Source organism: Dipodomys spectabilis, unplaced genomic scaffold (genome assembly GCF_019054845.1).
Source record: "Dipodomys spectabilis isolate Male_0828 unplaced genomic scaffold, ASM1905484v1 ptg000026l, whole genome shotgun sequence".
Lineage (NCBI taxonomy): Eukaryota > Metazoa > Chordata > Mammalia > Rodentia > Heteromyidae > Dipodomys > Dipodomys spectabilis.
Window position 1 is genome coordinate 4,726,650 of NW_024870703.1, and position 144,179 is coordinate 4,870,828.

Here is a 144,179-nt window from a genome sequence, read left to right on the forward strand (position 1 = left end):
AAAATAATAACAACAGTATTAATAACAAAATCCCTTATTCTCTTCTAGCACTTTTGCATAGTTATATGTGCCCTAGTACAGAACAAACATTTGGTTTGAGAGGCCTTCAAGGTAAGTAGTATGCAAAAGTACATGTTCCGTGACAGCAGTTGTGTCAGAGAGAAAGAGGTCACACCGGTGGCTCAGTCCTGTAATCCTAACTACTCAGAACACTGAGATCTGAAGACCAAGTTTGAAGCCAGCTTGGGCAGGAAAGTCTTGAGTCTCTTAGCTGCAATTAATCACCAAAAAATCTGAAAGTGGATCTTTGGCTCAAGTGGTAAAGATCTAGCCTTGAGCAAAACAGCACAGCAACAGTGCCCAGGCCCTGAGTTCAAGCCTCAGGACCACCTGGGGGGGGGAGAGAGGGAGGGAGAGAGATAGGGAGGGGGAGAGAGAGAAACATCCCAGATCCTCAGATCCTGCTCAGTTCCAGCACCCTGGAGGTGGGCATGTGTGTAGGAGTGATGACAACACTGCTGATGGCGTGAGTGAGCCTGATGTGCCCAGGCTTTGTATTTAAACAGGATGCTGACTCCTCCTGCAGTCCCAGGAAGCTCCAGTGTCACTAAGGGCCAATTGTGAGGAGCACATCTCAGCACCCTTCTGTCGATCATCTGTGATGGCCTCTGCTTGTGCACATAAAGCTTCTGCAGGAGCTGCCGTTGGTGATGAAGGCTTCTACAAGCCACGCCCACACAGTACTCAGTGGATGAGATCAGCAACCCCACTGGAAAAAGCCGGAAAAGAGGCCAGCCAAGGTGAGCTGGATTATAGCCCCAGGCCTCTAACCAGCTGCAAAATTCTAGAGTCAGAGACAGAAAGAAAGCTTGGGATAAAGGCAAAGGGAGAGGCACACAGCCTTCAGACTGTTGGTGATCTGTGATTAAGCCCTTCTCTTTTCTGTTTCTTTTTATTCTCTCTGTCTCTGTCTCTGTCTCTGTCTCTGTCTCTCTCTCTCTCTCTCTCTGTATGTGTGTGTGTATGTGTGTGTGTGTGTTGGTACTGGGACTTGAATTCAGGCCTTTAGCTCTTGATTAGCTTTTTATTTTGCTCAAGGCTGGAGCTCTGTCACTTGAGCAATGCCTCCACTTTTAGCTTTTTGCTAGCTCATTGTAGATAACAGTCTCTCAGATTTGCCTGCTAGGGCTGAATTTTGAACTGTGATTCTCAGATCTCAGCCTCCTGAGTAATTAGGATTACAAGCGTGAGCCCAAAACAGTGCTGACTTATCTCTCTCTTTTCACCCTTGAGAAACAGACCTAGAGGCAGGAAGGGAGTTGCTTAGGGTCATATCCAGGGTAGGTGAGACAATCCTAGCTACTCAGGAGGCTAAGACCTGGAGGATCAAATTTTAAAGCTCTTCTGGGCAGAAAAGTCCTCAAGACTCTATCTGCAATTAACTAGCAAAATGCAAGACTAGAGGCATGGCTCAAGTAAGTGTACCAGTCATGAACAAATAAGCCAAGCATGAGTGTAAGGCCCTGAGTTCAAGCCCCAGGATCACACACACAACAACAACAACAACAACCTGGGTATAAACCACTCGTCTGTGGACTCCTAGTAAACGAATCAAGATTCAAGTCAAATCTCACATCCATGGCTTATCTCACTAACAATATATGGGCTCCATTTGTTGAACAGACTCCAGAGCTAGACAGGTTGCATTCAAAGTCTAGCTCCATCTGTGGTTTCCACAATAAGAAAATGATCCCTTGCGTGTGAAAACTTGAAAAACCTATTTGATCCCAATCTACCTTGACTCTGAAGGCTGACTTCTCTTCTAGCTGGTTTCTTACTCACCCTAGTTGGGTGTCTAGCCAAGTGGGTGGATAGATGGATTGGATGACACACAACAGTCCAGCAGCTTCTCCCTTTGGAGTTTCCACTCAAGCAGGAAGAAGACAAACACAAGTAGCAAATCCCACTTACTGAGGCAACTAGTTGCAATGATTTATTGTAGTTCAGATGTGGTGGATGACTGGGTCAGTTCTCCATTTTAATCAAAATGGTGGCCAGTGGAGAACAGTTAGGAAATAGGATTTGGGTCTAGGCTAAAAGCAAATTCAAAACAAGAAAAAGTACTTTTATTATTCATTCATTTCTTTATTACATTTCTTTTTTGGGGGGGGGTATAGTTGTGGGGCCTGAACTCTGGGCCTGGGCACTGTCCCTCAGCTCTTCAGCTCAAGGCTAGCGCTCTACCACTTGAGCCACAGCGCCACTTACGGCTTTATTCTTTTTGCTTATGTGGTGCTGAGGAATCGAACCCAGGGCCTTGAGCATGCAAGGCAAGCGCTCTACCACTGAGTCATCTTCCCAGCCCTCTTTATTACATTTCTATCAAAAGATAAAATTACATTAAATATGGTTAATTGATCAAACTATCTTTAATTCTAGATTCCTGAGTTGGAGTAATATCTCCCCTAAAAATATAAAAAGCTGTCCATAGGTTGGTGATACAGGCAAAATGGGGCTGAAGAAAGAAGAAACTGGGGGGCTAGGAAGGTGGCTCAGTGGTAGAGTGCTTGCCTTGCATGCCTGAGGCCCTGGGTTCGATTCCTCAGCACCACATAAGCAAAAAGAAAAAAAGCCAGAAGTGGCACTGTGGCTCAAGTGGTAGAGCGCTAGCCTTGAGCTGAAGAGCTGAGGGACAGTGCCCAGGCCCAGAGTTCAGGCCCCAGGACCAGAACCCCCCCCCAAAAAAAAAAAAGAAAAGAAAGAAGAAACTGGAAGAAAAATAAATCTGTCAGTATCAGGGCTCAGAAAACAACACCCCAAAGTCTAGCACAGTGGCAAAGCTGTGTTCTTTAAATGAAAGGAAATGGGAGTGAAAGCCTTAGGGGCCTCCTCAGAACTAATTTAGGTACCTTGTTTCTTCCCCAAGTACACAGAGGAACTTGTCTCTGAAATTCCCTTGTCTGAGGGAAGGAACTTCTTCTAACAGGAATGTAATGGTCTTAGATTCGCTCCCTGACATCTCATTAACCAGGGAAGATTAATCATGAGGTCATCACCACACCTGCTCAAAGAGACTTCATCTGTTCTTCTGAGGGCCGTTGCCTAAATGACTTTTTATGTAGGAAGACAACATTTGTTCACGGGTAATTCTGCTCCTTACTTACGCACAAAATGTCACCTCCTCCTGCAGAGCCCAAGGGAACTTTGTCTCAACCTATTGCCTATTCTTTCATCATATTCATTGTCACTAAAAATCATTTATACTTCCTTTAAGATGGCCTCTAAAATTCCCCCACAGACCTCTCCCACTATGGAGAAGGCATTAAACCTCAGTCAGTTTATCCTCTGTTTTATATGGCTTCTATGCCTAGCACAGGACTCAGTCTAAATCAATTGTCTCTTATACATTTTATTTAACTTTTTTAAAAACAAAACCATCATTAAAACTCATTAACCCAACAGTCACTTTTAATTAAAGCATATAGTTCAGTAGTTTTTCCTGTATATACAATATTGTGAAATCGTTACCACTATCTAATTCCAGAACATTTGTATTGCATCTAAAAGAAACTTTGTACCTGCCACCAACCTGCACCCCAGATGTCTAACCTCTTACCATCCTATTGTCACCAAGAAGAAGTTTGAAAAGAGAAGAATCCCCAACAATGAGTAGACACTGATTCAGCTCCCCATTTACCCTCTGGTACCCAGGTTTGTGGATCCAATGACAAAAAGAATTTCAAGATGATTCACAAAAGGAGCTTATAAAATAAGAAACCAGTAAAGATTTATTTAATAGAGCAAATTAAGACAGGGGAAAAAGAGCACTTCCTAACATGCAGAGCTCCGACATCCAGAGGTTGAAAAATAAGAGACTCAGGCTGGGAATGTGGTTTAGCATGCCTAGCATGCATGAAACCCTAGGTTCAATTCCTTACTACTACATACACAGAAAAAGCTTAAAGTGGTACTGTGGCTCAAGTGGTAGAGTACTAGCCTTGAGCAAAAGAAGCTCAGGAACAGTGCCCAGGCCCTAAGTTTAAGCCCCAGGACTGGCAGAGAGAGAGACAGAGACAGACAGGCAGGCAGATAGACAGACAGACAGACAGAGAAAGAGAGGCTCATACAGGTGGTCTTCATCCCAAGAATGTTGACACCCTCTAAGCAGTAGGATTTCTGTTTAAACATTTTCTAGGTAAGAGTGAGCCTGGCAACCTTCAATAATTCTAAGTTCCTGTTTTTCTGTGGTTACCCAAACATGGAGACACTGGGTCTAGGGTGACTTTATAATCAGCAGACCTTGTGACATAAGCATCAGCTTCTTGTGACCTTAAGCATTCCTCTCTAGTCAAAGAATTGCCTTTTATTCTCAGGCCAAACTACTCATCTAAGGAAACTATAACTCACTTAACACAGAAGGGAAGGGGGAATGTGATTCCAGGAATGCATGCTGCCGAGTGCTTCAACAATGAATTCAACTTTTGCTGCTCTAGTGATTTTTTTTAATCTCCGCTTCTGACTCTGGCTTATTTTCAGATGTTTTTGGATTTCTAATTTCCCTGACACCTTGCCCTATCCATCCTGCTGCGGCATGAGCTGCGTTTTATAGAAAGATGCTGCTTGTTTGTAAAAGTTAAAGCCAGACACTGATCCCTACACGCTCCCAACATGGAGGGGTTCTCCAGACTGGCTTCAGGGGCTTCGAAGGCCATATTGACACTCTAGACGACCTTAAACTCATTAAAATCCCCTTGTAATGATTTAAAACACACCCATTGGCACTATGAGAGATCCAACCATGCCCAAATTAGGAAAGAAAAGAGATGGCAGCCTGACTCCTGGAAGCCTCCTCCCTTTTTCATGAAAAACTCTGATAACAGCCTGTGTATAACACCCCCTCATACCAGATGTAGTAAAAAAAAAAAAAAAAAAGACTACAGAGCTGCTCAGAGACAGTGACCTCTCCTGCTCCAGTCTCTGACCAATAGAATACAATTCCCTGCCTGCTCTTGGAACTACTTGGTTATTTGCCAATAGTATTAAGTAGGAAAGAACCTATAAATTCAGTAACATAGCTTCCAGTCCTCCATCCACCCCTTCTCCCTGGCCTCTGATCTGTAAGGATTTACCTATTCTGGAAATTTCATAAAAGTAGGAATGTATGCTGTGACCTTTCCTGTCATCATTTCTTGAGTACCTGCCATGGGCAGATACTATATGAATGTCTGCCCCTGGAAGGTCAGGGAAAAGGACCAGTAGCAAAGGACCAGAAGTGTTTTGCCTAGGAGAGCTGATGATGTCCTGACATTTTTGTTGCTATGTGGACAATGTAAAAGTCATATTCTAGGGATGACAAGGAAAGAGCATTCCAGGAAAGAGAAACAGAGATGCCATATGTATTTGGGAAGGTGCAGAAGTTTTCTGGAGTGTGTAGCATTAAGTGTGGGGTTAAAACATAGCATGTGGGAGGTAGGAACAAGGAGATAAGGCAGTTAGGTCTGGTCAGAAAGAGCAGAGCCTTGGAGGCTCCTATGACAAGACAGAGTTTCTAGGCCCTAGGAGCAGCCAGCAAAGAGATTGAGGCTAGGCACAGATCGGCTATGTGTTTCAAGAAGGATCAGCTGTAGGTTGCTGAGAGAAGACTCTTACATGTTAGGCTACACTTGTCTTAATGCACAGACCTTGGGATAGGCCAAGGCAGACTTGTCAGTGTAGTGCCCTCTGCATAGTACACATGACTTCCTGTTTGTCCTAGGTATTCCTATGGTGCTTGGAAAGCCCTGGAGGGTTAGGCCTCTACCTATCCCCTTCCCCAGACTCTCAGTGGTCTTCAGCTCTGCCTCTCATTGATGGCATGTGTAGCTTGCTGTGCAAAGTTACTCTCTGACACACACCCTCCTCCTGGCTACCACCTATGCTTATGCATCACCACACCAAGGTCATGTGTCTACATCAGTATCCCCACAGCCAACAGTCTGCCTTCATTGCTATTGTCACTATGATCACTGTGTGTGTGTTTGTGTGTGTGTATGTGTGCATGCACATACACGAGTGATTGTGCCTGTACTGATACTGGAACTTGAACTCAAGCTATGGGCTTTGTCTCTTAGCCTTTTGCTCGAGGTTGGTGTTCTACTTGAGCCACAGCTCCACTTCTTGTTTTCTGGTGGTTAATTGGATATCAGAGTCTCATGGACCTTCCTGCCTGATCTGTTATTCTCAGATCTCAGCCTCCTGAGTATCTGGGATTATAGACACCAGCCATCAGTATCTGGCAACTTCCATATACTTACATAATCATCAGGTCTGAAGTTCTTTGATGGCAAGCCATTTTCAGCTCTTGTAACCAGCCTAGAGCAGCATATGTGGCCTGTAATTGGTGTCCCATTTAGAAAAATTAAAAATGAGCAAAGGAAACTGAAATGTTTTCAATAGCGCAGCCTGGGCCTACCACCACATAAAATCTGCTTATGAGGAATGCCAGGGTAGTGGCAGCTCCCAGGGGATCCAGCTACTGCTTTGCTGGCTTCTGACCCTCAAGTCACAGTATATTATGCTTTCTACACATAACATAATGAGGACGCTTATAATGACAAACACCTCCCACATTGCAATTGTGTCTGAGGAAGAGAATGTATTCAGCACTTTCCTTTCTGCTCAGCATGCTCACAAAGACTTGAGTTTTCCCAGCAAACCTTTGGGGAGCTGGTCCCTCCATTCTCTGTGTGTACGCTCCCTCATCTCTCTACCCAGAAATTCTTCTATGAGGGAGTTGCTGAATGTACTGCACAGGGGGCCCATTCACTCAGAGCCTTAGGGGAAAACAGAGGTGGGAGACAAAATGGAGTCCATCAGCCAGTCCAGTGGGGGTTGGAGACTGCAAATGTGCCAAGGCTGAATGCTTCTCATCCACCTTTGGGTTTTAGCATCCCCAAAGACACTCTCCGCTCTCCCTCCAACCTAGTTATTATGACAGAGGCAACCAGAATTGACTTGGGACCCTGAATAGCACAGTGCTTGGCACAGAGCAGAGATCTGGGGGGAGAAGGAAACAGGGAAGCAGAAGACCATACTCATATGCTCAGCTTTAAAGTTGACCCTCCATCCTTAGGAATATTCTTGGCCCTAAGAGCCCTAACGGACTTATATATCCCCCGGAAAGGTATATCCAAGGTATATATCTTCTCCACCCCACCTCCAGCAGTCCTAACCCTGTAGCCATCATCTCCATTGTATACCCCTCCTTCAGTTTCCATACCCTCAAGGTTCAGTTCTGGGCCAGCCCCACTTTTCCTCTCTGTTTTGAAAGCTTAAGATATAAATGTTCTGAGCTATGATCACTCTCAACACAGGAGTTCTTGTTGCCATTGAATGAACTGATCTCTTGTCTTTTCATGTTTCACAACCCACAGCTAAGTTTATCAGATGAAGAATGGTTTGCTTACAAGCACAGTTGCTTTCATAATTTCTGTCCACATAGGGCTGGGACGGTGGCTCAGTGGTAGAGTGCTTGCCTTGCATGCACGAGGTCCTGGGTTCAATTCCTCAGTACCACATAAGCAGAAAAAGCTGGAAGTTGCGCTGTGGCTCAAGTAGTAGAGTGCTAGCCTTGAGCTGAAGAGCTGAAGGACAGCGCCCAGGCCCAGAGTTCAGGCCCCATGACTGACAAAAACAAAAACAAACAAATAATTTCTGTCCACAGTCTGTCCCGTCCAGTGCTGCTTCCATTCCTTCTCTTCAAGAGGCCTCACCCCCTTCCCTTTTGAAGAAAAGCTTCCCAGCTAAAATAAATGTTCTAACTCCCCTAAAGCATCAGTCCAATATTGCTAGACCTCCAACTCCTTCCAACACTTCAAAGTTAGCTAGAGCAATCCCAGAGCTTCTTTCTCCTGTGCTCAGCACTCTGTCTTTGTTTTTGTTTTAGGATAAAAATAAATAAATAAAAAAAAAATAAATGATATTCATTTCTCCCAGTTACAAGAACATGGAGGAATTGAGTGGGGACAAACCATGATAAGATCACAGGACAGAAAATATCTGAGAGGAGGGAGGTTGGACAATAACGGGAAACTCAAAGCAAATGGAACAGATAGGCCATCTCATACTTTTGAGCATCCAGAATATTCAATTAGTAAAAGAGACTTGAGCAACAGTGAATCAAATACATGAGGTTAATTCTCTCCTATAAAAGAAGAATAGAGATTATTACATCATCTTCCTCATTCATGTTGTAGCTTTGATCTCCAAAGAGATCAATATCTCCTGATTCAATATGGTAGCTGGAGCCCTAGCCATCACATTCACATTCTAGGAAGCATATCCAAGGAAAGAGAAAGGATAAAAGGACCACTTTTCTAATGGAATTTGGGTTTCTTTGCGTAATCTTCCTGGAGTCTTACACAATATTTTACCAGATCTTAAAAATACAATCTCCTTTGTTGAATGACAAATCCTTTGTACAATTACTTAAAGATTTGGGGTGGAGGGGGGGCTTGGGAAGGTGGCTCAGTGGTAGAGTGCTTACTTTGCATGCATGAGGCCTTGGGTTTGATTCCTCAGCACCACATAAGCAGAAAAATCCAGAAGTGGTGCTGTGGCTCAAGTGGTAGAGTGCTAGCCTTGAGCTGAAGCACCCAGGCCCAGAGTTCAGGCCCCATAACCAACAATATTTTTTTCATTAAAAAAAAATCTAATGTCTGGGGTGTGACTCAGTGGCAAGGGATGCACCGAGTATGTGCAAAAGCTGGGGTTCAATGCCTAGCACCAAAACAGAAATAAAACAAACACAGTTCCACCTAAGTATGGTGGAGACAGGGAATTAAGGAAGTTGGTTGTTGATTTTTGTGCCACTACTTGGGCTTAAGATCAGGGCACTCTCCCTTAGCTTTTTTGCTCTTGAGTCAAACCTCCACTTCTGGAATTTTGCTGGGTAATAGAGATAGGCATCTCACTGCCCACAACAGGATCTTTAGATCTCACCCTCCTGATTAACTAGGATTACAGATGTGAGCCGCTGGCTTCCAGATTGAAAATAGGGTTTTTGGTTAGGTCCATTGATATCCAAATAAAATGAGCACTTTCTTGCTGACAAAGAGGTGGAATGTGTATTGGCATGGGAGTTAGTGGTCTCCTCAAGAAGCCAAACCCAGACATTTCCTGATATTTTAATGGGAAAGTATAAGGAGAAAAGGACAGGGAGAAGGAAGTGAAGGAAATCTTAAAAAGAAAAATCTAGCAATATCTGCCAAGGAGATTCAGCTAAAACTTCATGTGGGAGGATATCAGGCAAATAGATGATACTTTATATATAATTATTAACATGATCCACCCAAAATCCTTTAAAAGAGTGCTTACATGTAGTAGGCACTCAACTTGTAGTTTTAAATTGAGATATCTGAAAAGTTTCTGAAAGATCTGTAATGCTAAATGTGAAAAAATTGGTGGTACTGGGGTGTAAATCTTGTTCTACAATCTTATTCTCCTTGTTCTACAGTTTGTGTCACACCTGCAACCCTTTTTGCTTTATTTATTTCTGAATAGGGTCTTGCTTTTTGCTAAGCCTGTTCTGGACCATGATACTCCTATTTAAAATTCCGTGAAGTGCTGTGATAACAGTTTGAAATAGGGTCTCCCTTTTTTTCCAGGATGACCTTGAACTGTGATCCTGCTGACTTCTGCTTCTCAGGTAACTAGGATTATAGGCATGAGTCATGCATTTGGCTTAAAAATAATTTAAATTTTTATTAACATGCATTAGTTGTGTAAGGGGGTTTTCATTGTGGTATTTCCATACATTGATTCAATGTACCCCATCCACCACACTCATGCCTGTATTCCTAGCTACTCAGAAGACTGGGATCTGAGTATCATGGTTTGGAGCCAGACTGAGCAAGGAAGTTTGTGAGACTCATCTCTAATTAACTTTAAAAGTAACTTTAAAGCAATATGCGATGAGTTAGCCAGGCACTGGTGGTTCATACCTGCAACCCTAGGTACTCAGGAGACTGAGATCTAAGGATTGCAGTTTGAAGCCAGCCTGGGCAAGAAAGTCTGTGAGACTCTTATTTCCAATTAACCACCAAAAAAAAGGAAGTGGAGCTACTGTTTAAGTAGTAGAGCACTCCTTGAATAAAAAAGCTCAGAGACAGTACCCAGGTCCTGAGTTCAAGACCTAGCATGCGTGCACACACACACACACACACACACACACACACACACACACACACACTCACACACACATGTTGATTTCAATCAAGTCAATTCATATGCATTTATATATAGTCAGAGCCATTCAACTGGGCAGAAGAGTCATTAAAATGTTTGATAGTGGTAACTGTGGACAATAGGATAGAATTTGGAATCATTCCTATTTTCTTTTCTGAAATTTCCAATTATTCTAAGTTAATAGTGCACTACTTATATAGCCTTCAAATTTTATAACAAAAATCCATTTGAGAGCTGGGTATGGTAACTTATATCTATACATCTAGCTACTCAGGATGCAGAGATAAGGTGCAGTTTGGAGGCCAGCCTGGGCAAAAAGTTCATGAGGTCCCACCTCTACCAATAAGAAGCTGGGCTCAGTGATGCATCCTTGTGGTATGTGAATGGGAAGTGTAAGTAGAGGGTCGTGGTCCAGGCCAGCCTAGGTAAACAATGAGATCGTATTTGAAAAAAAAAAAAAAAAAGATGAGCCAAGGGGCTGGGAAGGTGGCTCAGTGGTAGAGTGCTTGCCTTACATGCATGAGGCCCTGGGTTCAATTCCTCAGCACCACATAAGCAGAAAAAAGCCGGAAGTGGCGCTGTGGCTCAAGTGGTAGAGTGCTAGCCTTGAGCTAAAGAGCTGAGGGACAGCGCCCAGGCCCAGAGTTCAGGCCCCATGACAAGCAAAAAAAAAAGATGAGCCAAGAATTAGGAGGAGGAGGAGGAGGAAGAGGAGGAGGAGAAGGAGAAAGAATGGCAAATAGACACATAGACACTAGAGGAAATGCTTAACAACCCTGGCCATAAAGGAAATGCAAATCAAAACAACTCTGAGATTCTTACTCTTGTTAGATTGGCCAACATCAAGAATTTGAACAACAGTAAACACAGGCAGGGATGTGGGAGAAAGGAACCTTATTGTACTGTTGGTGGGAATATAAACTAATACAACCACTCTGGACAGCAGTTTGGAGGTTCCTCAAAAAACTAAAAAGAACTCAAAGACCCAGCTATACCATTCTTAGGCATCTACCCAGATCATTACAAATCAGGATATAGCAAAGACATGCATCCATGTTCATTGCTGCACTAATTCACAATAGGCAAGATATGGAAACAGCCAGATGAGTGGATCAATAAAATGTGATATATATACACAATGGAATTTTACTCAGCCATTAGAAAGGGTAAGAATATGTCATTTTTCAGGTAAATGGATGGACCTACCACAAATCATGCTAAGTGAGGTAAGCCAACCTCAGAGAGATAAACACCCATTTTCTTTCATATGTGGAAGCTAGATCTAAAATATAACGGACATAATCTAAACCAGACTCTAGTCATTTACACAAAAACAATGAGAGTAAAGGAGGATTTCTTAGGGAGGAACACAACTTTTCTGAATAGTTAAAATACCATTTATTGAAACAAATTTCAGGAAATGGAAAAATGAGGTGGTTGTTGTTGTTTTTGTTTTGCTGGTCCTGGCACTTGAACTCTGGGCTTGAACGCTGTCCTTGAGCTCCTTTGCTCCAGGTTAGCACGCTACCATTTGAGCCACAGTGCCACTTGCAGCTTTCTCTGTAATTGGAGATGAGAGTCTCACAAACTTTCCTGCCTGGGCTGGCTTCAAATGTTGATCCTCAGATCTCAGCCTCCTGAGTAGTTAAGATTATAGGCATGAGCCTCCAGCACCCGGCTTGTTGTTTTTCTTGTTGTTATTGGTGGTGGTGGTGTTTGTTTTTGCTTTGGGTTGTTTCTTTTAGGGGTGACTGGGAGGGGGAAAGAAAGGGAGGGAGGAAGGGTGAACAAATGCAATCATGCTATTCAGTATATACTATGTGAAAAATGACCTATGTAACTTGTGGGCAGGGATGGGAGGGAAAAACTGGGGGAGCGTGAAGGAAGGACTGATATTGTCCAAAAGGAGAAATATAGTCATTACCTGACTTGTGAAATGGTAATGCCTCTGTACAACACCTTAATAATAACAATAAAATACTTTTTAAAGAAGGTAAAAGAGGGCTCCCACGAATACATTTTGACAGGGAGACCACAGCTTTCTGCACAGGAAGATTGGGGAGTTTTTTGTTGTTGTTGTTGGTTGGTTGGTTGGTTGGTTGGTCTTGGCTTTGAACTCAGGGCCTGGGTATTATTCCTGAGCATTTCTAATCAAGGCTAGTGCTCTACCACTTTGAGCCACAGCACCACTTACAGTTTTCTGGTGGCTAATTGGAGCTAAGAGTTTCATGGTCTTTCCTGACTGGACAGGTTTTGACCCAAGATCCTCAGATCACAGCCTCTTGGGTATCCAAGATTACAGGCATAGGCCACCAGCACCTGTCTAGACAGGAAGACTTGAAGATAAAACTGGTCTCTAGTGGCCTTGAAGCTCCTCTGCACCCTGTGACTCTGCCTTTCACTTCTAAATCCTTGTAAACATGGAGTTATTAGATGCCTCATTAGTTCATAAGCATCATGGCAACATGAAGATATATAGTGCATTCTTCCCACAGACAGATGTGGAAACTGGAGAGATGCTCTTCCTTGGTCCTTCTTCTCTTCTGCAAACACAACTAATGCCTCACCAAGTAGCAATGCATGTGGAGAAAGTGAAAACCTATCATGAAACTGCCTTCATCAAGTTCAATTCCACTTGTATGTGATATCTGACGCCCACTCTGAAAGGAAAAAGACCCTCATCTTTCAGTTGTGCAGTTCACATTAACAAAATAATCCATCAAGAAACTGTAATAATGCTAAATAGATATGCACCAAACAACTGAGTTCCAGATGAATGATGCAACATTGATAGATCTGAAGAGAGCAACAGACAGATTTACCCTAATAGTTGGAGACTTCAATATCCTACTTTCAATAATGTCTAAGTATGAGATAAATAAGAATAAAGACTAACATTCCTCATGAATTTTATTGAATCTAAAGGAGCTCTCCCTTCAAATATCAGTTGAAAGAAAAAGAGTAAGACATAGTATGTGTTCTTATGCATGCTCTTGTATGTGATGTTGTACCATTTGTGATATTGCTTGTGTCTCTGCTCAGTTGCACTTTTCCATGAAGCTCCACTTTGGGCACCAGGGCTACCCAATTCTATCTCCAAATTTCATACAGTTCCTGGGCAATGGGCCTATAAGACATCTAGTATTCATTATATCTTGCACCACCCTGAAGCATTTAGACTCTTGTCTGAGTCCAAGACTCGAGCCAGACTTTCTTTTCTTGGAATAATTTTATTTCAAGGGGCCTACCTCCCATGTCCTGTCTTAAGAGGATCTTGTTATAAAACCCAGGTTGGCCTCAAACTTGAGATCCTTCTCTCTGCCTCCCAAGTGCTGGAATTACAGGCATGGCTACTACACCCATCTTCTTGGGTTTTATAAACGATGGAAAGGCACAGAGAGAAAAAGTGATAAAGAGAAATGCTGCACCTGTTCAAGTGTTTTATGTAATGTGCTTGAATGTATGGCAGACTCAAGAATCTTAGATGGAGATGATGGCAAAATGATTGGGTCAAAATATTCTACAAAGTTTCCTGGAAAATATCTAAGCTGAGTAGAGCTCTCTATGTGAAGAACTGGAGAAGAGATGAAGATATCACTCCAGTATGGGCTACAACACAAGCAAAGCGCTGACGGCTGATTTGAAAATAAGTAAGAGATAGCAGGCAAGGCTGAAGTGATTTGCCTAGAATTGCATCATTAAGGGTTTTGAGTGGCAATTTAACACTAAATGCCTGTTATACCCTTAGGGAGCCACTGGAGATTGTGGTTTAAGAGATGAGATATCAATCACAGACTTAGATCAGATGGGATCAAAGCAATGACTAGCAGGTACAGGCAGGATGGAGCAATGTGGAGGAATATTTGCAGCAGCAAGCCTTGTCCATAGGAGGCTATTGCAGCAACTCAGGGCTGAGGTAAAGGCTTTGAGGATGGCCAGCTGGCAGTCAATGGCTTAAATATTGATTTAGCAGGCAAAAGCCACATTCATCATGGGCCTTATTTCCTAGAGGACACATGTCTATGTGCAGGGAACTCATTATTTCCCTATTATATAAATTGATTGGGTCATTCAGAGTTGAAATGGATGCCAGAGGTTTGCTGCTAATCAAGCCAGAATAACAAGTTGGAGGACAGGCATTCCTTCTTCCAACTGTGCGCGCGAGGAGCTGGCCCCAAAGGCACAGGACATTGCAGCAGAGCACCTTGTCCCTGCTCTGGGATTCTGGGCAAAGAAGCACAGGCCTGGCGGTGTCCTCTAACTGCATCTGGAGGTTTCAGGGCCAACTCCTAAATGACACCTCTCAGCACTTCTTTCTAAGCTGACCAGCCAAATGGAATTCAGCCCCTGAGGTCCATGGCTAAACTAATCTTGTCAGCGAGGGGTATAGTGTCTGGGTCCACACCTGTGGAGAGCCCAGGACAGGCAAAGGGTGGGAGAGCAGTTGACAAGAAGGGTCTGCACTGACTGTATTTTAGGTTTGTATAAGGCTGCCACTCTGCTTCAGAAAGAGAGGAGGGGCTCAGACATCAGTGGATGTTTCTCCCCCTTCCCTCATTCGAAGACTCCCTTGCTTCGTTCCTTTAAAAAAAAAAATGGCTGCAAAACTAGCCTTCTGTGCCATCCAGTGCAACTTAGTGCAGTTCTGACCCGGGTGGCGGCCTGTCTGCACTAAGAAAGGAGTGCAGTCCGTTCCAATAATTAGTGGACCGGCATTTCTGGAAAGATCAAATTCCCAGCCGCTGGTTTGCCATAATCCACATGCCAAGTCAGGCGCCTCACAGACTTCTGGCTGCTCTCTTGCCCTCAGCCCATCTGTCAAGTATGGGGTCAGAGGACCCCAATTTCATCGCTGAGAAATGCTCATGAGTGGTGGAGGTTCATTCAGGGAATGCAAGCACCCCGTTGGGGGGGGGGGCAGGGGCTGGTGTTTGGGACCATCCGTCTGAGGAGAGACCTTAGTTGAGGTTTTTCTGTAGTGAAGACCACACAGCCTGCGTTTGGGCCTGAGGGCCGGAGCGGCTCTAACTTTGGTCACAGGTCGCTCACCCACCTGGAGGCCTCATCCTCATTATCTTCCATTTGTTTCCCCATCGGTATATATCATGGTCCGGTTCCTCATCCCTAGGCTTGTGAAAGGAGATTAAGAAAAGGAAGGGGCTGGCTCCCCCAAAGGAACATTCGTGACCTCAGAACTTTGTGGCTGCAGCCACTCTGGCTTGTGTCAGACAGAGAAATAGCCGAAGCAGCGCTGAGCACCCGCTGTCTTTCCCCTCGGGTGGTGGGAAGGAGAAGGCCACATTTCTTCTCCCCGCCCCCCCCCCCCCAGGAGCCCTGAAAGCACACCCTTTCCGTGCCAGCCTCTGGGGGAAACGACCAGCCAGCTTCTCAAGCCACTTCCCTCCCCTCTGCCGCAGGCTCGAGGCCCCCGGATGGGCGAGCTGGAGCGGTGAGCGAGCCCCGCAGCCTGCCAGGCCTGGGCGCCTCCTCCCCGGGTGCCCTCAGTCCCCCACCCGCGCCGAGTCCTCCGTCTCGGTTCCGCAGCGTCCCCGCCCTGTCGGCACGCAGCTTTGGCGACCGCACCTGCCTGGGGATGGGGGGGGGGGGGCGGGAGAGGGACACGCGGGAAGGAAAGCAGCAGGAAGGGCTGGTGGGGTACTCCGCCGCGGGGTGATCAGCCTCACCCGGCAGCACGGAGGATCCCCGCAGCCCAGGCGCCGCCTGCCGCGAGGCTGCGGCACCGATGCGCTGTCCGCGGTGCTGACGGTGGCCGCCCGCTCGGCCCGGCGGGCGGGGGCCGCGAGTGTCCCGGTTCTCGGGTCGCCCAAAGCCCAGCGACAACCGCTCCTCCCACCCCAAGCCCAAATGGGTCCCGCCGAATCCCAGCGCTGCAGTTGGATGCAGGACAAAAGAGTGCGCGAGGGGAACTGAAACTTCCAACTGCAGCCGGAGATCCTGGCGAGAGGGATCGCGCTCCGTGGTCCCCCGGCCCCAGAGACCTCGCAGCTCCAAGTTGAACAAAGTTTTCGCGCGGCTGGCTGGTGATAAAGGAGGGATTCCGGAGACGCCGCGCAGGGAATGGGACGGGACGGGGTTCCCTGCAGAGGTGGCAGCAGCTCCGCATTCGGACCCTTGCTCTCGTGCCCCGCTTGGACGCTGCCAGAACCACCTCCCGAGGCATCGCGGCAGCCCAACTCCCTACCCTTCCCTCCCTCCCTTCCTCACCCCTCCCTCCCTCTCTCCCTCACCGCTCCCCAACACCCCGCCCCAGGTTCCGCTGACTCCGCCTCTTGGTGCCAGGCGGCTCTTCGGCTGGAGCTGGGGAAGGGAGTGCTTACCCAGACTCGGAGGCTCGGAAGCCGACGCCGCTAGCTCAGCCCCGGGGGTGGACGCAGGACTGATCGATCGCGCACCCAGCACCCACAAAGCCGCAGGACCCGGAGAGCCTCCTGGGGCACCCCCCCCCCGCCCCGAGGACACTGTCTGCGCCCTTCTACCGCGTCCCAGTCGTAGGCTCCAGAGCCCCACGATTCGTCCCGCCCGCAGCCCAAGGCCTTTCTGGAGGGGAGCATGAGGCCTGGGGCCCCGTGGACGCTGACCACAGGGCGGCAGGGGCCTAGCTTCCGAGTCCCGTACCCGAGGGCAGGGGGTAAGGAGCTGCGGGAGCCCGCGAGGCGTCGGGGGGTGAAGAGGGGCGCCCCAAGCCGGCCGCCCGCTGGACCACTTGACCCGTGTGTGGCCTAAGCGCCCCGGGAGAAGGCGGAGGCGGCAAAGGGGCTCCTGCGGCGGCCCCCCCGGACCCCTTGGCCACCATTCTTACGCTCCTGCTCCCGCGGGGGGGATGTCGCGGCCCGGGCTTCAAGCGCCACCCCAGCTCCGGGGCTGAGCTCCGGACCATGTCCTCCCGCAGCCCCCGGCCCCCGCCCCGCCGCTGCCGCCGCCGCCTGCCGCGCCCCTCCTGCTGCTGCTGCTGCTGCCGCCGCTCGCACCTCAACGAGGACACCGGTCGCTTCGTGCTGCTGGCGGCGCTCATTGGCCTCTACCTGGTGGCGGGCGCCACCGTCTTTTCGGCGCTCGAGAGCCCCAGCGAGGCGGAGGCGCGGGCGCGCTGGGGCGCCACGCTGCGCAACTTCAGCGCGGCGCACGGCGTGGCCGAACCGGAGCTGCGCGCCTTCCTCCGGCACTACGAGGCCGCGCTGGCCGCCGGGGTCCGCGCCGACGCGCTGCGCCCGCGCTGGGACTTCCCGGGCGCCTTCTACTTCGTGGGCACCGTGGTGTCGACCATAGGTGAGCCGGTGCGCCCCTGGCGCACGCGCGCGCGTTTTCCCTCGGTGCGCCTTGCACGTTCCCCTTTCCACCCTCGCTGGCTCGGGCCGCACTCCCCGGGCCCGTCTGTCTTAATGCCCCAGTGCCTAGTTTTAATCAAGCTCAGTCCTCTCTGCGCATCCCTCTTCCTGCCGTCCCCGCTTCTCTTTCCTGCTCAGAAGGTGGCCTGAGGGTGGCCCGTCCCTGGCGCCCACCTAGTGTGTTGATGTCCCGATAGAAATGGGCCTCGCCTAGGACTCCAGCTCCCCAATTACCGATCTGATGCCGCAGCCTCCTTCCTCCTTTCCCACACCAGCCTGGCCTCAGTCTTCTCATCCCTTGGGCAACCCTGTCTCCCGCTACTCCCAACATTTTCATTTCCTCTTCCTTCGCACTGTCCCTCCTCCTTTACCCAGCAACCCCCCCCCCCCCCCCCCCCGGCGAAGGGGCCACTTTCCTAAGATCTCCTAAGATTCCCCCTCCTCAAAGTAAAGCCCTTTAAATCAGAGGCCAGGTTTGTAGCTTCGTGGTTCTGTATCCACTGCCCCTCACTTTGATTTTTCTCCTCCCTTTACCTCCAGCTTCTCCTTCTATTTCTTTGCTTCCTTGCCACTTTGTTTCCCCCTACCAGCTGTAATACTGAAGTGTACCTAGGAGCAGAGATTATTCCCCTGCACTTTCCATGATCCTTTCTGCCACTGTGTGTGTGCTCACGCGCGTATACACGCTCATGTAACACTACGAGGGCTTAAACTCAATGTCTGAGCACTGTCCCTTAGGTTTTTTGCTCAAGGCTGGCCCTCTACCACTTGAACCTCCACTTCTGGCTTTTGGCTAGTTAATTGGAGATAAGAATGTTACAGACTTTTCTGCTAAGGCTGGCTTTGAACTGTTATCTCCAAGTCTCAGCCACCTAAGTAGGTAGAATGATGGGCATGAGCAACTTCAGCTTGGCTTCTGCCACTTTTGATATATGATACTGTGTAGACAGTCTTTCAAGTCCCAATTACTTCCTCCCTTTTTGGCTAGTTTGTAGCCTCCAAGCTCCTCCTGGAGAGAAATTCTGAAGTCCTCAGAGCTATCCACTGCATCTCTTTCCTCTTGGCTTGGCATGCACTCTTCCCAGCTCACCCTTTTCCTTGGCTATCATATGAAACACAGTCCCCTCCTCGTTTATTCACCTGTACAGAGGGCAGTAGAATTACAAGCTTTGTACTTTGATGGTACTTACTTGAATCTCAGGAAGGGAGAAGCACTTGGCTGGTTAAGCTAGTTACTGCAAGTGTCTTCTCTAGGGGCTGTTTGAATGGGGGAGGGGCCCTTTATTTATAGGGCTGAGAAGTGAAAGAGCTCATAGACACACCTTCCATGGCATAGGGTGGTCCCGTATGCCAGCTGAGGACATGGACTGAACTGACCAGTGGCAGCCATTGCTTATGGCTGGCTGCTCAGAGGCTGGGAGAGGGGGTGCATGCATGCGCAGAATATGAGCAACTAGAGATGTCTCTGAGTATATATGTAGAGTCTATGAAAGGGCTTCCTTCTCTTCAGTGATTTTTTTTCATGTGTCATGCTCCATCTGATTATTTTAAATAGAAAGGCAAATATGGCCCGAGTCCAAAATATACACAATTGGATAAAAATACCCTTTAAAAGCTATATCACGTTGTTATGGTGATTGAAGATATAAAATGACCCCCTTAAAAAAAAGCCCCTTTTAAGAGCTGCATCAAGTTGCTATAGCAACAAGAGGGTTTTTTTTTTTTTTTTTTTTTTGGTAAGTGCTTTAAAAGTACTAAGGATGCTTAGTCCTGGAGGATGACATCATACATTCATAGCTCATTATTAACTTCAGCTCTTCCTTTTGTAAACACACTCTTGCTTTCTATCACCTAGAGGCACACCTGTGAATATATTAGGTGTCACAGAATCTTTTTCCAAATGATGTGCTCTAGTGGAACCCACAGGCCAAAGGGGAAGCTGCCTGTAGTATCTTCCTATATGAGCTGTGAGTCCATCCAGATAAACCCCCATTCCAGTGATCTCTGGTCACTATGCCTCTCTGATGAGCTCCCATCAATCTTCCACTCACTACCCTGTCAGAGATAGTGATTCTGAGTCCAGCCACAGCTTCTAAAGCTTCTCTCTCGGCTCTGTGCACAAAATCAAGTCAGCATGTTGGAAAATTGTTCCAGCCTTTCTTTAATCTACTGGCAGAATGGGCTGTATTTTTGTCAAGCAGAAAAAAAAACACTATGCTCTCTTTCTTGATTTGTGTTTTTAAATGTAGGCAAAGCAGTGTGGGAGGACCACATTGAAGCATGTGGCTGTGCTATGAATGACCATGCACGCTGCTTCCAAAATCTATAGAGAAACATTCAAACAAGCCTATGGACAGCACAGGATTAAGCTGTGTGGATACCAAGATTCAAGCCACAGAATAGCAGTCTCCACCAGCTATCTACTTGCTGTGGCAGCCTAGGGTAGTGGTTTAAATTGGTCACTTCTGTCAAACAAATGAGTTCTACTGAATCCCTCAATAGCATGATTATCATTTCAGTCTTCTTTTTGAAAATGGCAATTGGAAAATGGCAATTGGATGAGATTTAAGTAAAGACCTATGTATGTCAGTTTCTCTTCAGCTTACATAGTTCCTTTCCCTTAAATGTCCTGGCTCTTCAGAGACAATTTTTATTACTCCCTGATGCTTTTATGGATTCAACAGCTCACAGAGCTAAATGGATAGTCCTAAGTGGATAGTCAGGGTTCTTTGCCTGCCACCTTGTCCGTTGAAGAGGAAAATGAGCACATACTTAGCTTTATTTGATCAATGAATATCACAATGTGTATGGTTTATGTGGCAGGGTAGAATTCAGGGAACCAAAATGATTTGGCTCAACTGTTTATACTGGCTAATCAAACAGGAATCTCTTTTTGGATCATATAAACTTAGCTAAATGATTCATCTAGTCTTCAGTAGAGCTCCTCGCCCTTCTTCATTTCATAAATATGAAGTGTTATGTGTGTCAAGCTGTATTTTGAAAGGTTAAAATTTATGCTACATGGCAAGAGTTAAAACATATTCCAACAGGGGCAGCTAGACTGAAGCCTATTTTGGTCATCCTCAATAAAGATGACTGAAACAAGATCTTTGATCCAAACCTATATGGCACAGTGCTAAGACACTTGGCCAGTCAGGCACCAGTGGCTCACGCCTGTAATTCTAGCTGCTCAAGAGGCTGAGATCTGAGGATCGTGGTTCAAAGCCAGCCCAGGCAGGAAAGTCTGTGAGACTTTTATCTCCAATTAGCCACCAGAAAACCAGAAGTAGCACTGTGGCTCAAGTGGTAGAGCACATGCCTTGAGCTGAAGAGCTCAAGGACAGTACAGGCAGAGTTCAAGCCCCATGACCAACAAAAAAAAAAAAAGGAGAGAGACTTGGCCAAGGTGACATCATTAATGAGAGTTTAGCTAGGTTCAAAATCCAAGTTACACAGTGCATGTCTCATGAATCACAAATATATAATTGATGGGAACAGTCTTGCCTAAGACTTAAGTATTGATCATGAGAGAGACAGAGACAGAGACAGTGTGTATCTGACACCAGAACAGCGACTGGTCTGCTAGTCAGGCAAGCAACTGATTCCATCCAGAGAAAACAAAGAGTCACACTGATCCTATAGATTGTAAAGTTAGAAACATATGTAAGCAAAGACCAGGATGAAGAAGAGTAGAAACAGGGCTACTCCTAAAGAGTAAACATTTGGTAAACTCTGGTAAAGGACTGAAGCCTCTTGTCTTCTAATCCCCCACCTCTTTGTGGTTCTGAGGTTTGAACATTGCTTAGTTCTTACTAGGTGGGTGTTTTACTGCTTACGCCACCCTAGCAAGCCCTTTTTTCTGTTTTTTAATTATTATTATTATTTTGCCAGTCCTGGGACTTGAATTCAGGGCCTGGGTACTATCGCTGAGCTTTTTTTGCTCAAGGTTAGAACTCTACCACTTGAGCCACAGCGCCACTTCCAGCTTTCTGTTTAGGTGGTACTAAGGAATCGAACCCAGGGCTTCATGCATGCTCGGCAAGCATTCTACCACTAAGCCACATGTCCAGCCCCTTTTCTGGTTATTTTGGCATAAAAATGGACTTCAATCTGCCTATTTCACACTTTTCATCATAGCTGGGATGATGGGCACACACCACCTTGTCCAGCTTCTTTCCATTGAGATGGAGTCTCATGAACATGTCTGCTTCAATTGGCCTGCAACTGTGATCTCCCTAATCTCAGCCTGGGATGACAGGTGTGAGTTCAAGTGCCCAGCTATTGGCTGAGAAGGGTCTTGAGTGAGGCTAGCCTCAAACCTTGACCTTCCTGATCTCAGAGCCTCCTAAGTAGCTAGAATTGTAAGTGTGAGCCACTAGCTGTTTTCTGCCTATTTTTGCATGAGTATAGGCAGGTGTACATGCATTCAACTTCTCAAGAGTGAATGCACAGGAAGGCAAGAAAGGAATAGGCCTTCAATTAGTGGGGGACATAAAGAAAGGTCCAGCCAGGTGCTGGTGGCTCACGCCTATAATCCTAGCTACTCAGGAGGCTGAGATCTGAGGATTGCACTTCAAAGCTAGACCTTCCCGGGCAGGAAAGTCCGGGCGACTCTTATCTCCAATAAACCACTAGAAAACCGGAAGTGGTGCTATAGCTCAAGCTGTAGAGTGCTCACTTTGAGCTGAAGAGCTGAGGGACAGAGCCCAGGCCCAGAGTTCAAGCCCCATGACCACCACCAACGACAACAACAAAAAGAAAGTAAGGTCCAATTTGACTGAATATACTCAGGTCAGATGGAACATCGTAATGAGATAGAACATTTGGCCTGACATTTGGCTTGAACAGGGCCTCATATCCAGAGCTGGACAGTTTGCAATTGTGTAAACACAAATGTATACAAACAGACCCATCTGTCTGTGATCATCCAGCTACAGTTGAGGCTGTATAAAAAGTCAGTCCCAGTAGCTCAAGCACTTTGTGCTCTAAATTATTCATACTGATTGCTTACACAGAACCGAAACTCTGTGTAATTATTTCTCCTTTTTATACTCTGTGACATATTCCCTGGGGGTTAAAATGAAGTTTGTTTCAATGTGAATGTATTTGTTTATTCATTTTCCATTTAATAAATATCTAAGACAAATGTAACTTATTGAAGATGCATGAATGTGTGGTCTTTAGCATGCATCTGTGTGTGTGTGTGTGTGTGTGTGTGTGTGTGTGTGTGTGTGTGTGTGTGTGTGTGTACACGCACCAGTACTGGGGTTTGAACTCATAACCTGGACACTTCCCTTAGCTTTTTTGCTCAAGGTTGTGCTCTACCACTTAAAGCACACTTCTACTTCTGCCTTTCTTGGTGGTTAATTGGAAATAAGAATCTCAAGCACTTTCCTGCCTGAAGTTGCCTTCAACTTCTGTTCTGAGATCTTAGCCTCCTGAGTAGCTAGGATCATAAAGGGGAGCCACTGGCACCCAGCTTTTTGCATATCTTCTGGGGTCATATGAACTAAAGATAAATAGTGGCTTGACTTCTTCTAGTTCTAAATCATATTCCTGGAGGTAACACTCCAGCTCTGAGATATTTAAAATAATCCAAAGAGTATTAATCTATCATTTCACATCCAAAAGGATGTTTTACTCATTTACTTTGAAAAGATTAAAAGGAAATCTCCACTGGGACTTTAATTATGCATCTGCTGTCAGATTTACACATAGGAAAGAACATATTTAAAAGTCTCTCTCAAATGGCAGCTTGATAGAAACAGAAATATTTTTGCTTCCTTTTATTAGGTTTCCTGGCAGCATTTTTTAGCTGTAAAGCTAAACCCATGCCGGTATCGATGGGATGGTGTAGGTACGAGAGTTGTCGCTTTTGACACTGCATAATTTAGCTTGCTACTTTCAGAATTAGGCGCACTTAATTATTCAGCCACGAGATTAGTAACAAGTCCTAACTTTTCTCCTCTTTTTCAACATTTTTTTAAATGCATTTGCTGCAGAGGAAACTCAGACATTGCAAGATGGAAATGTCACTACCAGGTTTCTTCTTACATGTATGCATTGTAGCCGGAGGTGGTACTGACACCTGAAATGAAATACATTTCATTTCCAGAAAGAGGAAAATGTCTTTCCCTGCTTCTTTTTCTCACGAACTGGTTTTTAGTGAAACACGATGCTGTGACAGACTTGAAGGACATTCGATAAAAAGTGTATCGTTGGATTTAAAGGTGGTGATGGAGCTGCGGTCCCATAGTCAGCCTTCAGCACTGGACCCGGCATGTAGTAAACACTTAGTCATTAAATGACTCAGAGAACAAATTGCTCATAATCCCACTGCCCCAACACAACTCTTCATTTGCACAGGGAACCCCACAGTTCCTTATCATACCTTTTACATGAAAAGAAAGGGAATCTGGTTGGTATGGCTTCACTGTTTATCTTCCTTTTGTTAAGGCGTTTTGCTTTTATGTTTTTTTGTGTGTCTGTGCGTCTGTGTGTTGGAAGGGGGATGTCGTGTGTGTGTGTGTGTGTGTGTGTGTGTGTGTGTGTGTGTGTGTGTGTGCTGGTTCTGGAACTTGAACTCAGGGTGTTCTTGCTTGGCTTTTTCCACTTAAGGCTGGTGCTATGTCACAGCTCCACTTTGTTTTTGTTTTGCTGGTTCATTGGCTAAGAATCTCATGGGCATTCTGCCTGGGTTAACTTTGAACTTCCATCCTCAGATCTCAGCCTCCTAAGTAGCTAGTGTTTCAAGCAGGAGCCACCAGCGCCCAGCCTTGCTAACATTTCATCATTGTTGGTTCTGCATTCCACATGGCCTTCACAGGCTGACTTGAAGGGATGCAGAATCTTCCATCTAGTTGATGCTTCCCCTAGTGTTGGGGTGTGGGTGGTGCCCAGTTTGGGGGCTATTTTGAGTAATGCCACAGTGCTCATATTTTCCCTGGGCTGCATTTCCAGAAATGAAATTGCTGAGTCAGTGAAATTGCTGGGTACTGCTGTCTTCACATGCTGTGCCCAGCCCTTTTAGAGTGAGGAACTGTCTAGTCTCTCCCAAGCAAAGCCTCTGCTTCTACAGAGCAGAGCAGAGACTGACCAGTGCATTATTCCCTGGGAGCAGGCCACACAGTTTCTTGGTTTTCTCCAGGAGCGTGTTCAGATCTGGGGGCTCATTTGACTACTGCACAAGGCTGTGGGTCGGGAAGCCCAGCCCTTCCTTGCTTCCTGTGTTGCCTCCTAGATTGCTTCCCAGTGGAAGTATGGTGTGATGGGAGAAGAGCAAAGAGAAACCGATGGGGTGAAGCAGGGACATAGGCCCTCTTCCCTCCTGTCTCCTGGGCTCATAGGCTCAGTCTGCTGCTATCTCTAAGTCAAACTAGCAGGCATTCTTCCACCCAGTCTCAACTGCACCCCAGTCTTGAATGGCCTACGATTGCACAAAATAGAGCAAAAGTACATTCCTAGAATATTCCAGCTGGAAGCACCACAAAGATCCTCCAGAACTTTCCCCAAGTGTTTACACCATTTTGTCAACCTGTAATAAAAAGCCATCAGTTGCTAACTTGTTCTGACTGGGGGTAGGCCACAGCCCCAACCATTGGCTCGGCCCTTGAATGCCCATCTACTCCTTGAAGACTTTTCTGAGAAGGACTGGAGCTCCTCCAAGACCAGCCTGGAAAGAGAGGACAGGCTCCCCCTCCATCCTCATTTCATATTAGGCCCAGAGAAGGACAGAGGTTGTCCAGGAGACAAGTACAGAATCCAGCCAAGGCCCTGCCAAACATGTAGCGAGGCTTCCAGAGGGCATGAGTGTTCACTGTACGTGAAGAAGAGATGAGCGTGTTTGTGAAAACATCCTGAGCTGGAGGACAGTTTCAAGCCATGTTGAAGGCAGAGTTCAATAACTACAGTGGCCTAGCTTGGCTACCTCAGATTCAGAGCCACTGGGGGTCAGCCACAGGCTGTCTGCTTCTGTTTTCAGGATCAGTTGGCTCTCTGATGCTCTTCTTGCCTCTGTCTAGCTCTGCTGATGTCTCTAGGATCATCATGTGGAGTAGGAGGGGCCCAGTCTCTGACACCCTCTCCTATAGTAGCAGACTTTCCCTGTGGAGAGGAGGATGGGGGACACGGGGTGAGGGAGACAGTGAAGCTATAGGAGTATCCTGCTTTGAATGGGATTGAGAAAAGCCGAGTCACCATGCAGAAGTACTACTAGAAGCTACACAGGGCACAGAGGCCCCTGGCTGGCAGCTGGCTGCCACTGCTGTTGTTAGGCTCCAGCCTAGGAAGTTCTATCCTAAACCCTGCCATTTCCTAGCCAACTGTCAGATCTAGTCTTTCCATAGCAACAACTAAGCCTCCTTTGGTAGCCAGTGGCTAGGGTGGAGGATGCTCTGTACCTTGTCTGCAAGCCTTACCTCCCTGGGCTTAGGCAACCTCTCATTCAGGACTAAGGTCACAGCTCATTAGCAGTCATTGATGACAGACATGCCTGGGCTCTGTGGAGGACCTGCACCATCTGCTACCCAGGATCCCAGAGGACTCATCCTGAGGTGACTCCAATGGGGCATCTAGCATCCTGATATTTCAGGTGTGGGTTGTGGCTCAAGTGGGTATATATAACATTTGACTAGCAAGGAAAAATTTGTCATTTCAACTTGTAATTTCAAGTTGTGTAATGTCCCTGAACTCAGGGTAACATGTGGCAGGTTAGAAAGATGGGTTCCTCCCGCTGTGCCGTGCAGGTGGGACCTCAGGATCTTGTCATGCAGGCTCCTGTTCAGTGTGGTTGTGGTGGGACCTGCCATCCTGAATTCCTCGAAACCTCCTAGCTGCATCAGGACTATAGGTCTGTAGGCCATAGACTTGAGAGCCAGACTATAGAGCCTTGAGTTCAACCCTAAGAAGCAAGGCCCTTCTCTGCCACTCCCTGACAGTATAAACTTAGGATATATCATCACCTGGCGCCTCATTTCTTCATCCTTTAAAGGTCATTTGGGTCCCTTCCAGTTCTGACACTCTCTTCACTAGGAGGATAATTCACTCAGAACTACCAGTGTGGGTTGGTGGAGAAAAGCACAGTAGCCATGCCACCTGCCTGTCAGGATTCCAGGCCCTTCCAAGACCTTCTTCCAAGCTGTGCATTCCTGGTGAGGGGATATATTTCTCCTTGCCTCGGTTTCCCCTCTGTAAAGTGAAGGCTGTCCTGTGCATCCCCTGCAGCTCACAGGACCCGCTACACTCTGAGTAGGTAGGTGGTTGTTCTGTATTCTTACACAACTGCTCTTGAAGGTACATTTTCTTTGTGTTCTCATCTAGGAAGCTGTAATCATCTTTCATATGGGTAGTACTCTTTGATCATTTTAAAGATCTGGTCAATGAGTGATTGAGTGGTAGCTTAGTCTAGTGTCATCAAGTGCTCCTCTGCCCTCTACCCCCCCCAGCCCCAGAGCTGACCCTTGGGTAACTTTACTCTCGGCCCTTTGGGGATAGCATGGAATCCGTGGTGAGAAGAAGCTGCAAGGCTTGGAAACAAGCAGTTCCCTTGTTTTGGAAGGGAGGAGGCTAGCCAAAGGAACACCAGTCTCTTTACCCAACTCCCTTCCCTGTCAAGTAGCATGTGACCAGTTTACTGTGTCTTTCTGTTTTCCTAGAAACCTCCCCACATCCCTTCAGCTTCCCTGGGGGAGCAAAGAACGTGGTATCCCATCTCATAGAGCAGAGAAAGGCTTGTAGAAATGACTCTCTTGGTATCAAAGAGCCAGTCAGTCCATGGCACCATCAAGGATCAAGGCTCATAACTGCCCAAGATCTTCTCTGCCATCCCTGGATGGCATACTACCACAGTGGAAAGCCCCACAGCCCACTCTGATGTCTGCCAAGTGGTGGGAATGAAGGAGCGGGAGGCACCAGCAAAGGTTGAAGCACAGTCTAGGAGCTCGATCTGACTACAGCCTTCACAGCCACGGTGAAACAAGGCAGCCTGCTTTCCACCTGACACATCCCAGCACCTCCTTGGGAAAACCAATAAGCAGAGCAGCATGATACTGCAACAAAACTCACTAGAACTCTGGGATCTTGTGTTGATAGGACCTTGGGAGGCCCATGGCCCTGAACCCTCTGCCCAAAGAGGCATATCTTCAGGTCAGGCAGGCATGGAGAGGCAGGACAGAAAGAAAATCTTCACTGTAAGAACATCATGTCAGCAAGGAAGGTCTAGTGGCATAACCATTTCAAGCCTTCCACAAGCTGGCTGGTCCAGAGGAGAGTCTGTCCAAGCCAGTGGTTTAACGATCTCTCCCAAGTGGCTGGCAGGTGTGCTGCTCGGTTGCTGGCTCATTCTGCCTAGGACTCCCCTGCTTCCTGCATGGTTCTGTGAGTCAGCTAAGTCCTTATCCTGACTCTGCCTAGGGTCTCATGGGATGCCTGGCCAATCCAGAATCCCTGGAGTGAAAACCAAACCGGACAATCCCTGTGTTCGATCTTGTCATCCCCAGGAAGAGGCAGGAAAATTCAGTCTGAATAGAGAGTCCTGTCTTCTAGTCCTCTTTCTCTTTCACAGACTTCAATTTCCCTTCAGGCCTAGGTCTTAGCTGCATCCCTCAGTCATAAGACATCCCCTACCCCTGCCCCAACTCTACCTTTTGACTTCACAGTTCCCCCTCACTTCATCTGCCCAGGACACACCCCTTAGAGACGGGACACTGGTTCACAAATTTGAAGGCTATTTTATCAGTAACACACTGTAATTCCATAAACCAAGAAAAGCCACCCCCGCCCACACAGCCCAGCACCTCCACAATGCCTCCAGAAATACTTGAGGCAGCTTTTATTGGAATCGGGTGTCCCAGCTTTCTGGAAAGTTACAGTTGAGATCAATGCAAACCCTTCCTAATCTACTCCAAATGGCCTGATCTTTTTCCCTGCTGCCAACTATTCTGAATCTGGACTGCCTCCTGTGAGCCTTTTTAGCAGCTAACACCAGGACCTGCCAGCCTTGCTGCAGGGGCAGCCCTGGCCTGAGAGGGAAAGGAAAACACACAACTACTCTTGCTGAGTTGCTGATTTGCTCCATATACTTCCTTAGAGGTCATGTGATCTGGGTTTGTTGGGTTCTTTCCAAACATGGGAGCCCAGGAGAAGAAGCTGAGGTGTCATGGGAACTAATCCTGAAAGAGGTCTGGCAGCCCCAGTGGCAGGCAGGGAAGAAGGCTCTGCTATTGCCTTCTACTGCCTTCATGTGAGTCTTTAATGTCCGAGGCAGCCTCCGTCCCTAATGTCAATGCAGGCAGCGCCTGGTGCCTATGGGCCGTTCAGAAGCACATGCAACAAGGCAGAAGTGAATTGAGCACCCTGCACTGGTTGTGGTCCCGCAGGTGCCTTGCAGTGGTCAAGCAGAGACTGGATTGTAGGGTTTTATGGTTTGCTTTGTTTTTGTGCCCATCTTAGGGCTTGAACGCAGGGCCTGGGTGCTGTCCCTGACCTCTTTAGTTCAAGTCTAGCACTTGGCCACTTGAGACATACCTCCACTTCTGTCTTTTTGGTGGTTAATTGGAGATAAGAGTCTCAAGGACTTTCCCCCCCAGGCTGGCTTTGAACCTTGGTCCTTAGATCTCAGCCTCCTGAGTAGCTAGGATCACAGGCATGAGCCACCAGCTCTTGGCTTGGATTGTAGGTTTAACATATGGAAATTGCCTTGCCAACTCCTCGATGTACATTGTGCCAGTGGGCAGGTATGCATTATTCATGTCTCCATTTTAGGAATGAAGAAACCTGAATTGCCAAGAGACAGTGCAGTGCAAGTAGTGGTTAGGGAGAGGGTGCTGGGAAGCCTGGCCCTGAGTCTGGATTTCACTCTGGCGTTGGGACTCTCAGGACACACTCCTGCTCATTCAATGAGGTCTACTCACCAACTTCGTTCTACACCCCAGCAGTCCCCCACAGATGGCCCTCTCAAGACCTGGCTCCTTAACCCTGTTGCAAGGTTTTTCTCTATCCTGCTGCAATAGGTCATTCTGTTCTATCTGCATTCTGTTGGTTGTGGGGCTTGAACTCTGGGCCTGGGCATCAAGGCAAGTGCTCTAACACTTGAGCCACAACTCTACTTCCGGTTTTCTGGTTGTTTATTGGAGATAATAGTCTCACAGACTTTCCTGCCCAGGCTGGCTTTGAACCACAATTCTCAGATCTCAGACTCCTGAGTAGCTAGGATTACAGGCATGAGCCACCGGCATCCAGCCTATCTGCATTCTTGTACTGCCTGTATGGCCCAAGACATTTTTTACTCCAAATATCTTATCTTCTGAACTCTATCTCCTGTTCTGCCAGTTCTCACCCTCCACTGCCCCCAGAACAACAGACTTTTGACCACAGACCTAAACTTCATTAACATTCCATTATTTCCTTGGACTCTTCTGCCTTCCTTCCTTCTCCTTCCTTCCTTCCTTCATTTTGCCAGTCCTGGGGCTTGAACTTAGGGCCTGGGCACTGTCACTAAGCTTCTTTTGCTCAAGGCTAGCACTCTACCATTAGAGCTACAGCGCCACTTCTGGCTTTTTCTGTTTATGTGGTACTGAGGGATCAAACAGAGGGCCTCATGCATGCTAAGCAAGTACTTTACCACTAAGCCACTTTCCCAGCCCACTCTTTCTTTCTTTTTTTGTCAGTTGTGGGCCTTGAACTCAGGGCCTGGGTGCTGTCCCTGAGCCTCTGTGCTCAAGGCTAGCTCTCTACAGTTTGAGCCATAGCGCCACTTCCAGTTTTTGAGTGGTTTATTGGAGATTAGGGTCTCACAGGGACTTTTCTGCCTGAGCTGGCTTCGAACTCTGATCTCAGCCTCCTGAGTAGCTAGGGTTCCAGGTGTGAGCCACTGTGCCTGTTCCTTCTTTATTTTAATCCAGGGACTTACACATGCCACCAGCCCTTTTGTTTGTATTTTGTTTTTGAGATAAGGTTTTGCTAACTTTGAGCTTGCCTGTAATCTGAGCACTCAAGAAGCTGAGGCAGGATTAAGAGTTCAAGGCCAACCTGGCTACATAGTGAGACTATATCTTAACAAAATAAGCCTTAAGAGACAAGTATAGAACTCTTGTTCCTTGCCTTATTTCCTATTTAACAGTTCCCCTCTCCGCTTTCTTCATCTCAGTCAATATCATTAGTACAAGTTGTCCTGATTCCACTTTCTTCCCAACCTTCTCCATCCAATCACCATCAAACGTTGTTGGCTCAACCTATAAAACCCATCCTGATCCCTTCTACTTGTTTCTCTGTCCAGCTGTCATCATGTCTCTCACTGGAGCGACTCAGTTAGGGTCCTAACCCATCCCTAATTTCTTCTCTGCTTCTGTTTAATGTGTTCACCCAATAGCCAATGAAATCTTCAAAGCATAAAATAGGTCATTCCACTTACTTAAATCCTTCAATAGCAAGCATCCCATTACACAAAATACAACTCTTTGCCATGACCTGAAAGGCCTTGGATCTTTTATTAGACTTCAGGACATTTGTACTTGCTTTCCTGCTCCTGGGGGCACTGTTTTGTGTCAATGCATAGTTGACTCCCCAGCTGTAGACTAGCAGTGATGTCTAGAGGTAAAATTTCGCCCTTGGGGAGAATTGCCCCTGGTCTTCTTGACTGTGGTAGAGTTTTCCACTCACCCCTGGTTGCTGATCGTCCGTCCACCTTGCCATACTAAGTGCATGTGCTGCTTTCAGAAACCATTCTATTCATAGATTTGAAGTCTGGCCTCTGCCCACCTCCTGTACTATTCCCATTGCCTAGCGTAACACCTGGTGTTTGGAAAATGAAGGAATGAACTTCCAAAGCTTTGTTTCACTGTCTATAAAATAAGCCTGACAATGAATGGTGCCTGTCCCACGTGGTTGTTGGAAGAATTCTATGAGATGATGAGTGTAGATGTTTAATCTGTGCATCTACTGAGTACTAATGTGAGGTCGTGTTTCTATTTATTGATAATTTGAGTTAAGTCACACTGTGAGTGGCAAAGCTAGACTGTGGTCAAGACCCTGGCTCCAGATCTTTTTTCTCTCTCTCTTGCTATGTCTGACAGGGGGTAGGCCTGGGAGCAGGCCAGTAAGGTCGGGACTAGCCAACCTTCCAGAACAGTTTTGCAAACATTACAGAACAGTTTTGCAGAATTGCAGAGGCTGGGCTGGAGGGCCTTGAAGGCTGGGTAGAAATGTTTAGACTTGGAGTGGGAGCAATAGGGAGCCAATGTAAGCTCTAGATGGATATAATGTGATGTCATATTTTTATTTTTTAAACGGTCTTTAAGCGGTTGTACAGAGGGTTTCAATTCACCATGTCAGTTTCTGAGTACAATGCATCTCGCTCGATGTCACTCCTTCATCTCTCCCCCAGCGATGAGTATTTAGCAGATCATCCTGACTACGCAATCACTATGTGGTTGTGCCATTATGCCGAGCAATTTAGACAGCCTAAATCATTGGCTCTAGCCTGCCTAGAAACGACCAGATAATTGTGAAGTCCCTCATCTTGGCTGTTTACCTCCAGCATTTAAATCAGCCCACTGCCAGCTGTCCCTCACTTTATCAAGAGCTTATGTGTCTCTATCAGGAGTCAGTCCTTTGAGGAATATGCCTGGGTTTGTATATTTAGCTCTGTGATTCCAAACTCATTCAAGAAGATTGTCAGTGTATGTTGCTTCGTGTGCTCTAAGTGGCGCATGATCCATGGTGGTTATAATTTGATTTTATAGGTACTGGTATACAGACAGAGAGTTAGTGGAGTCTGGCATAACAGATTTAGTGGCTATTGTATACAAGTCACAGTGATGTCCCGAGAGGACTTCCTAGAACTCTAAGGAGGTCCCTTACATCACAGACTCAGGGTCCATAAATGTTTGTCGATTTGCTTATATGGCTGCCCTGGATGCTGAACCTTACTGTACAGAGGGGACCAAAGAAAAGGGAAAGGGAATCATATGGCCTTTGGAAAGAAGGAGAGGAAAAGGCATAAAAGACCCTTTCAGGAACTAAATGGCAAGATTTATTGATTGGCATTCAATAGGACACTACTTGAACTCTGCTACTCATCTGTCTGTTTGTTTTGTTTTGTTTTATGACAGTCTCATTATGTAGTCCAGCCTAGCCTCAGACTCTTGACCCTTCTGTTTCAACCTCCTGAGTGTCAGGATTACAGGCATCTGCCACTCTGCCCAGCTCTGCCTCTCTATTCCTCTATTTCTTTTTTTTTTTTTAATTCAAATTTACATAACCCTTTATTACATCATATCTATAACAATATTATGATCAACATTATGTAAGTCATTTTATTTCTTCCTTAGACTGCTCTATTCCTCTGGTTTTTGACAGTCAGGTGATATGTAAAGATCCAGGGAAAGGGGCTGGTGGAGGGCCTGGAGATCCCTACGGAGTGTGGAGATGTGTGTGTGTGTCTAATAATGAGGAGGGCAACAAAGTTCAGCTAAACTTCAAAGTGAGGGGCCACAGAGCCCTCCCCTGCTGAGGGCTGTGTATGGGAAAGGACTGGGGGCGGGGCTGTGATGTGGCACAGAGCTACAGCAATGGCCTTAATTCATCCGCTCTTTGTCCCTAGAGTCTCCATTACCTTCATCTCAATCCCTGCTTTGTTTCTTTTTTAATATTTTTTTTAAATTTTATTTTATTTTATTTGAGAGCATACTGTACAGAGGGGTTACAATTACATAGGCAGGATAATGCATACATTTCTTACCAAGCATTGCAGCCTCCTCCTTTGTTTACCCTTCACCTCCCTTCCCAGCCTCCCCCCTCCCCCCCACCCAATCCTTCCCCCACACACACACCGACATTGTAAAGCTGGTTTTGACATGACATTTTGTACTTCTCATTGTTGCAACAGGTCCACCTGAATCCTTAAACGACTTGTTTGTCCCCATCTCCTCCACAAGTTATACTGACATCAAATATAGTGAAAGCGGGGGTTATACTGTGGGGGAGGGACATACAAAGCAACAAAGAAATAATCTTATAAATGCGTTAGAAACACATGCATGAAAGAAAAAAAACATTAAAATACATATTTAAGGGATCGTATTCCTAACATCACATTATCTGACCTTTTCCGCTTGACTCATACATATACTAGATATTGCAAATAAGGGAAACCATGGGACCTATGTTTCTTTGGGCCTGGCTTACTTCACTTAATATAATTTTTTCCAAGCCTTTCCATTTCCTAACAAATGGGGCAATGTCATTCTTTCTGATGGAGGCATAGAATTCCATTGTGTATATATACCACATTTTCTTGATCCATTCATCTACTGAGGGGCATCTGGGTTGGTTCCATATCTTAGCTATGGTAAATAATGCTGCAATAAACATAGTTGTGCTGGTAGCTTTAGTGTTGTCTTGTTTGTAAACATTTGGGTAAATGCCCAAAAGTGGGATTGCTGGGTCATAGGGGAGTTCTATGTGTAGTCTTTTGAGGAACCTCCATACTGCTTTCCAAAGCGGTTGAACAAGTTTACATTCCCACCAACAATGAAGTAAGGTTCCTTTCTGTCCACATCCCCTCCAGCATCTGTTGTTGTTAGAGTTCTTGATTTTTGCTGTTCTAACTGGGGTGAGGTGATATATCAATGTTGTTTTGATTTGCATTTCTTTTATGGCTAGGGATGTTGAACATTTTTTCATGTGTCTATTGGCCATCCTTCTTTCTTCTTCAGAGAAGTTTCTCTTTAAGTCTTTCGCCCACTTATTTATTGGGCAGTTGTTTCTTTGAGGATTTGTTGTTGGGGGGTTTAATTTTTTGAGTTCCAAGTATATTTTAGATATGAGACCCTTGTCCGTTGTATGGCTAGTAAAGATCTTCTCCCAATCCATGGGCTTTCTATTGATCTTGCTAGCTATGTCATTTGCCCTGCAGAAGCTCTACAACTTTATACAATCCCATTTGTCCAACCTTTCTTTGATTTGTTGTGTTTCCGGGTCTCTATTCAGAAAATTTCGGCCTGAGCCAAGGAGACCTAGGGTTTCTCCTATTCCATCTTGTAATGTTTTCAGAGTGTCTGCTTTGACTTCAAGGTCTTTGATCCATTTGGAGTTGATTCTGGTGCAGGGTGATATATAAGGATCTAGCTTTAGTTTTCTACATGTAGTTAACCAATTTTGCCAGCACCATTTACTGAAGAGGCTGTCTTTCTTCCATTCTATTGTTTTAGCTCCCTTATCGAAGATTAGATGGCTATAGGTCTGTAGGTTCATTTCTGGGTTTTTTCTTTTTTAATATTATTTTCCATAAAACTGCTTCTTTTATGGCCTTTTATGGCTGAAGAGCACCCTAACTATTGGCTCCAAGCTGGTGCTCTAATCCTGTCCACCTCATGACCCTGCCCCACACAGGGCTGAGCAGGAAGGAAGGAGAGAATACAGGCCTACACTGAGGCCCACTTCTCCATGTTACAGGAAGCCATGTGCTTCCTCATGCTGCTTCCCGGCTTCCCCTACAAGGCCGCCATAAAGAGACACATATTACTCAGAGATGCTCTCTTTCTCTCTTTGGATCTGTGTACAGGAAGCCTGTTGCTAATGCTGAACCTTAGACCAAGAGTCACTTTCCTCTGTTTTGGCACCAACATTTAATTTTTTTTTGTTGTTCCCATACTAGGGCTTGAACTCAGGACTTGGTCACTGTCCCCTTAGCTTTTTTGCTCAAGGCTGATGCTCTACCACTTAGCTGTGGCTTCACTTACAGCTTGGTATTTAAGTGGAAATAAGAACCTCACTCTGCCACCTCAGCTGGCTGGCTTCAAACTCATAATCCTCCTGCCTTAAACTTCCTGAGTGCTGGAATTACAGGTGTGTGTCACCACTCTCAGGCCTGAATTCGTGTGTGTGTGTTTGTGTGTGTGTGTGTGTGTGTGTGTGTGTGTGTGTGTATGTGTTGTGTGCCAGTCCTGGGGCTTGAACTCAAGACTGGGGCGCTGTCTCTGAGCTTGTTTTGCTGAAGGCTAGTGCTCTACCACTTGAGCCACAGTGCCACTTCTTGCTTTTTCTGAGGAGATAAGAGTCTCACAGACTTTTCTGCCTGGGCTGGCCTTGAACTACAATCCTCAGATCTCATTCTCCTGAGTAGTAGCTAAGATTATGGCCGTGAGCTCCCAGTGCCCAGCCCAGATCTGAATTATATATTCCTTTGTTTTTTCATGGTGGTAATAGGTTTGAACTCAGAGCCTTACACGTGCTAAGCAGGTGCTCTACCACTTGAGTACTCTTTTTGTAAGACTATTTTTTCACATAGGATCTTATTTGTGCCCAGGTAGGTCTCAACCTGAGATCCTCATATCTATGCCTCCCAATAACTAGGACTACATGTGCATGTCACCATTGGCTGGTTCATTAGTTGAGATGGGAACCTCAGTAACATTTTGGACTAGCTGGAGTCTAACCTCCATCTTCTTGATCTCTAGTTCCCAAGTAGTGGGATTACAGGCATGAGACACAGTACACAGCTGTGTCACTGACTTACTATTATTATTATTATTGGGGCTTGAACTCAGGACCTTGTGCTTGCTGGGCAGATGCTCAGCTACTTGAACCACACCCCTCACACTTTGGGCTTTCATCATATTCAAATAGTGTCTCAAATTTATGTCTGGACCAGCCTGGACCATGACCATGATGGAATGAGAGGCATGTATCAGGGTAACTAGCAGAGATGGGGTCTTGAGGACTTTTTTGCCCGGATAAGCCTCAAACTGTGATCCTCCTGACAGCTTTCCAAGTGGCAATGGAGCATGAGCAACCATGCCCAGCTTTGAATTTCACTTTCCTGATGCTGGTTATATTGTGCTTTGAAAAGTCTTAGGCTTGATTCTCATTGACAAGCTACAGTAGAGCTGGGAATGTGGCTTAGTCATAGAGTGCTTGCCTAGCATGCATGAAGCCCTGAGTTTGATTCCTCAGTATCACATAAACAGAAAAAGCAGGAAGTAGCATTGTGGCTCAAGTGGTAGAGTGCTTGCCTTGAGCTGAAGAGCTGAAGGACAGACAGCACCTAGGCCCAGCGTTCAAGCCCCACGACCCACAAAAAAAACAAAAACAAAAACAAAAAAAGCTCAGTGACAGTTACCAGGTCCTGAGTTCAAGCCCCCCCAGGACTGGCAAAAAAAAAAAAAAAAAAAGCTACAAGTAGACTAGAAATCTTTTTAGGTTTTTAAAGACAGATTTATGAAAGCTTTTCCTCTAAGGTTATTTCAGCCCTGATGTGAAAACACGCTTTTTCTGGGCCTCTATTGATGCCCCAAACCCTCCCAACTTTCACATGCTCTGTGAGAGCTCCGGGAATCATTCTTTCCTACACAAAGATCCACGGGAGCCCCTGTAGATTTCTGGAACTTGTTCTCCAGGCACCGCCCCTGCTCTTTGGTCCTTTACCCCCAGGTTATGGCTGCCTTCTCCTCCCTGAGCTCCTCTGTCTCCTCAGTTCCACAGGACTGAAGACAGCTGAGCTCTGGCTGGATCCCTCCTTCTGTCTCTGAAGACTACCTCCAGGTAGAAAATCTGAGTAATAAAGGGCTAACCTTGTTTGTACCCCTTCTCTCTGGACTGTAGTTCTGTGCTACCTTTTTTTCCCAGTGTCTGGAAATAATCGTCTCATATATCTTGTCCAGTGTTCTCACTGAGGAGGGCAGGAGAAAAGTGTTTATTCAGCTGCTCTTCCCTGGACTGAAGCAAAAGTCAGTGATTAGATTCTGAATTAAAAGTAGAGTGTTAGCTGGGTACTGGTAGCTCACATCTATAACCCTAACTACTCAGGAAGCTGAGATCTGAGGATCAACAGTTCAAAGCCAGTCCAGACAGGAAAGTCCATGAGACTCTTATCTCTAATTAATTACCAGAAAACCAGAAGTGGAGTTGTGGCTCGAAAATGGTAGAGCATTAACCTTGAGCAGAAAAGCTCAGGGACATCACCCAAGCCCTGAGTTCAAGCTTCATGACAAACAAACAAACAAACACAAAGTAGAGTGTCAAGGCTTGCCAATGGATCAGATACAGAAATAAGACAAGAGTATAAGACTTCTGATCTGAACAACTAGAAGGATGGATTTGCAATTTGTGGAAGTAGAAAATGCTGAAGGAGAAGCTAGGAGTGAGGAGTAGAAAGAATCAACAGTTCAGTTTGGAACATTTTGACTCAAGATGATTCTTCTATGCCAGTTACAATGTTAGAGATATGAGTCAGGAACTCAAGGAACGGAGTGGGACTGAGTGGGACTTAATTCTGGTTATGACAATACTAAAATCACCCGAAGGATGTATATCCAAGCAATGTTTGGACCTAATCCTAGGCCAGTTCAACTAGAATCCTTGCGGGTCAGTCCTGGCACTGACATTTTAAAAAGTGTCCTAAGATAATTCTAGTGTAGAGCAGGGGTGTGTTATTTGTGTTATTTGAAGCCCTGGACGGTGGATCTCACCGAGTTTGGGAATTTGGGGCATTGTGGTTTGGTTGGTTTGGTTTGGTTTACAGGGTGCTATGGACTGAATTTGAGGCTTTGCACATGCTGAGTAAGCATCCTACCACTGAGCTATTCCCCTAGGCCTCACCTAAGAACGTTTTACAAGTCCTAGTTTACAAGCTGTACCCTGAATCCCTCCAGCCAATCGCCATCTCCCTAATGGTAGGGCTTGGGAATCAGTATTATGGTCAAAACCACAAGCAGTTCCAACTGTGGCCAACGTTCATCCCTCTGAGCCATGATGCAAAAGACAAGACCTGAAGGGGGAGCTTCCAAGCTCTTGAAGATGAAGGTGGGTAAGCCAGGAAGAGAACCATGAAAGATGGGTTACACAGTCCTTCCTTAGTGTATCTGGACTGAAGCTGTGGACTCCCATTTAGGAATTAAAAAATAAGGTGTCAGCCGGGAGTCGGTGGCTCACACCTATTATCCTAGCTACTCAGAAAGCTGAGATCTGAGGATCGTGATTCAAAGCCAGCCCAGGCAGGAAAGTTCATGAGACTCTTATCTTCAATAAACCCCCAGTAAACCAGAAGTGCCGTTGTGGCTCAAGCGATAGAGCACTCACCTTGAGCTGAAGAGCTGAGGGACAGCGCCCAAGCTCAGAGTTCAAGCCTCATGACCGACAAAAAATAAATAAATAAAAATAAAAATAAATAAGGTGTCTAGCTGGGAGCCAGTGGCTCACACCTATAATCCTAGCAACTCAGGAGACTGAGATAGGAGGATCACAGTTCAAAGCCAGCCTGGGCAGGAAAGTCCATGAGATTCTTATCTCCAACTAACCACCAGAAAACCAGAAGTGGCTCTATGGCCCAACTGGTAGAGCATTCACCTTGAGCTGAAGAGCTGAGAGACAGCACCCAGGCCCAAAATTCAAGCCCCAATACCAACAAAAAAGAAAAAAGAAAAATAAGCTGTCTAGCTGGCTGCCGATGACTGACACCTGTAATCTTAGCTGCTCAAGAGACTGAGATCTAAGGATCACAGTTCAAAGCTAGCCCAGGAAGAAAAATTCCATGAGACTCTTTTAAGCGCGCGCGCACACACACACACACACACACACACACACACACACACACACACAAAGCTCAAGAGATAGAACCCTAGACTTGAGAAAAGAAAAAGAAGAAGAAAGCTCAAGGACAGCACTCAGGCCTTGATGTTAAGCCCCAAGACACACACACACACACACACACACACACACACACACACACACACACACACACACACACACGGATCTGTGCATGCTTGAAAGTTTGGTATGCACAGGCAGTGTTTGCAAGCTGCCAGTTTTTTCTCTGGGTCAGCAAGGGGAGGCAGCCAACCACTAGAGCTCACATTTCTTGTCCTGTTATCTATGCTATTGCTTATTTATACCTTTATGTCCTCTTCTATCACTTTAATAGGGTCATAAGAGGAAGACTAGATAGAATTGGGTAGTGAGATGATCATTGTAACCAGAAGTTTCTCCAGCTTTTTGTAACATTACTGGCAGGAGTGGGGCGCATCCAGCCTCTGGGTCATATAAGACCTGCAAAATCATTTGATGGGACAGATATACGCATCTGGTTCGTTCTCATGAGCCACCTGTGGCCTTCTGCCTGTATTGATAGTTTTGCTTTCGTCATGAATGGTGTTATGAATATCCAAATGTCCCTTGACAGAGAAAAGGCTCTCTGGTCCTGCAAGGCTAAGAAACAGGATTAGGATGCAGTTTAACAGTAGAGTACTTGCTTAGCTTGTGTGAGGCCCTGAGTTCATTCCCTACCTCTGAAAAAAGAAAAAAAAAAAGTCTAGATATATTTTCACAGTATCCAGATGGTAGAAGTTAATATGTTTCCACTATCCATTAATTAATAGGGAAATGCATACTGGCCTACAAAGTCTTCTGAATTAATTTAATAGCACTTTTAAGTGCATCTTTTCCTCATCATGAAACATTTACATAATTTGGAATTAATAGCTCAGGCATGCAGGAGAAATGTAAGGCTTTGGAGAATGCTGGCAAACAAGTAAATTACAACCACATGACTCCCCTTCAGATATCTGGAATCCACAGGTCCAGACCCTAGGAAACTACTGGCAGTTCTCAAGTGGGAGCAGGGATGCCCTGGGTACTGAAGCTGAGAACCAAGGGTGCAGTTTCCCAAGGGAGCAAGTAGATGATGACAGTGGCCTCAGCCCTGAGTGACTGATTTGCTCAAAGAAAACAAAGAACATTAAGTTAAATTGAGCCTGGACATTAAGTTAAATTCTGCCACCGCTTCTTCTCCATTCCTTCCCGTTTCGGGGAGATGTTATTCCTTGTTCTCTATAGTCAGCACAGTGGTCGCCGCTTGGGTGTTTGTGCTGTTGGCTCTGTTGGAAACACCGTGTGTGCTGTAGTCACTTTGTCCTCACCACTGTCCTATGAGGGAAGGTACAGCTCATGCCATCATCTACAGAGCAGGAAATGGAGGGAAAGAAATGTTGTGGCTTTCTGAGCTAGCAAGTAACAGAACTGTGATTCTAATCCAGGTGTCCTCAACTCCATGGCCAGCCCCTGAGACTCCAGGTGCTGCCTGAACCAGGAGGAAACATATTGCTACTTATTAATGATTGAACTGGGGAAAGACATAAGCTAGGTCAGAAATGTAGATGGACACACTAGTGTCTTTCCATAACATCAGATTTTATTAAATATAAATCCACAAGTAACCCCAACTTACTTATTTTTATTTTGCTGCTCCTGGTACTTAAACTCAGGGCCTGGGCACTGTCCCTGAGCCTCTTTGTGCTCAAGGCTAGCGCTCTACCATTTGAACCACAGTGCCTCTTCCAGCTGTTTCTAAGTAGTTCATTGGAGATAAGAAAGTCATGGACTTTCCTGGCCGGCCTGGCTTCAAACCATGGTCCTCAGATTTCAGCCTCCTGAGTAGCCTTATAGGCATGAGCCACCAGTGCCCAGCTGCAACCTCAATTTTATTGGCTTTTTTGCACCAGATACAACTGAATTCATTCTGTAGCTATAGCTATTGCCAATCACAGGTCCTTTTATTCTACTCTTAATTATTAACATTAACTCTCAGATCACACATTACACTTCACAGTGTATGTTTGTGTGTGAGAGAGAGAGATGGGGAAGAGGGAGGGAGAGAGAGAGACAGACAGAGAGAGAGAGAGAATGTCTATTAAAGAAGCTGCAGAGTTCAAGGGTCATTACCAAGGCACAGGCAAAGAGCTGATACAGATACAAAAAAGCCTTTGTAGGAAACCAGATAAAAACAAGCAGGTGCAAAGCTGTTCAGTAGCAAAGTTGTCAAATGCAGGGCCAGGTGGTAGGTCATGTCAAGTGTCCACCGGAAGTATGATGTGTGTCATGGGCAGAAGAGACTTAGCTTAAGCTTGATGGCAGAGGCAGAGGGACTTCACCATCCTCTCATTGAACAAGGCTCATGTAGGTGACCAGGTGGCCATCAGTGTGCCTGCCACATCTCAGTCTTCTCTTATAGACTCAGGCAAGGGAGATACATCTGGGATGTCTGGTGTCTCTGACATGATTGGATATATTTATTGGTAAAATTATTCATCAACAGTAATAAGTTACGTATGAGTCCACTAAATAATTATTTACTAACTTGTATCTTGGGATGTGCTAGTAAGTTGTTTACGTGTATAAACAAGATGTAGAATTATTATATTTTTGGCATTTATATTCAAAAGATGTGGGTACTGATGGCTGGAAGGATGCCTGGAATCTTACCTACTCAGGAGTCTGAGATCTGAGATAGATATTTAAACTTAGCCTAGGCTGAAAAGTCTATGAGACTTATCCTCAGTTAACTAGCAGAAAGTCAGAAGTGAATGTGTGGCTCAAACGGTAGAGAGTAGAGCAGCAGCCTTGAGCAAGAAAAGCCAATTGAGAATGTGAGGCTCTGAGTTCTAGCCCCAGTGCGGGAGCGCGTGCACACACACACACACACACACACACACACACAAGAAAGTAGGTAAAGTCCTAACTGAAGTCCAGCATATCTGAAAGCTGCTATTCTACACAACAGAGAGTAATTCAGAGCAAGCCCTGCATGTCCTCAGACATGGCTCTAAGGCCACCCTGCTTTGAAGGCAGAAGTCTTGTCTCCTCCAAGGGAAGCTACCTTACATTTCAGGTCCTCACCTACTATCCCCATCCCTTTCAAGGCCTAAGTGCCCTTATTGGTGTCTCATCTCTAGCCAAGGGCAACAGACTTCATGCATCCACACTGGGGTCCTTCCTCCCAGCTCAAAAATCCGCACAGCAGATCAAGGGCTACTTCCTGTGCAGCCCCCACCCCACCCCGAGCATCTGAGCTTTACTGCCTCTCCATCTTTATTTTGCCTCTGCCAGTGGTTATCCAACCTCCCACCACCTTTCTCCCTTGTGCCTGTACAACTTCCTCCCTACAGGACTTAATCCCTGCCCTTAAAAAAAATAAGTGACAAAGAGAGTTGTCTTTATTAATTGGGGGGGGGGGGGGTTATAGGACATTTAAAGTAAAAAGAAGCCAAAAAGGAAAAGGAGGGGGGGAAACTACCATGTTTTCACCACTAAAATACTACTACCAAGATTTGCCTCTGAGTCTCTTTTCCAAATAAAGACTTTAGGTCTTGCTTCTCATGTATAGACACTGTGTAGACATCTCTGTTGTTGGGTACATAGTATTCCTTGGAGAGGCTGTCAGAAGCATGAGTATGCCCTCCATAAGACCTCACTCTGCACCACCCATGAGGGCGCTGGTGAAGACTGTGTGTGTGACTAATTGGGTTGTCTGGTGGGGGTGGAAAGAGGGTGGGATATGTTTGGTGCATGGTAGGTGTTAGCTACAGGGGGGACATTTAGGAGGCTGGAAAATTATAGAGTGCTCATACTGAGCCCACATCTGCCAACAAAGGGCACTTAAAACAAATCCCAGAAAATTATAGCTTTTGCAGTCTGAGTTACTCAGACAGGAAAGTACACAGGGCCCTGTATTCTACTAAGAACATAGGAACAATGGCAGCCATCACTAGGCCTAGGAGGAAAGAGCTGCGGGAGAAGGGCTTTCCCAGATGTCATTCCCAGAAGGCAGCCCAACATTGTGGAGCATCCAATCTCCCTCGGCTGAGGCTTTCCAGAGGGCACAGCTTTTCAAAAGGGAGTCCCAGGCCAAGATAGCACGTGAGGAGAATTGCTTTGGTGTACCTTTGGCCCTGGACACCAGCATCTGTGGAGGAGTGGTAGGGTGTAGGACAGCTGGAGAGGGAGGGTGCAGATGTCTGAGCTGCATGTCACAGGAGAGCTCTGTGTCTGTGCAGTGCTCTCTGAGGCAGTGGAGCTAGTCAGCTAGAAAGGAGGTGAGAGTGGGGTGTGTTTCTAGGAAGTCAGTGCTTGCACTGGGGAGGCTGCAGCCCAAGAGTCCTTTCTCCCAGCAGCAGTGACTGGTGTCCTGCCACCTCAGAGGAACAAACCTTCTCCTCCCCGCAGCAGGAGCCATCATGAGAACCATAGCAGGGTTCATGGTGTTTCCCTTTACAAATACTAAATGTCCCTTGCCACAGCTCCGGAGTCAGGCTCAGTGAGAATGAGGAAGTGACTCACTACTCACATCAGCTCCCAGCTCAGTCCACAGAATGTCCAATCCCTCTGTTCTTTCTCCTTATGAGCCAACAAAGGGCCAGTTGGGGTGGTGTATGCATGCTTGTAATCTCAGCTACTTGGGAGGTTGAGATGAGAAAATTGAGGTATAAAGCCAGCCTAGGCAAAAAAGTGATCCCTATCTCAAATAACAAAGCCAGGAATTAGGGTTCACAGCCATAATCCCCTGCCACTCAAGAGGCAGAGGTGAGAATAACTCAGACTGAAGTCAGCCCAAGCAAAAATGCATGATTCCTTTCTGAAAGACAAACTAAAAGGCTGAGGACTGTGGTTCAAATGATAGAGCACTTGTATCACAAGCATGAGGCCTTATGTCCAAGCCCCAGGACCACTAATAAAGGAAAAGGAAAAAAGCCGTATGCTGATGTCTTACACCCCAAATCCTAACTACTCAGGAGGCTGTTCAAAGCCAGCCCAGGAAGGAAGGGCTGTGAGACTCTCATCTCCCATTAACCTCCAGAAAGCCTGAAGTGGTGCTGTGGCTCAAAGTGGTAGAGCATTAGCCTTGAGCAAAAGAGCTCAGGAACAGCATCCAGGCCCTGAGTTCAGACCCCAGGACAGGGAAAATAAACAAAACAAAATATTCACATGCCAGTGTGTGGACTGACCTGTGTATTTATTCACTCAGAAGTAAAAGTCTTTCCACAAGCCAGCATAGGAACCCTGGAAGCTTTGGCCTATGTGTTCTTGCCTGTTACTGGGCAAGCATTGACTTCCTGGACAGGTACAGCCCAGGTGTCTTCACTGGGCACTGGCCCTTTAACCTCATGCACCCCTGCTGAATGTCAAGGTTTATAGCACAGTGGTGACTCTTCTGATAAGACAAAAGTCAATACAGGCCCAGCTAAAACCTCTTATTGGATCTGGAAAGCCCATCCTAGCTACAAGACCCCCAAATAAACCTAGGGTGTTTGGAACACACCCTGTGATCCTTCCCAGGTAGGTGCAGACACATTTTACAGTATATCAAGCTAGAAGGAAGATACTTTTTTAAGCAAAATCTTTTGTTACTCTATTTATTAAGCATCTATTAAGTGCCAAGCATCACACTGACTGTGAGAGAAACATGTCTGCAGTCACTCATTCTCATATAGTGCTGGAGTGGGCAGCAGCCTGCCCCATGCCATCCTCATGTCTCTGGGAAGACTGAACTCTGGTCCTGGACCCTGAGCCCGAAGTAGGGGCAAGAAGACCACATTCGAGCGAGCCTAGGGGAGGCTCCACGTGAGTCTGGAGTTTCCCAGCAGGCCTGATGGAAGCAGCTGGCTCCTTGGCTGCCCCCACCTTTCAGGGGAGGCTGTTTCTTTGGGTATAAACAGTCCCCTGCGGTTAGCAGGATAAATATAAACACTGGCTCCAATCAGGGCTCCTGAGTGAAGCTTTGTATCCTGGGCTCCTGCTGCCTTGTCTGCTGCCAGAAATAGTGAGCCAGGGCACAGCCACACTGGGCTTCCACAGCCAGGCAAGTGAGCCACAGACCTGGCAGGTTCGCCTCCAGACTTACCTTCTCCAGGCTTCAGAGGCTACAGATCTGAGATCAAGGGCCTGCAGGTTGGCTCTTTCCTGGGCGCTGCTCCTTGACGTGTAGATGGCCACGTTGCCTCTTCTCTGAACATCTTTTCGTATGTACCTACCTGTCTCCTCATCTCTTCTCACAAGGACATTAATCAGATTGGATTTAGGACCTCTCTCCCCATTGGCCTCCTTTACCTTAGTTATCTCCTTTTGTTTTTTAAATTTGTTCTTTATTTTTGGTTTTTGAGACAGACACCATGTGGCCCAGGCTGACCTCGAACTCATGCTCCTCCTGTCTCTGGTTCTGGAGTAGAGAGATTACAAAGTGTGTGCTTTCACACTCAGCTCCGTAGTTACTTCTAGAAGGATCTGTCTACCAGTTCCGTGACATTCAGAGTATTGAAACCTCAGCCTGTGAACTTTAGGGAGCACAATCCCACATGCCTCGAGATCCCAGGAATCAGTGAACCGCTGCTGAAGAGAACCTGTCTGAATTTAAAGATCACCTCAGAGGAAGGCATTCCATCTCTTTGGTACTAAGACTTGAAACTTTTCAGAAATTGTCCCTGTAAGTAAGAGCTGTCTGATTTCCACAAAAGGTATGATTATATGTGACAGACCTAGAAGGAGCTGGCCTGGCCACGTTCTAGCACAGTGCTTACACACACAGCAGCTCTGGTGGGCAAGAGGAAGAGGAGGATGAAGGCTAAGACATGAGCAAGAAGAGGAGAGAGATGCATCAAGTCTGGGATACAACATGGCAGAAATCCATCCAGTGCTGTATTGCCTCTGACCTTCCTTTTGGAATGGTTTACCTGAGCAATAGGAAGTATGGGTAGACCAAAAGTGAATAGTGTCCTAAGGCCCAGCACTGCAGATGCTGTGCCTAGGTTTCCATAAAAGACATGGACATTGGGCTCAAAATGTGGCTTAGTGGTAGAGTGCTTGCCTAGCATGCATAAGGGCCTAGGTTCAATAACTCAGTACCACAAAATCAAAAACTAAATGAACTTAATTTAAAAAGACATGGACATTGATGGTTCTGATTTGTTGTTGTTTTGTTTTGCAGAAGACAGAAATAATCTTTTTTTTCTTTTTCTTTCTTTTTTTTGCCAGTCCTGGGGCTTGAACTCAGGGCCTGGGCACTGTCCCTGAGCTTCTTTTTGCTCAAGGCTAACACTCTACCACTTGAGCCACAGTGTCATTTCTGGCTTTTTCTGTTTATGTGGTACTGAGGAATCAAATCCAGGACTTCATGCATGCTAGGCAAACTCTCTACCACTAAGCCACATTACCAGCCCCCAGAAATAATCTTTTTTTTTTTTTTTGGTCATATGGCTTGAACTCTGAGCTGGGCACTGTCCTTGAGCTCTCCATCTCAAGGAGAGTACTCTACCACTTGAGCCACAGTGCCACTTCCAGTTTTTAGGTGGTTAATTGGAGATAGAGTCTCACATACTTTCCTGCCCAGGCTGTCTTTGAACTGCAATCCTCAGATCTCAGCCTCCTGAGTAGCTAGGATTACAGGCATGAGCCACCAGCACCTGGCTCCTAGAAATAATCTCAAAGCAGATGTTCCTGCTATCCCTTTACAAAGGCAGAGAGATATCATTATTTCCATTTCTGTGAGAGGAAGGGCACTATAGTCTGTGGTTGCTGTTTTCGAATGACCCATGGGAATTTAGAAGTGGCATTTGGAACTCCCAGCACAGGGGACTCACTGCTAACAGACACCAGACCCTGGTGAAGACCCTGAGGGGTGAGCCTGTGCCCTCAGATACCCTCCCAGGCCAGATACTAAGCCCTTTGGTACAGCAGCCTCCTTTCATGGCTAGTGCTAGGTAGGCTTTTCATAATCTTAGGCAAGTCAATAGCAGGTGATGAGTGAGGGATACATGGAGAGAGAGGGAAGAAGGGATGTTAACATCAATCACCGCACTGTGTTGTATTTATGATGATCACTTTGCACTAAGTACTCACAGCTGCCCTGTCAGGTAATACTGTCTCCACCTGGTAAGACAAGGAAACTGAGGCATAGTAGGTAGCTTGGTGGAGGCCCCAGTGAGTAATGGGGGGAATGGGACCCAATCCCCAACTCCAGGGCCTGTGGTTCAGCCACTGTGCTCTGCTGCAAGGAGACGTCCATCTCCCTAAAGGTAAGGTAAGCAAAGTATCCATCCTTGTCCTCGGCACACACCACATGCTTGTGTCCTGTGCCTCCCCCGGAGGTGGCTTCCACAGTCACACCTCTACCTGTATTTTGCCCATGTCTTTCCCTAGCAGCATCTTCCACAGCCTAAGCTACTTGGCATCACAAGCTGTAATGCTTAGGCCCACAGCAGGCTGCCTGTGGTTGCGAAATCCCAGCAACAGTTAGGGTTGCATCTTACTAGGCACTTCTAGAAGTTTCTGCCCCTTCTCCATTCACTTCTTCATTCTTGGACCACCTGCCTCCAGGTTCATTGAGTTCATTCCCTCTGCTTTTGTGACACTGTTTTGGCTCCTTGCTGTAGCCCCCTTGGCTTACTACTGTACCCTTGGCCATCACCATCTTTTACCCCTGCAGCCATGGAGCTGAAGCACATTGGTTTTTTAACTATCACTTAAAATTTTTAACAGAAGCCAGGCACCGGTGGCTCACATCTGTACTCCTAGCTACTCAGGAGGCTGAGGATGGTGGTCCAAAGCCAGCCAGGGCAGGAAGGTCCGTGAGACTCTCGTCTCCAATAAACCACTCAGAAAGCCGGAAGTGACACTGTGGCTCAAGTGGTAGAGAGCTCGCCTTGAGCTGAAGAGCTCAGGGACAGCGCCCAGGCCCTGAGTTCAAGCCCCAAGACCAACAAAAAAAAAAAATTTAACAGATAAAAGAGAGTAACTAGATATAAAATGCAAACATATTCTCTTATGATAAATGAAAACTTTGTAAGAGAGGTGATTAAGAAAGAGGAGATGGCTGATGGCTCAGACCTGAGGAAGTCAGATGTCCTGTGAGCCATATTACTTCCATGAATTCATTTCCACATCTCCCAAATGGGGACAATCGTGACATCTTCATGGCTTACAGTGATAACCATGTTAGGGAAGACATCCATCTTTGCTCTCCAGTGTCCAGAGTGGCTATTCTGGTCATCTAATTTCCTTCTAGAATTGCAAGGGATTCTCCTGATAGAGAAGAGGAACAGTTATTAAATACAGTTGGCATCTCCACTGCACTTAGTAACTACTTGCATATATACTGCATTTCCTTCTCTTTTTTGTGAAGCCATTGGTTTGTCTGTTTATCCTTTATGCTAAAATCAAAGACAATGATTTCCTCATCTGTCACTTGAGTGTGTAAGGGATTTGCTGGCTCCTCTCTTTGGTGTTTTCTTTTTCGCCTTTATTCTGCCTTCTTTCTGTCCAGCCCTCCTGCCCCAGGGCCTTGGCCTGGAACACTTTTACACAGTTTTCTCCAGTGCGTGATCATTTGTTACTTCTTAACATACCAGAACCTTCCTCCTCCCACTCCTTGGTACTCCTCACCCCCTTTACCTGTTATGTTCTTCATTTCTGCTTTTCTGTAGCCACATAATCTATGTGTGCATTGTTTGGTCTTTATTATCCATCTGCCATGTGGCAATTTTAGCCTCTCAGGGTTTGGACTGATGATGGATCCCAAGAGCCTAGTACAGTGCCTGCCACACAGTAGGCCCTCAGTATATGATAAATGAATGACATCTCCTTCATAGGCTGAAGGTTTTAATGCTGAGATTTCCCAAGGGCCCTCATTCTCATACTATAAGCGCCCCCTGAGAAGACTTCCTACAGGACCTCTGTGGATGTCCCAACACAAACCCCCAAATCCTGACCCCGTCACCTCTACTTGCTTTGCTAAGGAATTTTTGCCTCTCAGATCCAGCAGCACCTCCTCTGGGAAGCCCTCCCAGTTTTGTGTCTTGTTGCCTGGCATCAATTACCCTTTGTTGTCATTTTCATAGGATGTTTTGGTCATTGTGTGTCATCAGGTCAGGATTTTTTAAAAAAATCTTACTGGGGGTTGATTTCAGGGCCTTCAACTTGCTAGGCAAGCACTCTACCACTTGAGCCATACCCCCAGCCAAAAAGTTTTTCTTATCAACTTTTTTTAAAAAAACCACAGTATTTATTGAAAGTAATGTTTTCAAAAGTAGAAACTATCCCATTTGTACCCAGAAAATGTAAAATATTTCCAACAGTACCCAGAAGAAAAACTAAAAATCATTCTCCCACCACCACCACCAAGAGAATCAAGTTCATGTGTGTGCATGCACACATGCACCAAACAAATTGAGCAGACAAGACATCATTTCTTTTTTTTTTTTTTTTTTTTTGCAGTCATTTGATCCTTATTTTATTTCTTTTGTGCTGGTCCTGAAGCTTCAACTCAGAACCTGGGCACAGTCCCTTTGCTTTTTCTTTTTTTTTTTTTTTTTTTTAATTTTATTTTATTTTATTTGAGAACATACTGTACAGAGGGGTTACAATTACATGGGCAGGATAATGCATACATTTCTTACCAAGCATTGCAGCCTCCTCCTTTGTTTACCCTTCACCTCCCTTCCTAGCCTCCCCCCTCCCTCCCACCCAATCATACCCCCCTCCCCCCCCACACCAACATTGTAAAGCTGGTTTTGACATGACATTTTGTACTTCTAATTGTTGCAACAGGTCCACCTGAATCCTTAAACGACTTGTTTGTCCCCGTCTCCTCCACATGTTATACTGACATCAAATATAGTGAAAGCGGGGGTTACACTGTGGGGGAGGGACATACAAAGCAACAAAGAAATAATCTTATAAATGCGTTAGAAACACATGCATGAAAGAAACAAAAACATTAAAATACATATTTGAGGGTTCGTTTTCCTAACATCACATTCTCTGACCTTTTCCGCTTGACTCATACCTATACTAGATATTGCAAATAAGGGAAACCATGGGACCTATGTTTCTTTGGGCCTGGCTTACTTCACTTAATATAATTTTTTCCAAGCCTTTCCATTTCCTAACAAATGGGGCAATGTCATTCTTTCTGATGGAGGCATAGAATTCCATTGTGTATATATACCACATTTTCTTGATCCATTCATCTACTGAGGGGCATCTGGGTTGGTTCCATATCTTAGCTATGGTAAATAATGCTGCAATAAACATAGTTGTGCTGGTAGCTTTAGTGTGGTCTTTTTTGTAAACATTAGGGTAAATGCCCAAAAGTGGGATTGCTGGGTCATAGGGGAGTTCTATGAAGACATCATTTCTTTTACAAAAATAATGAATAGCATCTGAAAGGATGCTGTCCTGGGAGACAGAGGGAAAAACCATTTGGAGATGGAAAACGGCAGCTGCTGAGAACCAGGGGCTAGCCAATGGAGTGAACTGGTTGGCTAGGGGGCACAAGCAGTAGCTTACTCCATGAAAACAAGACTACTCACCCCATCAAGTCCATCACAGTCCAAAACAAGAACATCACCAAACCACACAAACAACCCAATACCCTTTCAGTGGGGAATATGAGTGTCTGGTGCTATGCTGAACACATCTTCCAGCTAAATATTGCGTGTGTGTGTGTGTGTGTGTGTGTGTGTGTGTGTGTGTGTGTGTGTGTGTGTGTGTGTGTGTGTGTGTGTGTGTGTGCTGGTCCTGGGGCTTGAACTCAGGGCTTGGATACTCCCTGGGCTTTTATGCTCCAGGCTAACACTCTACCATGTGAGCTACAGCTCCACTTCTGGCTTTTTGGGTGCTTAATTGGAGATAAGAATCTTATAGATTTTCATCCCTAGTTGGCTTCAAACTTCGATCCTCAAATCTCAGCCTCCTGAGTAGCTAGGATTACAGCTGAGCATTATGTTTCTGTAGTTTTTGTTTTGTTTTGTTTTTTTGCCAGTCCTCAGGCTTGAACTCAGGGCCTGGGCACTGTCCCTTAGCTTCTTTTGCTCAAAGCTAATGCTCTACCACTTGAGCCATGCCACTTCCAGCTTTTTCTGTGTATGTGGCACTGAGGAATTGAACCCAGGGCTTCATGCATGCAAGGCAAGCACTCTACCACTAAGCCACATTCCCAGTCCCCAGCTGAGCATTATGAAAAGTACCCACCAGAGAATCACTCCCATTCCTACTCCCTGCCAGTGTCCAATCCAGAGTAAAGCCTGCTACCTTGAGCTCTCCCTTAGTTCACTAACTTAAGCCCCAATCCCAGAATTGGAGCTTTCTGAGGCCCTGTGCAGAGCTGCCCCACCACAGCGAGCCCTTGTCACAATGAGACAGATTGACAATTTGTTCATCTTGGCTGTGGGGCATGGACATTATTACCCATCATTATGTCCCTTCCCTGCCCCCATGTCTCAAAGCCATGGTATGCTTGATCTTAGCCAAAAGACTAAGAAATGCTTCAAAAACTTGCTAAAGGAGTAAAACTCATACTGAGATGGAAGCCAAAGATGATTGAGACAAAGAATCCATTCGCAGAGAACCATCGCCACTACTCTCAGAGCCCCTGCACGTCCCAGCCAGGAAGAAACCTAGAACGTGGCTTGTATGCTCATTGACAAGGCAATGTAACAAATCACAAAGGATTAAATAATCCTCTGGGACACCAGTGGACAGGTCAAGGGCCATCACAAGGCAGCAAATCAGGCCAAAATGCCTGGTGCGCTGAAAGTGCTATGATGAATCAGATTCATACAGATGAGAGGCAAAGAGTCACTGCTGAGTGTGGAAGGTGTCTCTGACAACTAGAGAACGGGATTCATGGTATCAGGGCACAGAATGGGCCCAAAGGTGCTCCTAAGACACCAGGGACTCTGGGGCGGGGAGGGGCACACGGCTGCTGGCGTAGTGGATTTGAACGGCAGACCTGAAGTTGCAATCCTGGCACTGCCATTTTCTGTTACCTTAGTCTTTAACATCTGAACCTCAGCTCCCTTCCCTCCTTTCTTTCTTTATTTGGCACTACTGGGATATGAACTCAGAGCCTGCCAGGCCCTTCCATCACGCAAGAGATAACACAAACTCCTACCACAGGCCCACGTCAGGCATTTGGACCACAGCAAGTACTCCTATGTGAGTACTTGAGTACTGGGCATCTGTTTCAGAGCAAAATCACATTCTCTAAACAAAAAGCTGAGTTGGGCCTCCGAGGAGGTGTGGACAGAGCTGGGCCCTATGTTCTGATTTTGATCTTACTTCACTCCTGTTGCTTCCATCCCTGAGCCTTAGAAGATGACGCATTTACACAGAGCCATCTTATCCCCTACCCTCCCACCTCACCCCAGTGAATGATTTCTGCTCTGGAGACTTGGACTGGGGATAGAGCTCCATCTTCTGTTTCTCCCATCCTTCTCCTCACTTCCTGTGTAGCAGCCATCAGCCTCCCCAACCACAGAGTTAAAACCAGCCCTGCCTCATCCGCCCAATGGTCATGGTCCATGCTGGTCTCCACCAAGTCCTCACTAAGGCTACTATGCTGAGGCTCTGTGGGCAGCCCCTTTAGACTGTCTGCCAGCCCTTAGGTTGGGTAGGTCAATGGCTAGCAGGACAGGCCTCCCTGAGTAGTTCTCTGACTTCAGCTCTAATTCATGGGTTTCTTCTCTTTGTGTTTTCCTTTGGAACAGCCTTCTAGAGTACCTACTGTGGAGAGAGCCAGGTACAGGTGAGGGAGAAAGAGAGAAGGCTAAGTGTGGGGACACCTTAAAAAGAGCCAGACCAGAGGGACACTGATGGTCACGCCTAGAATCCTAACTACTCAAGAGGCTAAGAGCTGAGGATTGCAGTTCAAAGCCAGCATGGGCAGGAAAGTCCTTGAGATGCTTATCTCCAATTAACCATGAGAAAACCAGAAGGAGAGCTGTAGCTCAAAGTGGTAAAGCATTAGCTAGCCTTGAGCAGAAAACCTTAGAGACATCACCCAGGCCCTGAGTTCAAGCCCTACACAACTCTCTCTCTCTCTCTCTCTCTCTCTCTCTCTCTCTCTCTCTATCACACACACACACACACACACACACACACACACACACACACACACACACACACACACACACAGACAGCCCTTACCTTCAAAGACTGGCCTCTGTGCTCCTCAGAGGCTTCTATCTAGCTCCTGGGGTTCTGCTTCTCCACATACCCCCTCTGCATAGGCACAGAGGTCCTCCAGAGTGCCTGTGGCTATATGGACAGGGCAGAGGGGATGCTGCTTCAGGAACATAAAAAACTAAAAAGTTGAACAGAGAGTAGAAACCCCAGTGTCCTTAAAGTCCTGCTCCTTTTTGATGGAGACTTCGAAGTAACATGGGATGGAACTGACATTATGCCCTGTGGGCACTCTTTAATGAAAAGAACTAGAAGCAGAGCTGGACAGGTATTAGAACTTCCAAGCTCTGCTTGGCCAGGCCTTTGCCCCAGCTAAGGCCTTCTCTGGTTTTGAATTCAGTCTGCTCCCAAGGTCCTGGGCAGAGGCTAAGACTCTGCTCTTTTGGGGGAAGGGGACAGGTGGGGCAATGAGCTCATCCAAAAGAAGATTAGTCATCAGATACGCAGGGACAGATCTGGGGGGCAGGATGGAGCCGGGCTATATGTAAATGAGTCATCTTCCAGCCAGTTCCACAGGGCCTGCTTGTCAACTGCTCCCCAGGAGAGGCTGTTAAGCGGGAGCTACCCGGAGGCAGGAGTAGTTAACCAGCTTTTAATAACTCATTTTGCTGAATGATTTCTGGTGAGGAAAAAAGAGCTTAATCTCCAAGCTGAAGCACAGAGTGGGGGTGGACGTCAGTCCTACCGGCAGGGAAGCAGCGGTGAGGCTCACAGACTTCAGGGAGGCATTTGCTCACAGTTCATCCAAACCTTTCTCATGTTAAGAATTGCTGTGGAGGCTGGGCTAGCTCATGGGTGTCTTGGTCAATGCCAAGAAAGAAAAACTACTGGCCTGCACTCCTAAGAGCCCTGTTTTCCCAGCTCCCCTCCCAACCAGGCATCGCAGGCTACTGCCCTTAAAAAGCAAATGATCTCGGAGGTTCTCCCCCTCCCCAAAGTAAGCCAAAGGTAGACAAAGGAACTGGGGTGATGGTACTTTCTGATTCCATGTGTCTCAACTCCATCCTGAGCTGCTGAGCATCAGTGTGAAACAGACACGCCACTACCACACATACACACACAACCCTCTCAGCACACACGTGTGCATGCACACACACAGGGCAGGGAAGGAAGCCAGGGCTGCCTCCTCATGAGAGCGGACCATCTAATTCTGCAGATTAGACAACTCCACAAGCACTCACAAATACAGCAGCCCACAACAGTACCTTTTTAAATATCATATTCGGGCTGGGTACCAGGGGCTCACACCTGTAATCCTAGCTACCCAGGAGGCTGAGATCTGAGATTTGTAGTTCAAAACCAGCCTGGGAAAGTAAAGTCTATGAGACTCTTATCTCCACTAAAACTACAAAAAACAAACAAACAAAAAAAACCCTAAAAAGCCAAAAGTAGATCTGTAGAATACTAGCCTTGAGCACAAAAGCTCAGAGACAACTCCCAGGACCATTACAAAAAAAAGGGGGGGGGGGGCGGGAGGGGTGGCGCTGGGAATGTGGCTTAGTGTTAGAGTGCTTGCCTAATATGAAGCCCTGGTACCACATAAACAGAAAAGGTGACACCGTGGCTCACGTGGCAGTGTTAGCCTTGAGCAAAAAGAAGCTCAGGGACAGTGCCAAATCCCTGAGTTCAAGCCCCAGGACTGGCAAAAAAAAAAGAAAAATCAATTTTGAGACTGGAAAATATGGTGTGCTACCTGGGCTCCTTGTATAGCAATGCAGGGCTGGAGCTGGAGTGAACCCAGAGGTAGAGAAACAGGCCGGCGAGGTAAAAGGATCAGGAGGCCATGGGAGAGGCAGGCCTGAGAGCATGTGGGGCTTTTCCAGCTGCTGAGATGGCTCAAGGTGTGATGATGCTCCCTATCTCCAATGCATCCCCAGGGCCACTTGGTTATGATAGATACACCGTACCTCACCCGTGGCTGGTGCTTTAGGGACCGCTCATCATGTTCTAGACACTGTGGGAAGCCTATGGCTCCACCCCCAACCTCCTTCCAGCCTCAGAACAACATTTGAAGTAGGCACCGGTGCTGGGAGTCTTAGAGGGAGAAGCTAGGGGTAGAGAGAGGACATATGGTGTCCATGCGGCCCCGTTATGGGGTGTCTGCACCCAGCCCGTGGTCACAGTGCCTGTTCCTCCCTGTGCCCCCAGCTTGCTGAGGAAGGTATTGGTGGCTTTGTCCTCGCTTGAGGAAGGACACTGGCCTCAGCTTCTCTTCTGTGCCATGAGGATCCCTGAGTGTCCACAGAGCAGGGCAGGCTGCTGGAGAAGCAAGGCAGACAGAAACCTCCCCAGCGCTTCCTGCTCCTGCACACTCACTGCAGCCAGAGGAACTGAACACAGCTGTAATGGGGCTGCCAGAAGACTGAAGCCCATGTGTGCCCAAGGCTCCCGGCACAGCACTTCCTGCAGGGGATGCTTTTGTCAACACTGGGCCTCAGTTCCCTTGTGCTTGAAACCCCACCTGTCTTCTAGACTGAGCACAAACACCTGCTCTACCACAGCTCCAGTCATCACTCCAGCAGAAGAACCTCAGCCTGTAGCTCTCTGGACTGGACCTGAGACACCTGGGGACCGGGCCAGGTGGTTTTGTTGTCAATAGAGGTTGAACACTACTCAAAACAACCCTTCCTTTGCCTTCCAATCCCCGATACATTCGCCTCCCTCTCTCCTGTCACATCAGAACCTTCCTCTTGCTCCAAAGGCAGGTTCTGCCACTAGCTTGCTCCATGATTTAAGGCAAGCTATATAACTTCAGCAGCTTTATCTTTTAAACTGGCTCAGCTTATGAATCTCACCCGATGTTAGACACCAGTGGCTCACTCCTGTAATCCTAGCTACTCAGGAGGCTGACATCTGAGGATCTCAGTTCAAAGCCAGCCCTGGCAGGAAAATCTGTGATTCTCTTATCTCCCATTAACCACCAGAAAACTGGAAGTAGTACTGCGGCTCAATGTGGTAGAGCACTAGCCTTGAGCACAAAAGCTCAAGGATAGTGCCAAGGCCCTGAGTTCAAGCCCCATGACTGACAACAACTATAATAATAATACCCCCCAGTTCAGTCCCCCTTCTCCCCTCAGTCTTCTTTAGTGTCATCTGTTTTCTAAGGCTCCCTCTTCTGTGTTCTGATGGCGGCCAATCACACTCAGAAAACCCTCAGAAAAGCTCTCCTCTCATTGGCCTGAATAGGGATCATGTGTCAATTCCCAAACCAATCTCTGTAGCCATGGAAATGTCCTGCCTTGACTGGCTTAGTTCTTCCTCACCTGGAGCCAATCATGATTAAGAAACTGGGTAAACCTGATTGGTTTAGAGACTAATGGCAAACATTCCTAGTGTTGGGTGGGTTTGGCTCAGTGCAGGGCTCAGGGAATCGTTGGTAAGGAGACAACTAAATGTCAACTACCAGAGTCCAATCAAGAAGATAATCTCAAATTGCTTATTAACAGTTATTTTACAGATCACATTGAAACCCCTTATATTAAAAAATGTATACTACTTCAAATTTATTTATTCCTTTATTTGCCAGTACTGTGGCTTTCTCACTTGACTTTCATGTAAGGCTGGCACTCTACCACTTGAGCCATGCTTCCACTGCTGACCTTTTTCTGGTTAATTGGAGATAAGAGATTCTTGAGCTTTTCTGCCCAGGCTGGCTTCTAACTGAGATCCTCTCAGCCTTCTGAATAGATAGGATTTATAGGTGTAAGCTACCAGGGCCCAACATGTTTTTTTAAAAATGTAAAAAACCCAAAAACTTTAGTGTGTGTGTGTGTGTGTGTGTGTATGTGTGTGTGTGTGTGTGTGTGTGTGTGTTGCATGCATGTCCTGGGGCTTGAATTCAGGGCCTGGACACTGTCCCTGAGCTATTTTGCTTGAGATTGTGCTCTGCCACTTAGGCCACAGCTCTACTTCTGGCTTTTTGCAAGCTCTTTAGAGACAAGAGTCTCACAGACTTTCCTGCTCAGGCTGGCTTCAAACCTTCATCCTCAGATCTCAGCCTCCTAAGCAGCTAGAATTATCGGCTGAGCCACTAGCATGGGGGCTAACCTCATTGTATCTTAATAACTTCATTCATTTACAACACATGGAGAAATCTTTGTTACGATGCAGATTCCTAGGTCCATTTCCCAATTTTCTAAAGAAACCCCCTGAAGTGGGACCTGCCCTGGAATCTGCATTTTAATTTCACAGCCCAGTTGGTTAGCTCTGGATCATGCATGCTGACCTGAGGTCATGACTGGTAGTGCCAGTTTTTCTCTCAAAAGAATAACAGGTTGAACTATACATTGTGTTTGTTTCCTTCAGCTGACGATACAGTGCCCGGCAGGAAAAGGTCCCAGAGGATAATGAGCCAAGGCCACTCATCTTTCTGGCATAATGGAAAGGGCACAGGCTTCAGGATGTCTCAACCTCTTACAAATTCCCATGGCGAGAATCTTCATCTCCCGGAGCCACTTCCTTGCCTGCCTTGTTGGGATGGCAGTGCCTCCCTCACTGGCTGGAGGGGAGGAGTATGTCTAGTGCCCAGGAGAGGTTGCCACCCAGGAGTGCACAATGCAGACCAGCACTGCCTCCCCATCTCCCAGCCAGGCTCTTGGAGCTGAACTCTTGCAGGCCCTGTCACCAGGGCCCCATGTGCGCAGGAGGCACCAGACAGGCTGTAGGAATGAGCTTCGCAGCTTTTGTCAGAATGACATAATAAAGCCCCCAGTGTCTGCTCCTTGCAAACCAGAATGGCAGATCAATTGTGGCATAAACAAAACAGCAGGCTTGGTGTGAGCCTGGGGACAGATTACACCTCCGCAGGGTGTGACGCGGGTGGGGAGCTGATTCTCAGGATGGCAAAGAGTGCCTTTTCCCTAGCTGGAGCTTAAGGCTCCTTTCCACAGTCAGCCTGAATTCCTACATGTTGCCAGAGATCGGGGTCTGATCCCCTAGACTGGGGACCAAGCAGTGGTGCAAGACATAGATCAGATCCAGAACCTTGACATACCCCATCGCCTACAGCTCATTACGTTGAGGGTAAAAACAGATGGACACCGCATTCTACCCGCCCCCCCCCCCCAGTCCCCCAGGAGCTGAGCTAACTGTGGTATTCAGCAAAGTAGAGGAAGAGAAGCAGATCCAAGGAGCCAGACCTGAGAAATCAGGCAAGAAGGAGAGATACTTTCACTGACTGCTGTCTGTGATCAGAGAACCTACAGACCAGCCAGCCTGAAACTTGTGTGCTCGGCAGAGAAATTCCAGCTTTGTTTAGGGACTGCAGTTACCAGCTGACTGAGTGGTTGTGATGAATAAAAGCTAAGACAGAGACACAAGAAGATGCTAGGACAAATCCCAGCCCAGATTCTGGATAGGGGCAGCAGAGAAGAGATGTGCTGTCTCTATAGGGCATGCTCGTGGTGGAGGAAGACATACTGCACAAAATCCTCTGCAAGGGGTCCTAGAGGTTCCACTATTTCCCAATAGCACCACCCTGGTGACCATGTCTTCAATAACACATAGACCTCTCAGAGATATTTAAGATACAAGTTACAAGTCAGGGGTAGTGCTGCATGCCTGTAGTTCCAGCTATCAGGGAGACTGAGGCAGGAGGATGGCTTGAGCCCAGGAATTTGAGGTCAACCTGAACAACACAGTGAGATTCCATCTCAAAAGAAGAAAGGAAAAGGTCTGAATTCTACCATCCCAGAAGGGCGGACTGCTTGCATTCTGCCTTCTTCCTCCACTGTCTGTGTGAGCAGCCCCTGTCAGCAGCCCACGGAGACAATTTGCTAGTATAGCTTCCGACTCTGGAGGACATACTTCAGACGCTGCTTCTCCTGGAACTCTCCTCACATTCCACTCAAGCTCATAGGTGTATCTGAGCCCTAGCCAGCGTCCAGCTGGAAGTGAGCTGCCCAGCTCTCCTCTTGCTGCAGGGAGAGATTCTCTTACCTAACCCCCAATAACCATTGTGCGGTTTGGAGATGGGTGAAGGATGCCTAAGCACTTCTCACCACCACAAATCTCCTACCTTGTGCCCATCTTCCACCCATCCCTGGGTAATTCTGAGCCTTTCAGACAGCCTGGGAGGGGCAGGGGAGGGGATGTGCTGTTAGTTGCCAGGCCCAATTTGCCAATTTAGTTAAGTCTAGCAGAGCTTTGTCTAGAACTTCTCTTTAAAACCTGGAATTACATACCACAAATTATTCTCAGCTTTAAAGACTTCAGCTGAAAAGCTTAAAAGTATAGGAAAATCCAATTCAATATTCTCTTAACTAAACAAAGCATCAATTCTCCAGGCTTAGGCTTTTCCATTTGTTTAGGAATTTAATGAAATGACCCCCATTACTAGTGGTTTTGTATTCCTGAATGAGTAGAAGCATTGGGTACATTGGTCTAGTCAGCAGGCTTCAGTCAGGACAAATGGATGTCAGTCTGTCCCCAAATGAACTGAACAAGCTACAGGTCATATCCCTTCTGCTGTTCCTTCCTCTCCTGTCCAAATAAAGTTTTCTTATTTAAAAGGTCTTGTTTTATTTCTTATTATGATTTTATTGTCTTTAAGTAGTTGTTCAGGGGAGTTGCCATTAAACAAAACAGTTTATGAATACAATTCACGTTGATCAGTGTCACCTCTTTCAACCTCTTTCATCCTTAAAGGGTGTCTTATGAGAGTACAAGAATTCATAAAACACACAAACCTCATACAGCTATCACTTAGGTAATCACTATCTCTGTCAGTAGATCATTTCAAGGTCCCCTATATCCCTACCCAGTCACACTCTGCCTACCCTGAAAGGAAATCCCATCTCTGACCAAAAGCAATTTCCTTTCCATCTGAGGGTGATCTGGCTGTGATATCAGTCACCCCACTGACCAACGTATGAAGGGTTGATTTGGCTGAGCTGGCAGGCCAAGCAGGCATCCCTGTCCCTGCAGATTCACTCAATGAGGACAACTTTCCCTAGAAGGAGAATGTTCTTCATTCAAGGGTACACGAGAGACTGTAGAAGAGAGACTAGAAGCTCCAATACATTCTCCAAGCACTTATTCCTTATAATTTGACCAACCAAATGTGCATCCCTGAAAAGTACCATAACTTGTTTTTGCCTGATTTTGTATTCATATTATTTTGTAGATAGCTTCTTTTGTCCAATATCCTTTATTTTAGTAGCACCTGTCAGTTGTACAAAAAGGAGCTCCATTGTGACATCTCCATGTGTGTATACAATGTATTCAAATCAACCTAACACTCTCTGTTACTCCCCCAACCCTCCTACCCCTTCCAATTCCAACAGGTTTCATCATCATGTTTGCATGCATGTTCAACATTCTTTTTCATGAGACTCACTCTTGTTGAAATAGCTGTGGCTCATTTCTTTTCATGTGTAGCATTTCCTTATCGTGAACAGGCTGATGTACTTCTGTTTCTGGACATCTGGACTATCAATCTATGATGCTTTACAAACACATATGCATTCCATTCCACATATAGCTACGTAAATTCAGAGCTGCTGATTTCTTTATGAACTCAAGAACTTGAGCTTCACTTGCTTTGAAGTATAGCAAAATCATTCCATCAAGTTCTTAGGTAAACTGCAACTTGTTCAGTTCACTCTTTTGTGGTCAAATTCTGAATATAAGAAACTGACTGGGGCTAGGAAGATGGCTCAATGGTAGAGTGCTTACCTTGCATGCATGAGGCCCTGGGTTCAATTCCTCAGCACCACGTAAGCAGAAAAAGCTGGAGGTGGTGCTGTGGCTCAAGTGGTAGAGTGCTTGTCATGAGCTGAAGAGCTGAGGGACAGCACCCAGGCCCAGAGTTCAGGCCTAAGATCGACAAAAAGAAAGAAAGAAAAGAAAAAGAACCCAACTAAACTTTTGCAACATGAATACTGTGTTAGGATTTTCCTTAAGTCATTAAGCATATTCAGTCATATGCTTGGGTATTTCCTCCGGGAAATCTAGAAAATCCTCTGTGAGGATTACAAGAAATATTTACTCTGGCCTTTTTAGGGAGACAGTAAGTCAATGAGACAAATTATTGTCCATCTCTTTCCCAGGATTGGTCCCACTACCTTGGCAGTGCATAGGCTGTTGTTGGACATGAATTAAGTAGGAATGCCTCTGTTTTGCAGCCAGAGGTGCTCAGATGTGTCACAGAGTTGCTCAAAGGGTCCATTTTCAGCTCAGACTCCAGGAAGTAAGTGAATCTTCCTATCAAGAGATTAAAGCCCCCCGCCTCCCCACTCACACACAGCAGACAGGCAATTCCAGGCTTTACAAGGAGAGCAGATCAGGATGGAGAGGCAAAGCAGCCCCCGCTGTGTTGCCCTGAATGGCAGGCGGCAGAAATCAATGGATAAAAACTCTTTTAAAGCCTGTGCTTTGAACAAGTGATGAGGCTAAGACATAAAAAGTATCAAGCAATAAGCAGCTACCCATGCGCAGGGAAGATCTCTGAGGACAAAATCCCAGACACACACCAGCAGCACAGCCCTTAGCTGGCCCAAAGCCTCCTCCTAGACCAGAGTGAATGACAGTGATCAGAAAAAAGAGTGCTAGAATTTTCTGTGGCTGGGCCTTGCTCACACTCTGAAGGTGTGGGTTTACACTCGATCTCTTCCCTCCTCCTTAAAAGTACTAAGGATTGAATTTAGGGCCTCACCCTTGCTAGACCACTTGAGCCATGCCTCCAGTCTCTTTTTGCATGGGTTATGGTCCATTCAGTGTGTCCACTTATGCTGTGCTTCCCCTTGTCATAGAAGGTGACATGCCTTTAGTCTTCCTCCATAGCTAGGCTAGCAGGCCCACACCAGTCTCATTGGTTGATACAATCTCCTGAATTTTTTTTATTTGCCCACACTGGCTTCAAACTCCAATCTTTACCTCCGAGTGGTTAGGATTATAGGCTTGAGCCACCATGTATTACTCCAAACAATCCTTTTTTTTTTTTTTCAGGTCATGGGGCTTGAACTCAAGGCCTGGGAGTGTCCCTGAGCAATTTCACTCAAGGCTAACTCTCTACCACTTTGAACCACAGCACCACTTCTGGCTTTTTCTGTTTATGTGGTACTAAGGAATCAAACCCACAGTTTCATGCAAGCTAGGCAAATACTCTACCACTAAATCACATTCCCAGCCCCCTAAACAATCTTTTTGTGAGTTTCATAAAGTCCTTTCCAGCCAGGCACTGGTAGCACACACTTGGAATCCTAGCCACTGAAGAGGCTAAGATTAGAGAATCTTGGTTTGAAGCCAGCCTGGACAGGAAAGCATGTGAAATTCTTATCTCCAATTAACTACTAAAAAGCCCAAAGTGGAGCTGTGGCTCAAGTGGTATAGTGCCAGCCTTAAGCAAAAGAGCTAAGGGGCACAGGCCCTAAATTCAAACTCCAATACGGGCACAAATAAACAAATCCTTTTTCTCTATTTGGTCCCAGAGTGCACAATCCTAATTAAAGTGACGTCTTAATGGAATTCTGGCTTTGCAAGGCTGTCTGTCCAGGTTTGCGTAAAAAAACACCGTTGGGGCTAGAGGCAGGATGTGCAGTAGTAGAACAGATGTCACTTGTTGGCTTTGTGGGGTATTTCCATGGTTTGCACCTTTGCCCTCTGCTTTATAGCCTGAGGGTTCTTCCCATCTTGCCTTCCCCATGTGGGTGTATACAGCGGCCCGGGTAAGGACATGTCACCTCCACCAATTTAGGGATTGAGAAGATCAGGAACCACATCTAGTCACACCAAGGAAGGCAAATGTGTAAGTGCCACTCAGGTAAGGAGCTGGGCCAGCACTGCGGTTTAGCCTGCCCCACACCCACGCCCCCCCCCCCCCACTTCCCAAGAACCCCCTGCTCTAGCTGATCCTCCTTATGCCTCCCCCAGGTTTCGGCATGACCACTCCTGCCACTGTGGGTGGGAAGGCCTTCCTCATCGCCTACGGCCTGTTCGGCTGCGCGGGCACCATCCTGTTCTTCAACCTCTTCCTGGAGCGGATCATCTCGCTGCTGGCCTTCATCATGCGCGCGTGCCGGGAGCGCCAGCTGCGCCGCAGCGGCCTGCTGCCCGCCACCTTCCGCCGGGGCTCGGCGCTGTCGGAGGCCGACAGCCTGGCGGGCTGGAAGCCCTCGGTGTACCACGTGCTGCTCATCCTGGGCCTGTTCGCCGTGCTGCTGTCGTGCTGCGCCTCGGCCATGTACACCAGCGTGGAGGGCTGGGACTACGTGGATTCGCTCTACTTCTGCTTCGTCACCTTCAGCACCATCGGCTTCGGGGACCTGGTGAGCAGCCAGCAAGCCGCCTACCGGAACCAGGGACTCTACCGCCTGGGCAACTTCCTCTTCATCCTGCTCGGCGTGTGCTGCATCTATTCGCTCTTCAACGTCATCTCCATCCTCATCAAGCAGGTGCTGAACTGGATGCTGCGCAAGCTGAGCTGCCGCTGCTGCGCGCGCTGCTGCCCGACGCCCGGTGCGCCCCTGGCCCGGCGCAACGCCATCACCCCGGGATCGCGGCTGCGCCGCCGCCTGGCCGCGCTGGGCGCCGATCCCGGGGCTCGCGACAGCGACACCGAGGGCCGCCGCCTGTCGGGCGAGCTCATCTCCATGCGCGACCTCACCGCCTCCAACAAGGTGTCGCTGGCGCTGCTGCAGAAGCAGCTGTCCGAGACGGCCAATGGCTACCCGCGCGGCGTGTGCGTCAACACGCGCCAGAACGGCTTCTCGGGCGGCGTGGGCGCGCTGGGCATCATGAACAACAGGCTGGCCGAGACCAGCGCCTCCAGGTAGACCAGCGCCGCCGGGCGCGTTTGCTCCTCTTCTCTCAGAGCTGGCGCGTTCTTAATCCTTATCCAATAAAGTGAAACCAAAAAGAAAACTTTTTTTTCTAAAAAAAAAAAAAAAAAAAGAAAGAAAGAAAAGGAAGAAATACGATTTGGCCAGGCCTGATGTTATCAAGGGCAGAATTTGGGGGCGCCTGTGTTCCTTGTACATCTCTTGGGGGAACTCTTTTGGGGGAACCACCGCCCTCATCCGATCCTCCTCCAGGGAGAAAAAAAAATGGCACCTCAGACCCGACCCATTTTCCCACACACACCCCCTCCCCTGCCCACCGGGTGCGCACACCACAGCAAGGAGAGTGGCATTCCTGGGCTTTGTAGACTGGCACCAAACCCTTCCCCATGCACATAAGCAGCTGGCAACCTCAAAGCATATGGTGCAGCTTTTCATGGCTCTGAATTACCTCCTCAGCATTTAGAATCCTGGCCCGGCCTAGCAGCTTCCTTCTGGTCGTCAGAAGCAATGTAGTCACAGTTTTGACAGGTGGGGGTGGGGAGAGCCATATGTTGCCTCCCGGTGTATATATATATAGAACAGCCACTACACACAGAGAATGCTGTAGTATTATGCAATGAGATGAAACAGCACCCACTTGGACTGTGGCATTTCCCCCAGATTTGGAAATTGCAAATGGTGAGGGGCTTGGCTGGCCTTTCTCAGCCTGCGTTTAGTCCACTCAGCACAGCACACAGGGCAGCGACTTCAAAGGGCAGCAACCCTGGGTGGCCGGCAGGAAGGAGCAGCTCAGGTTGCAGGGGTCTTGTTTTCATCTCCAGGTAACAAGCACCATCTTGGACCCCCCCCCCCAACACCCCCCCACTTCATTCCCAAACTTCGTGCACACACAGGAATGCTTTTCACCATTAACCAGGAATAGCTGACTCTTCTTAACAAGATATTGTTGTAGTGTTTTCTTTTTCTTAACTACTGGTGTTTAACGGTTCCCATTTTTAGAGATCTTGGGTGTATAGAACACAGCCCCTGCCCCCCAACGCCTCACCTCTCCTCCAACTGAGTCAGAGTTGTATCAGCTGCTAGGCTAGGGGGGGACCTAGGGCCTACAGCACCAGGAACCCAAAGCTGCCATTCCACAAATGTCAGTGCATTTGGCTCCCGTGCCTGTAAAGTGTTTGGGGAATTAGAACTCCATTCTAAATCCTGTGTATCCTCCCCAGCAATCTGGTGAGCTTGTTTTCTCCATGCAATCTGTATTGGAGGTGGAGAAAAGCAGGAGGGAGGGAACTGGTGGAACCCGGAGATGGAAGTAATTTTAGGATTAAAGTTATGCTCTGGATGCTCAAGCTGAAGGACAGATTCTCGCAGACTCCTCCTCTGCAGCTTGTAGGTCCTTAACTGGGAGGAAGGCCAGATACCCAGGCTTCATTGAAAATATGAAGATCTAGGGCTGTAAAGGAGCAATTCTTTGCCCTTTTTCTCATCGAAGGAAATGTCAACCCGAAAGACAGGTACCAGAGTTAATAGGTGTGGTGTGACCCAAAGCATACTGCTTCTGTTGGAAGTCTTATCTAGCAATGTGAGACATCCCCTCCCTGTAAATGTACCCGAAGCTTGAGGACACATACATACACACCCCAACATGCACACATGCACATTCACACTCAGCTTTAAGAGTCAGGCTGAATGGCAAACTCCTCTTTCCTCTTCTAGTTTACGATAGGAAAGAAACAAATGATCTGAGATCTTAGTGATTCTCAATGACTTGGGAGTCATTTCTTATCTTTGTTGGGGTTGTCTTCTAAACTCAGACCCTAATGTGGGGTAAAATGAGCAAGGCAGCACTGGCCAGGTCAGTCTTGCTAAATCCCCCCAAATAAGCTCTTCCTAGAGTTCTACTTCTTGATCCACTATGACTCCCCATCTGAACAATGGCTGTGACCATAAGATGGGACAGGATACTTGGAAAAGCACATGTCTGTAGGACAGGACTTCTGACAAAACTTTAAAATAAAGTACCAGTTTCATCCTTTTAAAAGGAACCATTAAAAAGCCTTCAATTAGAAATGTCACCTAGGCAACAGGAATAACTTGGGATCTGAGCCATCCAGAGCGGGGAAGCACAGATCCCCGTGGCAGAGGTATCTGGACCATGAGGACTTAGTCTGAAAAGTAGCAGCCTGCATATGGGAAGGGAGCCCTAGCAAGAGCACAGCTAAGGCCTAGCCACTGAGCCACTTAGGTTGTATGAGTCTAAGGCATCCAGGCCATGCCACACCAACTAGTGCATAACACTGCATGAAATCCTATCTGTGGGAGGGACCAGGATCTACCTCCAGAGAAAATAAATCATCATGGGTTTTTGTTGTTGCTGTTGTTGTTTTGTTTTGTCCTAGGGTTTGAACCAGGGCTTAGATGCTGTCCCCGAGCTTTTTTGTTCAAGGCTAGTGCTCTACCACTTGGAGCCACAGGGCCACTTTCTGCTTTTCTGGTGGGCATTTGGAGATAAGAGTCTCATGGACTTGCCTGCCTGAGCTGGCTTCTAACCGTGATCCTCAGATCTCAGCTTCCTGGGTTGCTACGATCACAGGCATGAGCCATCAGGACCTGGCTCTATTCTTTAGCAGCCTGGTCCATCTCTAGTGCTTCCTAGAGTCAATCCTTTCCTAAACTTTGGCTTTAGAAAGAGGTGATGGGGGAGGGCAGTTTGAGCAAGTAATTTCAGAAGCATGGTCTGAGGGGCCAGACAAGGAAAGGCCTGCTCGTAACTTCCCAGAGAAACACCAGTCCTCTAAAGTATCAGACTAACTTGGCATCCTGTGGCACATGTCCATTTTTGCCCTAATTCCCCAGGTTCCCATCATCCAGCCCCAATCTCAGTGCTACTGCATGCTACAACACATCATCATCCTTCCTGTCCAGCCAAAGGGTTCAGTGCCCCTGATGCCTAGGTCTTCTTCCTTGAAAAACTAGAGCTTCCTCAGGCAGGAGACTTGATGGAGCATTAGACCCATCCCTAAGGGATATGTGGGTTTTCAGCTGGTTTGCTTGCTTGGTTGTTGTTTTATTTTGTTCTTTTTTGTTTTCTTGTTTTTGTTGTTGTTGTTTTCAGTCACAGCAGGGAGCCTGGGCACTGTCCCTGAGCTTTTTTGCTCAAGGCTAGTGGTCTACCACTTTGACCCATAGCTCCATTTATGGTTTTCTTGTGTTAATTGGAGATAAGAGTTTCACAGACTTTCTTGCCCAGGCTGGCTTTGAAACATGATCCTTAGATTTCATCCTCCTAAGTAGCTAGGATTACATGGGTGAGCCACCAGAGCTTGGCTCTTTTTGTTGTTGTTGTTGTGATGCTGGGGATAGAACTCAGAATCTTATGCATGCTAGGCAAGCACTCTACCATTGAGCTATACCCCCAGCCCAGGACATGTGGTTTGACAACTTGTTTGATGGTGAACACTGAGAAGCAAGAATAGGCCATCCTATATCATTTCAGGAGCAACTAAAGGAATATCAATGACATTGGTAGAGACCACTTTCTCTTCTGCAGGTTCTCTTGAACCTCAGGCTAAGAAATTATCCATTCCCTCAGATGCCAAGCCTCTTCCACCCATCATGGGAGTCTCTAGCCTGCCCTACTGCTGGCAGCTCACTGCAATCTACAACTCAGGCCCAGGAGCTGCCTTTTAACCTCAGGCCCACACTTGTCTGTTTCATGCTGGGCTGTAGGCTCTAATTCAGATGCGTGACTCCAAGAAACACTTGTCCTCTAGCTGTGGCAACGCAGAAGTCCTGGGCCAGGTACCAGGCCTTCTTAATATTGAAGGCAGGTAAAGAAGCCATTCTTGGTATCCTGGTTTATTATAGCCAGATGGTCTGGCCCCTAAGTCTCCTGAGGCCCCACTGCCTGTTGGGGCAGTCTCTGTCCTCAGCAAGTTGGGAACAGCCCTGGACATTTGCCCAATAGGTGTGTACACACACACACACACACACACACACACACACACCACCACCACACACACAGAGCAGCCTTACCGAGAGCTACTTTTCCCCAAGGAAAACCCAGGCTGGGCCACTTGAAGAAAGTTTTCCCATATTTAACTCATTCGTGATCTACAGGGCCTGGAGGGCATTTTTGTACAATATGCATGGGTTTCTGTTTTATCTACACAGAAGCTAGCATCCAACCCTAAACCTACCCCTGGAAAACAGCTGCTCACGTGACCAGGGAGACTCTAGCCCTCATACAGATACCCCCAGCAGACCTTTTTCCTGGTAGGTTCTGGGGTGATGGGTAGCTGAGCCCCCATGGCTAGATGAGATACTTCTGGGAGGCTGAGACTGAAGGAAGCCACTGAGGTGGCAACCACAAGAGCTGTGGGCCGTATGGGTCCATCTTACTGTAACTTTTTCCTCCTTTAGGAAAAATAAAAAGCACAATTCTACATCACTGTCTGGGAAGCACAGCCAGACAGCCAGCTTAGGACACTTCTGTGTCCAGAAGAGGCACTGGGGCTTGGTTGCATGGTTATGTGACATCACAGTGACTGACAGATCCTCCTCTGGGGTGGGAAGAAGGGAAGGACCCACTAAAGCCATTCCTGACCCTGGACAGGCTCACATGGACTCATGGCCTGGACTCTTCTCCCTGGAGCAGATCTGGCAGACTCAGTCACCAGAGTATGACCTTTGGAGCAATCGCATCCTCACGTACATTGAGGAGAAGCCATGAGCTTTCTGCACTAACCCAGCCTGAGACCCCTTCCCTTTCTCCTTCAGGAAGCCCCTTGCTTCACAACTCATTTTTGATGCTGTGCATTCTCTCAGGAGGGGTTAGAGCATGCGGGTGAGCCTGCAAGCCTTCTTAAACAACACATTTCTTGCACTGGAGGGAGGACTTGAAGGGTATTTCAATTAATGATGAATAAAATGTAGCCTGCCACCCTTTGAGCTGTTTGCTTTCTGTCTGTCAGAGCTGCCTGCCTCCCCACTGCCCTGCTCACACCTCCTCTCTGAGGTCCCTTGGGTAGTTACCTACAAAACAGAAGTGACTCTGAGTGCAGGGTACCACTAGGCCAGACCAGGCCAGTGCAGGCAAAGTCACAGAATGACTGAATCATGACCAGTGTGCACTTGGCTCCTCAAAGGAATTGTCAAAAGATACTAACTCAGGCAGGAGGTGCTGGCTCATGCCTGTGGTCCCAGCTATTCAGGAGGCAGAGGTAGGAGAATCATGCTCTAATATCTGCCTGGGCAAAAGCTCAATACCCTATGTGAAAAATAACTAAAGCAAAAAGAGCTGAGTGTGCTTCAATCTGTCGAGTACTTGCCTAAACACATGAAAGCTCCTGAGTACTAATCCTAATTCCCCAAAGGAAGGGAAGGAGAGAAAAAGGGAGAGAGGGAGGGGGGAGGTGGGGATCATAACCAACACTTAAAGGGCTAGCAGTAGAAGAAAAAGACATAACAGATTAATTAAGGAGGGTGGGAGATGGAAGAGGAAACAGAGCATGGAATACGACAGAGCCAAATGAAGACAGATTCTAGATTAAATAGGGACTGAAAAAAGCATCCTGGATTTGGTGGCATGGAGGATATCTATTCACTCATCCATCCATTTGTTTATCTGTGACAAACTGCTGCTAGTTGTCTATAGAAATAAATATAGAGCTAGATAATCTAGGAGCAAAAATTAAATATCCAAACCCGTATATAAATAACTTGGCAGGAAATGAAAATGTCATAAAAGACTCCCAGGACTCTTTTCAAACTCCTTTCTGAGACAAATGCCAGGAATACGTTTTACTTGATAAGACATCGCTCTTTCCCTAATGAAGACCACCAAGCCCTTTTCCCCGCTTTTACAGTAGGAAGACCTCAAATTCTAGTGATCATCCGCTCGACAATGGCTGTGTCTTGCCTTCCATTTTCCTGAATTCAAAGCTTAGTTATTCCTCTGAGGACAATGATCAGAGCCCAGATTTCTCCTAAAACTTTAATTGGACTGTGCATGAGGGTTTTTGAAGACAACAAAATGATCTAAATGAGAAGATGATGAGTATGCTAAGGATGATCTTCATAGCCCTCCCTTCTCTGCACAGCAGTGTGCAGGGAAGTAGCTAAGGAAAGATTTAGTAGCACTGGCAGGTGCTGAACTCTGAAGACCCTGCTGTACCTCCCAAGTCCTGCTCACATTTCAGGTCAACCAAGAAGAACAAATGTCTCCTATGAAAGGTTAGATTTGCAGTCCAAGTCACAGCTGTTAAAGGAGAAAAATGACACACATTTTGTTGCCCAGTGAGAACAAGTACTCATCAAAATGCTGAGTGAGCCAGACATGGTAGTTTATACCTATAGTCACAGCTACTTGGGAAGTAGAGGCAGAGGATTACTAGTTAGATGCTCCTATGTATGTTAAAACAAATATTTTATTAGGAACTTACTAAGATAATAGGTAGAAAAAGAGATTTGTTAGGACAGAAGCTAGGGGGAAACTGACAGCAAGAAGTCACTCACAAAAAGAATAAGAGTCGCTGCTACTTTAGCAGTACAGGGTTGAGGCAGGCTTTTATGGAGTATATCTGTATTTTGCTGGTTGGCTCATTTTCCCCCCCTCTCCCAATTCTAAGGCTTGAACTCAGAGCCTGGGTGCTGTTCCTGAGTTTTTTTTTTTTTTACAAAGCTAACACTCTACCACTTGAGCTACACCTCCACTTGCAGCTTTTTGCTGGTTAATCCAAGATAAGAGCTCACAAAGCCTCACAACTTTTCTGCCTGGGGTAGCTTTGAACCAGATCCCCCAGGAAAGCTAGAACTACAGGACTGAGTCACTGGCCCAGAGTTGGCTGTCTGTTTCTCGTGAGCCTTATTAATTGGTTACTTCTTCCTCAGATCAGGGTTTGAATTTTTCATGCGCGGGAACATCTCAAGAGTTTAGTTTTTACGTTTGCATCCCATCTGGGCCATTTCACACACTTGACTCATTTCTGCATTGCATTGCATTTGGCCCATTTGGTGTGCTTGGCTCGCCTCCACATTTTACCCCACCCCTGGTATTTTTGTGTCTGCCATGTCCCTTTAAAAGGGGAGGCTCACCCACATTTGTGAGTGCTCCCCTATTCCTCTGGGGGAATCTATCCTCCCCCATCCACATGGTTCAGAGAGGGATTTGACCTTGGATGACTGGAATCCTTGCTGGAATTTTATAGAAGGAGCCCACAGACAGAGGCTCTCTATCCCTCCAAGACAAAATGCTGTCCGGATTTGACCCCCTCATTGTCTTTCAGTAGCCACATCCCATCCCATTCTCTCTCCATCCTGTCCCTCCCCCTCGGTCACATGAAGAAATCCAAAGACAAGGATGGCACTCAAATAAACCAGCATTCGAGGAAGCGAGGCAGAGCAATGTCATGCGGTCATGTTGTGCTCTCTCGATCCACGTCTCCTACTCCATCCCAGATGGTCCTTTTGTTAGAAGTTAGTATGAGTCAACTTGCTCTCACCATGAAGCAAAAGAGTTCTGATAATTAATAGGTTAATTACATAAGTTATATTATTACTCTTATTTTACAATGATGGTAATAATGGCTTTGCGGTCTGAGGTCCAGGGACAGAACCGGGAACTCCTAGGTAAATCTGTTTCATTCTATTTGAGTGCACAGTGTGGCCATATGCTGGATGAAGTACAAACAGAAAGGCATAGAAATGGGTATTTTTCTCTCACAAGCAACAATCCAGGAAGGAGGTGAGTCACTTGTTACTGATATAACCTCACTTTAATCAAACCTATGTGTGCATAGCTTTATGTGTGATCTGTGTGACACCACAAAAAGAACTCACATGGGTGTGGTTTTAAATAGTGAATGTTTTTGGTGTATATGAAATCTCAATTTTTTTTAAACATTTGTATTTAACTCAGGATCTCACACACACAGCTCTCTTGCTTGTGGCTGTTGCTCTACCACTTGAGCCATGCGTCAGTGTGGGATAGCTGGGTTAGGCACTTAAAGGTGAAAGGGAATGAGAACAGGCCTACAGACCATTCCAGAATCTGCATATCAACTGTCACAGCACAATTTGGGTCACTGGCTACTCCATGGCTAAGACAATGAGCCTTGTGATTGGCAGCCTTCAGAAACTTCAGAGGTGCTGGCTAGGAATGAGGAGGGGGAAACAGTACATGCCCAAGACATCAGACATCACCTCACTGTCAAAGCAGAATAGAGATTCAACGCTGTCATCCAGTCAGAATTGCCCAAGACACAAGGCATGGAGCATACAGACACCACTCCCACTCTTGGAGATGCCATTTCTTCTCACCACCTGTAGTGGCATTAGGTCCTTGGTCTCATTTCTAAATCAAGGCTGTGAACTTGGAAGTTGTCTGAAGCTCCTCACAGCTCTAATCATCCAAAGACAGTCACCGCTCTGTGAAATGAAGTCCTGTTGAAGAAAAGGCCCCTGACACAGCTTGAGCCTCCAGCTGTGCAGCAGATGGTACCGAAATGAGGCAGGAAGAGAAAAGGCTGAAGTCAGGACACGAGGAGGCCAGTCCAAGCAGAGCCAAAGGCCAGGAAGCAGCTAAATATTAGGCAGCATTAGAAAGCCAAATGGCTTGAGTGAGCAGATAGGCCAGAAGGACTGACATCAAAATATTCCCAGTAGTGAGGATGCTATGGTGAGCTGAGCCCTTTGCTTGGGCCAATGTGAAGGATTTGGAGCGAAGGTAGCAGACATCTGGAAGTTCTAGGACAGAGACCAGAGACAGTAAAAGCAACATGTGGAGAACAACTTGGTCTCAGGCCAAGGAAGTCTAGCTATTTCTTACTTGGTAATTGAACTACTAGGGCCCAGGTGAGATACACAATATCAAGTCTTAGGGCTGGGGATGTAGCTCAATTCAGCGGCAGTGTTTGGATTTGAGGGAAATGGGGGGGTGGGAGGAGGAGGAAGGGAGAGAGAAAGAGAGAGACAGAGAAAGAGAATATCTTAAAGCCAACCAGCAACCATGTCCTCAAGGCTCCCACAGGACCACACTTTACCATACTTAATACTATCACCTCAGGCCTCTGGTAGCCACAGAATCAGGGCAAGCATCACCCCCAGGGCAGATTGTGAAACTTCCACCATGTCCAAGTATCCCAAACCATGGAGATGGAATTGGTACCTTGAGAGTCACAGAGAAAGGGCTGTCTATGAAACCTGTTCAGAGCCATTGAGGATAGAAGAGTCTGGGTCATATAAAGAGGAGCCAGAAGACAAATACGGATTGATTCCAAGAGAAAGTCATTGAGAGAGCCATTGATGTCTACCAAGGAAAATCTGAAGCGGCAGTGGCCTCCCAAAGCCCCATGAGATGACCTTGAGACCTCTGTGGGCATGATTCTGGGGAGAAAGGCATCTGGCCAGTGACTGCCTGGGTAAGTCCTGCACTGGCCACACTTCTCTGGGGTTGCTCTCACTGAGGCGTCCTTGAAACTCAATTTCTTCCCTGAAGGGAGACCAGGACTTACAGTGCTGCCCCTTAGAAACAACACAAGTCCAAGAGAAAAGCAACTGTTGTCCTTCTAGCTCATTTATGCTCTGGCTTGTCAGTCCTCAAACCAAAGGAAGAACTGGGAGATGGGGGCAGAGAAAAGATCCTATTGACAAGGATTATGGTCCTCTGAAGCAATCTATAAACACTCTATGTAATTATCACTTAAAGCTGGTGTTCAAAAAGAAAAAATCAGTTCAGGTTCATTATTTCCAGCTAAGCTAATCCCAAGAGGCGGAGAGAAAGTTTCTGAACACATAAAAATGGATTATCCATTTCTGTGTTACTTAATGACCCTTGATGATGAGACTGTGCCTGGAAATCGGTGTTTGTGGAAGGAGGTGCTCGGGTCAGCCTCTTAAGCAGACTCTGCCACCAACCAGCCAGGAGACATGGAGCACATCACCTACCTCAGCATTCTGGCTTGACCACTACCCGTTAGGGCAGGCAAGACACAGGGTTCAAATTTCCCTAGATGCAAATAGAAGTACTGGGAACAACCACTGTGCTTCATTCAGGTAAGAACAACATTCTTGCCCAGCCCTCCTTCCTGTAGCCTAAAATGTAGATGCCATTGGCTGGAGTATCTGTCAGCATTTTAGCCATGAGATAAAGAAAAGAAGCCATGCAAGGGGGCAGGTAAGCTAAAAGGATGCAGGGTCCCTGGTGCTTCTGGAGCCATCTTATCATCCCAGACTGCTTATCTCCAAATTTCTTTTGTAGGAAAGAAATACAACTTCTAACCTGTTCATGTGATTATCTCTGGCAAGTCACTTAAGCTTCACTTAGTCTGTCTCCTTACTGCAAAGTGGGTAATAAAGAGTATTTATCTTGGCTGGGAAGGTGGCTTAGTGGTAGAGTGCTTGCCTAGCATGCATGAAGCCCTAGGTTTGATTCCTCAGCACCACATAAACAGAAAAAGCTGAAAGTGGCGCTGTGGCGCAATTGGTAAAGCGCTAGGCTTCAGCAAAAGAAGCTCAGGGACAGTGGTCAGGCCCTGAGTTCAAGCCGACTGGCCAAAAATTAAAAAATAAAGTATCTTACAAAGAGTGGAGAATATACTTAGTGCCAAACACATAGCATTTGCTATAAAAGCGTTAGCTATTGTTACACTTATTTAAGCTAATTTTTTTTTCATAGGTCGTGGGGCTTAAACTCTGGACCTGGGCGCTGTCCCTGTGAGCTCTTCAGCTCAAGGCAAGCGCTCTACCACTTGTGCTACAACATCACTTCTGATTTTCTAGTGGTTAATTGGAGATAAGAGTCTCACAGACTTTCCTGCCTGGGCTGGCTTTGAACTGTGAGCCTCAGATTTCAGCCTCCTGAGTAGACAGGATTACAGGCATGAGCCACCAGCACTCGGCTAAGCTAATATTTTGAACAGCTTTATTCAGCTATAGTTGGTATATCATACAGCTTTTCCATTCAGAAAATGTCAGTGGTTCCTAGCATATTTACAGTTTTATAATAAGCACAATCTAATTTTAGATCATGCCCCAAGGAAATTTTGCTCCATAGCAATCACTCCCCATTTCCGTGCACTTCTTCCCCAGACTTAAGAATAGATTTTTTTTCCCCAGTCCTGGGGCTTGAACTCAGTACCTGGACACTGTCCCCGGGCTTCTTTTGCTCCAGATTTGAGCCACAGCGCCACTTCTGGCTTTTTCTGTTTATGTAGTACTGAGGAATCAAACCAGGGCTTCATGAATCAAGCACTCTACCACTAAGCTACATTTCCAGCCAGAAATAGAGTTTTTTTCCTTCCTTCCCTCTATTCTTTCCTTTTTTTTGGAAGTGCTGGGGAAGAACTCAAGCATACAGGGCCTCAGGAACAATAGAAGAACTGGCTTTAGGTTCTCTACAAGCAAAGACTCTTGTGTATTGCAAAAAGTCTTGTATAGTATAAAATTCTTTGTTGGATTTTTCTTGAAGTGTTAATGTGTAAAATAAGTATCACTAAATATTCTTTTCAACAGCTGTTTTCCATTTGCTGTTCATTTTGAATTTAGTGTTACTCTTTGTCAAAATAGCATAATTTTAACAAAATCAAATAGTGTCATCTGAAGGCTCACAATCCCAGGCACAATTCTCTTCCTAATGCTTCCTACTCACCGCTCCAGAGGCAGACACTTTCAACCCTCCTAACACAATCTCCTAGTCTTGTCTTTTCCTTCCTTCCTTCCTTCTTTTTTTGTGGGTCCTGGGGATTTGAACTCTGGGTCTGGGGCTTTGTACCTGAGCTTCTTTTCCTCGGGACTAGTGCTCTACCTCTTAAGACACACCACCTCTTCTGGCTTTTTCAGAGTAGTCAATTGGAGATAAGAGGCTCATGGATTTTCCTGCCCAGCCTGGCTTTGAACCATGATCTCAGATCTCAGCCTCCTGAGTAGCTAGGATTACAGGCATGAACCATGGGGGCCTGGCTTCTTCTAGCATTTTCTCTAGTATTTTTCAATAGTAGAATTATATTTTTAATTTCAAACAGTATCTTAAAAAAGTAGATTTACTCACATCCCAATATACTTCTTTTATCCTTACATATTAATCTTTAAATTATTATGAATAATTAAAATTCACAACAGATGTGCAGTATAATATATCCTTTAAAAATAATTTTAGAGTGAGGTGATGTTGTCCAAAAAGAAATGTACTCTTTACCTGACTTATGTAACAGGAACCCTCTGTACATCATCTTTATAATAGCAATTCAAAAAAATAATAATCTTAAGTAATTTATTTAATTTTTAAAAAATAAACTAAATTTACAAAAATAAATTTAAAAATAAATAGACTAGCTAAGTGCTGGTGAATCACATCTGTAATTCTAGGTCTCAGGAGGCCGAGACCTGAAGATATTATTTCGAAGGCATCCCAAGTAGTCAATACAAGACTCATATCTCTAATTAACCAGCAAAAAGCAGGAAGTGAAGGGCACAAATAGTAGAGCATCAGCTTTGAGCAAAATGTCAAGCAAGAGCATGGGGCTCTTTGTTCAAGTGCTAATACCTGCATCAAAAAAGAAAGAAAGAAAAGAAGGAAAGAAAGAGAAAGAGAAAAAGAGAGAGAGAGAAAGAAAGAAAGAAAGGAAAGAAAGAAAGAAAGAAGGAAAGAAAGAAAAAGAAAGGAAGAAAGGAAAGAAGAAAGAAAGAAAGAGAGGAAGAAAGAAAGAGAGAGAGAAAGATGGACTGGGATGTAGCTCAGTGGCAAAGAGCTTGCTAGCCAGTGCAACATCATGGGTTCAATCTCCAGTGAGAGAGAGAGAGAGAGAGAGAGAGAGATCATCATGTGAAATGAGCCAGGCACAGAAAGAGAAGTACCACATGACCTCACTTTTTTTTTTTTTTTGGGTCCGGTCATGGGGCCTGAACTCTGGGCCTGGGCGCTGTCCCTCAGCTCTTCAGCTCAAGGCTAGTGCTCTACCACTTGAGCCACAGCACCACTTCCGGCTTTTTTTTTTCTTTTTGCTTATGTGGTGCTGAGGAATCGAACCCAGGGCCTCAAGCACGCAAGGCAAGCGCTCTACCACTGAGCCACCTTCCCAGCCCCGACCTCACTTATCTTGAATTTAAAAAGTTGATTGAATAGAAGTTGAGAGTGGAATGATAGTTACCAGAAGAAAACTGGGAGAGTAGAGAGAAATAGGGGAGGGTTTGGGGTGGGGGTGGGGAGGGGATAGGTAGGAATAACTTAGGATGTTAAGTAGGATTAAGTTCTAGTGTGCTATTTATTTTGTTGTTGTTGGTTGTGGAACTTGAATTCAGGGCCTGGGCACTGTCCCTGAGGTTTTTCACTCAAGGCTAGTGCTTTTGAGCCACATCCCCACTTCCAGTTTTCTGATAGTTAGCAGGAGATAAAGAGTCTCACACTTTCTTGCCCAGGCTGGCCTCAAACTCAGGTCCTAAGATCTCATCTTTCTTTTTTTTTTTTTTTGTCGGTCGTGGGGCTTGAACTCTGGGCCTGGGCGCTGTCCCTCAGCTCTTCAGCTCAAGGCGAGCGCTCTACCACTTGAGCTACAGCGCCACTTCCGGTTTTCTGGTGGTTTATTGGAGATAGGAGTCTCAGGGTCTTTCTTGCCCGGGCTGGCTTTGAACCGCGATCCTCAGATCTCAGCCTCCTGAGTAGCTAGGATTACAGGCGTGAGCCACCAGCGCCCGGCTAAGATCTCATCCTTCTAAGTAGGTAGGATTACAGGCATGAGCCAACAGCCTCTAGTGTACTTTTCACAGAGTGCATCTCAATTATGTGTATCTCAAAAAGCTAAAAGATTTTAAGTATTTTCACCATAAAGGCATGACAGGGGCTTGACTTATTAATATAAGAATTAATATATATTATAAGGAACTTGGATGTGTGGCTCAAGTGGTAGAGAATGTGGGCTTGGAGAAGAAAAAGGCCCTTATTTCAAGCCCCAGTACCAGTAAACTATACTAAGTTGCACAATTTTTAGGTTTTATGTATCAGCTAAAAATAAAGTTGACAATATAAAGGAAGATTATTCCTCGTTACTAATCCTCCCTCTGGTCCCAGTTGCACTGCTTGCATTACAGGTATTAGTAATTGAACCCTACGGTCCTTTCAGAGCATTCCAATAGCAGGTCCATCCACCCCTGTTCTCCCTCACACACATCCCACGGGGCACTGCCCACTAATACTCTCTAGATTTGGTTCAAGCTATAATTCATTTCCACAAGTCACCCAAGTCTTTCCCACTTCTCAAGGGCACCGCCCACATCCTTACTCCAACCAAGACAGACTCTCCCAAACCTGGACTTAGGCTACTTGACAGGTAAAAGGTCAATGGCTCCTCCCTGTCCTGTCAGCTTCCTCCCTCTGTCTGATTCTTATGGCCTCTAAAAGGATCTCAGAGAAAATTACTGACAATATATCCCTAAGTTTTAACATACCCGGGCTGCTGAGATCAACTAATAATAAAAATAAATAAAGCAGGACAGGATTCCATTGCTGGCTAGAGGACCATGAACAAGATTTTTTAATATGATGCTTACAAGGAGGGAGGGTAGAGATGCCCATGGGGTGGCCATTTGGATGCTGACTAATAGAGCTGAGGCTATGGATGGACATTTCTTTTCATAGGCTTGTGCACTATGGGAGAACACTCTAGCGTATAAATTGGTGATCCTCAGCCAATTCAGGCCCGAAAACATATTTTCTTGACTACAGGTGATTTTTAAGGTTTTTTTGTTTTGTTTTGTTTTTTCTGGTCATGGGGGCTGAACTCTGGGCCTGGGTGCTGTCCCTCAGCACTTCAGCTCAAGTCTAGCACCTACCACTTGAGCCATAGTACCACTTCTGGGTTTTTTCTGCTTATGTGGTGCTGAGGAATCAAACCCAGGATCTCATGTATGAGAGGCAAGAGCTCTACCACTGAACCAACTTCCCAGCCCTTTTTTTTTTGTTGTTGTTATTGTTATTGTCAGTCATGGGGTTTGAACTCGGGGCCTGAGCACTGTACCTGAACTTTTGTGCTGAAGGCTAGTGTTCTACCACTTGAGCTCCTCTTTCAGCTTTTTGGTTGTTAATTGGAGATGTTTCAGGGGCTTACTCGCTTGGACTGGCTTCAAATCAGGATCCTCAGCCTCTTGAGTAGCTAGTATTGCAGGCATGAGCCACAGGTGTCTGCAGTTTTTTGAATGCCTTTAGGTTGAAGCAATTACCTTAATTCCACTACTCTGTATCCTGTACCTGCTTAGCCCTGAATGTATGGCACTTGTGAACAATAATTCTAATCATCCACTTCCCTTAAGTTACAGAGAAGATAAAAGCAAAGATGAGTAGCGATTGGTTTAAAATCACACACAGAGCTAAGTGGTGAAAGATTACCACTCAAATCCAACAATCTTCCTACTATACCACATTGCTGCTCACTTTAATTCACATCCATGGTTTGGACAAACCACACACCAAAGTGAGAACATACTGACATACGTTGAATCTGATCCTACTCTAAATGTTGTTTGACCACAAGAAGCAGTTCCTCCAGAAAGGTGGGAGAGACTGCTGGGGTAAATCCAAGGCATTCATTCCCTCCTTTGGGAACGCAGAAGACCATGTCACAACCACGGTAATTTGTCTAGGTTTTTTGTTTTGTTTGTTTGTTTTTCTGGTCATGAGGCTTGCACTTCAGCTCAAGGTAAGCGCTCTACCGCTTGAGCCACAGCACCACTTCCAGTTTTCTAGGAGTTTATTGGAGATAAGTGTCTCACGTACTTTCTTGCCTGGGCTGGCTTTGAACTCAATCCTCAGATCTCAGCCTCCTGAGTAGCTAGGATTACAGGCATGAGCCACTGACGCCTGGCATGTCTAGGTATTTCTTCTGAGAAATCTCAGCATGCACCAAACTAAAAGTGGCCATAGAGGTTAAGCTCTGAAGCAGAACAATAACAGAAAGCAGTTAGCTCCATAAAAATAAAAAATATATAAATGAAAGTGATATGGACACAGAGAACAGGCAGAAAAATGCTATTGTAAGTTGGGCTGCACTTCTACTTTTAGTCTAAAATTATGTGTATTATTCTGGGCATTTTCATCATCTTCCCCACCATACCCTAGCTCTTTATCCCTAACATACTGCATGACAAAAGCAACAGGAAAGATTACCTTTGTATATGAGAATTCTCTTTACTCATTTGTTCTTTCTCATAAGCTAATTAACGATGTTTAATTTATTTCAGGCCAGGAACTGGTTTTTCCTATTTTGCACACTATTTTAATCAACAGAATGTAACTAACAAGCTTAAAGAGACATTCAATACTGAATCAGCAGCTCAGACCATATGCCGAGGGTAAAAACATACTTCCCCAAAAAAGCTAAATGCAGAAAGACCAAGGATAGAAGATGTATTTAATACTCAAGAAGTCTAACAGGATGTGCTTAGTTTGTGGAACACTGAGATTTTAAGGAGAACAAATTATTCTTTAAATACATCTAGCCTAGTCACCTGGGCTAGCTGAGCTGGTACAGCCTGAGACTCTTTATGTATCTAGCCTAAAACTTTTTTCCTTTACCTTTTAAAATCTTAAGTTAAACAAATCTAATGATTTGGCTGGGAATGTAGCTTAGTGGTAGAGTATTTGCCTAGCATGCATAAGGCCCTGGGTTCAATTCCTTGATACCACATAAATAAAATTCTTAAAAAGTCTAATTACAGGGGCTGGGAAGGTGGCTCAGTGGTAGAGTGCTTGCCTTGCATGCTTGAGGCCCTGGGTTTGATTCCTCAGCACCACATAAGCAAAAAGAAAAAAGCCAGAAGTGGCGCTGTGGCTCAAGTGGTAGAGCACTAGCCTTGAGCTGAAGAGCTGAGGGACAGCACCCAGGCCCAGAGTTCAGGCCCATGACTGGACCAAAAAAAAAAAAAAGTCTAATTACAAAATGAATGCAGCTACTTTTGGATTGTTTTGAAATACAAAAGCCAAATATTTTCTCTAAAATGTGGCCAACAGATTTTAACAATTCAATCGAGTTCCTATTCTGGGTTATTTATGTGGTCAGCTTTATTCTATGACTGAAATTTGAGTAGGAACAAAAACTACATTACAACAAAAAAACTTAAGTATAGCCAGGTGCCAGTGGCTCACTCCTGTAATCCTAGCTACTCAGGAGGCTGAGATCTGAGGATCACGGTTCAAAGCCAGCCCAGGCAGGAAAGTCCATGAAACTCTTATCTCCAATAAACCACTAGAAAACTGGAAGTAGTAGAGTGCTAGCCTTGAGCTGAAGAGCTGAGGGACAGCACCCAGGCCCAGAGTTCAAGCCCCACAACTGACAAAAAAAAAAAAAAAGCCAGGCGCCAGTGGCTCGCGCCTGTAATCCTACTCAGGAGGCTGAGATCTGAGGATCAAGGTTCAAAGCCAGCCCAGGCAGGAAAGACTATGAGACTCTTATCTCCAATAAACCACTAGAAAACCGGAAGTGGTGCTGTAGCTCAAGTGGTAGAGCACTCGCGTTGAGCTGAAGAGCACAGGGATAGCGCCCAGGCCCAGAGTTCAAGCCCCACAACTGACAAAAAAAATTAAATTAAATATAATTGTCTTTGAAAAGGCAGAAATTGGTTATATTTTGTTCCTCATGCATCCTTGCAAAAGGAAGGAGATTTTAATTGAAGGCCTGGTTGTCTCATTAGCATATTGATGTAATAAGCACAACCCAAGTCTGAGGCATCTTAAGATCTTGCAAAACTGTCTCAAAATGAAGCCTCTTTTAGAGAAACGAGAGTGGCCTGATTCTCAGAGCTTGATAGACTACATGTTTTCTTGGAATCAACACTGGCTTGTACTATTTCTTACAGTTCTAACAACTAAACCCACTGATTTCCATGCTAAACATGCTTTTGTATAGCAATCCAAAAATCTCTTACAGCCAACCAATGGATATTCCACTGGAATTTAGAAATGCTTTTTGAGTTATGTCAAAATTCCTCTCAATCAAGTACTCATGCAAATCCTATGGTGCAGCACTCAGGAAGCTGAAGCAAGAGGATCTCAAGATCAAGACCAGCCTGGACTAACACATCGAGGTCCTGTCTCTAAAACAGGTAGGGCTGGGAGGGTGGCTCAATGGTAGAGTGCTTGCCTCGCATGCATGAAGCCCTGGGTTTGATTCCTCAGTACCACATAAACAGAAAAAGCCAAAGTGGTGCTGTGGCTCAAGTGGTAGAGTGCTAGCCTTGAGCTGAAGAACTGAGGGACAGTGCCCAGGCCCTGAGTTCAGGCTCTACAACCGACAAAAAACAAAACAACAACAAAAACAAACAGGTTAGTAAAAACAGCTTTACTAATTCATATAGCAAGTGATAATCCACTTGATGTGCACAATTCAATGGCTTTTGTCATATTCACAAATGTAAAGCCATCAACAATCTTAAGAGATTTGATATCATCGGGCTGGGAAGGTGGTTCAGTGGTAGAGCGTTTTGCCTTGCAAGCCTGAGGCCCTGGGTTCGATTCCTCAGCACCATATAAGAAAAAAGCCGGAAGTGGCGCTGTGGCTCAAGTGGTAGAGCGCTAGCCTTGAGCTAAAGAGCTGAGGGACAGCGCCCAGGCCCAGAGTTCAGGCCCCACAACCGGACCCCCCCCCTCAAAAAACAAAAGAGATTTGATATCACAAAGACACACCGAACCCATGAGCTACCACTTCTTCAGTCCTAAACCACTATTTATCTGTTCTACTTTCCTCTTTATGAACATACTAAGAATCATATGATGTGTAGGCCTATGACTGTCTTCTTTCATGCAGCACGTTCCCAAGATTCACGAAGTTTTGACATACATATATCATGACTTCATTTCTCTGACAGAAAATTCCATTGTATAGACATACATTTTGTTGAAACACTCAGCATTGATGGCTGTCTAGGTTTTCAGATATTGAGAACAGTTGGGCTATACATATTGGTGTACAAGTCGGTATACAAACATTTTCTAAAGTGGCTGCACCACTTTATATTCCCACTGGTAGTATATGAGAGTTCCAGTTTCTCCATGTTCTTGCCAATACTTGACACCTGATTTTTTTTTTTTTTTGGGTCCAGTCGTGGGGCCTAAACTCAGGGCCTGGGCGCTGTCCCTCAGCTCTTCAGCTCAAGGCTAGCGCTCTACCACTTGAGCCACAGCACTACTTCCAGCTTTTTTCTTTTTGCTTATGTGGTACTGAGGAATTGAACCCAGGGCCTCAGGCATGCAAGGCAAGTGCTCTACCACTGAGCCACCTTCCCAGCCCCTTGACACCTGATTTTGTATCTACTCTGTCTTAACTGTTTTTTTTTTTTTTTTTAAGGTCCGGTCGTGGGGCCTGAACTCTGGGCCTGGGCACTGTCCCTCAGCTCTTCAGCTCAAGGCTAGCGCTCTACCACTTGAGCCACAGCATTACTTCCAGCTTTTTTCTTTTTGCTTATGTGGTGCTGAGGAATCGAACCCAGGGCCTCATGCATGCAAGGCAAACACTCTACCACTGAGCCACCTTCCCAGCCCTGTCTTAACTGTTAAGTGGTACTTAGCGTTTACATTTCTCACTCTCTTTTCATGTGTTCACGAACTATTTGCATAGATGCCTTCAAAAAATAATCTATTCAAATCTTTTGCCCATGTTTTTGTTATTGAGCTATAATGAAGACTCAAGCGCCTCTGTGCAATAATTCCGTAAGTTGTTTATTCTGGATATGAATTCTACATAGAACATGCTCTCCCACATGGATCTTTTCACTTTCTAATACCTTGTAATGAAAGAAGCTCTTAATTTCAACATAGTTCATGTGACATACCTCATAGGTGATTTTTGTATAATGCAAGGATTTTTTTTCCAAGCCAAAGCTGTAAAAATACTTTTTCTACTATTGTTTTCTGTACATTTATACAACTAAATGCTAAGACCTTGGTGGTTTTTTTACTTGACTATTTGATCTCAATTCTGCTGAGGGATTTTTATTGTTTTGTGCTAGTCCTGAGGCTTGAACTCTGGACCTGGGCACTGTCCCTAATCTTTTGTGTTCAAGATTACCACTTGAGCCATAGCTCTACTTTTGACTTTTGGAAATGATCTCATAGACTTTCCTGCCAAGCTGGCTTCAAACCACAATACTCAGATCTCAGCCTCTGGATTAGCTAGGATTACTCACACAAGCCACCGGCATGCAGCTAAATTTTTACATGACATGTAGTAGGGGATACTCCACCAACCTAACTGCAATTTATTGAAGACTGTCCCCTTTTCCTTACATCTACAGACCACCCAGCTATCACTTCTAATGTTTCTGTCCTCTTTCCTACAAGGGTTATCATTAAATAAGGATTCCCAATGAGAAACACTTTGTTAAAATCCAGATTTTTGTCTCCACGGATAAAAATGCCAGATGGGATTGAAGATCACAATTTCCACTAATTTCTTGGCCAATGTACAACACACAGCTAACCTGGTTCCTATCAGCCTATGGGCATTCTGGGATTTCTGGGAATGATCTCCAATGGTGCTTCTTGCTTTACAAAGTTTCTCTGTGTGAGCCGGGCATCAGTAACTCACACCTGTAAACATAGCCACTGAGGAGGCTGAGATTTGAGGATCAAAGCCAGCTGGGGCAGGAAAGTCTGAGAGTCTCTTAGCTCCAATTAACCACCAGAAAACCAGAAGTGGTGCTATGGCTCAAGCGGTAACTTGTTAGCCTTGGGCTGAAGAGTGCAGGGACAGCACCCAAGCCCCAGGACCGACAAAAAAAAATTTGTGTGTGTGTGTTCCTGTCTGTACTCTGCATTGAATCAAAGCCACAAGCTTTTACTTAGTTTTTTCTTCTTCTTCTTCTTTACCACTTGAGCCATATCTCCACTTCTGGCTTTTTGCTGGTTGGCTGAAAAGAGTCTCTTGCATTTGTCTGGCCAGATTGGCCTCAAACTAGGATCTTCAGATCACAGCTGACCGAGTAGCAAAAATGCTTGTAGGCCTGTGTCTCTAGAACCTAACAAGATTCGTTAGGTTTTGTGTGTATTTGGTTATGTGCTGATCCTGGGCTTGAACTTTGTACATGGGTACTGTCTTTGTGCTTCTGGGTTCAAGTCTAGCATTCTCCCACTTGGGCCACAGGTCTACTTCCAGCTTTTTGGTGATCAATTAGAGGTAAGAGTCTCATAGGTTTTCCTGCCTATGCAGGAAAGTTACCCTCAGATCTCTGCCTCCTAAGAGGCTGGGATTACAGGAATGAAGCACAAGCATATTCTTTATATTTTTATTTTATTTATTTTTTGCCAGTCCTGGGGCTTGAACTCAGAGCCTGGGCACTGTCCCTGAGCTTCTTTTCCTCAAAGATAGCACTCTACCGCTTGAGCCACAGCGCCACTTCTGGCATTTCTCTGAGGAATGGAATCCAGGGATTCATGAATGCTAGGCAGCACTCTACCACTGAGCCACCTTCCCAGCCCATATTCTTTATTTTTAAAAGGTCTTATTAGAGGTAAGTTAGGACAAAGTCAGATGGCAAAAAAATACATCTCCAGTTCCATTAGCACATGGTTTTATTTATAAAATTCAGCATATTGCTTACTATTGCCCACATCCACTTAAATAGTTCTCAATTCTCAAAATAAAGATTTTTTGAAAGTGGACTCAGACAAAATATTACTAAATATTCTATTAAGGTGACATCCCAAGGCGTTGACAGTGAACATTATGGAAAAGGCGTCAGTAGAAAATACAAAAGCACTGCAGACAGGCTATTCATACCATCCTCACTCCTCTGGCAGGGTTTTCTCACGTAGTAAGCTTTATTCGTGAAATGAGTTCATTTACAAAGCTATTATTCTTGGCTATCAACTCAGCTTTCAGCTGTTTTAGCTTTGTTGTGATGTTTTCTTCTGACATTTCAGTAAAGGGTACTTGTTTCACCTTGGATAGAAACTCCTGGATAATTCTTTCACCTTGCTGAAAAACACGTTGAATAGTCATTAAAATGTCTTCTCCAAAAGTCACATCAAACAGCAATAAAATTTTTTCCCTTAAATTTCAATTTAAATATGCTAACAAACATGTTTGGTTTGTTTTTTTTTGGCAGTACTAGGTTTTGAACTCAGAGCTCAGTTTGCTTACTTCACTGGCTGCTTGAGCCACACCTCTAATCTGGCTTTTTGTAGTCTAGTGGGCTTTTCAGCCTGGGCTGGCCTTAAGCCAAAAATCCTCTAGATCTCAGCCTCATGAGCAGCTAGGATTACATGTGTGAGCCACCAAAGCCCAGCTTAAATAACATTTTTTGTTACTTGTTTTGCCTATTTTGTTATTTGTTATGCCTAGAATACTTAGGAAAACATCAGTTGTTATGGATTTCTTTGGACCACATCATTAAAATGACATTGATAACTTTATTTACAGGTACTTATGACAAAGGAGTTTAAATCTTAATTCTCAAATCCTTTTTCTTTTATAAGTGGTATATAAATTTATTCCTTTGGAGAAGAACAAAAGGTTTACAAAGATTATTGCCAAGACTATTTTAAGGCAATATTGTGTGTGAAAATACACACACACACACACACACACACACACACACAAAGTTCTGCTTCTTCTTACTGCTCAGTAATGTCCTTGTTCTAAAGGACATGATTATTACTTGCTTTGTGACCTGTGGGCAAATTCCTTAACTTAGATTCTTCATCTACACAATGGTGGTAATATTACCAACTTCACATATTTGTTGGGACACTTCAAAGAGTGGATATGTGAACATGGTTTAGAACAGTTTCTGACAAAGAATAAGTACTATCTAAATGTTTATTAGTGCATATGAAGCAAAAGTAAATAGCCTGCTTTGCATCCAAGGGAACCAACCATTAATAAGTATCTTATACATAAAGTAGAGATATCCAACTGATACAATAAAGAAGAAATACTTGTCTATTAAAAAGCAAGTATGCTTTTTTTGAGAAATAAAGTAAAATCTAGACTAATATCAATAGTTAATCTCCTTTAGCTTTAAAACTTGCTAAGATGGACTATGACTTTTGTTCTAATTTGAAACTAAAGGTTATACAAAGAGCAATGGGTTTGCTATACTAAATTGCTGATAAAAACAAAAACATTTCATGTATAAGATGACAACCTTCTGTTATCTAAAATGATTAGAAATTAGGATGTATTTTTCCTGCTTGTACAGAAACCAACTATCCTTTAAGAAAACTACAAGAAGTTTACTGGGTAAGAGCAGAGGAAAATATAACACATAAAAAACCATCATAAAGGGGCTGGGAAAGTGGCTCAGTGGTAGAGCACTTGCCTTGCATGCATGAGGACCTCGGTTCGATTCCCCAGCACCACATAAGCAAAAAACAAACAAACAAACAAACAAAAAAAAAAAACATCATAAGGTATGCCATTAATACATGCTGCCAGGGTCAGGAAAGTACATTAAGATTCTTTTCTTTTTATCACTAATAAACAAGCCTTTAACCAAAATAAAAATTTAGGCATGTTGCACCTTCTATGCTATGTGAACATCTAAGTTTGACCAAGATAAGCACCCTGTCCACAAACAGTTTTTTTAAATAAACATCTGTCTTATATCACTTTATACTCTAAATATATTCATTATTCTTATCTGCCCAACTATATTTTAAACTTCATTTCTTTGCTATTATCTTGCCTAAATAAATTTAGCTGGGTGCTAATGGCTCATGCCTATAATCCTAGCTACTCAGGAAATTGAGATCTGAGGATCATGGTTTGAAACCAGCTCAGACAAGAAAGTCTATATAAGATTCTTAGATCTCCACAAACTACAAAAAAACAAAACAAAACCCTAGAAGTGGAGTTGTAGCTCGAGTGGTAGAGCACTAGCCTTGAGCACAAAAGCTTAGCGACAGTGCCCAGACCCAGAATTCAAGCCCCAGGACTGGCCAAAAAATCCTCCCCAAAACCAAAAATAAAAAACTGGAAAATCATACCCCATGTGAGTATTTTCCCCTTGGGGAACTGGAAATTGAAATCAGTGCCTGGCACATACTACATAAGTACTCTGCCCTAGAACTGCGTCCCAAGCTCTCCTCTGAATAAGTTTAAGCCTACATTAATATTCCTTTATTCCTAGCTGGTGCTTGAAATGTATTTTTTAAAGATGAATGGGAACTGAACCCAGGGTCCTGTGCATGCTAAGTGTGCCCTACCAAATACAGAAATCCAAATAACTGAGATGAATCATTGGCCATGCAAAGAATTATAAATGAAATGAATGATTTTTTTAAAAAAGGAAACACTAGAATCACAGGGGAAATAAATAACAATTCATTTTTTGGTTACTTGGTTTACGTAACAACACAGATGTTATGAAGTAAATATAAAGCAAACCGACAAACCTCTCTTTCCAGATAGCACTTCTTTGCTGCTGGTTCCATTTCACCACGTCCTTGTGAAGCTCCAATATTCTGAAACTCCTCGAGTTCCAGGGCTTTTTGTTTGGCACATTCTATTACATGCTTGGGAAAATTAGCAAGCTCTGCAACATGAATTCCAAAACTTTGGTCACAGACACCTACAGAAAATGATATGAGAGAATGGGGGGAAGAGACAGCGTTTATGTAAATGAAATAATTTATGCTCCTTACCTTGTCATTAGGAAATTTAGCTTGGGGTTGCTTTAAATATATTAGCCAAATGTTCAAGTAACTTAAATAAAATTTAAACTACCAATGAAAAGTGATTATGATTTGGCACAGTGCCTCATTGGATCCTTGACAGATGTAGAAGAAAAGAAGGGGGGAAAACCTATCTCTATTGCAGTTTTCTGACTTTATGAAGCAGAAATTAAAATACTAAGACAAAAAATAAAAAAGTAATACATGTGTCACTAATTAAGAGTAGCGTTTAATTAACTACTAGTGAATGGTCTAGCCTCTAGGTCTACTAACATAATTTACTAATATAATTCTCTAGAGATGGCTGCTCAAAATCAGCACAATGCCTTATAAGAATTTACCACAGCTTGAGGAATTTAACATATTTGTCTAGGAAGTTATCATTCTTTTTTCTTAATTTTTATTTATTTTTTATTGTGAGAATACTGTACAGAGGGCTTACAACTACATGGGCAAGATAATGAGTACATTTCTTATCAAGCATTGTAGCCTCCTCCTTTGTTTCCCCTTCCCATCCCTTCCCATCCTCCCCCCCTCCCCTATTTATCATTCTTATATATAATCTCATCCTACATCTGAACTACTGCTAGTAAATGACAACTGAATTTTGGAATCAAATTAATATGTAAATTTATAAACTAAATGGCTTGTCTTTATTTCTATATTTTTACAGTTGAAATATAAATACCTTTATACTCTAAAACACATTTATTATTTTTTTCACATTTATTATTATCTGCCCAACTATATTCTAAACCACTGAAAGGTAGGAATTAGTTCATCTTTATTTCTTTGTTACTACCTTAACCTAAGTAAATACACAATTTTACTGGAAAACTACTGCCCTATAGAATAACTTTCCCCTTTGAGAACTGGTACATGGTGGGTAAATACTCTGCCCCTTGAGTTAAATCTCAAGACTAAATAACTGTAAAATGAGAGACAGAGAGACAGAGACAGAGAGATAAAAATTGGAATTTGGTGCCAGTGACTCATGCCTGTAATCCTTGCTACTCAGGAGACTAAGATCTGGATGATCAAGGTTTAAAATCAGTCCAGGCAGAAAAAGTCCACTAGACTCCATTTCCAAAACAACTAGCAAAAAGCCAGGCTGGATGTATGGCTTCCAAGTGAGCAAGTGTGGGGCTCTGTATTCAAAGCCTGGAACTGGCAAATACAAAAAATATTAGCCTAGTTATTTATCACATTTATTCTGAATACATTACACAACTAAGAGAGGCCAACAAAAATAAAGTAGAAGCAAATATGTAATATACATCCAGAGCGAAGGCTGAATTTATTTCTATCTTTTCCATACTTCATCTGGACTTTATATGAAGCTAACTGGATACTGGTGACTTAAGCCTGAAATTCTAGCTACTCAGAAGGCTGAGGTTCCCAGTTCAAAGCCAGCCCAGGTAGTAATGTAATGAGACTTTTACCTCCAATTAACCACCAAATAGCTGTGGTTCAAGTGTATAGCTCTAGACTCAAACAAAATCTCTGGGACAGCACCCAGGCCCTGAGTTCAAGACTCAGGACTGGCACCAAAATGTATGTATGTATGTATGTATGTGTGAGAGAGAGAGAGAGAAAGAGAGAGAGTCAGAGAGGAAGAGAGAGAATGTCTGTGTGAGAGAGTGTCAGACACTGGTGGCTCATGCCTGTAATCCTAACTACTCAGGAGGCTGAGCTCCAAGCCAACCAAGACAGAAAAGCAAGCCTATGAGACCCTTATCTAAAACTAACCAGCAAAAAGATATGCTATATGCCAGAACCACTATAAATATCTGTATTCTATAACCATAATGAAAGCACAGTAACTCCCTTGAAGTATAAAAACAAGATAAAAGAATTAAGATTTGCCAGATGACACAGATAAATGTGTTCATAGGAAATGAGAAATCTAGAAACAGACTGACTGGTAAAATCAATCCATATAGTATAAAAAAAGAAAATTCATAAAATCTCAAAGTATGTTAATCTTACAACTCCACAAATGCCCAACCCACAACCAACAAGCTTTTCCAAAAGAATGATATACCAACTATACCTATACCTAATATAGGTAATTACTAATAATATATAGAGCCAATAGGTTTCAATGAACCCGTTTCTCTCTTTGTTTTTTTGTCAGTTGTGGGGCTTGAACTCTGGGCCTGGGCGCTGTCTCTGCACTCTTCAGCTCAAGGCAAGTGCTTTATCACTTGAACTACAGCGCCACTTTCAAGTGGTTAATTGGAGATAAAAGTGTCTTGGACTTTCCTGCTCGGGCTAGCTTTGAATCACGATCCTCAGATCTCAGCCTCCTGAGTAGATAGGATTAAAAGTATGAGCTACAGGTGCCTGTTTATGAACCTGTTTCTTTAACACAACAGTTAAAACATAATCAGATAATTACAATGTTTTTTGAGACAGTGTTTCATTATGTAGCTTCATGCTCTAAATACCCTGACAGCAACCTGGAGTTACAGATGTGTGCCACCATGCCCAGCTACAAAATACATTTTATTAAAATATATTTAGGGCTAGTAAGTTGGCTCAGTGGTACAATGCTTGCCTCTTATGCATGAGGCTCTGGGTTCAATTCCTCAGCACCACATAAGCAGAAAAAGCCAGAAGTGGCGCTGTGGCTCCAATGGTAGGGTGCTAGCCTTGAGCTGAAGAGCTGAGGGACAGTGCGCAGGCCCAGAGTTCAGCCCCCTCACGACCGACAAAAAAGAAATAAATAAAATATATTTAGAACTGGAATTCAAAGCATACTGTTGTTTCCTAAAAGCTAATCTCACAAGAAACATGAAGCTAAGTATATCCCTCTTTCCAAGAGTAGTTCTAATATAAGACACAAATATAATATCCAATACTCTTGTCCCTACTCAGAGAAGTCAGAATACATGTGGTCTATCAAAAACAACAATGTCTGATAGTAACTCAGAAGAAATAAGGCATTATGTTTCAATTGCAGTTAGTTTCCCATGATCACTTTCTGGATTTATATACTAGTGCTATACACTCACCTTTCTTGACCTGATAAAGCATTGTTAAATTCTCTTCAGTGGTTAATGCTGTCACATGTAGATTATTCACAGTTGGTATCTGGCTGGCCAATGCAGTAAGTTCATGAAAATGGGTTGCAAACATGCAAAAAGCACCAATCTTTGTTGCAATGTACTCTGATATAGCCCAGGCCAAGCCAAACCCATCATAAGTAGAGGTTCCTCTTCCCAATTCATCTATGATTATTAAAGAATCTTTGGTTGCAGACCTAAAACACACAATAACATTCATTAAAGTGAATTTCCAGCTGGGTACTGGTGGCTACATCTGTAATCCTAGCTACTCAGAAGCTGAGATCTAAAGACTGCAGTTCAAAGTAAGTCCAGACAGCAAAGTCCATGAGACTCATCTCCAATTAACCATCAGAAAGCCAGAAGTGGGGTTGTGGTAGAACATTAGCCTTGAGCAAAACACCTCAGAGACAAAGCCCAGGCCCTGAGTTCAAGCTCTACATCCGACCCCACCCCCACCCCAAAAAAATTCTAAATAAAGTAGCTGTCACTCATTTTTATACCAGTCAGTCAAAATTAAAACTGTTTAAAAAAAGCTGAGTGGTTCACAACAGTAATCCTAATTACTCAGAAGGATTAGATGTTAAAGAACAACAAAAAAACAATGATACAGGTGTGAGAGCATAGACATACACACACATACATGGTTGGTGATAAAGTCAATTGATGTCTCCCACAGCATCATCAATAACCAGATATTACCCCTTTTCTATCTGTAACTGAATATAAGAGGAATTGTTTGAGTTTTTTTGTCTTTGTTGTTGGTCATGGGGCTTAAACTCAGGGCCTGGACACTGTCCCTGAGCTCTTTTGAGCCACAGCTCCACTTTTAGTTTTCTGGTGGCTAATTGGAGATGAGGCTCACGGACTTTTATGCCCAGGCTGGCTTTGAACCATGATTCACAGCTCTCAGCCTCCTGAGTAACTAGGATTACAGTCGTGAGCCATTGGTGCTGGGCTAATTTTTTTTTTAATGTATCAGTTGTGGGGCTCAAACTCAGGGCCTGGGTGCTACCCCTGAGCCTCCTTGTGCTCAAGGCTACCACTCTACCACTTAAGCCACAGAGATACTTCCAGATTTTTAGCAGTAAAATGGAGATTAAGAGTCTCATAAAGAGGCTGGGAAGGTGGCTCAGTGGTAGAGTGCTTGCCTTGCATGCATGAGTTCCTGGGTTCAATTCCTAAGCACCACATAAGCAGAAAAAGCCGGAAGTGGGGCTATGCCTCAGTGATAAGAGTGCTAGTCTTGAGCTGAATTGCTGAGAGACAGTGCCCAGGCCCAGAGTTCAGGCCCCAGAACCAACAACAACAACAACAAAAAGAGTCATGGGGCCAGGCACTGGTGGCTCATGCCTGTAATCCTAGCTACTTAGGAGGCTGAGATCTGAGGATCATGGTTCAAAGCCAGCCCGGGCAGGGAAGTTCATGACATTTTTATCTCCAATTAACCACTAGAAAATCAGAAGTTGTGCTATGGCTCAAGTGGCAGAGTGCTCACAGTGAGCTGAAGAGCTCAGGGACAGTGCCCAGACCCCAGAGTTCAAGCCCACGACAGACAGACAGACAGACAGACAAGAGAGAGAGAGAAAGAGAAAAAGAGAGAAAGAGAGAGAGAGAGAGAGAGAGAAGAAAAACAGAGTTTCATGGGGACTTTTCTGTCTGGGCTGGCTTTGAACTGCGACCCTCAAATCTCAGCCTCCTAAGTAGCTAGGATTACAGGCGTGAGACACTGGTACCTGGCCAGGCTAATTTTTTCATTAGTGAATTCAACAGCCTTTCATGTGGTCATTTGTTATTTCTTTCTCTGTGAATTGTCAACTAATTTCTCCAATTTTAAGTTTTAGATATTAAGCTACTGTCTCATTATACCACCAAAATTTTATAGATTTTAAGAATTTTAACAAAACCTCTCAGAAGTCAAATCCACATAGTATCTTACCGAGGAGCTACAATATGCGAAGTACTTTAAAAGATACCAAGAAAGCAAAGACCCTGAGGTCAAGGAAACCCCTAAAAGTACAATAAAGGCAAAAGATTGTGGCCTCTAGTATGTTACAGTCATCTCAAAGAGTAGTTCAGACAAGTACCTATGACTTTTTTCTTTTTTGTCAGTCATGGGCCTTGAACTCTGGGCCTGGGAGCTGCCTCTGAACTCTTTAGCTCAAGGCAAGTGCTCTACCACTTGAGCCACAGCACCACTTCTGGATTTCTGGTGGTTAACTGAAAATGAGTCTCATAGATTTTCCATGATCCTCAGATCTCAGCCTCCTTAGTAGCTAGGATTATAGGCATGAGCCACCAGCACCCAGCGTATCTATGACTCTTTTTTTTTCCCCCCGGTCGTGGGGCCTGAACTCTGGGCCTGGGCGCTGTCCCTCAGCTCTTCAGCTCAAGGCTAGCGCTCTACCACTTGAGCCACAGCGCCACTTCCGGCTTTTTTCTTATATGGTGCTGAGGAATCGAACCCAGGGCCTCATGTATGCAAGGCAAGCGCTCTACCACTGAGCCACCTTCCCAGCCCCTCTATGACTCTTATACAACCAGAAAAATCAGCAGAAAGGTAGAATTTTTGTCTTTAGGGATTTAAAGATTAGACAAAGAGCAAGAAGGATGATTCTAGGCAATGTAAACAATGGAAGCAAAAACATGTGCTACTGCCAGAAACTGTGTGAAACTTTAATAATGAGCTGTCTGTCCACAAATATTGTCAGTCCTACATCTCCCTCCTGTTCTAAATTGATTCTCACTATGTTACAAAAGCTGATCTCAAACTCCTGAGTTTAAGTGATGCCCTACTCAGCCTCCTATGTAAGTAGGCCTACAGGTGTGCCAGCTCCAATCACCATTTTAAGATAATACAAAGTGCAGTATCGGGGGGATTGTAGTGTGAGGCCAGCTCAAGTAAAAAAGTTAATAAAACCCTATCTCAAAAACCAAGCGAGGTGTAGTGGTACAATCCCAATCTGTGTGGCAAAAAGATCACCATTAGAGGCACCAGCCCAAGGCAGAAGCATGAGATCTGCCTGACAAACTAAAGCCAAAAGGGCTAGAGATATACCTCAAGTAGCAAAATGCTTACCTAGCAAGGGTAAGGCCTTGAGTTCAAATTCCAGTATCACCAAAATTTAAAAACTCCACTAAATTCACAGGAAAATTTTGTGTGAGTGTGCTGGTACTGGGGCATGAAATAAGGGTCTTGCACTCTAGCTTGACTTTTCACTCAAGTCCAACACTGTACCACTTGAGCCACACATCCACTTAGAGCATTTTGGTGGTTAACGGGAGACAAGAATCTCATAGACATTTCAAGCTGGCTTTATTTCCATGATCCTCAGATCTCTACCAAGAGTATGCCTGTAATAAATGTCCGTAAGTGTTTTATGGAGGACTCTGCTACCATACTGCTCATGAGATGGGGACATTCCATTTCAATTTTCAGAGAACTGGGACAAAAACTTACCTGAGGATAGAAGCCGTTTCTAGCATTTCAGCCATAAACGTGGAGACTCCTTTCAACTGACTGTCACCAGCCCCGACTCGAGCCAAGATGCAATCTACAATGGATATTTTTGCTGATTCACATGGCACGAAACACCCAATTTGGGCCATGAGTACTATTACTCCAGTTTGGCGGATATATGTTGATTTACCTCCCATATTGGGTCCTATAAAACAAATTTTATCAACAAACAAGATGATTAATTTCGTTCTGGTACTAGTACGTACACTGTAGTCTTTTACTGTGTACCAGTAATTAATCACCTAAATCACAGTGACAACACAGTGAGTAGAAGCAGAAATAGAAGACATGAAAAGATAGACAAGCAAAGTACTGTCCGTGCTACACTCTCTCTAATCAATTCTTAATTATTTTTTCTGAAAAAAAACTCCATCTGTAATTTGGTTGGCTTAGATCATACATATATTCTCATGGGTCAAAAATGCCTTCAAGTTGGGGGGGGGGGGGGGGGGAGGCTTGGAAGGGATGGAAAGGGGAAACAAAGGAGGAGGCTACAATGCTTGATAAGAAATGTACTCATTATCTTGCCCATGTAATTGTAACCCCTCTGTACATTTTCACAATAAAAAAAAAAAAATGCCTTCAAGTTAATCCAATAATTTCTAGAAAAGTCGTATAGACCTAACTACTTAAATCTATTCTATGACTCACTAATAAATAAACCAGTGCCAATATGAGCAAATTCTCAAATCACTTCAAACCCACCCTAAAGACCTAAGACATGTCTCTTCTTTTGGCAAATATAACAATTTATTCCTTAGGAATACCCTAAATAACTTAGATACCAATTTGAGGAAATAGAACATAATCTTAACTATTTTCCAAATGTATTTGTCCTAAGATACATCCTTTTTGTTCTTGAGAATCTATTAAACCTCTCAAATTGCCAAGATATGTTATAAGGCTACTTGTTTTTTCTCACATGAAGAATACAGTCTTAAAAGAATTGTTACCTTAAGCTGAGGTTCTTCTGACAGGTTCCGCTTGGCCTTCAATGATCTCACTACCCAAAGGACTACCTTTAGTAAGCTTTGAGCATAAAGCATTTTTTTTATTCCTAAATGCTCTGAACCCCAGGAATAAAAGGTTCAGGTAGAACTCTACTAGACCTCTTAAAGCAGTAATCTCCCCTTCCAAGTCTCCCTAAGCCAAATGTGAATATATTACCAAACAGAATGAATAATATATCCATTTTCTAATGTCAAGGCCTGAGACTTTCTTCATCAATTTAAAATACATTCTTATTTCAATTTTTTTTTAAAAAAGGGAAAGGAAAAGGAAAAAAGGTCTATGTTTGTTTGTTTTTTGTTTTTACCAGTAATGATGTGGAACGTCTGTTTTTCCTTATCAAAGCGTACATCATTAGGAATAAATGCAACTTCATCTTGAACTTCAACACAAGCATGTCTGGATGCTTTCAATACAATTCTTCCTTCTCCTTTCTCCAAAATATCTGGTCGAACATACGGAACAGGTGCTCCATTTGAAACATGAGCAAAGCTGACAACAGCGTCTAACTGAGCTAGCACATCATTGAGTGTCTGCATTGGTTCTATATAACCTGTGTAAGAATAAAAACAGGAAATGTACACAAAAAAGTAAGAACAAGTAGAAACTGTAAGGAAAAACTCAATCTTCCAATTTCTTAAGTTATGCATCTTTATTTATTTATTTAGAGCCAGTACTGGGGATTGAAGTTGTGGCCTGGCACTGTCACTTAGCTGGCACTCTACCACTTGAGTCATACCTCAGATTCCAGCTTTTTTTGGGGGGGAAGGATGGGGGGGGTCAGTTAATACTGGGGCTTGAGCTCAGGGCCTAAGCACTGTCCCTGAGCTTTTTTTCCAAGGCTAATGCTTTATCAACTTTGAAACAAAGCTCCACTTTTGGTTTTCTAGTGGTTAACTAGAGACAATTTTCATGGACTTTCTTGCCCTGGCCTGCTTCAAACCATGACCTTCAGATCTCAGAGTCCTGAATAGTTAGGATTAGCATAAGCCATTAGCACCTAGCTTGCTTCCAGTTTTTTTGTTTTTGTTTTTTTGGTGTGTGGTTAACTGAAGATAAGCCAGGCTGGCTTTGAACTTCAATCCTCAGATTTCAGCCTTATCAGTATCAGTAGCCACAATTATAGGCACCCAGCAACTCACAATTTAAAAATGAACACGAATTTGCTATAATAAAACTTGAACACTTAAAATGTAACACGGGTTGAAAGTTTTACTACATCCTTCCACCCTGTAAATGGTATGATTCTTTCCCTATCTAAAATCCAATAAAATAACACAACCTCAATTTTAAGACACACTTACCCTACATTGTAGGAATTTAGGAAACAGGATGATACCTCACAATACCCTAAGAAATATGTGAGCATTGATGGCAAGTTATAATGAGACTGTCAGATTTGTGTATGCATAAACTGACTACAATATTGTTAGCTAAGGTTTTTTTTTTTTCAGTCAGTACCACATACACAGAATTCTAGCATAAATTTGAACCCTTAATTGCCACTTAAAACATTTTCATGATTCAATTCTGCTACACCATTAAAACTAAGTTATTGGAGACATTAAAAAGTTCTTGATACCACTGGGTGCCAGTGACGCATATCTGTAAGTTAGCTACTCAGGAGGAAAGTCCATGAGACTCTTAATCTCCCATTAACCATCAATAAAGAAAGAAGTGGAGCTATGGCTCAAGTAGTAGAGCACTAGCCTTGAGGAAAACAAAACAACAAAAACAACTAAGCTCAGAAACAGTATCCAAAACCCTGAGTTCAAGCCCCAGGACCAGCAATAAAAAGACAAAAACAAAAACAAAAAACAGGTCCCTGACACAAGCTAAAAATGTATGTGAAGACAGTCTCAATGTTGGATTCTACATGCTTTTGTTTTTGCTGGGCCTGGGGCACTGTCCTTAAGCTCTCTTTGCTCAAGGGAGAGCAACAGCACCATTTTCTGCTTTTTCTGTGATTAATTGGAGATAAGACTCTCAAGGACTTTCCTGCTAGGGCTGGCTTCCAACCAATCTCCTGAGTAGCTGGGATTAGAGGTGTGAGCTACTGGCACTGGGCTCTACATATTAACAAGTTAAAAGTGGTTTGCGAAATAGACTCTCATGTCCTATAGACTATCAGATGAACATCAATCATGTCAAATGCTTCAGACATTCAAAGGCAAGTGTTCAACTTTAGAAAAATACAAAATTATGTTTTTAATCAAATGGCTGGAATTTGATACAGCTTTGATTTCCCTCGTTCCCAATAAAACTGATGTTTGTATAATAAACGTTAACTTATATATACCTAGCTAAGCACACTGCTTTACCATAATTTAAAAAATGTATTCCTGGGCTGGGAAGGTGGCTCAGTGGTAGAGTGCTTGCTTTGCATGCATGAGGCCCTGGGTTTGATTCTTTTTTTTTTTGGATCCGGTCATGGGGTCTGAACTCTGGGCCTGGGTGCTGTCCCTCAGCTCTTCAGCTAAGGCTAGCACTCTACCACTTGAGCCACAGTGTCCACTTCCGGCTTTTTTCTTTTTGCTTATGTGGTGCTAAGGAATCGAACCCAGGGTCTCAGGCATGCAAGGCAAGCAAGCGCTCTATCACTGAGCCACCTTCCCAGCCCCCTGGGTTCGATTCTTCAGCACCACATAAGCAGAAAAACCTGGAAGTGGTGCTGTGGCTCAAGTGGTAGAGTGCTAGCCTTGAGCTGAAGGGCTGAGGGACAAGTGCCCAGGCCCAGACTTCAGGCCCCATGACCGGCAAAAATAAAAATAAAAAAATAGAAAGGAAAGGAAGAGTTTACATCACTTTGTAATAAAGCAATAGGAATGTTTAGGAATTAAACATTAGTGAAGAAGTTACTGTTATTTATTCCAAAGTACATTGACTAAATGCGCTAGGTAATTAAACCTGGGGTTTTTCACATGCTAAATAAACACCACAGCACTGATATTACTTTAACCCTTATAACTGCTTTAAAACTCAATTCTTAGCTGGGCACCAGTGACTCACACTGGTAATCCTACTGCCTCAGGAGGCTGAGATCTGAAGATCATAGTTCAAAGCCTGCCCAGGCAGGAAAGTCCGTGAAATTCTTACCTCCAATTAACCACAAGAAAACCAGAAGTGGCTCTGTGTCTCAAGTGGTAGAGTACTCACCTTCAGCTGAAGAGCTCAGGGACAGTACCCCAGCTCAGAGTTCAAGCTCTAGAACTGACACACACACAAAAAAAACACCAAAAAACCCAAAACACTAAATTCCTAATATATCAAGAACATGCATATATTATTATGTGTGTATATTATTTATTTTATTCTTCCAGTACTGGGGCTTGGTCTTAGGGCCTGGACACTGTCCCTGAGCTTCTTTTGCTCAAGGCTAACACTCTACCACTTGAGCCACAGCACTACTTCCAACCTTTTCTGTTTATGTGGTCCAGACAAATGGAACCCAGGGTTTCATGCATGCTAAGCAAGCACTCTACCATTAAGCTATATTCCCAGCCCTATAATTTTTTTTAAAGTACATTTCAATTGAGAGCCTACACAGTCTTTAGCATCTCACACCAGGTGATGTACTAACAGTACCACTTTTTCAGGTTAAACTAAAATAGAAAATTGTAATATTGAGGTATGGTAGCATACAACCATGTGTGCAAAAAGACTGTGAGTTTGAGTCCAGCCTGGGTAACATAGCAATTTATGGAGGCAGTCCTCTAGAAAGAAAGGAAACTATGTAGTTTAAGCTGGTTTTGAAGTTATTTTACAGTTCTGACTAGCCTTAACTCACCATTGGAGATAAGAGTCTCACAGATTTTTCTTGTGGGGCTGGCTTCAAACTAATCCTTACATCTCAGCCTTCTAAGTAGCTAGGATTACAAGCAAAAGCCACCAACCAGCACCCGGGTTTTACTGATTATTTTGCAGATGAACTCTCAAGGACTTTTCTGCCCAGGATGGACACAAATTTTGAACCTCTGGATCTCAGTCTTTTAAGAAACTAAAGATTAGGTACTCAGCTACAGAAACATATTTAAAGAATGCACAGCTTGCCTGGTGCCGGTGGCTAAAACCTGCAATCCTAGCTACACAGGAGGTTGTGATCTTGAGGGCTGTGGTTCAAAGCCAGCCCAGGCAAGAAATTACGAGACTCTTATCCAATTAATCACCAAAAGCCAGAAGTGAAGCTGTGACTCAAGTGGTAAAGCACAAGCCTTCAGCAAAAAGCTTAGGGACAGTGCTCAGGCCCTGAGTTCAAGCTCCAGGACCAACACCAAAAAAAAAAAATTCTTGGAAAAATGCAGAGCTTACAAAACAATGTCCCACAATCTACTTTTCTTCATGTTTACAGTGAGCTGAAATATATTTTTGGCAGGAAGAGCACAGTGGCATATATCTCTAATCCCAGCACTTGGGTGAAACAGAAGGTTCCAAATTCCAGCCAGTCCAGGCTACATAGCAAAATTATGTCTTAAAAAAAAAAAAACAATAAAAAACCTACACAGGCCATATTGCACAGAATCTTATCTACCCCATGATAGATGATGCTAACGACTTTGATTACGTGGACAATCTGAATCACACAATAAAGTGTGCAGTCAATATATGCATGGTGATAGTCTAAACTGTTCAGCCTAACACACAATCATCCCTTGAGACATACATTCATCTCCAACTAAAGCAGTAACATAGTGCCAATTCCTACTGTCCTTTTAATTATTAAAAGAAAAATCATTACCATCTGTGGATCTGCTATAATGTGGTTCACAGAATTTGAAATAGTTTGCCTCTGATACTTGCTTTTTTTTTTTTGTCGGTCATGGGGCTTGAACTCTGGGCCTGGGCACTGTCCCTCAGCTCTTCAGCTCAAGGCAAGCGCTCTACCACTTGAGCTACAGTGCCACTTCCGGTTTTCTGGTGGTTTATTGGAGATAGGAGTCTCACAGTCTCTCCTGCGTGGGCTGGCTTTGAACTGAGATCCTCAGATCTCAGCCTCCTGAGTAGCTAGGATTACAGGCATGAGCCACCAGCGCCCGGCTGCTTTTTTTTTTATTATTATTATTTTCTTTATTTTTTTGGTCCGGTCGTGGGGCCTGAACTCTGAGCCTGGGTGCTGTCCCTCAGCTCTTCAGTTCAAGGCTAGCACTCTACCACTCGAGCCACAGCGCCACTTCTGGCTTTTTTCTTTTTGCTTCTGTGGTGCTGAGGAATCGAACCCAGGGCCTCAGGCATGCAAGGCAAGTGCTCTACCACTGAGCCACCTTCCCAGCCCGATACTTGCTTTTCAGTGATATTATTTCTACAAATGTTATGAACCCACAATGAATGACTTAAAACTACACACAGTAATGGTGTGCACATTTATTTCAGGAAACTGGGCAAGACAATCACTTGGATTCACAAGTTTAAGACTAGCCTGTACAACACAACGAGACCTTGCTGCAAAACAGAAACAAGAATAAACACTGTTTACCATCTGGTTGTTTTTTTGTTTTGTTTTGTTTTAGCAAAAACAAAATCATATTCAGAACATTTAATATACTGGTTCTATTAAGTTTACCTGAAGAAATATTGACAATTTCTTTTACAATGGCATTCTGGGCCTCTTCATACTCTGTTTTACTTTTAGTATATTCTTCATTTAAAGAAGACAGTTCACTACAAAATAAAATGTGATTATTAAAAATATTAATACATTACTATGTCAATAAAATGCATTACACAAAACACATTTTCTATGTAACATTGTAACAACAATAATTAATATGGAAATACAAGCAGAAAAACAAGCAACTTGTGAGGTACTGATATAGCTATAATTCAGTATAACATTCTTTTATATTGTCTGGAAGAACAATGCTGTCACAATTCTTGATGGAATAACTATTCAACTTGGTTAAATTCTGATCTGTAGCTGGAGGTGTGACTCAAGCAAAAGAGCACGGGCCTAGCAAATGCAAGCCCTAAGGTCAAACCTCAGTACAGCCCAAAAGAAAAATTACAAATGAACTGCATCTTCCAGTGCATAAAAAATCATTTACAGCCAAAATTCTGATCTGTGGCCTTTTATAATATATTACAATGGAATCTTTATTTAGAATGGAGGCCCTTCCCTCCACTCTAACACTTGGGTTTTTCTTATTATTGCAGTGTCTTTTATACATAAAACATATATACAACCATCTTTTATACACAGTTTTAAAAGTAGAGAAAATATTTTCAAAACTAAATCTTGTTGAATTATTTCAAGAGAAAATAAAAATTACATTTAAGGCAATGCCTTACACCTGAATCCTAGCTACTTAGGAGGATGAGATCTGAAGATCACATTTCAAAGCTGGCCAAGACAGGAAAGTCTGTAAGACTTTTCTTAATTAACCTGAAAGTGAAGCTATGGCTAAAGTGATAAACACCAGCCATAAGTAAAAAAGGCTAAGAACCTAGGCTCTAATTAGTTTAAGCCTTAGGGGGGCATCCTCCTCCCCCCCAAAATTCCTTAACCAGGTACCAGTACTTCACACTTGTAGTCATAGCTAATTAGAAAGTAAGATCAGGAATATTTTAGATCAAAGTCAGCCAGGGAAAAAACTCCATCTCTAATAAACCAGCAAAAAGTAGGGCTGGAGGCATGACTCAAATGGTAAGTGCCATCCTAGCAAATGCAAAGTCCTGGAGTTCAAAGCCCAATATAACCCCCTCCAAAATAAGTTCAAAAATCTTTTTAAGAAAGACCAAAATAGAATGAAAAAATATCCACAGCAGCAAAGGAAGGGAATTAGAATAGAGGAACACAAAGAATGGATAAAGAACATACTTAAGATAAAGAGATACTTAAGAAAATTAAGTATCTCAAGTATGCTATCCAGTTAAGCAAGACAATAACTAGGAACTCGGTCCATAGCACAGCAGCAGCACAAAATAAATACCTATAAAAACACTGAACAGGGGCTGGGAAGGTGGCTCAGTGGTAGAGCACTTGCCTTGCATGCCTGAGGCCCTGGGTTTGATTCCTCAGCACCACATAAGCAAAAAGAAAAAAGCCGGAAGTGGCACTGTGGCTCAAGTGGTAAAGCGCTAGCCTTGAGCTGAAGAGCTGAGGGACAGCACCTAGGCCCAGAGTTCAGGCCCCACGACTGGACCAAAAACAAAAAATAAAAAACACTGAACAGAAGCTGGACACAGGTGGCTCATGCCTGTAATCCTAGCTACTCAGGAGGGTGAGATCTAAGGATTGTGGTTTGAAGCCAGCATGGGCAGAAAATTTCCTCCAAAAAGTGCCTCCAAAAATCTGGAAGTGGCGCAGTGGCAAAAGTGATAGAGTGCTAGCCCTGAGCACAAAAAGGCTCAGTGACAGTGCCCATGCTTTGAGTTCAAGCCCTGGGACCCACAAAAACAAAACAATGCAATAGAGTACAAAGCTCTAAAAGAAAAAAAGACAAGTCTTAAGGAATCTCGAAATACCACTTCAATGGGGAAGAAATTAATAACAAATTGGGGACATCTGACTAACCTCTTGGAAGAAAATAAAGCTTGCCCTCACTTAATGCCTCATATCCATGAGCAATAAGGTAAAGCCTCTTCATCACAGAACATTCACATCTTATCAAAGAATCCATGCAACTATCAAAGGCCTCTTAAAAACATCGAAAGACTTTGCAAACCTGTTGGTAAATTTAACACCATTCTTCTGGATATCTACTGTAGTAAAGTTTTTATTGTTACGAAGGACTTTTTCTTCCTTGCAGGTTACACGAAAATAATATCCAAACTGTGCATTGGAATCCAATTTAATCTGTTTGCCAGGGTCCAATCCTTCATGATCAGGAGAAAAGATTTAAGTATGCCATAAATATCTAGTCATTTGCAATAGAAATATTTAAATTCATTAAATCAAATAGTCCTATACCTTTATTATATAATAACATACTAGAAATTATTAATACTACCTAAACCTGAAAATATTTAAATCCTACTTCTCTGGAAAACAAATAAGGCTATCTATAAAATCAGCAGCATGGAAGCTGCTTTCTGGGTAAATCCATTCAAAGCTGCAGAGCATCAGTGCTGGGCAGCGCACACTGTGCCAGATGTTGAAAACATGAGAAAATGGCTAAGATGTGGCCTACTCTGGAGATCTGCATGAGGATTCTTTTCTTAACCAGAGATTCTTGGGCGGATGCCAGTGGCTCAAGTCTGTAATCCTAGCTACTCAGGAGGCTGAGATCTGAGGATCACGGTTCAAAGCCAGCCTGGGCAGGAAAAGTGTGTGAGACTCATCTCCAAGAAACGACTAGAAAACCAGAAGTGGTGCTTGGCTCAAGTGGTAGAGTGCTCACCTTGAGCTGAAAAGCTGACGGATAGCGCCCAAGCTCAGAGTTCAAGCCCCACAACCGACAAAAAAAAAAAAAAAAAAAAAGATTTTTCTTGGAGTTAATATAAAGTATATAATTAAATGACCAAATGCAATTTCTACAGAGGCCAATAACAAAGCTCCAGGAAAACTAGGATACATTTTCCGCTAACTGTAGAAAATTTCCTAAAGCAAAAATGAATGATCAGCTATATTTTATGTCCCTAAGATTTTTGAAATTCTATAATTATTGCCTACCATAATTCATTCATCAATGTAATCTTAGGCACTGAGAAAAAAATACTACCTGCAAATTTATTTGCTAAAACACAGCAACTGAAAGTTGTTTCAGACAACTAAAGTCAGACCTCATTTGACCAGGGTGGAAAAGAACAGCAAGAGATGCATGCAGCAATTAAAAAACAAACAAACAAACAGACTAACTGGGTGCTAGTGGTTCATGTCTGTAATCTTAGATACTCAGGAGGCTGAGATCTGAGGATTATAGTTCAAAGCTAGCCCCAACAGGAAAGAAAAGTCCATAAAACTCCTGTCTCCAATTAACCACCAGAAAACCCGAAGTAGAGCTGTGGCTCAAAGTAGTAGAGTGCTAGCCTTGAGCAAAACAGTTCACAGACAGCACCCAGGCCTGAGTTTAAGCCCCACAACTGATAAAAACAAACAAACCAAACAAACAAAAAAGACTAATCTGAATAACAGATTGTCTCAAAATGTTCAAAGCAACATAGTAATTCCATAGTGAAAGACTGAAACGAATCAGCGATTGTTATTTTGAGGACCACTCAATTTCTATTTGGTAAGTATATGGAGTCATCTTTAGGACAGAGACTTAGTAAGAGAATTCTGGTACCACTTGACTACTATGCACATAAAAGAATTATTCAAAAATCCAGTGACCCACTCTTACCCAGATCTCTGGCTGCATGTTTTAATGTGGACTGCATCTTCTTTTCTAAGTCATTCATTACGTCTCTTAATTCAGTCAGATTAGGATCAAATGAAGGTTTTACAAGAAATTCATGGTTCTCAACCTATAAGAGCAGAGTAGCTTAATTATATAAACAATGCCTGAAGATAAAAATTATAAAGCAAATATCTTCTACCTATTTCATTTAAAATGCATGTTTTAAAGTGAATGATCCATTATCCATAAATTACTAAGTCACAACTATTAAGGAGCTCCTAATTTATTAGTAGATATAAAAGTTCTAATTAGAAGGCTGAACTTCTAGGTGTACAAAATCCATATGGATACAGTTGTAATGATATACATGTACCCTATTTTTCATACACATTAGTAACAATGTTCAATGTTCATAACCACATTAGGAATACCAAAAAGTTAATTCAAACATGAAAGTGGGAAGGGGAAAATAAAGCTCTAAAAACCTACAGATTTTTTTTTTTTTATTCAAACTGGGAGCTCAGCAAAATTTCATGATTTATATAATACTAAGTACTTTGCTTTTCTAAATTCTTTTTTTTTTTTTGGTCCGGTCGTGGGGCCTGAACTCTGGGCCTGGATGCTGTCCCTCAGCTTTTCAGCTCAAGGCTAGCGCTCTACCACTTGAGCCATAGCGCTACTTCCAGCTTTTTTCTTTTTGCTTATGTGGTGCTGAGGAATCGAACCCAGGGCCTCAAGCATGCAAGGCAAGTGCTCTATCACTGAGCCACCTTCCCAGCCCCTCTAAATTCTTACCATTACAACTCAGAAGAAAGCATAATAAGTCAGGTACGAGTGGCTCATTCCTGTAATCCTAGCTATACAGGAGGCTTACATCTGAGGATCCTGGTTCAAAGCCAGCCCAGGAAGGAAAGTCTGAGACTCTGATCTCAATTAACCAACAGAAAGCCAGAAGTGGCACTGTGGCTCAAAGAGCACTAGCCTTGAGCAAAAAGACCCCAGAGACAGTACCCATGCCCCAAGTTCAAGCCCACGAGTGACCCCGCCCCCCAAAAAAACCAACACAAAATACTTAGAAGTTCTGATTATGACTGCTACAAAGATAACCTACTAAAAGAATCAAAGTGAACACGAAAACTGTAAAAACAGAAAACTAAATCAAATGTTAATAGCTTTTGATGCTTAATGAGTATTAAATAGGAATGCTTTTTTGAAACAAAAATGATTAAAAGTTAAACAAATAAAAGTATAAAAGAATATTTAAAAAGAATGAAGTCCTATCTGTACTAGGCATTAAAATTATTAAATAGATAATTATACATAAAAGCTTGTTACGAATGAGTCAGTTTTCTAAAACAAGATGACAAAAACATTCAGGAAAGGTTGAGATAAATTGCTCTTAATTGTTATCCACTTAAAGCACATCTTCACACACCCAGAATGAACCATAATGAGGAATAGGAATTAAAATCAAATTGTAGAAAGTAAAAAAAGGAATATTTAAATCAACAAAATATAGATTACTATATAAAACGTTAACATTTAAAATTTTGAATAGGTTTATTTTTTGAAGAGGAAAATGTGTAGTTGATATTTTATTTTCTGAAATCACTTATTTCATACACAAGGAATGCCAGTTATTAAGTGGGCAAGCTAGGTATCTACTAATTTTTTATCAGTACTGTAGAGAGTGAGTCATACAATTTTATTTTATTTTTTTACTCTGAAGAAAAAGAAGTCAGGTGCCTATAGCTCATGCCTATAATCCTATCTACTCAGGAGGCTATGATCCAAGAATTTAGCCAGCCTGGGTTCACAAATCCTCAGAGAAACTCATCTCCAATTAACCAGGAAAAAAAAAGCTGGAACTGGAGAATTGGCTCAAGTGGTAGAAGGCCAGCCTTCAATAGAAAATAAGATAGAGGGCTGGGAAGGTGGCTCAGTGGTAGAGTGCTTGAGAGTGCTTGCCTCGCATCCAAGAGGCCCTGGGTTTGATTCCCCAGTACCACATCAACAAAAAAAGCCAGAAGTGGGGCTGGGAAGGTAGCTCAGTGGTAGAGTGCTTGCCTTGCATGCATGAGGCCCTGAGTTCGATTCCTCAGTACCACATAACAGAAAAGGCCAGAAGTGGCACTATAGCTCAAGTAGTAGAGCACTTGCCTTGAGCTAAAGAGGTGAGGGACAGCACCCAGGCCCAGAGTTCAAGCCCCACGACGACCAAAAAAAAAAAAAAAAAAGAAAGAAAGAAAAGAAGATACAGAGTAGGAAGCGATGGGTTCAAGCGTAAGTACTGGTATGGGGGAAGAAGCCAGGGCCTGGGGAGCAGGGAAGAAGCTGCATATTGTGGAAGAAACTGGCTCACAAGTGGTACAGTGCCTGCTAAATAACTAAGTCCCCGAGTTCAAACACCAGTACCATAATAAGCAAACAAAGAAAAACTACCACAACTACTAGACTAGTGAGGCTACCATGAAATTAGTATACTCATTATGTCTGATGAAAAATTAAGTTAGTATAATACCTTAAAATGAAAAAGCTGTCAGATAGTTATATGTATGCACCTATAATCGCCCTACATGACAGGCTAAGGTAGGAAGATTGCGAGTTTCAGTCCAGGATTGGGGAAGAGAGAGCAATAAGCAATGAGACTTAAAGTTACTGGTTTGCAGAATTTCAAAATAATAAAACACTATTCTTGCATAATTATTCACCAATAAAATAGATTATGTAGTCATTTAAACACATAAAAGATTATTTAAAAACAAGGACTAAGGCTTAAGACAGTTACAGAGGAAAAAAATAATGCTACAATGGTGAGTTAAAACTGTGCTATAGAAGTCCTCTTGCAGGAGCTGGGAAGGTGGCTCAGTGGTAGAGTGCTTGCCTTGCATGCATGAGGTCCTGGGTTCGATTCCTCAGCACCACATAAGCAAAAAGAACAAAGCCAGAAGTGGCGCTGTGGCTCAAGTGGCTCAAAGCGTTAGCTTTGAGCTGAAGAGCTGAGGGACAGCGCCCAGGCCCAGAATTCAGGACCGGACCCCGCCCCCCCCCCAAAAAAAGAAGTTCTCTTGCAGTGAACATAAGGAAGGCGAGACTGAGGCAGGGCCAAGTTCCTATGCTCACCCTCACCTTCCAAAAGCCCAATGGTAAGTCAACAAAACCTCAAGAATTCTCACCAATTCTAAATCCAGAGAAAAGAAAACTGAGTGGATTTGTTAGTATTTTCTATCCTCTGATACTCACTACTGTTTTGAAAGAAAGAGCATCCTTCAACAACCATCTGGGATAATAAAATATATGCCCAGGGGAAAAACAAAGGAAGGCGTAACAATGCTCAATAGGAAATGTGCTCATTTCCTTACTGTAACCCCTCTGTACAGTATATTTATAATAAAAAATACATATTTAAAAATATAGAGAGACACTGGGAAGGTGGCTCAGTGGTAGAGTGCTTGCCTTGCATGCATGAGGCCCTAGGTTCGATTCCTCAGCACCACATAAGCAAAAAGGAAAAAAGAAGCCGGAAGTGGCGCTGTGGCTCAAGTGGTAGAGCACTAGCTTTGAGCTAAAGGGCAGAGCTGAGGGACAGTGCCTGGCCCAGAGTTCAGGCCCCATGACCGGCCAAATACACACACACACACACACACACACACACACACACACACACACACATGCACACTCACACACGCAACTAGGTATTCTAACCTAGTGCAGACTTTCAACAAATAAGACCGCTCATCGCTACTAGTTGTCTTTCCAACAGTACCACCTTCCTTGACGCTAGAAAAATAGTCACTATATCTTAGACTGACACTCTTAAGGATGAAACCAAGAAAAATGAGGAACTAATACAACATAGCAAAGAAGAGATTCTGTTGAAATTAAATTAGCTGTTTCGAAAGAGTAGAAAGATGTGTTACACATAATTGCAATGAACATCAAAGAGGTAGGACTAAAGAATAAACGTATAAGCTGGACACCTGTTGGCTCATGCCTGTGATCCTAGCTACTCAGGAGGCTGAGATCTGAGGATGGCGGTTTAAAGCCAGCCCAGGCAGTAAAGTCCTTGAAACTCTTATCTCCAATAAACTACCAGAAGGGTTGGAAAGGTAGCTCAATGCTAGACTGCTTGCCTTGTGTGCATGAGGCACTGAGTTCAATTCCTCAGCACCACATAAGCAGAAAAAGCCAAAAGTGGTGCTGTAGCTCAAGTGGTTGAGCATAGCTATCCTTGAGCTGAAGAGCTGAGGGACAGCGCCCAGGCAGAGTTTAGGCTCCATGACCAACAAAAAAACAAATAAACCACCAAAAAACCGAAAGTGGCGCTGTAGCTCAAGTGTTAGAGCGCTAGCCTTGAGCTGAAGAGCTGAGGGACAGTGATCAGGCCCTGAGTTCAAGCCCTATGAATGACAAAAAGAAAGAAAAGAAAGAAAGAAAGAGAGAGAGAGAGAGAGAGAGAGGGAGGGAGGGAGGGAGGGAGGGAGGGAGGGAATAAACACATATGGAAAAAGCAAATATTGACTATCTCCAGATAATCACCAAAAAGCCAGAAATGAAGCTGTGGCTCAAGTGGTAGAGCACTAGCCTTGAGCAAAAAGTTCTAGGACAGCCTCCAGGTCCCGAGTTTAAGCCCCAGGACTGGCGTGCGCGTGCATACGCGCACCCATGGATGCACACGCAACCCACACACACAAATTGCAAGTGTTTTTCCAAATGAATGTATCGTAGAATTAGAGCTCCAAGGCTCTACAATATAGGGTCTCCAGACCTGAGCTCCTGGGCTCCAGGTAGCCCTAGCTTGTATGCTAGGTTCTGGACACAGCGGCCAGGGGATTATAAGCATACCTACTACCAATGCTGAGATGTGCTAAACTCTTAATTCCTGCAAGAAGGGATTACAGAGGTGAGTGGGACTCCAGATACAGTTCTGAAATGCCTCCATTGGTACTTGGATTTTTCATTCTGGTCGGTCGTGGGGCTTGAACTCTGGGCCTGGGTGCTGTCCCTCACCTCAGCTCTTCAGCTCAAGGCAAGCGCTCTACTGCTTGAGGCACAGCGCCACTTCCAGTTTTCTAGTGGTTTATTGGAGATAAGAGTCTCACGGATGCCCATGTAATTGTAACCCCTCTGTACAGTATGTTCACAAAAAAAAATTTAATTAAATTACAAAAATAAATAGAGATTAAAAAAAAAAAGAGTCTCATGGACTTTCCTGCCCGGGCTGGCTTTGAACCCTATCCTCAGATATCAGCCTCCTGAGTAGCTAGGATTACAGGCATGAGCCACCGGTGCCTGGCTAGAACCTTTTTATTTTTTATTTTTTTAAGGAAGGTACATTAACTAAGAACAAAGAATACCTTTCCTAGCTTCCCTTGAAATTTGGTGTGAGTGTCTAACAGAATAATAGACTTATTCTAGTTAGATAATATTCTAAGTAGAATTTAATCCAGATTTATTAGGGTCAAGATTTACCTTAAATAAGAGTAGTGATTTAGTTTTTATGACAGCCTGGGGCATACCAGCACCAGGCTAAGGCTTGAACAAGCCTCCTTTTGTTCCTCTACCACCCTCAGGGGTACTCAAGAATATTCTAATATTCTAACTAGAATAATTCTATTCTAATGGAATACATTTCTAGCATGTACAGTTCTCTTCCACACACACACCCTACTGGCTGGAAGGAAGACAAGGTCATCCTACACTCTGAAGGTGGTACACCCTGAGGGTGGTAGAGGAACAAGAGGAGCCTTGTTCTAGCCTCAGCCTGGTGCTGGTATGCCCCAGCCTAACATGATACATAAAAATGAAATCTCTACAGAGAGTAAATTTTAAATTCTCCTAAGCTAATTACATTGTAGGGTGTTTAGTCTAACAAATGCAAAAAAAAATTTTATCTGGAGGATATAATTTGCACAGAACCCAGGTAAACAAAAACCCATAATGTAAACACATAAACAAGGAATCAAGCCACAGACAGAAGACAGAAATAAAATTTAAAAAATAGTAACAAAAAGAAACAAGGAGACATGGTTTGGGTGGTAGTGAGGCAGGAGAGAGTAGTGAAAATGAGGCATGGTGAACAGCAGCCAGGAAGTCAGAAACAAACACTGTATTTAATGAGTAATTCTATTAGAAACACAGAAGCACTATCTGCTTTCACTTATACTTCTTTATAAGTTGCAATATGAATACAAGAAAAAAGAAATGAACAAAAGGAGCTTTCTCTATCTGACCTTGATTGCTGGCCTAAAATAATTAGTGTGCTCTGAAAACTGAGAAAGGCCATCAAAATGAGACATGTTTCCTGGAAAAGCAAATACTTGGGAAAATGATTCCTCTTGGCACAAAGTTCTTATCTCAAGGGTAGGCATTTGTCTTGAAAAAATGTATGGCAGAATGTATCTTTTCTTTGAAGAAATACTCAGATAGCAATGATCGAAGCTTAATAAGCAAATCATTTTTTTTTTTTTTTGGTTGTTCATGAGGCTTGAACTCTGGGCCTAGGCGCTGTCCCTCAGCTCAAGGCGAGCTCTGTACCACTTGAACCACAGTGCCACTTCCAGTTTTTTGGTGGGAAATTGCAAAGAGTCTCACAGACTTTCCTGCCTGGACTGGATTTGAACCTTGATCCTCAGATCTCAGATTCCTGAGTAGCTAGGATTACTAGTGCCTGGCTTGAGTAAAACACCAAAAGTGTTTAAATATGCCATGCCTGAGAACAAAGAAAAACACTTATCCCAGAATAACTTTAAGTCAAATCCTGCCTTTCATCATATATAGCCAAGATGCCTTTGGCAAGAGCATGTGTCTCCCATTAAGTATCCAAACACTGCTGGGCACGCTTGTTTTTCTGCTTGCTTTCTTGCTTACTCAATAAAGCTCTGCAAGTTTTCCTACTATTGTGACTTGTTCTGAAGTTCTTATTCTGCTAAGGACCCGGAACTATAACCCTAAGTGGAAGATCCCTGCTTCTAGAGGGAAAACCTGTAAGTGATGACAGTTCAGTGCCTGTCGAGCAAGCAGAAAGCTGTGTGAGTTCAAGCCTAGTACCACCAAAAACCAACCAAAAGAAAAAAAAAGATAGATTCCCATAAAAAATGACTAGAGAATGAGTTTATTAACATGTACTTGCCATGCCAAAGACCCTGAACTCTATCCCCAGCACCAGAAACCAACAAGTAAACAAATAAATTTTATATATGGAATATCAAAGAAGTATAAACATTTAAACTAGGCAGTTAAAAGTGATGTAACTTTTATCATGTAAAAAACTTGGTATAGTAGGTTGAACACATAATTAGAACTGCAGATACCCAGTGAGTTAGAACATCTGAGCTAATCACAAAGAGAGCAGCACCAAGACACATGCCAGGAGAAGTGTCACTTATATCCAACCCATGGTTTCAGAAATGAGGAAGGAATACAACATTCAAACAGATACAATTGAGAATGCCCCAAAACTGATCCAAGAACATAAATTCAGTTATTAAGAAAGCACAACAAACCCAAATACAAACATTAAAAAAAAAAAATCACTACTTGGAACCAAGACTTCTAAATATCCAAATAAAGCTAGTCAGTGGTAGAACGCTTGCCTTGCATGTATGAGGCCCTGGGTTCGATTCCTCAGCACTACATAAGCAGAAAAAGCTGGAAGTGGTGCTGTGGCTCAAGTGGTAGAGTGCTAGCCTTGAGCTGAGAGCTGAGGGACAGCGCCCAGGCACAGAGTTCAGGCCCCATGACTGACAAAAAAAAATTATGGGGACTAAGAAATAGCTGTCAACCTAAGATTGTACATGCAGACAAAAAGCATCCAACAACAGGGAGAAATAATATGACACAATTTTCAAACAAACACATGAAACCTGACTAACTGACATCCTACCAAGGAGGAGCTGTCTGACAAAGGCACATTCCTACAAAAAGGATAGAACTAAATATTCTAGTAAAAGTCAGGAACTGTATCTCACACCTGTAATCCTAGTACTTAAGAGGATGAGATCTCTGAAGATTGTAATTCAAAGCCAGCTTGGACAGGAAAGTCTGTGAGACTTTTATCTCCAATTAACTACTAAAAAAAAAACCCAGAAGTGGAGCTGTAGCTCAAATGATAGAGCACAATCCTTAAGCAAAAAGGCTCAGGGAGCTGAGCCTGTAATCCTAGCTACTCAGGAAGCTAAGACCTGAGGATCAAGGTTCAAACCAAGCCCAGGCAGGAAAGTCTATGAGACTCTTATCTCCAATTACTGACCAGAAAACCTGAAGTAGTGCTGTGGCTCAGGGACAATGCCCAGGCCCAAAGTTCCAGCCCCACAACAAACAAACAAAGAAAAAAAGGCTCAAGGACAGCACCCACACTCTGAGTTCAAGCCCTAGTATAGGCATCAAAAACTTTTTAAAGGAAGTGGCACTGCAGTTCAAATGGTAGAGTGCTCGCCTTGAGCTGAAGAGCCCAGGCCCAGAGTGCAAGCCCCACGACCAACAACAACAAAAACAAACCCAAAAACCACTTTTTTAAAAAGAAGAAAACAACATTACCTGTGATATTCAAATATAAGATGTCATAAATGCAATATAGATTTTTAATTTACTCAATTTCACTGACCCACCCAATCTGAAGGATATTGTTTACTTTTTTTGGGTAAAAATCATGAATCTTCTTTCAACCTTTGCGTGAAGTGGTTTTGATCATTTATTGAAAAAATATAAAAATTTTAAGCCATAAACTGATGACTCATGCCTGTAATCCTAGCTACTCAGGAGGCTGACATCTGAGGACTGTGAGAATCTTTTTTTTTTTTTGGGGGGTCCGATTGTGGGGCCAGAACTCGGCCTGGGCGCCGTCCCTCAGCTCTTCAGCTCAAGGCTAGCGCTCTACCACTTGAGCCACAGCGCCACTCCGGCTTTTTCTTTTTGCTTATGTGGTGCTGAGGAATCAAACCCAGGGCCTCATGCATGCAAGGCAAGCGCTCTACCACTAAGCCACCTTCCCAGCCCCTTGTGAAACTCTTAACCTCCAATTAGTTACCAAAAAAGCTAGAAGTAGCGCTGAGGCACAAGAGCATTAGCCTTGAACACAAAAACTCAGGGACTGCCGGGCGCTGGTGGCTCACGCCTGTAATCCTAGCTACTCAGGAGGCTGAGATCTGAGGATCGCGGTTCAAAGCCAGCCCGGGCAAGAGAGACCGTGAGACTCCTATCTCCAATAAACCACCAGAAAACCGGAAGTGGCGCTGTAGCTCAAGTGGTAGAGCGCTCGCCTTGAGCTGAAGAGCTGAGGGACAGCGCCCAAGCCCAGAGTTCAAGCCCCACGACTGACCAAAAAGAAAACTCAGGGACTGCTTCTAAACCCTGAGTTCCAGCCCCAAGACTGGCACCCAAGAAAATAAAATAAAAATTTTATAAGATTTATGGAAAGCAGAAAAATACCTTAAGCATTATAAACAAAAATAAGTCTAAAGGAATAGGGAAATGAGCCAAACCATAAGTAAATGACTGAACTTAACTCTTAATTACAGAGCTAGAAAATGTTGAGACTTTCAGAAATAATCAGAAATAACACATGAAACAACTGATATTCCTTGGAGATTACTTCAAAGTGGTTTTGAAGCAAATAATTTCAATATCTAAATTCATAACAATTACTTTGACAATGATGGGTTGAATTCACCTTATAACCTGAGGTAAGTTTAAAGGCTTTTGACTGAAAATGAAGAACATATTGAATACTAATTGCCTAGATAATCTAGAAGTTTTTTGCTTTTGTTTTTTGAGGGGGAAACAGCAGTACTATGGTTTTAATTCACATACTTAGCCAAAGCTCTACCACTTTAACCTTACCTCCATCCATTTTTTTGCTTTAATTATTTTTTCGGGTCCTGAGTTTTTGCCTAGGACAAGCAAAAAAAAACTAAAGTTCTCCTACCTAGGATGCAGACACAGCTGGCTTTACAGAGAGCAATGTCATCAGATCCTATTTGTTGAGATGAGAGAGCTGTCACTTTTTTTTGGTGGGAGGAATTACATGGAGCTCAGGATTGATTAAATAACTGTGATCCTCCTAATTTCTAGCTCCCAAAACAGTGGTTATCTACAGAAAAGCTGTTCCCACCTCTCTTCTCCATAGTACTCATACAGTTTATCTCCTAGAGGGAACTTGACTCTATAGCTTGGTTACCTTGGACCAAATCCCTGGCCACATCACTACTCTGGTCCCATCATGGCAAATGACTTTTACTTGGAATGTGGCCTCAATTACTAATGGGCCAAAAGAAAACTAATCTTGGTTGAAATTAAAATTATTTTTAAAAATGGAAGAAACCAAGAATTAGGTCCTCTGCATACATTACTGAGCAACTCTGATCAAAAAAACTAAAATAAAGCCTGTCATATCTCTGGATTATTAATTATATTACTAAGTTTTGGGTTCTGAAAAATAAAGAGTTCTAACTGATTAAAGTTTAACATGAAAGTCTTATTTCCTCAGAGGGGAAAAAAAGGGAAAGAAATCCACAGTTTACATATTACTGGCACAGTATCAACATTTAAGGGGTCCAGAATATACCACAATGGCATAAAAATTATTTTGAGCTATACACTCTGAAAAGACTTTCTTTCTTTTCCTGAATTACCGTATCTAGCTCTTGAAAAAACTAAGTTGTTATAAATCTTCTCTAAAGATAAAAAAAATAAGGATATCACTTAAAAGAGGGGCAGGTATAACAAATTATCCAAGATTTGACCACCCTTCTGTTCTTAGTTTTTGTCATAGTATTGGGTAATAAATAGAGTTGTGGCTCAAGTAGCAGAGCCTAGGTCCTGAGTTTAATCCCTGGGTCCAGCATAAAAAAAAAAAAAAAAAAAGATGGGGGGGAGGAGGGAACATGGGGACAGTTATAGTTCAGTGATATGGCAGCAGGAATATGCGAAGCACTGGACTTATCTCACACTGAAAACAATTAAAATAGCTAGGAAGTGACTTCAATAGAAGATCTATACTTGACATAGGATGTATATATGCATTTTTAATTCTTTTGGACCTGGGGATCTAGGGTGTACAAATCACACACTGTAAAGAGGCTACAAATTTTAATATTCACTCAACAGTCTTGATTTTTGGCCCAATATTCTCCAGTGACATGTCACAGACTTGTACAAGATTTCAGAAAAGCTAAGAATTGATGGAAAGAAATCATATATTCTGCTAGTCACCAGTGGCTCACGTTTTATAATCATAGTTACTTAAGAGGCTAAGATCTGAGGATTGTAGTTCAAAGCCAGCCTGGGCAGGAAAGCCTGTGAGACTTACCTCCAATTAACCACCAGATAACTAGAAGTGGTACCATGGCTCAAAGTCATAGAGCACTAACCTGAGTACAAAAAATCAGGGACAGCACCCTGGCCCTGAGTTCGAACCCTATGATCAACAACAAAAATCACATCCTCACTTTGAGGTCAATTACATTCTTTATTTACGAAAAGCAATAAATTTTCAAAGTGAAGTGCCTAGATGACCAGGCAACATAAACAAATTTGGCTATGTGTTATCAGTGCAAATCTGATGATGATACTGGAGTTTGAGCTAAACTTTGAAACCTACAAGATCAAACCCTGAGTTCAAGCCCCAGACTAGAAAAAAAAGTGGGAAGTAGAAGTATGTTTCAACGGTAGAATCCCAATCTTGTGTGAAAAGGCTAAGCAAGCGCAAGAGGACGTGAATTCAAGCACCAGTCCTTGTGCAAAAAACCAAACAAACAAAAACCCCATACTTACCTGTAACTTTCCTTTTTCAATGATTAATTTTCCTTATTAATACTGAAGAATAAAATGCAATTGTTTATCATTTATTGGTAAGATTTAAAGATTGGTGATACAGACTTATAATCTCAGCACTTCAGAAGCTGAAGCAGTAGGATTCACGAGTTAAGGCCAGGGGCTGGGAAGGTGGCTCAGTGGTAGAGCGCTTGCCTTGCATGCCTGAGGCCCTGGGTTCAATTCCTCAGCACCACATAAGCAAAAAAAAAAAAAGCTGGAAGTGGTGCTGTGGCTCAAGTGGTAGAGTGCTAGCCTTGAGCTGAAGAGCTGAGGGACAGCGCCCAGGCCCAGAGTTCAGGCCCCACGACTGGACCCAAAAAAAAAAAAGAGTTAAGGCCAGGGCTGGGAATGTGGCTCAGTGGTAGAGGACCTGCCTAGCATGCCTAAAGCCCCTCTTCAATTACTCAGTACCACATAAACAGAAAAAAGCCTGAAGTGGCACTGTGGCTCAAGTGGTAGAGCACTAGCCTTGAGCCAAAGAAGCTCAGAGACAGCGCCCAGGCCTTGAGTTCAAGACTCCTACCTAACAGGCAAAAAAAAAAAAAAAATTTTTTTTAAAGAGTTAAGGCCAGCCTGGGCTACACTAGCAAAGCTGTGTCTCAAAAAACATACAGAAGTTTCCTTTAACAAAGCCATTTACACTCAATCATTTCCTCTGTTCATCTTATTTTCACTCACTGAAACAAATTATTATTTTTTTAATCCCTAGGGCTGAGGTTATATATAACCCAGTGGCAGTAAACTTGTCTGCCATGTTCAAAGGCCCTTGTTTGATCACCAACACCATTCACCCAACCTATTTCTTCATTTTCTGTCACTTAATTTTACATCCACTGTCTAGAATGGTAATACACCAAAGTATCAAATCTGATACTAAAAAAGAGAAATTTGAATTTTTTCTAATGTGACTTCATATTTTTTGTTCCATTCTTGTTGTCCTTTTAGTTTTCAAAAATATTCTGCTGCCTAAATTTAATGTGTTTTCATACCTGGTCCATATCTAAAGTTGTTTCTATCATTTCCTGAAATTTGGAGAAATCAGAACGAAGCTCAATAAATGGAGTCACAAAAACTGCCAACAACAACACCTGGTGTCTTCCTAAAACAAATAAAGAAAAATAAATAAGTCTCACTCATGAAAATACAAGATGACAGATCATGAAAACCTGAGATAAAGAACAACATTTAAACAAAAAGGCAAACACTGTGTGGCAGGTCTCCAAAGTTACAATTTAATTCTAAATCAGTAATAAATTTAATTTATAGACAGAGAGGGCTGTGATAGCACTCAAAGCTTCCCACTAATAAAACACTGCCTCCCCTACATGTCTGTCATCTCCTTCATAAAGAGTACTAAAGATGCAGACACATGACATTAATTACAAATAATTTAATTTCTTGTAGATCTAATAACCCCAAGTAAAATCCACTAAAACAAGACTTATAACATTTCTAGCTCCCATCAATAACACAGTGTTCCAATGAATAGATTAAATCAAGTCAAGTATTTAAACACTGGAACTTTGCTTAATTCTATTTAAGAGTACCGGCTGGGGGGCTGGGAAGGTAGCTTAGTGGTAGAATGCTTGCCTTGCATACATGAGGCCCTGGGTTAGATTCCTCAGCACCACATAAGCAGAAAAAGCTGGAAGTGGTGCTATGGCTCAAGTGGTAGAGCACTCACTTTGAGCTGAAGAGCTGAGGGACAGTGCCCAGGCCCAGAGTTCAAGCCCTACAACCAACCAAAAGGAAAAAAAAAAAAAAGGAGTACCTGCTAGGGAGTTATATAAGGAACCATGTGGGAATCAACAAAGTAATGTGACCAGCAAAAGTAGAGAGACCTGTCAGTCTCAATTGACTTTGTGATCTGGAACATGTTGCCCTGAGCCCCCTATTCTTTGTCTGTACAACCAAATAACTAACAAAAGATGAGTACGTGAGAAAACTACATACAACACTTAACACAGTGCTTCTACACTTAGCAGAAGATCAACGTTAGTTGTTTTTCCATGCATTACTGCTAGAATAACATACTTTTTCTTATCTCCTACAATTATTAATATTCTATAAGTGATCTCTAGCATACTACATTTTTACTTCCAAGTAATAGTTCCCAAACTTCCAGACATTTTAGTTCTTGACTGATAAAGCTAACATGAAATCAGCAAAAAAAGTTGTTTTACTTTGTTGTTGGTTGTGGGACTTGAACTTCAGGGCACTGTCCCTGAGCTTTTTCACTCAAGTGATCTACCACTTTTGAGCCACAGTGCCACTTGCAGTTTTTTGGTGGTTAATTGGAGATAGAGTCTCACACATTTTCTTGCTCTGGCTAGCTTTGAATCGCAATCCTCAGATCTCAGCCTCCTGAGTAGCTAGGATTACAGGCATGAGCCACTGGCATACAGCCAAAAAAATTTTTTTAACTCATCTTTTATTATTAATCACAACAACATTTACACATTTTGAGAAAATAGTACATATGTGTGAAACATTTAGATAGAATATAAACAACACTTTGCCTACATAATGTTTGTTGTGCTACAATGACTGGTTCCTTATTCCCAATTAGCTTATGTGCTATTGATAAATAAGTTGGATGGCAGTAAATCATAGCTGTGTTGTTTCATACATGTTTTTTCCCTCAGCTCACTGTTTTCATATGCTCTAAGGGTAAGCTCTTGCACAAAGAATAAGCCTTAACAATGAAGACCTCAGATTGGCTTAATGACCACTGTATTCTTCAAAATTTTAAGATATATAATGAGCCAGGTGCCAGTGGCTCACGCCTGTAATCCTAGCTATTCAGGAGGCTGAGATCTGAGGATCACAGTTCAAAGAAAGTTTAGGCAGGAAAGTCCAAGAGACTCTTATCTACAATTAACCACCAGATAATTGGTATAGTGCAGTGGCTTAAAATGGTAGAGTACTAGCCTAGAACAAAAATGTTCAAGGATAATGCCCAGACCCTGAATTTTAAGAATTTTGTGGGTTGTGGGATTTTCTCACAAAAAATAAAGAGATGAGTACAAAAACATTTGTCAATGTTAAAGGAAAAAAGAAAGGAGTAAGCGAAGCACAGTGGCTTATGCCTGTCATTCCAGTTATAGAGGGAAATATAAATAAGAGGATTGTGGTCCAGGTTGTACAGGGCAAAAAGCCAGAACCTATCTCAAAAATAATGAGAGCTAAAAGGACTAGAGGAAAGGCTCAAGTGGTAGAGTGTATACCTAAGTAAACCTAAAACCCTAAGTTCAAACCTCAGTACCAAAAAAAAAAGTACAGACTTGCAATTTTAATGAATTTCACTTCTAGAAATAAACACCCTCAAGGACCTACACCTTAAAGAAGGAAGATGGAAGGATCTCAGACTCCAAGGATGGGAAGAGTTGATTGAAAACCCACTATGAAATGTTTAAGGGGCGTATGGGGGAGAAGAAAAAAAAAAACAATTGAGGAGATTAATTGGTTGAAAGAACCTTATATACGTATGCAAATATCACAATTAAACTCCTTTACACAATTAGCATGTAGTAATAAAAGAGAAAGAGGAGAGAAGCCAGCCATTGATAGCTCAAGCCTGTAACCCTAGCTACTCAGTAGGCTGCAATCTGAGGATAGCAGTTCCAACCCAGCCAAGACAAATCCAAGAGACTATTAACATCCAATTAACCAGCAAAAAGCCCTAAGTAGAGGTGTTGCTCAAGTGATACGAGTACTACCCCTGAGCAAAATAGCAAAGGAAGAAAACAAGGCCTTGAATTCAAGCCCCAATGCCATATCTAAATCTTTTTTTTTTTTTGGGGGGGGGGAGTGGGGGAGGTCCGGTCGTGGGGCCTGAACTCTGGGCCTGGACACTGTCCCTCAGCATTTCAGCTCAAGGCTAGCGCTCTACCACTTGAGCCATAGTGCCACTTCCGGCTTTTTTCTTTTTGCTTATGTGGTGCTGAGGAATCGAACCCAGAGCTTCAGGCATGCAAGGCAAGCACTCTACCACTGAGCCATCTTCCTAGCCCTGCCATATCTAAATCTTAAGAGTAGTGTATCATCTATAGTTCTGCAACTTATTTTCTACAACTTACCTATGTTCATGCTACTTATTCATAAATTTAGAGAAATACTGATACTATCCAGATGTGTCATATTTTTTTTTCTATTTTTCTAATTTTTAATTTTTTTGTTGCAGGGCCTAACACTGCTCATTGGCTGGTGCTCTACTAACTGAGCCATATCTCCAATCCTAATGTGTCATGTCTTCTTTTTTTATTTTTTTTTTTGGGTCCGGTTGTGGGGCCTGAACTCTGGACCTGGGCACTGTCCCTCAGCTCTTCAGCTCAAGGCTAGAGCTCTACCACTTGAGCCACAGCGCCACTTCCAGCTTTTTTCTTTTTGCTTATGTGGTGCTGAGGAATCAAACCCAGGGCCTCAGGCATGCAAGGCAAGCGCTCTACCACTGAGCCACCTTCCCAGCCCGTGTCATGTTTTCTTATATACCACTTCGGGATTTTCTTTTTCACAACACTATCAAAATTTTATTTAGGGTATAGATGTAGTGGAGTACATCACTTGCTTAGTATACACAAGGACCTGAGTTTGAAAACTTCAAAACAAAAAAAAAAAAATCGTATTTTTTGTGTATTTGATGTCGTTCCCCCCCCCTACAGTATTTTCACAATAAAAAATAAATAAAAATTTTTTAAAAAATGTTGTTTCCCTTCTCTAAAGGTAGGCGAGTCTAAAGCTAGCAGTGTCTGTAGCATGGTTAGCACTCCAAATATTTGCTGAACTTCTTCTAATTACTATTTCTCTTTCTTATTCTCTCCTCCCTCCCTCTCCCGCCAAGGGTTGCACCCAGAGCCTCTGAACATTACCATCTTTCTCTATCTTCCACAACAATCACTGAATACCAATTGTTTGGTATGATATTAGCAATATATGATATCATTTTCTCTGAACTTATCAGTAGAGACTAAACTAAAAATAAGAAACACTGCAAGTTTTCAATATTGCTAAAAAACAAGACAAGACAAAGCATCTTGAACTCTTAGTACAACATTCACTATAACTAAGTAGTTTCCCATCGTATCCCCTCCTACATTAGGTGGTAATTTCTCTGTCTCTCAAAAGAAGCTACTGAAAATCTAATTAACCAATCACTAAATGGGCAAGGGAGCTTAAGAGAGCCTTCTCAGAGCAAGAGAAAATAGCAAAGAATCCATGAGAAAATGTTCATCATCTCTGGCCACAAAGGAAATGCAAATCAAAACCGTGAGATACCATCTTACCCCAGTTAGATTGGCCAATATTCTAAATTCTGAGAAGAACAAATGCTGGCAGGGATGTAGAGAAAAAGGAACCTTACTGCAATGCTGGGATGTAGAGAAAAAAGAACCCTACTGCAATGCTGGGGGAAATGTAAACTAGTACAACTACTCTGGAAAGTCGTCTAGAAGTTCCTCAAAAAACTAAACATAGACCTTCTTTACAACCCAGCCATACCACTCGTAGGCATCTATCCTGAGCATCATAAACCAGGATATAACAAGGACACCTGCACACCTGTGGTCAATGCCACACTATTCACAATAGCCAAGATATGGAAACAACCCAGATGCCCCACAATAGATGAATGGATCCAAAAAGTGTGGTACCTATATTTAATAGAATTTTATACAGACGTTAGAAAGGATAAAATACTGTCATTCATAGGAAAATGAATAGAGCTAGAATAAATCATGTTAAGTGAGATAAGCCAAGATCAGAGACAAATAGCACATGTTCTCCCTGATACATAGAAGTTAGATTTAAAATGCAATGGGACGTGACAAATTATACAGGATTCTAGACACTCCCATACAGTGAGACCAAAAGGGTCACTAAGTTGTAATACCCAAGCACCTCTTTATATGTATATAAATATACATACTGAGAAGAACGCCAAAGATAAGGAAACAAAAGACCTTTACTTAATTTGTTTTTATGTTTTCTGATGTCTGCATTCTTCACCTCATGTTCGGTGTATACACATGGACATCTGAGCTAAGGTGGGGAGGACATAGAATCAGGGGAAAATGGGTGGAAAAGTGCAGCAGCAGAGCCCACTGGCTGCACTGGACATTGATGACAGTAAACTAGCACCTCATAGGTGGAGATGGGAGGGAGGAAATGGGAGAGAATGGGGGCAACAGATGACACTATGCAAAAGAAGGGAAATGTACTTATTACCTGACGTATGTGAGGCAACCCCACTGTAGATCGCCTCTAAAACAACAATAAAGTGATTTACAAAAAAGGCGGGGGAAAAAGATACTGAAAGCATGGGTTACTGGTGGCTTACACCTATAATCCTAACTACTCAGGACACTGAGCACCACCTTTCAAAGCCTGGGCAGGAACGTCTGTGGTTTTATACAACTTACTACAGGATATTTCAACTTTCATATATATAATGTGTCTACATATGCCTTGGATGCAGACCAAGTCATAATAAAATGCATTTCTTAGTGTGGATCAGGGTTAGAAAAATCTAACAAACACTGGCAATAAGTACTAGGAGAGAAAGGAGGCTGAGACAATTAGATTTTAATCCCAAAGAACTAGAAACCCTTTGAATGGTTGGAACAGATCAGTGACAAATTTACATTTATATTTAAGAAACAGCTGCTTATGCTACTGAAGCATAGATGATGGGCCCATTTACTGACCTGTAGGACATTAAACAAAAAGTTTTGCAAGATTACGGGTTGGACATTAAAATGTAGTATTGCATAGGAAGTAGCTGGCCGTAATGATCAGATGGACAGACTAGCAGCAATTCATGTTGACCATATCATTTTGTTTCTATTGGTGGTAACCTCTGGACCCTTTAGACATGCATACATGTAATCCCTTCCCTTGTTCACCATTGGAAGTCTTCAACTATGTTAAGAGGCCTCGACTTTCCAACTCAAGAAGCCATTCCCAGTGGGGCACAGGTGGTTCATGCTTGTACCAGTAGCTATTCAAGAGACTGAATCTGAGGACTGAAGTTCACAGCCAGCCCAGGCAGAAAGTCTTCTAGATTCTATCCCCAAAATAACCAACAAAAAAGAGGGTTAGGGGGCTGGGAAGGTGGCTCAGGGTTCTATTCCTCAGCACCACATAAGCAGAAAAAAAAAAAAAAAAAGCCAGAAGTGGTGCTGTGGCTCAAGTAGTAGAGTGCTAACTTGGAGCTGAAGAGCTGAGGGACAGCACCCAGGCCCACAGTTCAGGCCCCACGACCGGATCCAAAAAAAAAAAAGAGGGTTGGCAGTATACTTCAAATGGTAAAGCACTATGAACTGTGAGTGAAAAAGCTGAGGGAGAGAGCGTGAAACTCCGAGTTCAAGCCCTGGCACCCACATTAAAAAAAGAAGCCTGTCCCAGAACTCTTTCTAGTAAAGAGCTTCAAAATAAACTGGCTATAACTGCACTTAAATTATTGGCAAATGTCTTCTCTCTTAAAACATTTACATTTTACTTACTTCTTTTCTTCTTTCTTTTGTCAGTCATGGGGCTTGAACTTAAGAGCTGGGCGCTGTCGCCGAGCTTTGTGCCAATGCTAATGTTCCAACACTTTGAGCCATAGCTCCACTTCTGGTTTGGGGGTGGTTATAAGAGTCTCATGAATGCTACATGCCGGTGGCTCACGCCTGTTATCCTAGCTACTCAGGAGGCTGAGATCTGAGGATCACGGTTCAAAGCCAGCCCAGGCAGGAAAGTCAGTGAGACTTTTATCTCCAATAAACCACTAGAAAACCACAAGTAGCGCTGTGGCTCAAGCAGTAGAGCACTCGCCTTGAGCTGAAGAGCACAGGGACAGCGCCCAAGCCCAGAGTTCAAGCCCCACGACGACAAAAAAAAAAAAAAAGTCTCATGAAATTTTCTGTCTGGGCTGGCTTTGATTTGTGATCCTCCTGAGTAGCTAGGATTACAAGTGTGAGCTACCAGTGCCAGACTTAGTTATTTCTTTTCTTTCTTTTTTGGTATGAAACCGGGACTCAAACTTGGTACTTGATGCTTTTGGTCCTTTGCTAATATTCTACTACCTGAGCCACATCTGGAATCAATATTTTAATTAGAATAACTGGTAATTATCGTAGTTCATCAGGAGGTTGAGATTTGAGGGATTATCATCTGAAGTCAGCTCAAGCAGAAAAGTCCATGAGACTCTTATCTCCAATTAGTGACCAAAAACCCAGGAGTAGAGGCATGGCTCAAATGACAGAGCACCAGCCTTGAACAAAAAAGCTAAGGGACAGTATACCTAGGCTCTGAGTTCAAGACTCCATACTGGCACAAAAACAAACTGGAAATGATTAGCAAAGTAATTAAGGAAAAAACTCTTAAGATTTTCTAATCAAGTTCAGTAAGCAATACAAGAATTAACTATGGGGCTGGGAAGGTGGCTCAGTGGTAGAGCACTTGCCTTGCATGCTCAAGGCCCTGGGTTCGATTCCTCAGCACCACATAAGATAAAAGCCAGAAGTGGCGCTGCGGCTAAAATGGTAGAGTGCTAGCCTTGAGCTGAAGAGCTGAGGGACAGCGCCCAGGCCCAGAGTTCAGGCCCCACGACCAGACCCAAAAAAAAAAAAGAATTAACTACAGGGCTGGGAAGGTGGCTCAGTGGTAGAGAGCTTGCCTTGCATGCATAAGGCCCTGGGTTCGATTCCTCAGCACCACATAAGCAAAAAGAAAAAACCAGAAGTGGCGCTGTGGCTCAAGTGGTAAAGCGCTAGCCTTGAGCTGAAGAGCTGAGGGACAGTGCCCAGGCCCAGAGTTCAGGCCCCATGACCGGACCCAAAAAAAAAAAAGAATTAACTATAGCATAGTCTGGAATATATATCTCTTCCTGACATTCTCAAATCCAAGGCTTTAATATCAATCACAGCTGAATCAGCAGATTTCCACAAAGTCTATGGAGACTGAGAAAATCTATCTAAAGACTTAATTATAAAATCAGTATTAACAATTTTTGTTCTATTAAAAATGTAGGTAAATGGTAATAGAATATGGGTTTCATTAAAGATTTAAGCAATGTACTTTATAACCACATTCTCTTGAGTAATTTTACATAAAATCTTTGTATTATTAATTTCAATCTAGTAGCCCTATTAAGTATAATTAAACTTTGCTTGACCCTTTTAATTTATTTATGAAATGGCATTAAAAGTCTGTAGGTAATCAGGTACCAGTGGCTCTGTAATCCTACCTACTAGAGAAGGCTGAGATCTGAGGATCACAGTTTGAAGCCAGCCCAGGCAAGAAAGTCTGTGAGACTCTATCTCCAAAATATTGCTTAAAAAAAAAAAAAAAAGAAGAAAAAAAAAAAAATGGAAGTAGAGCTATGGCTTAAGTGGTAGCATAATAGCTTTGAGCAAAAAGTCTTGAGGACCCTGAATTCAAGCCCCAAGATAGAACCAATAAATAAATAAATAAAGTAAGCAAGCAAGCAAGCCTTTAAAAGTCTATGTTAAAGGGGCTGGGAAGTTGGCTCAGTGGTAGAGCGCTTGCTTTGCATGCCTGAGGCCCTGGGTTCAATTCCTCAGCACCACATAAGAAAAAAGCCGGAAGTGGCGCTGTGGCTCAAGTGGTAGAGCGCTAGCCTTGAGCTGAAGAGCTGAGGGACAGCGCCCAGGCCCAGAGTTCAGGCCCCACAATGGGACCCAAAAAAAAAAAAGTCTATGTTAAAGTGTTGGGCATTGGTGGGCTCATGCCTGTAATCCTAGCTACTCAGGAGGCTGAGAATCTCAGTTCAAAGCCAGCTGGGGCAGGAACATCTGTGAGGTTTTTTTTTTTGTTTTTTTTTTTTTTGGGTCCAGTCGTGGGGGGCCTGAACTCTGGGCCTGGGCACTGTCCCTCAGCTCTTCAGCTCAAGGCTAGCGCTCTACCACTTGAGCCATAGTGCCACTTCCGGCTTCTTTCTTTTTGCTTATGTGATGCTGGGGAATCGAACCCAGGGCCTCAGGAATGCAAGGCAAGCACTCTACCACTGAGCTACCTTCCCAGTCCCACATCTCTGACACTCTTATCTCCAATTAAACACCAGAAAACTGGAAGTGGTGCTGTGGCTCAAGTGGTAGAGCACTAGCTTTGAGCTGAAGAGCTGAAGGACAGCGCCCTGGTCCCAGAGTTCAAGCCCCATGACTGACAAGAAAAAAAGGACTGGGAAGGTGGCTCAGTGGTAGAGTGCTTGCCTTGCATGCATGAGGCCCTGGGTTCGATTCCTCAGCACCACATAAGCAGAAAAAGCTGGAAGTGGTGCTATGGCTCAAGTAGTAGAGCGCTAGCCTTCAGCTGAAGAGCTGAGGGACAGCGCCCAGGCCCAGAGTTCAGGCCCATTACCAACCAAAAAAAAGTCTTTAAGTACTGGTGGTTCATGCTTGTATTCCTAGGTACTCAGAAAAGTGGCACTGTGGGTCAAAGTGGTAAAATGCTGGCCTTGAGTAAAAGAACAATTTCAAGCCCCACAACTGACAAAAAAAAAGTCTATGTAAGTAGACAAAAGGCTGGTAAGGTGCTAATAATAAAAACCTTTGGTTTAAGTGCACTTAAATTATTGCCCAATAGTTTCTAGCAAATAACCAAATTAACAAAAGTCAACAGTAAAAGCACAGGTGAATTATAGCAAAAGTATCAAAATAATTCAACCACTCTAATACACCTTCAATACAAGGCTCTCTGCTCTTATTTCAGTGCTGTCACTAGTATATTGGCCTCTGGATACTTCCTTATTTCCCTACATTCTCCCCTCCCCTCCCCTCCACAATCTTGTAATGTGTTCCTCTTATTAAGCACAAGCACTTGTCAGTGCCGCCCACCCCCACCCCCCACCGCCCACCGCCCACCCCGCCTCGCAACTTCTACCAGTAATGCTTCCTCTGATACCACTTCATTTGTATTCATTGTTATTATTCTGATAAAATAGCACTTTTCTTCCTATCTTATTTAAGTTGATTCATTGCTTATTTGTGTATGTATATATATATTTGGGGGGGGGGGGTTAGGGGGCTTGAACTCAGGGCCTGGGCACTGTCCCTGAGCTTTTTTATTCAAAGATAATTGTCTACCACCTTGAGCCACAGTGCCACTTTCAGTTTTTCTGGGGGTTAACTGAAGACAAGAGTCTCATGGACTTTCCTGCACAAGCTGGATTTGAACCTCAGATCTCAGCCTTCTGAGTGGCCTGGATTACAGGTACCAACCACCAGAACCTGGAGAATATATTTAATTCATTCTTATTTCAGCAGTGTTTTTCCTTGCTTTCTCACGTATTATTACAATATAATTTTTTCCTTTTACAGTTTAGTAGAATATTATTTTAAAATATCACCTGTAGGAACTTCCTATTACTGAGAGCATTACTTAAACTATCTTCAATCTTCTCTTAAATGACAAAAGCTTTCACTTTACAATTATATTCTTGGCTCAATCACTCTTACATTAGATGGTACAAGTTCTAGCTCTCACTAAACATTCCCAACTGATGTACTGATCATCATTAATTTTTTTTTTTAAGTATATAGCATCAGTGAAGATGCAGAGAAATTTCTTTGTAAAGCCTGTGACTTAAACTGAAGTATAAACTTTATAGAGCTGAGCCTCCTAAACAGCTAGGATTACAGGGTCACCAGCACTCAGCTTACACAATTATAATTAACAGAAAAATTTCACTGTCTGACCTAAGAACTATGGTTTTAGTAATTTACTAAGGAAGCACAAAATCGATTTCTTTGCTTGACTCCTACTGACAGTGACAAGGCAGGGTGGACTTGGCGGACCTGGCTGCTATCGCCTTACTTTCTCACCACTCCTGTGCACTGAAACTAATATCATGTTCTCAGATGAAGAAGACAATCCTCTTTAACAAAGGAAGGCTATTATTCAGTCGAAGGTATAGAGTAGCTGTTTTCCCAACAGAACCTCCAACCAAACTCCCAATTAGCTATTTCTTTCCAAAGAAAGCCTAATAGATGGAAGTTTTCATCACTAAGTACAAATCTACTTTCTATACTATTACTGCCCCCTGCTGTCTGTGACTCCACCTTACTTACACTGTTTTTCTGGGATAACAAAGCCTAGAGGGATGACAGAACACACTCAATTTCTAGCAATATACTTAATGTATTCTTTTTTGAAATCGTGGGAGATATGGCAGTGCTAACCTGCAATCTAGCACTCGAAGGCTGTTAAGAGGAGAATGGAGAGTTCCAGGGAAGCCAGGGTTATAACCTAAGCACAACCTTGTCTTTAAAAAAAAATTTATAAGCTAGATCCCTGTGGTTCAGGCCTATAATCCTAGCTATTCAGGACACAGAGATCTGAGAACTGAGGTTTGAAGCCAGCCCAGGGAAGACAAATCATGGAGACTACTATCTCTGATTACTGGGAGAGGTTGGGGGTGGAGGAGCAGAAGAAGAGGTGGCACAGTGCCAGCCTTGAGCAAAAAAGCTACGCAGGGAACAAGGGGATGGTCAAGTCCTGAGGCACACTGATTAATAGTTTACATAATTGGGAGCAGGGAGGATTGGGGGGGAGGGGGGAGGATGGGAAGGGATAGGAAGGGGAAACAAAGGAGGAGACTTCAATGCTTGATAAGAAATGTACTCATTATCTTGCCCATGTAATTGTAACCCCTCTGTACAGTATTTTCACAATAAAAAAAATAAAATACAAAAAAAAAAAACAGTTTACATAATTATGGGATAAGGGGTGTTCAGATTTGCTCAGCTTTTCAGTACTGTATACTGAGATGCAAGATTTCTTTTTCCCCAGCTGGTCCTGGGGCTTGAACTGGGGCTTTGAACTGTGATCCTCAAATCTCAGCCTCCTGAATAGCTAGGATTACAAGTGTGAGACACCAATGCCCAGCAAGATTCCTGATTTGTACCTAGTTTCAGTGAGGTCCTCTGCAGAGCCACTGCCAAGTAGGAAATTCCTATAGGAGGGGTGGCGTGCGATACTTTAGGCAAGTATTGAGTGTTTACTGACTCCAAGATGTTGTCAGCCCATATCTAACAAAGAAAGTGTACCCTAAACAAATTTTACAGGGGCTGGGAAGGTAGCTCTGCGGTAGAGTGCATGCCTTGCAAGCATGAGGCCCTGGGTTCGATTCCTCAGCACCACATAAACAGAAAAAGCCGAAAGTGGCGCTGTGGCTCCAGTGGTAGAGCGCTAGCCTTGAGCTGAAGAGCTGAGGGACAGCGCCTAGACCCAGAGTTCAGGCCCCATGACCGGAAAAAAAAAAAAAAAAAAAAATTTTTTACAAAAGGAAAGACAACATTTCACCATGGGGTGAAATGCAAATTCTTATTAGTGCTGCTGTACAAAAGCACACTGAGTCCTATGGGATTTCTTTAGGAATCAAATCTTGTCTAACTGAGGGGTAGGGCAATTAACCTGTTAATAAATTCAGTTAATATTTATTTCTTCTAAAAAGCAAAAAATTCCAGGAACTGGTGGCTCACAACTGTAATCTTAGCTGCAAGGAGGCTGATCATGGGCTTGAAGCCAGCCCAGGCAGGAAAATCAGTGAGACTCATACCTCCAACTAACTACCAGAAAACCAGAATTGGCACTGTGGCTCAAAGTGGTAGAGGTGGTACTGTGGCTCAAAATGGTAGAGCACTAGCCTTGAGCAAAAAAGCTCAGGGATAGCACCTAGGCAAGATCAAGCTCCACGACCCACAATAAATTAATTAATTAACTAAACATCAAAAACTCTTGAATTCAATCTTCAGCACTTCAAAATTTAAAAATAAACAAATAACAAAAATACTAACTTGTTTTATGATTCTTGGTTGCTGCCTTAGCTCAATACAAACCTTAGCTCAATACAAACCCATAAAACAACAAAAAAACGTGTCAAAGAAGTCACTAATCAATTTTTGCAAAAAGAGCATACTTGCCTACCATACTGTAACAGCAAGGAAAAACAAAAACTAAACTAAAATCATTGTTACCTTCATGTTTTTCCAGAGCCTGTATAACATTAGGGAGTTGATTTATCCCCTGATAAAGTCGGTAACAATCTTGTAAGTTTGCTGCTTGTCTTTGAAATTTCTTGGCAAGTCTGTTAAGATCTGGGAATCGACGAAGCAAATCTTCTTGTAAACTCTGCCTTAACTCTGCATCTTCTACAAAAGCTTCCACTAAATCTAATCTGAAAAAAATTACAATCCAATGTTAAATACTTTAAAATTAACTTGTCTACTAGGGGGGGAATACAGATCAGTGCTATATGTTCCTGCCTTATCTGTGTAACTAGTTTATGCTTAGCACTGGTGTCACACACTTGTAATGCTAGCTAATCAGGAGGCTATATGACCTGAGGGTCAAAGCCAGCCTGGGTAGAACAGTATGTGAGACTCTTAAGTCTAAGTAACTAACAAAAAGCTAGAAGCACTTATAGCTCAAGTTTTAAGAGTGCTAGCCTAGAGTGAAAAAGCCAAGTGAGAGTTCAAACCTTTGAAATCAAACCCAGTACAAACATATACACAAACATGGTTTGCACTTTTTTTTTTGTTGGTCATGGGGCTTGAACTCTGGGCCTGGGCATTATCTCTCAGCAGTTCAGCTCAAGGCTATCGCTCTACCATTTGAGTGAGCCACAGTGTCACTTCCAGTTTCCTGGTGGTTTATTGGAGATAAAGAGTCTCACAGACTTTTCCTGCTCTGGCTGGCTTTGAACTGTGAACCTAGATCTCAGCCTCCTGAGTAGCCAGTATTACAGGCGTGAGCCACCGGCGTCCAGCTCTACACTCTTGAATATCTATCCAGAGTAAGTGTTACAAGTCAGGATACAGTAAAGATACTTGCATATTGATGTTCACTGACATACTATTTACAATAGATAAGTTATGGAAACAACCCAGATGCACTACAGCAGATGAGTGGATCTAGAAAATATGGTACATATATAATATGGAATTTACTCATCCATTAGAAAGAGTATCATTATGTCATTTGCAGGGAAATGGCTGGACCTAGAACAAATCATGTTAAGTTGTAAGTCAGACTCAGAGACCAACAGCACATTATCTCTCATATGTGGAAGCTAGATTTGAAATATAAACATGCGTAATAACATATGCAGGGTTCTATGCATTTACACATAAACGAACTGACTAAAGGATGGTATACTTCTGGGAAGAATCCTAAGGTGTAATGCTTCTGAACAACTAATGTACTGTTTATCAAAATGAATATAGAAGCAGAAACATGTTTTCAGGAGAGCAAAAGGGGCAGGAAAGAAGAGGGAACAAATGAAATCACTGTATTCAGTGTATATTATATAAAAGTTGAACTACTTAACTTGAGGGTATTGAGGGTAGGGATGGTAGGGAAAAATACATTATCAGTGTAACATCATTATACTCATAACCTGACTTACAGAACTGTAACCTCTTCATACAACTACTTGGCAATAATAAAGTTTAGTGCATCATCTTTTGCTTCAAGAAAATGTTCTATTACGCTCTTTAAGCATTAACCAAATAAAAAATTCACAAAAACGTTAACTCTATTTTGAAATATTAGTTTTGGTAAGAGAGTAGAAACTACAAACTATGAAGCACACATTTTTATAAGATACTAAAGTATACTTAAGATTTCACCAAAGTGCCGGGCGCTGGTGGCTCACGCCTGTAATCCTAGCTACTCAGGAGGCTGAGATCTGAGGATCGCGGTTCAAAAGCCAGCCCCGGCAAGAGAGACCGTGAGACTCCTATCTCCAATAAACCACCAGAAAACCGGAAGTGGCGCTGTAGCTCAAGTGATAGAGCGCTCGCCTTGAACTGAGGGACAGCGCCCAGGCCCAGAGTTCAAGCCCCATGACCGACAAAAAAAAAAAAAAAGATTTCACCAAAGTGACCTTTTTTTTTTTTGTTTTGGTTTCTTCCTTTTTTTGTTTGTCATAGGGCTTGAACTCAGGGCCTGGGTGCTGTCCCTGAGCTCTTTTGCTCAAGACTAACACTCTACACTTTGAGCCACAGCTCCACTTTCCATTTTTGAATGGTTAATTGGTGATAAGTTTCATGGAGACTATTCTGCCCAGGCTAGCTTTGAACTGTAATCCTCAGATCTCAGCCTCCTAAGTAGCTAGGATTACAGGCATGAGCCACCAGTGCACAGCTGGTTTTTCTTTTATTTGTTTTTGGTGGTACTGGCATTTGAACTCAGGGGTCAAAAACTCTATCACTTGAGCTATGCCTCCAGTATTTTTTCCTTTAGTTTTTACTTTTTGTTGTACGAGTTCTGGGGCTTGACCTTAAGGCCTGAGCACTGTTTCTGAGTTTCTTTTGCTCAAGGTTAGCACTCGTACCACTTGAGACACAGCGCCACTTCCAGCTTCTACCTTCTAATGACTAGTTTACTAGAGATCAGCCTCTCACAGGGATGAGCCAGCAGTGCCGTGTGTGTGTGTGTGTGTGTGTGTGTGTGTGTGTGTGTGTGTGTGTGTGTGTGTGTGTGTGTGTGTGTGTAGATCAGTCTCTCACAGGGATGAGCCAGCAGTGCCGTGTGCGTGTGTGTGTGATCAGTCTCTCACAAGGATGAGCCAGCAGTGCCTTGTGTGTGTGTGTGTGTGTGTGTGTGTGTGTAGATCAGTCTCTCACAGGGATGAGCCAGCAGTGCAGTGTGTGTGTGTGTGTGTGTGTGTGTGTGTGTGTGTGTGTGTGTGTGTGTGTAGATCAGTCTCTCACAGGGATGAGCCAGCAGTGCAGTGTGTGTGTGTGTGTGTGTGTGTGTGTGTGTGTGTGTGTGTGTGGAGATCAGTCTCTCACAGGGATGAGCCAGCAGTGCCGTGTGTGTGTGTGTGTGTGTGTGTGTGTGTGTGTGTGTGTGTGTGTGTGTGGAGATCAGTCTCTCACAGGGATGAGCCAGCAGTGCCGTGTGTGTGTGTGTGTGTGTGTGTGTGTGTGTGTGTGTGTGTGTGTGTGATTAGTCTCTCACAGGGATGAGCCAGCAGTGCCGTGTGTGTGTGTGTGTGTGTGTGTGTGTGTGTGTGTGTGTGTGTGGAGATCAGTCTCTCACAGGGATGAGCCAGCAGTGCTGTGTGTGTGTGTGTGTGTGTGTGTGTGTGTGTGTGTGTGATTAATTGGAGAAAAGAAGAGTCTCTCTCTCCATACTTATCTGGGCTAGTTTTAAACCTGGATCCACAGATCTCATCCTCCTGAATAGCAAGGATTACAAGCATAAACCAACAGCAACCTTTTTCTTTTAAGTTTACTTTTTAGATAGGACTGTGTGCTTTTGCCCAGGCTCAGCCCTGGACAACTATAATCCCACCTTTGCATCCTGAAGAGCTGGGATCATACACAGTGAAAAGCTTAATAAACTGCTAGTTCATTAATCTACTTGGTAGGCCACTTCAGAAATAATTAGTGTCTGTTTATGTTTCTGGCTAAAACACGAAAGGAAAGATAAAACTGCTCTATTTTCCTGATAATGCCACTTTTAAATTACAATTTTAAACTGGGTGGAGGGGCTCATGCCTAAAATCCTAGTTACTCATGAGGCTCCAAAGATAGAGATTCTGAGACTCCATCTCCAATAACCAGAAAAGGCTGGAGACGTGGATCAAGTGGTAGTTATTAGGATAACCTAAAAACTGAGAAAAGTAAATAAAAGTGCATCCAGTGATGGAATTACCATGAACCTATTTTAAATGGTTACATATGGCTAGGACTGGTAGTACAATGCCTGTAGTCCCCATACTCAAGAAAGAAGCAGAGAGATTTAGAATTCAAGCCCAGCCTGGGCTACATAGCAAGACCGATCTCAAAAAATTAACTAAATAAAATAGTATAAATGGAGACAAAACAAACTAAAATAAAATGCTTATAATAAAAGCATAATTACGGGAAAGACATGGTGCAGTACTATATTAGAATGATAATAAGTGTTTTAGAATCGTAAGTGTTTAAGGAACAAATTGTCTTAAAGGTGCACTGCATAAAACAATTCCATTTACACAAAACAGGCAAAATAAGCCCCCGCTCCCACCCACAGAGTCCAGAAGATGGTTACTCTTGGAGTATGGTAGGTAACTAGAAGGATTATTGAAGAAAATATAGGAGTAACTGCAAGTTAGTTAAAGCTAATCAAAGCACTCTAAATGACATACCTCTCTTCTATTCTGTTCTTATCCATGAGAGGCTGCTTAATCCACTGGTTAACTAGTCTTTGCCCTTGCGGGGTTTTGCATTTATTCAGCAATGCAGCCAGAGACTGAGAGCCAGTTGTATCCTCAACAGAACCCTAATAAACAAAAAATAAAAGATGACACTCATTAGTAAAAATCTTACTATACCATGAAAAGTAAATAATTTGGGAACAAGATCACATAATATTCTTTAAATCTAAAGTGAGAAATTTCCACAAAAAAATTCTCTGTTAATCTATATTTAACTATTTACTTTTTTCTAAGGCAAAACAACTTTATAATTACTCCAGTTTTAGAACTGATGTGACTATACCAAACTGGAACTAGAAGAGTAAAATACAGCAATTCCAACGTTACTTCAAATACGTAAGTCCTTAGTAAAAGCTTATAGCATTTGTCAAAGGAAATATTTTATTTATTCATTTTCTTTACTTATTTTTTTAACCAGTGTATGTTTACCTGGAAAAGGTTAAGGGCTCTAACTGCTGCAATATCCAATTTCATATACTGGCTGAAGTCAAAAGTAGTCAGTTCAAACTGTCCAAAATTTGAATCATCAGATAAAAGCTCTAAAAACTTGATTACTGCAGACAATGATGAAACTGCAACCTAAAATTAAGAATATAAAATAAGGCTTCTATATCACCAGAACTAGTTTCACAAATTAAAAATGCAGAGGGAAGGAAAGTGGGAAAACGAGGGGGGGGGGGGGTAAACACTGTTCAACAAGAAATGTACTCCTTACCTTACTTATGTAACTGTACCCCTCTGTATATCACCTTTACAATAAAATTAAATTAAATTTTAAAAAAGAAATTAGAAGTGCAAATATAGCCGGTTCTTGCCTGTAATTCTAGCTACTCAGGAGGCTGACATCTGAGGATTACAGTTCAAAGACAGGCCAGGCAGGGGAAAAAAAAATCTGTGAGACTCTTACCTCCAATTAACCACCAAAAGGTTGAAAGTGGAGCTATATAAAGTGGTAGAGATAGTCTTGAGCAAAAAAAGCTAAGAGGCAGTGCCCAAACCCTGAGTTCAAGACCCAGTAACAGCATGATTTCGATAGACACTATTATAAGTTAAGAAAAAAAACAGCACTAGCAAGTCACATACCTGATTCTCCATTTCTGGCAAGACAGAACTATTCATCTGTTCTCCCTTTTTGCTTTTCAATAACCGATTCAGGTCCTGACAAATGTCTTTTGTGGAAAAATCAGCTCTTTTTCTTTCTGTGATCAGAATTCCTGCTCTCTGAATAACCTATTTTACAGGAAATTATTTTAAATACTGGGAGAAAAGCAATGAGAAAGAAAATTGTAACCCTGAGAAATAATATGACAACAGCTTTAACAATTAATCCACATCAAATTATTATGTAATGTGAAAGATACTAGTAACATTACTTAACATATTTTTAATCCTATAAATTGTAGTTGAATTTACATTACATGCACATAAAGCTTTCAAAAACCAGTCCCAATAGTACAAACCTAACAGAATATTACTGAAGTATAGGTATGATTCAAATGGCAAAACACCAGCCCTAAGCTTAAAAACCAATAGAGAGAATGAGACCTTGAATTCAAGTCCCATTTCCAAAACAAAAAACACACTTTGGACCCTATCTATGGCAAAAATAGCCCACAAAAAGAAAAGAACCCATAAGGGATACAACATCTCTTAAGAAATGTCTGTAAAAGCCGGGCTCTGGTGGCTCACGCCTGTAATCCTAGCTACTCAGGAGGCTGAGATCTGAGGATCGCGGTTCAAAGCCAGCCCGGGCAGGAGAGACTGTGAGACTCCTATCTCCAATAAACCACCAGAAAACCGGAAGTGGCGCTGTAGCTCAAGTGGGAGAGCGCTGGCCTTGAGCTGAAGAGCTGAGGGACAGTGCCCAGGCCCAGAGTTCAAGCCCCACGGCCAACAAAAAAGAAAAGAAATGTCTGTAATAAACCATTAATCCAGCTCTATTAATTCTCAAGAACCAACCATGAGCTGAACAATAGTCACCAAGCTCAAGCTCTAGTACACACATATACACACATGTACACACACATTCAAACACAAAAGTATAATCGACATTTAAAATAAGAATCAGAGAGATCGGGCTGGGCACTGATGGCACATACCTGTAATCCCAACTAGTAGGCTAAAATCTGAGGATCACAGTTGAAAGCCAGCCTGGCTAAAAAGTCTGTGAGATTCTTATCTCCAGTTAATCAGCAAAAAGCCAGAAGAGAAGCTGTAGCTCCAATGGAAGAGTGCCAGCCTTCAGCAAAAATCAAGGAAGAGCACAGGGTCCTAAATTCAAGCTCCAGTACCAGCTCACAAAAAAAAAGAATCAGGGTGTGACTTGTAACAAAGTTGTGACTTTGTGACTCAGTGGTAGAGTACCTGCCCAGCAAGTTCAAGGTTCTGAGTTAAAACCCCAGTCCACCAAGTTAAATGAATGAATCAATGAATGAGTTAGTAAATAAGAGAGTCTCACTTCAATAATGAAAAAATAATCCTAGGTCAATGGTTTAGAAATACTTACTTATGCTAGTGGTATCATGATCCTGAACTCAAGCTCTACCACAGAACAATAACAACAGCTTGGTCCTGGCACAAAAACAGGCCTGAAGACCAATGGAACAGACTAGAAGACCCAAAAATAAAGCCATACACTTACAGTAGAAAAAAACCTCTTCAATAATTGGAGAAAGTGGACATTCATATGTAGAAAACTAAAACTGGATCCCTGTTTGGCAACCCTGCACCAATATCATCAACACAAAATAGATCAAAGACTTCAACATCAGACCTGAAACTTTGAAACTACTGCTAAGATGGAGTAGGAGATACATTAGAACAGATATAGGCAGGAACTTTTTGAAGAGTCCCAGGAGAACAGCAAATAGGAGACATACTTTACAAAAGGGATTACATCAAAATAAAGTTTCTACACAACAAAGGACATAGTTACTAAATTAGAAAGACAGCCAACAGACAGAGTAAATTTTTAGCAACAATATATCCAACAAAGGCCTAATATCCAAATATACAAGGAGCTCAAAAAATTAACATCCCTCAAAACTAATAAACCAATCAATAAACGGGCAGAGGAGTTTAAGAGAGAGTTCTCAAAAGAAAAAGAATGGCAGACACATGGGGAAATGCTCAATACCCTGGACATAAAAGAAATGCAAATAAAAACGAATTTGAGATTCCAGCTCATCCCTGTTAAGACTGGCAAACATTAGAATTTAAACAACAAATGTTGGCTGGGTGTGAGGAAAAGGAACCCTACTGCACTGTTAGTGGGAATGTAAACTAGTACAATCACTCTTGAAAGCAGTTTGGAGGTTTCTCAAACAACTAAACATAGAATCTTTCCTATGGCACAACCATAATACTCTTGGGTATCTACCCAGATTATTACAAGGCAGAATACATAAAGACATTTGCTCCAGGCACCAGTGGCTCATGCCTACAGTCCTAGCTTCTCAGGAGGCTGAGACCTGAGGATCACGGTTCAAGGCCAGCCCAGGCAGAAAAGTCCCCATGAGAATTTTATCTCCAATTAACTACTCAAAAACCAGAAGTAGCACTGTGGCTCAAAGTGATAGAGCGCTAGCCTTGAGCAAAAGAGCTCAGAGCTCAGTCCCTGAGTTCAAATCCCACAACAACAGCAAAAAAAAGACATTTGCACATCCCTGTTTCATTGTTGCACTACTCACAATAGCCAAATCATGGAAAGAGCCCAGATGACCTACAACAGATGAGTGGATCAATAAAATGTGGTATATAGAGAGAATGGAATTTTACTCAGCCATTAGAGAGGATAAAATTATGTCATGTGCAGGGAAATGGATGGAACGACAACAAATCATGCTGAGGTAAGCCAAATACTGAGGGATAAACAGTGCCCATTTTGTCTCATATATGGAAGCTAGATCTAAACTATAACTGGACATGATAACCTGTACAGGACTCTAGGCATTCACATACAAATAGACTAAAGGAGGATACCCTTAGAGGAGACCCCAAAAGTGTAACTTCTCTGAAAATTTAAAATACTATTTATAGGAACAAATTCCAAGAAATGGAAACATGGGGTTTTTGGTTGTTTGTTTTTTGTCGGTTGTGGGGCTTGAACTCTGGGCTTGGGCACTGTCCTTGTGCTCTTCAGCTTAAGGCGGGCACTCTACCGCTTGAGCCAAAGAGCTACTTCCGGTTTTCTAGTGGTTTACTGGAGACAAGGGTCTCACAGACTTTTCCTGCACCCTGCACGGGCTGGCTTTGAACCATGATCCTCAGATCTCAGCCTCCTGAGTAGCTAGGATTACAGGCGTGAGCCACCCACCTAGAAACATGGGTTTTTGTTTTCAGTGGTAGTGGTGGTGGTGTTTCTTCTTACTATTGAAGTTTTTATCAGAGAGGGCAAGGGGAGCCAGAGAAAGGAAAGAGAAAGTGTGAACTAGAAAACTAATCATGAGGGCTGGGAAGGTGGCTCAGTGGTAAGAGTGCTTGTCTTGCATGCATGAGACTCTGGGTTCGATTCCTCAGTACCACATAAGCAAAAAAGAAAAAAGCCAGAAGTGGCACTGTGGCTCAAGTGGTAGAGCACTAGCCTTGAACTGAAGATCTGAGGAAAGGGCTCAGACTCAGAGTTCAAGTCCCACACTGACCAAAAAAAACAAAAAACAAAAAAAGGCAAGGAAAACTAATCATGAATAGCAATCATGCTATTCGGTATACACTATATAGAAAATGAACTACATGACTTATGGGCAGGGATGGGAAGATGAACTGGAGGAAAGTGAAGGAAGGGTTGACACTGTTCAAAAAAGGGAATGTACTTATTACCTGACATGAAATAAGAATACTTGTTTAATATGCTCTGGGGGTTGGGTTAATTTTTAGCAACGCCAATGTTAAACCCCTCACTCTCTCCTAGGAAAAAAATCCTGAAGACCCACATGTTATTTATCTGATAAATCAGGCTAAATGTAATGATATTTATTGTAATAATTATCTGCTTGGAATGAAGGATGGCAAGGAGAAAAGGAAAAGAGATTAAAAAGGTAAAACAAGTCTTGCAAACAGCTTATTCTGACATTCTCTTACATACACCCAGTTTCTTTCAAAGATAAATATCAAGGTCAACCTCAAAAATGAAACATTATTTTTTTAAACTAAGCTTTTAATTATTTTCCCCATAAACAAAACAGCATCCTCATAAACAAAATTCACCATCATTAAACTTCATTCCCTTACCTGTCTCAGTTTCCCCATGTCTCCAGCAATCTCTCCTCCTGGTAAAATACATTCTTTTGGTCCAATCTGAATCAGAAGAGACTCAAGATTGGAGAGCTGATCATTATCAGGAAACTCACACAGTCCTAGCTTCCTCTGCAGGGAATCAACATACCCAACTCCAACCTGTCTTTGACCATCAACTGTTGACATTTTAACACCCATAACACCAATGGAAGTTGACATGTCATTGGTACCAAAGAGAATATCTTCAAACTGGGACAGATTGCCAGGAGAAGCCTAAGCAAAAAAAAAAAAAGAAAGAAAAAGAAAAAGAAAAGAAAATTTAAACCACTGAACAGATTAGTAAAATGTACTAACATCAATTATTCAACCTTAATAAATTTTATTAATAAAGTATTTTATGAAAAAACCCTGCCAGTTAGATGTCCCAATTATCTCATTTGCTGTATCTCTCCTTCCTTTCCCAATTATTTCCCCAACATATCTAAAGACCAATTTACAAAAAGTGATTTTGAAAGTCAGAGGTAATGGTTTATGACTGCAATTCCCATACTTGGGAGGATGAAGCAGGAGTATTTCAAGTTTGAGGCCAGCCTGGGTTACTATCTCAAACCTGTTTCAAAAAAGGTACAAAATGAATGCCAGGATATGGAAAAACAAAGGTTTTTATTTTTCTTTGTGTTGTTTTTGTTTTCTTTTGTCTCATTTGTTTATCCTATCTTTGGGAGGGTAAGAGGGAAAATGGAGGGACAGAGGTGAACAAATCAGTGGTACTCCCTAGATACTATGTTGGAAATGAACTACACAATTGTAGGTAGGGACAGGAGGAAAAAAACTGAGAGTGAAGAAAGGGGTAACACTGTCTAAAATTAAATATACTAATTACCTGACTTATGAAATAGAAACTCCTCTTATGAAACAGTAACCCCTTTGCATGTCACCTTTATAATAACAATAAAAACAAATTAAATACGTAATAAATAAGTTATTCAAATGCTGAGCATGGTAACATATGCCTGTAATCCTAGGAAAAAAATCCTTGAGAAAAGTATAGACTATGTAGTATGTCTTAGAAAAAGTTAAGGAAAGAAAAGCCAAAAAGAGAACAGAGAAAAAGGAGAGAAAAGCAACAAAAGAAAATAGAAGAGAACAAGAGTAAACAAGAAAGACAGGAAAAAAGGGAAAAGGGGAAAGAAAAAAAGTGACTTTGTCTTTAAATTTGGCAGCTGGGATTAGACATACAAAATCATTACCAAAACTGGCCATCTTTTAATGGTGTACTTTCATTTCCACATCCTGCCAAACTACTGTTACACATATCACTATTTTCTTAAATATCGTGGCTACCTAATACAGCAGAGCAGTATAACCAGTTCAAATACTGACCTTTCAAAATCTCCTCTCTAAATCAGTATATTTATAAATATAGTTTGTTCTAGATCAATAAATTCTAATTAATGGGTCTATGATTATGCTAGGTGCTGGTAGCTTACACCTGTAGTCCTAGCTACAGGGGAGGTTTGAGGATTATAGTTCAAAGCCAGCCCAGACATGAAAAGTCCATGAGACTCTTATCTCTAATTAACCTGCAAAATGCTGGCAGTGGAGCTGTGGTTCAAGTGATAGAATGTTTGCCTTGAGCAAAAAAAGCTAAAGGACAGCAACCAGGCAGATTTCAAGCCCAAGTACCAGCACTTAAAAAAAAAAGATCCACGATCTATTTTCAATCTTCCAGAAGTGTTAGAAATCTCCCTTTATGACTATACCAATTAACTAAACAGTACCAAGTTTCACTGATACTGCTACACTACACACTGAAATCCAATTTAGCATTAAATAGATTGCTACCAATATAAGCATTTCTGAGGCAAGAGACCTCTCAGAATTTCTCAAAGTATCTTAGTATTATAACATGTTAAAAAAATAAGAAAATAAACTGGGAGCCAGTGGATCACTCCTGAAATCCTAGCTACTGAGGGTCGCAATTCAAAGCCAGCCTGGGAAGGAACATCTATAAGACTTTTTTTTTTGTTTGGGGGGGGGCGTGGGGGGGGGGGAGTCAGTCGTGGGGCTTGAACTCTGGGCTTGGGCACTGTCCCTCAGCTCTTCAGCTCAAGGCAAGCACTCTACTGCTTGAGCACAGTGCCACTTCCGGTTTTCTGGTGGTTAACTGGAGATAAGAGTCTCATGGACTTTCCTGCCCGGGCTGGCCTTGAACCATGACCCTCAGATCTCAGCCTCCTGAGTAGCTAGGAATACAAGCATGAGCCACCAGTGCCCGGCCTCCATAAGACTTTTATCTCCAATAAACTACTCAGAAAAAGCCAGAAGTGGTGCTTTGGCTCAAGTGGCAAAGCACTAGGCTTGAGCACAGAGAGGCTCAGGGACAGAGCCCAAACCCTGAGGTTCAAACCACAGGAACAGGAAAAAAAAAAGAATTTAAAAGGAAAGATATGGCTCAATAGCACAGCTATACCACCCAGAACCACCACCACCTCCCAAAGAAAAAAAAAGCAAAATACTTACCTTAAATGCCATATACCAATCATTCTCCTTGGATGCTTTATTTCCAGCTCTATTCTTGAAAACTTCAACTCTATACTGACGAACCAGAAGAAGATCTTTTACAAAAGACTCAAAATTCATTTTACTAAGCACAACACTCTGCAGAGTCTTTGCTCCTAAAAATAAATATTATAGATGAGAATTTGAGGTAATAAGTATTTGAGTACCCAACACAATCTTCCCAACCTAATGCTCTCTCAGGATTTTAATCATTCAAAAAAACATGTTATCTAGTTTTTATTTGATGTTTCAGAACTGTGACAGATGAAAGGTACAAAATGGTAAGCAGACAAAACACCTGATTCTGTAAACCTACCTGTCAGCATAAAATACTGGAAAAGATAAAAAAAAAACAAGTAGACACATATAGTTAATCTTAACTTGTCCTTATATAAAAACTACAAACTTGAGGTATCATTTGTCTAACATAACCCGTGGACTTAATATTTAAATATTAATTAATAAAAAACTAAAGCTGGGCAGAGCGGCATGAACCAGTTATTTCCAGCTACTTGAGAGGCTGAGCTAGGATAGCTTGAGGAATTCAAGGATTCAAGACCAGACCACGCCAACACAGGAAGACCTCATCTCAAAACCGAACCGAGCATGGTACACTCTGAGGCTACAGCAGAAGGATCATATAGTGAAGACCAGGGTAGCCTGTGCTACACAGTGAGACCCTAAGTCCAAGCAGGCCTGGTGGCACACATC

At 43.5% G+C, this 144,179-nt stretch overlaps 2 protein-coding genes across 2 annotated transcripts in view; one reads left to right on the forward strand and one right to left on the reverse strand.

Annotated features, from left to right (window-relative positions):
• Window positions 1-16,988: 16,988 nt before the first annotated feature.
• Kcnk12 (potassium two pore domain channel subfamily K member 12) lies at window positions 16,989-64,202 on the forward strand. Its single transcript, XM_042675541.1, has 2 exons — window positions 16,989-17,511; window positions 63,222-64,202. The coding sequence occupies exons 1-2, from the start codon at window positions 17,121-17,123 to the stop codon at window positions 64,121-64,123; spliced, it is 1,293 nt and encodes a 430-aa protein (XP_042531475.1). The 5' UTR covers window positions 16,989-17,120; the 3' UTR covers window positions 64,124-64,202.
• A 21,456-nt stretch (window positions 64,203-85,658) lies between these two features.
• Window positions 85,659-144,179, reverse strand: part of Msh2 (mutS homolog 2) — a 61,082-nt gene continuing 2,561 nt past the window's right edge. The window contains exons 2-16 of the mRNA XM_042675492.1: window positions 143,430-143,584; window positions 140,901-141,179; window positions 136,755-136,901; window positions 136,101-136,250; window positions 135,603-135,736; window positions 131,440-131,639; window positions 118,453-118,562; window positions 105,653-105,776; window positions 104,036-104,186; window positions 101,935-102,032; window positions 96,685-96,930; window positions 95,310-95,514; window positions 91,799-92,046; window positions 88,503-88,678; window positions 85,659-86,082 (exon numbers count right to left, since the gene is read on the reverse strand). Coding sequence (XP_042531426.1) covers window positions 85,912-86,082; window positions 88,503-88,678; window positions 91,799-92,046; window positions 95,310-95,514; window positions 96,685-96,930; window positions 101,935-102,032; window positions 104,036-104,186; window positions 105,653-105,776; window positions 118,453-118,562; window positions 131,440-131,639; window positions 135,603-135,736; window positions 136,101-136,250; window positions 136,755-136,901; window positions 140,901-141,179; window positions 143,430-143,584 — 2,594 coding nt within the window. The 3' untranslated portion in view covers window positions 85,659-85,911. The remainder of the gene's footprint in view (window positions 86,083-88,502; window positions 88,679-91,798; window positions 92,047-95,309; window positions 95,515-96,684; window positions 96,931-101,934; window positions 102,033-104,035; window positions 104,187-105,652; window positions 105,777-118,452; window positions 118,563-131,439; window positions 131,640-135,602; window positions 135,737-136,100; window positions 136,251-136,754; window positions 136,902-140,900; window positions 141,180-143,429; window positions 143,585-144,179) is intronic.

Bases quoted from the DNA above. Each gene is read 5' to 3' on its own strand.
- Kcnk12 (XM_042675541.1), top strand. From the start codon at position 17,121: ATGTCCTCCCGCAGCCCCCGGCCCCCGCCCCGCCGCTGCCGCCGCCGC. The intron at 17,512-63,221 runs GTGAGCCGGTGC...TGCCTCCCCCAG, and splicing joins CACCGTGGTGTCGACCATAG to GTTTCGGCATGACCACTCCT.